Source organism: Syngnathus acus, chromosome 2, assembly GCF_901709675.1.
Source record: "Syngnathus acus chromosome 2, fSynAcu1.2, whole genome shotgun sequence".
Lineage (NCBI taxonomy): Eukaryota > Metazoa > Chordata > Actinopteri > Syngnathiformes > Syngnathidae > Syngnathus > Syngnathus acus.
The window spans coordinates 7,101,494-7,244,314 of record NC_051088.1 but is presented as its reverse complement, the minus strand read 5'-3'; the positions used below and the strand labels follow the sequence as shown (position 1 = coordinate 7,244,314).

The 142,821-nt window shown below is 41.5% G+C and overlaps 8 protein-coding genes and 2 long non-coding RNA genes across 15 annotated transcripts in view; 7 read left to right on the top strand and 3 right to left on the bottom strand.

Moving 5' to 3' along the window:
* sema3h (sema domain, immunoglobulin domain (Ig), short basic domain, secreted, (semaphorin) 3H) overlaps positions 1-17,754 on the top strand; it is a 39,375-nt gene extending 21,621 nt beyond the window's left edge. Inside the window, exons 3-18 of one of the 2 annotated variants that reach the window (XM_037277149.1) lie at positions 931-993; positions 1,417-1,536; positions 2,737-2,830; positions 2,909-3,028; positions 3,829-3,974; positions 4,502-4,616; positions 11,617-11,686; positions 13,133-13,277; positions 13,672-13,761; positions 13,897-14,026; positions 14,116-14,204; positions 14,499-14,540; positions 14,778-14,932; positions 15,562-15,623; positions 16,130-16,272; positions 16,728-17,754. In XM_037277149.1, coding sequence (XP_037133044.1) covers positions 931-993; positions 1,417-1,536; positions 2,737-2,830; positions 2,909-3,028; positions 3,829-3,974; positions 4,502-4,616; positions 11,617-11,686; positions 13,133-13,277; positions 13,672-13,761; positions 13,897-14,026; positions 14,116-14,204; positions 14,499-14,540; positions 14,778-14,932; positions 15,562-15,623; positions 16,130-16,272; positions 16,728-17,180 — 2,037 coding nt within the window. In that variant the 3' untranslated portion in view covers positions 17,181-17,754. Of the gene's footprint in view, positions 1-930; positions 994-1,416; positions 1,537-2,736; positions 2,831-2,908; positions 3,029-3,828; positions 3,975-4,501; positions 4,617-11,616; positions 11,687-13,132; positions 13,278-13,671; positions 13,762-13,896; positions 14,027-14,115; positions 14,205-14,498; positions 14,541-14,774; positions 14,933-15,561; positions 15,624-16,129; positions 16,273-16,727 lie in introns of both variants that reach the window. The other variant, XM_037277141.1, reaches the window with a different exon arrangement.
* Positions 17,755-18,586: 832 nt separating this feature from the next.
* LOC119137654 lies at positions 18,587-19,126 on the bottom strand. Its single transcript, XR_005100967.1, has 2 exons — positions 19,093-19,126; positions 18,587-18,877 (listed from the first exon to the last, which is right to left on the bottom strand). It is a non-coding gene; the product is annotated as an uncharacterized LOC119137654 (long non-coding RNA).
* A 4,446-nt stretch (positions 19,127-23,572) lies between these two features.
* borcs6 (BLOC-1 related complex subunit 6) lies at positions 23,573-27,147 on the top strand. 2 transcript variants are annotated; one of them, XM_037243423.1, is made up of 8 exons: positions 23,573-23,677; positions 24,191-24,255; positions 24,471-25,003; positions 25,104-25,284; positions 25,359-25,541; positions 26,275-26,438; positions 26,534-26,617; positions 26,712-27,147. In XM_037243423.1, the coding sequence occupies exons 3-8, from the start codon at positions 24,482-24,484 to the stop codon at positions 26,835-26,837; spliced, it is 1,260 nt and encodes a 419-aa protein (XP_037099318.1). In that variant the 5' UTR covers positions 23,573-23,677; positions 24,191-24,255; positions 24,471-24,481; the 3' UTR covers positions 26,838-27,147. The 2 variants fall into 2 exon arrangements, with proteins under 2 accessions (XP_037099318.1, XP_037099326.1); XM_037243431.1 differs by having other exon boundaries at positions 23,588-23,660; positions 24,189-24,255.
* A 2,820-nt stretch (positions 27,148-29,967) lies between these two features.
* si:dkey-72l14.3 (Glyco_hydro_56 domain-containing protein) lies at positions 29,968-42,835 on the bottom strand. The gene is made up of 7 exons (XM_037245875.1): positions 42,496-42,835; positions 36,514-37,171; positions 33,194-33,442; positions 32,510-32,656; positions 32,034-32,120; positions 31,303-31,485; positions 29,968-30,544 (listed from the first exon to the last, which is right to left on the bottom strand). The coding sequence occupies exons 2-7, from the start codon at positions 37,108-37,110 to the stop codon at positions 30,155-30,157; spliced, it is 1,653 nt and encodes a 550-aa protein (XP_037101770.1). The 5' UTR covers positions 37,111-37,171; positions 42,496-42,835; the 3' UTR covers positions 29,968-30,154.
* A 38,395-nt stretch (positions 42,836-81,230) lies between these two features.
* Positions 81,231-88,078, top strand: xpc (xeroderma pigmentosum, complementation group C). Of its 3 annotated transcripts, XM_037272239.1 has the most exons (15): positions 81,231-81,537; positions 81,845-82,111; positions 82,183-82,279; positions 82,940-83,024; positions 83,113-83,270; positions 83,709-83,829; positions 83,913-84,002; positions 84,269-84,307; positions 84,398-85,219; positions 85,301-85,461; positions 86,339-86,420; positions 86,625-86,756; positions 86,951-87,120; positions 87,197-87,290; positions 87,366-88,078. In XM_037272239.1, exons 1-15 carry the CDS (start codon positions 81,429-81,431, stop codon positions 87,693-87,695), a joined length of 2,757 nt encoding a protein of 918 aa, XP_037128134.1. In that variant the 5' UTR covers positions 81,231-81,428; the 3' UTR covers positions 87,696-88,078. The 3 variants fall into 3 exon arrangements, with proteins under 3 accessions (XP_037128134.1, XP_037128138.1, XP_037128140.1); XM_037272243.1 differs by lacking the exon at positions 84,269-84,307; XM_037272245.1 differs by lacking the exon at positions 81,231-81,537 and having other exon boundaries at positions 81,959-82,111; positions 82,188-82,279.
* A 513-nt stretch (positions 88,079-88,591) lies between these two features.
* arih2 (ariadne homolog 2 (Drosophila)) lies at positions 88,592-99,529 on the top strand. The gene is made up of 15 exons (XM_037272246.1): positions 88,592-88,706; positions 90,328-90,814; positions 92,158-92,225; positions 93,104-93,176; positions 93,555-93,696; positions 94,027-94,148; positions 94,421-94,530; positions 94,828-94,945; positions 95,028-95,078; positions 95,263-95,284; positions 95,799-95,950; positions 96,227-96,370; positions 96,758-96,823; positions 97,007-97,132; positions 97,966-99,529. Exons 2-15 carry the CDS (start codon positions 90,545-90,547, stop codon positions 98,035-98,037), a joined length of 1,536 nt encoding a protein of 511 aa, XP_037128141.1. The 5' UTR covers positions 88,592-88,706; positions 90,328-90,544; the 3' UTR covers positions 98,038-99,529.
* A 734-nt stretch (positions 99,530-100,263) lies between these two features.
* On the top strand, positions 100,264-110,095 carry impdh2 (IMP (inosine 5'-monophosphate) dehydrogenase 2). Its single transcript, XM_037277483.1, has 14 exons — positions 100,264-100,622; positions 102,204-102,252; positions 103,472-103,573; positions 103,745-103,819; positions 103,952-104,158; positions 104,432-104,513; positions 104,789-104,988; positions 106,098-106,188; positions 106,311-106,406; positions 106,872-107,015; positions 107,195-107,339; positions 108,061-108,204; positions 109,501-109,584; positions 109,771-110,095. The coding sequence occupies exons 1-14, from the start codon at positions 100,522-100,524 to the stop codon at positions 109,790-109,792; spliced, it is 1,542 nt and encodes a 513-aa protein (XP_037133378.1). The 5' UTR covers positions 100,264-100,521; the 3' UTR covers positions 109,793-110,095.
* On the bottom strand, positions 107,718-133,220 carry LOC119137891. The gene is made up of 3 exons (XR_005101008.1): positions 133,209-133,220; positions 118,849-118,856; positions 107,718-107,790 (listed from the first exon to the last, which is right to left on the bottom strand). It is a non-coding gene; the product is annotated as an uncharacterized LOC119137891 (long non-coding RNA).
* Positions 115,501-121,988, top strand: dalrd3 (DALR anticodon binding domain containing 3). Its single transcript, XM_037277470.1, has 13 exons — positions 115,501-115,948; positions 117,283-117,590; positions 117,903-118,216; positions 118,536-118,594; positions 118,697-118,798; positions 118,872-118,936; positions 119,133-119,191; positions 119,283-119,365; positions 119,731-119,857; positions 120,116-120,174; positions 120,275-120,391; positions 120,505-120,573; positions 121,060-121,988. The coding sequence occupies exons 1-13, from the start codon at positions 115,694-115,696 to the stop codon at positions 121,177-121,179; spliced, it is 1,737 nt and encodes a 578-aa protein (XP_037133365.1). The 5' UTR covers positions 115,501-115,693; the 3' UTR covers positions 121,180-121,988.
* Positions 133,221-137,235: 4,015 nt separating the features above from the next.
* Positions 137,236-142,821, top strand: part of celsr3 (cadherin, EGF LAG seven-pass G-type receptor 3) — a 54,589-nt gene continuing 49,003 nt past the window's right edge. For both annotated transcript variants that reach the window (XM_037245813.1, XM_037245811.1), the window contains exon 1: positions 137,236-142,700. In XM_037245813.1, coding sequence (XP_037101708.1) covers positions 137,609-142,700 — 5,092 coding nt within the window. In that variant the 5' untranslated portion in view covers positions 137,236-137,608. The remainder of the gene's footprint in view (positions 142,701-142,821) is intronic.

Here is a 142,821-nt window from a genome sequence, read left to right as displayed (position 1 = left end):
TTACAAATTAGACATTTAAAGTGGGAAAAACACAAAACAACAACAACAATTGTGATGATTATGAAATGCTTTAAAAGACCACTAATTATAGCTTTTTTTTTTTTTTTACCTGGATTTAAAAGCATTTGCTCTTGGGGGCTGACTTCACTTCTGTCAACATCTCATTCTGCTTGCATGCAGTGTAACAGCTAAATGCTGATTCACCATTATTGGTTTGACCTCCGGGCTCCACTAATCGACCTGAGTCTGCTGACTTCAGAAGCATTCTGAGTTTGTATTTAATTAGCATTGAAGCATGGATAAACTTCTGATCTGCTTGAAGCACGCTGGTAAGGGACTATTTTAGTGGTTGGTTTGATATGACTGCCGAAAGATGGATCTGAATCAACACAACAAGGTTTCCGATTTGGGAATGAGCAATGAGGGGAGCTGCTTTAATTGCATGCAGCAGTCACAATGGCGAATCCTAATATCCACCACGACCATATTGACAACTTCTCCAAACAGTGAGAAATATTACAAGTTACACTTTGACATGAGTACAGCTCATTTTTGAATTCAACAAGACTCATTGCTGCTCAACTTTCCTTTTGACTTGCGCTTAGTGTTTAAACAGTGCCAAGCCACATGAAGAGAATCTTGGTGTGTTGATTCACGTGATACTTGAAGTCATTGAAAACGCTAAGTGATTGTAATGGCCAAATTAGCCAGTGGAGTCAGTCAATCAGAAGATTGATTAGTAGTCAGGCTGGTTGCTGCAGTAACAGCCCTGTCTCTTCTCCTCCTGACCTCTTTTGTCTCGATTAGTGTTCCACTCATGCTGACTCTCCTCCTCATAAAGCACCTGCCACTGCCAGATCCCCGTTAAGTGAAATGTAAAGCGAGCAGTGGAAGCCGTCGTTAAATCTCACTTTCTCTCACTCTCTCCAGTTGCATTGGCCTGCCAGCCCGGATCGAGTCCAAGAATGTCTAATGGCTGGAAAGGATCCAGAGGTGAATCAGCATACCCAAACACAAATAGACTCTGCCTCAGCATATAAGTTACTGTGTGTTTGTTGTGCACACCTCTTGGCAAATATGAATCTGTGGCAGGAGTCACTTGAGATATTTTTTATTTTCTCCTCGCTGTCGGGTACATTTTTCCCCACTGTAGTAAGTAATTCAAACTGTCAAAAGTTTCATATTTGTTCAGGAATAAAAACAACTCTCAAGAACAACATTCACACAACTATAGGGAATTAAAAACAGGTGATGCTCCCACTGACTTTAAATGCCCCCTTCGTGTGAGTTGAAATATGAACTTGCATTGCTGTCAAACAGAGAAACACATGCTATTTGATGATAATAGATTATTTTTCATAACAATAGTTCAAAGAGTTTGGAAAAGATCAACATCACGTGACTTTCTCTATCCAGATGGAGTGTGCTAACTTCCTACGAGTCCTGCAGCCCTACAACAAGACTCACCTGTATGTGTGTGGCACAGGGGCCTTCAACCCAAGGTGTGCTTTTATAGCTACCAGCATCTTCCAACAGGTATGACAGCAAACCCACATTTTGTCTGGACCAGGCATAGTCACGTTTCAAATTTCCTCATTTCTGTGTTATTATTAGCAGTGGGCATTACAGACTAGCTCCTTATACAATAACACGACAATATTCGGCCCAAGATAACGCTAGCATCATGATACAAAATTGGACGATATAATCGATTTATTGCAAGAAAAGTACACCACATGTGGATATCAGCGTAACTGTAGAAAAGGTTGGCTTTGTGCAAAATAGAACCATATGCATGGAAACCACAAAAATGTTTTCTTTAAATATACACGTTACAAAATACTGTTAAAGTCATAAACTGTGCTCAAACTGGGTTGTTATATTCGCATTATCATCCGTAGTTTTGAATTCCTCTTGCCTCGACACAACGTTTTGGACAAATGTTTGTAGTATGTGTGTGTGTGTGGGGGGGGGGGGGGGGGGTAGTGTCTGTGTGTTCCAACTTCCAGTGTTGGCCCCCATGCACATCCCTATCAGGTAGTGTGGTGTCTGCCCCTATAGCCATGCAAGGACCGCTATTCCTCCAGTCTCAACTTTCTCTAAAGTAGAAATGTATGCCCTGTTTTTAAAATACGAATGTAAATATCCAGCGTGATCTCTCCAATAAAATATGTACGTATCTTGATAAATGGGGTGCAATAGTATAGTATATGTATAAGTGGAATGACCCAATTTGGTTTGATTCAGTGGTGAAAATTGACAATTATTTTGCAATATGAATAAACATGTCAGCACTGCAAATGTGACATTTCCGTCAAAGAGACTTATCAAATTCTAAACCAGTGTATTTGTCAGTTTTGTCATGTTTATCAACAGGTAAAAAGTTCTAAATTATGTGATTGGCAATTATGAATGCATAGGTTTAAGGCCGTGCCTCTTGTGTGACCGTGTGGTCAAAAAAAGCTGTGTGCTTGTGTGCATGTGTCAGGGACCAGATAATCCCATGAAAGGCCACGCAAGATCAGAGCAGGTGTTCAGACGTGGTACTTAGAGGAACTGGTGGCGCTGGCTGATTTAAGACTGGACTTAACACATTTTAAAATCCCTCCACTTAGCCTATTAACCCCAAATTGTTTTTGTGTGTGTGTGCGTAACTGATTAGCCAGTTCTCAATGAAAAAAACTCTTTCATACATTTAATGCAAAAATAATCCATGTCTCTGTTTTGGCCTCCCAGCCAGGACACCAGACCCTCTCCTACAGCCAAACCGAATGTGGGAAGGGCAAATGTCCGTACGATCCGTTTCAGAAAACAGCATCAGCAGTTGTCGGTAAGTTCGGTGAGGTTTGGAGTCGAGATTGAACATCTTGGTGGATGGAAGCTGGCACGTTTCTCCCACGTTGTGTAGATGGCGAGCTGTATGCTGGCATTACTTCAGACTTCATGAGCAGAGACTCTGCCTTCTTCCGTAGTCTTGGCAACCGGCATGTCATCCGCACCGAGCAGTACGACTCCACCTGGCTGCAGGGTAAGAACAAAAACATACTTAAAGTTGCTGTCGTATGTCTCTTGTGTATCCTGACTTCTATCCAAACACATATTTCTTTTCAGTTAGGAAATATTTTTCTTCATAGACTGACATAACACACCAAAAAGTACAAAACATTGAAGCAGACGGGCTTGAGAAAGTCTAATTATGAGTCCCAAAACAAATGTGGGGTTCAATTGGTCTCATAAAAAGTTAGCAGTGTGTTTCTGGACATGCTCCATGAATAAAAAGTGCCCCAAGACATCCTCTGATGTAATTGGGCCCATTATAAATAAAATTGAAATACTGTGATTGAATTAATTGAATCAACTGGGAGTAATCATAATGAAATCTGGAACAAATGAAATGACATTGGATGTGGCTTTGGTCAGCTCTCGTCTCAACAATAACATCGTTGCATCACTTTCAGATTTAATTGCTGCTGTGATATTGCATACGCGTATCCAAACAATTACTATATAGGAGGGCTTCATCTCCAGATGGGCCTTTGTAATATTGGTCCCACCAATGTAAAGTAAACTGTGATGAAAATAGCAAGCGTTGTACATAGCGTTGTAGATGATGGGATCGAATCTATGTTAAACCATCTGCTGAACACCAGGCATTGCTTCGCAGTTGTCTGCTGGTGATAACAGATACAGTACAAGATGATTTTTTTACTGCATATAAGATGAACCTCTATCGTTCCTACTCTCCCTCTTACATGTAAATGTGCAATCAGCAGCAGGTTGCGCAACAGATTAATGTTGTTGTTTTTGCCTCTGTCCCTCACTCACCAGATGCCCATTTTGTGCGGGTCGCGCCACTGTCTGAAACTGATAATCCAGAAGACGATAAGGTCTACGTGTTCTTCACTGAGCGCGCTCAGGAGGCCGAAGGGGCCACTGGGAAGGTGCTCCACTCCAGAGTGGCCCGGGTGTGCAAGGTAAGGATGCTGAAATGTTTGCGGCCGGTACCTGTATTTGTTTACATGCTTCTATCGGCCTCAGACTGCCTGTTTATTTTAAAGTGTTTGCCTGCACATGTTCGATACGTGCTTAGCCGTGCATGTGTCTGAGTCCATGCAGGTGTGTGGGTTTTTTTGTAGAAAGTTTTGTTTGGATGTTCCAACCACATCATGTAGATAATCGCACACAAAGGGACTGTTTATATTTGTCATCTTCTCTTGTGTCTGCTGCATCCTCTTCCTCTCGGACTATTTCATGATGATCGTTACGTGTGCATGACGATGTTTACATTTTGCGCAATGTTTGTTGCTCAACCTCCAATTTGCTTGGATTTGAATATTTAATCAGTTCCTTCTACAGTTAAATTGTCACCATCACAAACCTGTAGCTGTTTATTCAATGCTCTAAGTAACCCAAGTCCGAAAGATATATTTTTTGTATTTATTGTATTTATATTTTAGTTTATATTATTTTTAATTTAAATGCGATTTGTTTTTGTGTGCAGAATGACATTGGAGGCCAGAGGAGTTTGGTGAACAAGTGGAGCACCTTCCAAAAGGCTCGTTTGGTGTGCTCAGTCCCAGGACCAGATGGCCTGCAGACACACTTTGACCAATTGCGTGAGTACAAAGAGTGATAAAACCTCACATGTGCAGTAAAAAAGAAAATACGTCAGTCTTTCACTGTTAGACGCCGTAACGACCTGGTTGCCCTTGCTTTGTTCCTCCTTTTTGTTGTCTGTATGTTGTGTTAACGAGAGTGAGGAAAGGAAGGACGAGCAACAAGTTTTTGCTTCATAGAAATGTACGAGTGCACAAGCACCGCCTTGGCGTAAATGAATAACTCTGCTGTTTCCACGGTGATCAACAGCCGTGTCGGTCACCTTGGGTCTGTCAACGTGCCTCAGCCTTGGTAACCGTGGCAACTGGCCTCAACAGTTAGTTCCTGCCGTTTTGTTCATTATCAGAAATATCCTCTGGGGGGGGGGGGGGGGGGGGTTGTGTGTGTGGTTTGGAGCATCTATGTTGGTGTGGCTTCTCTCAGCCGAGTTCCCTTTCCATTTAGTATGATTCTTTCAGTCTGTGGTATAAGCGAATATCAAAATAGTTTTGCAGGAGTTGGCTTGCGGAACAATGAACAATGTCATGGCGTAACAAATGCAGAAGGCCGCCGGATGCGATCCGAGTGTAATGTTAAACCTTGACCTACTGCCCTCAGTGTGCTGAAAGCAATTGTCGCTGTCCCAGGCACATATTTAATTATCTGAATGTCCAAAGCTGCAACAGCATATCCCGCTTCACTGAAAGGGACTGGCTTGTCCTTACTGTAAGGGACATGTGAATAAATTTCATTAAAAAGATTCCCTCCAATGTAGAAAGGCGCATCAAGGCAGTTATGACTACAATATATTTGAGGCACTTTTATTCACACACAAATGCAGAGTGACTGAATTAAGGAAACTGGAGATATCATCATCCATAAAAAGAATTCCGTAAAGCCTTTTCACCTTTTCCAGTAACTGGTGGCTGCAAGCAATGACCTCAGTTGCAGATCAAGCTTGATTCAATTTACTAAAGAAATACTGTAAACTCTACTTTAGAGGCTAAGAACAAATTGACATCCTTCTATTTCAACATTTGACGCATTTGTCGCTTTATTCCTTCTTTCAAATAGTGCACAGTCACAACATACTGTAAATCAAAGATTCCGTGATGTTCATACCTTGTTTCTTTATCAATATTCTACCGACACTGTAGAGACATGCAGAGAGAAACCGTGGAAATTTCGAGTATGTGGAGACAGGACTGCATTCTTATCTGCTGTTTTTGTTAACGGAGGACGCGCAAAGTAAACTTCAGCGCCCCTATGTTTGTTGAAAACTAAACGTGCCCACACACACACACATACACACACACGCACACACACAGAGAGCGCAAGCTCCTACACGGGGGATTAAGCCATCAGGTTAAGAATGCTGTCAGTGCTGTGTTTACGCCACGCTTAACCACACAGAAACACTACAAATCCCAAGAAGCCCTGAGGCAACTGCGGGTCCCTCATGGAGAAACCGTGGTTAACACCTGGCTATATGTGCGATTGTGCGAGGTGGTCAGATGGCATGAAAAAAACCTTAATAAGAAGCATTCCCATAACCCTTCGCTTCAGGGGCCAAGGCCATTTCCATGTGTGTAGGCCATGGGGACGAGGCTGTGTTTTCAACCTCAAAATATGTCTAAAGCCAGTGTTTAAAAACTTTTGCAGAACTTTTGAATTGTTTATACTAGTTCAACATGTTGCTCAGGTCATCTTTGGTTATGAATGTCAACAGGCGCGTCTGGGTTTATGTGTCAAACTCATCTAATGCAGCACTGTTTACACTGTCTTCTGAATGGACGCAGAGCTGCTGCTCATAAACATTGTTGGATGAATGTTGTAAATATTGACTTGAAATAACATCTAGGTGACTGTAAAGAATTACGAACATCTCGGTGACTGTAAAGAATTATGAATGCAACGCGCTCATGCAAGAGTATCATAGTGGTGAAAACCTTTTTAATAAATAATCAATTCATATTCACAAACTACTGCCTTGATACAACCATTATTTCTGATCAGTCACTATTTAAGTGTCATTTTATGTCAGTTGAAACATGTTTAAAAATAAATGATCGATAAACAAAATTAAATATAACCATATTATGTACCTAATTATAACACAAACGAAAAAATAAATCCCGACATTTACTCAAGTCTGATGTGGTACAACATCATGCATGACAGTGTTTTGACATTAATGTGTCAAATTTAGCTTGGATAAAATAAAAATATTTTCAAATATGTATATACCGTAATTTTCGGACTATAAGTCGCACCGGAGTATAAGTCGCACCAGCCATAAAATGCCCAAAAAAGTGAAAAAAAACATATATATGTATACAAGTCGCTCCTGAGTATAAGTCGCCCCCCCACCCAAACTATGAAAAAAAACGCGACTTATAGTCCGAAAATTACGGTACAGTATTTTGGTGATGAATTCTATTAATTTCCTATGACCTGTAAGCTATAACACAACGCAATTGAGCTATTAAAAGAATAGCGCTATACTTTACAAATGACAAAAGAAAAAACGTCTGTCATCTTTTAAAATAGTTGTCAGAAACATACGTTCACAATTATCTAGTATGGTTCAGTTGTCTTTAATTTGAAGCGATCACCCCCTCACGGGACAAGATTCCGCTACGTCACTCTGCACGAACGCACTTGGTTCCACTCATGTGCTTGTGAGTGTTGATGCAACACGTGAAACTGTGAGTCAAACGTCTGCTGAACCATAAACACAGACAGTCGGCTGTGTTTACTGTTTTATGTCTTGTCGATGACATTCTCACTGCCTTTTTTGACTGAAATGCCTTCTGGTAAATGCCACCAGACATGGGAAAGCTACTCTGCTCATGTTTCGGAGAATGTCTTATTATAACAATAATGATAAAGCCATTCTTACTCATAATACATTTCTATTAGGTAATAAAAAGAAAATGTCCCTAAAAAAAATTTGCATCATCTTCTAGGAAGCCACTTGAACTTCAAATTTATAAAGATTTGAGTGTCCCCAAGGAAAGAACAGAAACATTCCTGAAGTCGTTATGTTGTTTCAAGTAACGTTAATGTTGCAATGCAAAAATAATTTATAGTGACTCCTGTCTGTTGATAATCAAATGTGCAGGTAACCTTACTTTTACATTGTTATGAGTATTTTTTCTATTTGTGTTAGTTTTACTTTAACAAAGACCATGAGTATTTTTTCTATTTGTGTTAGTTTTACTTTAACAAAGACCATTACTGTCATTTAATTTTCCATGAAACATACAAAGAAAGACAGGAGGGGTGAAATAGGAGGCCATGAGATGGATTTACATGTACCGTATGACTCATCCTACCGAACATCAACACTGTCCGATTACTCTGTCAAGTATTGTTTAATACTTTGTTACCGCACCCAGGAAACATCTTCTACAAGTATGTGAAGTGGGCATGAAAAGATGCTTTGTTATAACAAGGAAGATTGATTACGTTGGAGGCCTCCATTCAGCTTCTCCTATCCATCATAGCTTGTGTGAAGGAAGAGTTTTTGCAAAAGCAACACAAAAAGGAATTAAAATGGCTGCTTGCCAGAAGAGGAGTAGAAAAGAAGGGCTTCAAAGGAAGGCGGTGAAGAGGGAATACAATGAAGCAGAACGAGAGGGAGAGGGTGGAGGTTAAAGCGTTGGGTGTCGACCAGACCAGAGAAGGAAGGAGAGCGGGGACATGAGCTAAAGCCGAAGCTTTAGTTGGAGGTTAGGGAGGGAGGAGGAGGAAACGAAAGAGGAGAGCGAGAAGGTGAGGAGGGGACTTTAGGCTGTTATCTCCTCCACACAGTGCTGATTATGGAGCCGTTCAGGAGAGCAATCTAACAGAAGATGAGAAGGGGAGGCAAGGACGATAAAGAGGAGGGAGGAGGCAATAAATCGAGAAAAGTTTTTACATGTTCTGTCCCAAGATAGAGGTGGAGGATAAAACCTGAGGCAAGGACCGGAGATGGCGCCAACCCGGGCAGAAGACATTTTACCCTCAAACAATTCAGACATGTGAAGTGAAGCAGAAAGGCTGTGAGGGGGCGATGGGGAGGCAAGGTGGGAATAACTGGCATGGGGTGGGAACATGGAGGTGTTGGGGCGACGTGAAGTTTCAGGAGGTGATGGCTGGGACAGAAAGTACTTCATGAATCACAAAGCAAAGCTTTTTCAAACACGTCACAAAGTTGCTTTTGAACATTGTGCGCATGTCCTCATGAACTATATTGTTGTTGACACATTGTCATCTTGCCATATTACTTCTCACGTACTCAAATATTTTCAGACAGTAAAAAAAAAAAAAACTTGAATGACAATATTTAGAAGTTAGCAGTGATACTTTGAACAGTGACATCATTTGGGATTGAAAAAACATTGGAAGCCTGAAAACTTTGTGAAGTCAACTGTTTGATCTCCTACCGTATTTAGATAAGGCAATGAGGAAAACGGTAATGGTGATGGCATAAGAAAAGGAACCTTTTTTCAAGTGAAAAAAATGTGTTACGCATCTCTTTGCACTCATGTGACAATTGAATAAAATAGTACCCAAAAACCTTATCATAAGACAAAACAACAAACCAGACAGCCTCGTCTTAGCATTTGTGTCCTTGTAAAGTGGTCTGGACCTTTAGGACTGAAAGCAAGTGAAGGACATCAAGTGGAGGATGTCAGCCGTTGCCAGAGGGCACAAAAACCTGTCAGACAAAAAAGATGGAGCAATCGGAGAAATAAGGCCAATAGCCCAGAGTGCTATAAAAGCAGACGAGCTGGAAGTGAGCCTATTAGTGATACAATAAGACAATGAGGGTGAACATTAGCAGTGCGGCCACAAAGGTGACAAAGGGAAGAAGGTATGTTGGCATTCATGGTGACTGGGTGGGAGGGAGGCGGAATAGGGGTCCCTGCCTTGGGGGCTACGGCGAGACAATTAGGATGAGGAGGAGGAGGAAGAAGATTAGCTTGATACGGCAGGTCTGCAGGCTAGACAACACTATCTTCCCTGAGGGGGTAACTGGCTTTTTTGTTTAGGGAAGAAGACACAAGAACAATCCTCCAGAGAAAATAGGCCAGACAGATAGATAGACAGATGGACGGGGAAGATAGAATGACTTGGACAGCCGTGAGGAGGGAGGGAGGGTGGCATGGAGGACAAGGGCGGGATGTGGGTTTGTAGTGGAAGTGAGAAACAAAGAAAAGGGGAGCAGCACCAAAGGGGTCCTGAGAAGCCCGGGAGGATTTGAGCAAGAAAGGGATGGGAGCTGAGCACCTCGTCAGAAGCTAAAGACACAAAGAAACTCACAAGTGAGGGTGTCAGGAAACTGTTGCATATTAGCAAAAATGATCTGTCATGTATTATATTTGTTCATTTATTTATTTTTGCAGGATGTCTGTGCGTATGCTTTGCTTTCCCTCCCACGTGAAGGAGGTCATGTTACATTTGCTGAAGTTAAATAATAAATCAGGATGAGAGCTCAGGCAGAACTCAGGCAAAGCAGCACTAAATCAGACCTGATTTAAACTCGTCACACGGTGATGAAAGTAAATTTTCTCTTGGCACGCTGAACTTTAAATAAGAAAGATGTTCTCGCAGAGAGGAACAAAGACGGAATATTCAGAGATGTTTTTTATAGTATCCAAATTACACCACAGTTCTCTGAAGTGAACGTCTGTTTTTACTTATTACACTGTGGTCTCCTCACATTGTGCACAGTCCCTCAGGATTGTATTTTCTCAGCAAGCGCCACAAATACAGTGGACCCCTAGCTCGTATAATCATATATGCATTCATGATGTCACGTAAGAGCTGTTCTTTGGCAATACTTAACCCCAAAAATAAGCAACCTCAATGTGGAGACATAAAAAAGAAGAAAAGTAGTAATTAGATGTAGGCAGATTTGTATCCAGAACATTTAGACTCTTGTGTCACCACACTATACGTTAGATTGTTGAACCTTCTATCTCCATCATTAAAACTTTTGTAATCGTGAATTCAAAAACTAATTTTTAAACTTAAATAACAAGTTAAGATGTTTAAATGCTGCTTAAAACAATGCTGGTGATGGTGACTGATAGAACTGATAGAAAGAACTCAGGTGTCCAATTTTTAGAACAGGATTGTTCAGCAGAGTGCCAGGATTGCAATAATGTTATGAAAATGCATTGGGTTCGAATTGACTGGATGAATGAATGATTTTAATCTCAGAGAAATTGTGGCAGGATTTGCTGTAAAATATTCTTAAATGGCAAGTTATCTTCCATATTTGTTTTTTTCTTGTGCTTCTTTTTCTGGTTAATTGGTTCTTTAATGCTTTAATTACTTTCACTGGGGTGCTTAACTTTTCAGGTCAATTATTGCAGAACTCTTGCCTCTGATATTTTACCAGCAAATTATCCCTCCATATTTGAGCGTGTGTGTGCATGTGTTGTGAGATGAGATTAACCTTCATCCAGGGACGTGTGGGTCCATGGAGGCCACCTGAAGCACAAGGAACGTTAGGAATGTGGGAACCGCCAGACGCTTTGCTGTTTGCCATCAGAGGAGGGAAGAGAATAGGGGAGCAGAATAAAGGAGAGAGGAGAAATAACAGAATTGTTTGTAATCTAAAAGTGGTATTTTATTCCTATCCACATTCGTGTGCCTATAGACACATATACTGTGTATAATTAGCGACCTTGTTAACGTCCATAAAAATTGTAGAAGTCAAGATATAAAAGGCTACCGTAAAACTTGCATATGCAAATTGAAAGTAGAAAGTGATGTTCACGTCTTTGTGGTAGTGACTTGCTTCCTGCGTGGCCAATAAATGAGACTCCCCTCATTCCCTTGTGCACAACAGAGTGCACGTGTACTTTGTCTATGAGACTATAAAGCCCACAATGTTACATTCAGTGGACCCAAATTTTATTTTAAATTTCCAATCACGTCATTTGAAAGCATGCAATACAATTTTGTCAGTTGAGTTTAAGAATGCATCTATCCTGAGCTCGCTCTTCATCATTCTCTCAACAGAGGATGTCTTCATCCTCCATGGCAAAGACAAGAAGAACCCACTCATCTATGGCCTGTTTACCACTTCAAGGTACCACCCAACACTGTTTTGTAATCGTGTCGCTTGCCGTGCGGGAAAATGCCAGCATGATGGTGGGTGGGAGTCGGCAGGAAATCACGCTGCGAAGCGAGATCTGAGATCACACAGGGTGGAGGGAAAAAACACTGAATCATGGTTATTGATCAACTGCCGCTGTTATATTTAGCTTCAGGACTGCACAGAAGTTATGCTGAGAATATAGAGGTGACAAATATCAGATGCCTCATGAGATGTTTGCGGATTTCTACACAGAGAGCAACAAAGGCGAGCATCTGTGATCATTCCCACCACGGTCGCACTTCAGTGTGTGCGCCGTGCAGAGATAATGCAACATATTGTGGAATTCACACTGGCTGCAGGACCTTCTGCCACTGACTTCTGAATTGAACACATTCATGCTATGAAATGGCACGTCATCATTACTGATCCTGCTGCGACAGTAGCTTTTTGTTCGCTACACGGTCACATTGTGTATCTCATGATAAGGCAACTTTTCTTTTTAGTTTACTATTAAGACTAAGGTTGTTCCATTCCCCAGCACCATTCTTCATTTACTTCTTCGTACTATTCAGAGATGGTTGGACGCTAAAATTATGTGTTTAACTTGACTTGATTTATGTAGTTGCTGACCATGTCTTTGTATTTTTTGAAAACATCTACCACATTGGCTGAAAATTAAGTTACACATCACTATAATTGTAGGGAAATCTTGGATCCTTTCCCAGTTTTCTCTCACAAGTAAAAATAATCAGTAGCAGCGCAAGTGTGATGACAGGTGACACCATCGAATGGTGGTGGGAGTTGATCTGCTTCAGGCTTTTATGAAAAAGTCTGTGGAAGCTCAGCAGGAACTGACAGGAATCCAGGGAGGGGTGAAACCGCGTAGCTTAACCAAGGTCATTGCGATGAGGTCTCTAAAGCACTCATGACCACACAAGTCAAATTCATTATAGGGTGTGCACAATAACCAGCTTATTGAAAAATTTCTAAATCCTTCCCCATAAAAAAATCATTTTTCTCGGTTAAATCGTTCAGTTTGAATATTATTGGTGATTTATTTTGAAATAAATTATGTGGTTTATGTTGTAATAGGGCTGTGTTCAAAGCTGCTGCAATTTAATCACTTACATATTCTCCAAAAATAATAGCACTACAATTGTGAAGCAACAGTGGAGAACAATATGTAAAAAGGTGAACATCCATCCAAGCTGGACTTTGGAACACATTTGCGAGTCGTTGCTGAAAAAAAAAAAACATGACTCACACAGCTCCACATTTAGTGCATGCTGCGAAGACGCCCCCCCCCCCTTTTTTTTTTTTTAAACTGTCTGCTCTGCTCTAAGTGCATACCCTCTGCTTGTGTTTTCATTCATGCAAGCTGCTAAAATGTGTTCAGGTATTGCCTAATTGTTCTTTCTCTACTGCCTTTGTTATCAGCGACATCCTCAATGGCTCAGCCATATGTGTTTACCGAATGGAGGATGTGGTTCGGGCTTTTAAAGGAAACTTTCTGCACAAAGAGGGGCCGCAGTACAAGTGGGCAGAGTTTACTGGCAAGGTGCCCTACCCACGTCCCGGAACTGTGAGTTCATACTCAAACCTCATTCCTTATGTAGCTCAACCCACTTTAATCGTTTATCTAGATCGGCACCAAATTCCATCGACCCCTACACAGTACCTACTCGGCTTGACAATTCCTACTGACACTTGAATTGAAAATCACTGCTTGTGGCCCATTGGTTAAGCTGATGTGTCAAGTTCATATATTTATGGCAAAAAAAAGTGGTCACACATGTCCACAGATTATGTACATGTCACGATTAATAAAATGGTGGCGTGCGCACGGGAAAGAGATTAATTTGAATGGCCACTATACAAGTTTTTTTTTAATCCTGCCACAGATTCACCCATCCACTTTGAAACATAGTATATAAACACAATTATTACCTTTTTTTTTTTTTTCTTCTCAATCTCAGTGTCCCAGCAGCACATATGGAAGCTACAGTTCTACAAGGGAATATCCCGATGATGTCATCTTCTTCAGCAGGACTCACCCGCTGCTGGAGGTTCAACTCATGTTTTATTTTGTGACCCTAATGTTAACTCCTTGTGTTTTGGTGCAAATACCTTTGAGGGAGATGACTTTGCGCAATCATTAGATAATGTGTTGAAGTTAAATCAAAATTTCTGCACTTGTGTAGGAAAATGTGTTGCCCTTGGGAGAGCGTCCTCTCCTTGTCAGAGTTGGTGTTCACTACAAGTTTAGCAAACTGCTGGTGGACAGAGTAGAAGCCGTGGACAGCACCTACGATGTCCTCTTCATCGGCACAGGTACACTGAGCCCGGTTCTTGAAATGTATCTTTTCCTTTTCAGAACAGCTTTTTGTAATGTTTCAAACGGGATGTTTTTTTTGCTGCAGACTCTGGCCTAGTTATGAAGGCCATCCATCTGCCCAGAGAACACGGACCAAGTCAGGAGGTAACCCTGGAGGAGCTGGAGGTCTTCCAGGTAGTTTACGTCATCTCATTTCTCTTTTTTTTTTTTTTTTTTGGTCATTTGAACTGCTTGTATTTTTGTTTTTGTTGCGCTGGCCTCGACCAAGTCCTGAGCTAACTGAAAGATGCTATTTTACCAAAAATGGTTGCAAGGCCATAAAATGTTAACTTGTGCAGGCTTTTGTTCACTAGCCACTCCAAGCTATGATGATATCAATTTTAAGTTCTGAATTTTTGGTCTGTATATTAACTACCTGACAAATTAACTAAACTAAGTAATCATTATTGTTTTGTGTTATCCTCACAGTATAAGTCACCAGTGACGGTGATGACGCTCTCTAAGAAAAAGGTAATAGATGCAACAAAAACATAATTTTCTTACGCAACCAATGAGACAGGCACATTATGACACTTCATCTGCGCACCTACAAGGACAGTTGCTATGGTTACTCGACCCCAGTCACAGCAGTTGTAAAGAGATGCCGCGTGCGCTGTCACTCACACAGAAATGTACATAATTAAAGCAGCTTGCGTTTCCTGCTATCAGGCCAAACGGTGATGTTTCCTTCTTCCCTCCATCCAGCAGTGGTTGTTTGTGGGCTCCAGGGAAGGGGTCTCCCAGCTTGGCTTGTACCAGTGTGAGCTGTACGGTGAAGCCTGCGCTGAGTGTTGCCTGGCCAGAGATCCATATTGCACGTGGGATGGACATGCCTGCAGCCCCTACATGCCCACTGTGCGCAGGTATGAGGTCTATTTCCAAGTTGGAGAAGCAAAGGAGAAACACATAAGGCTTGAATTGTGTAAAACAGCCCTGCTTTTTTGAAGCCTGGTTTCGATTACAACTGGACTCAGATCTCTCTGGTGAGCATTTTCCATTGCCACAGAACCTCTCCGCAAACTCATCCCCTGTTTTAATCATCCTTGCTCTTTGCCAAGTCCCAATCTAATAATGCAAGAGGGATGTGCTGGACAAATTGAGGCTCCTTGCAAGTTTCCTTCTCGCCTCATCTAATGTGACAGTCACACAGTTTCTATGCTCCAATCAACTCAGGCCGAGAGGAGAACGTTGTAATGCTTGGAACACACCAGTTATTCCCAACTTGACAACTTTTTTTTTCTTGCACCACCAATACATGAAAGATTAAACATCCTTGAAATATTTTGGTTGCTTCTATAGGCTACCATCATCTGGATCTTCAATATTTAGAGTAGTGGGTTTTACGCAGTAGGCTATGTCTGATGTCATCATGCAATCAGTGCAGTTCTGAGTCTTATTTGAATGAAAATTGAAATGATGTGAGATATGATTCGACATTCTGTTGGAAATCAGTAGGAACCCTGGGATTTCATTGACTGTTTGTTTTCTGCAGAAGGAACGCTCGACACCTGGGCGAGGATGAAGATCCATTAACTCAATGTGTCAGACAAGGAGGTAAAGGGTCTATTTTTGCCCGTGTTTTTATATACAATGTGTCTCATAACAGCCAAAGACGGAAATGAGAGATTTGCACAAAATTGCGTGGAAGTGGCAGGCACGGAACACCTGGTGCAATCACAAAAGCTGCGCTTCCATCTGGAGTTCCTTGCGAATGCTTGACACTAGACTGTTTTTTGAAGGACCTGGGTCAGCATATGTGTCTGACCCGAGCCCACGCTTGGGCCGGCAACTTTCTGAGTAGGCACGTGCACTAGCACTGGAGAATTGACCAGAATAAAAAAGAAACTTTGAGGAAGAAGGAAAGAATCTAGCACTTTACTCCTGTTTGTTTTTGTTTTATTTTTCATATTCGTATTTGCAACTAAAATGTAATAATTCACTTGCCACTATAGTCTCAGTTGTTGTCATGGCAATAGTGACAGGTCTGTCTTATTTAGACACCAAAACAATACTAAGTGACAGCTCATCATTTTTTCCATCTTTTCCTTGGTCTCTGTTAGCCGGGCTGCAGGTGGAGGCCGAGCAGAGGTTGATGATGGTTGCCGAGGGCAACAGCACCTACTTAGAGTGTCTTCCCCGATCCAGGCACGCTGCCGTCATATGGTACAAGCAAGCCGGAGAGAACAGCCCCGAACTAAACCAGGTACACATGTTCAGTTTAACTTGGAAAAATACAGTGAAAAGCGATATCATAACACGACTGGAGTTCAACCAACATTTTTTGGAAAAAGACTTCTCGGGAGCCAAAAGTGATAACACGTGAGAAGGAAAACGTGTGACGACGACCACACAAATGGAACTTATTGAAAAATGTGAACCAGGGAGCGTTAAGAGTGATAGGAACAGATTTGGAGAAGCAAGATATTCCCCATACGTGGTGTTTAAGCCTAAAATAAAACAGGTTCTGCCACGCACAGAATTTCTCCATTGCATCTGAAAATAAAATCCACATTTCTTAATTATATGCAAGCTCTCTTTCACAACATTTGCAAAGTTTTGCTATAATAAATGTTAAGCTAGCTCTCTGTTTCCAGCTCGTTTCTGGCAAACAATTATGGCAGTCCAATGTCATGTGACTTTGGCCAATGTTCCCTGCAGGTGATGTCAGGCGAGCAGGTGGTGATAATCGAGCGAGGCGTCCTCATCCGTCGGGCCGAGCTGTCTCACAGCGGTGTCTACCATTGCCAAGTGGAAGAGCACGGCTACCACTGGACCGCCGTCACCGTCCACCTGGCGGTCTGGAGCCCCTCGGCCGAGCGACTCATGACGTCCTGGTCCGCCTCCTCGCATCAACCTTGGTACGGCGACGCCATGACGCTGGTTCACCCGAGGAACCTGGGCCAGCACTGCCGCGCTCTGGGGTACCGCCCGCCTCGCAACCGCCACCGTGACACGGTGGTGCAGGGCGCTAAGGAGAAGGCGAGGGCCGAGAGGCACAAGCACGGTGGAGGACGGGGAGGAGGAGGTGGAGGAGGAGGAGGAGGAGGAGGGAGGTCAGCGGGTAGGAAGAGCAGGAGCAAGCCACAGCAAAGAACGCCGAGGAGCGCTTGAATATGTCGCAGAGCAAACGCTACACGTGCATGTCCACACACACATCTTGTTCAGGGTGGGCCGGAATTCATGACTCTTGGGGTCTCCAACGCTACCTGTTTTGTCAAAGAACTAGTTCAAACAAAGTCTTTCTAGTGGGCTGTAAGTTATGCACATTACTCAGCATACTTCAATAAGGTCCGTTTAAGAAACCACATCACACATTTAAAACATTTGTTAAAGCTTTACCCATTCCAAATCGTATTATTTTATTTTTGTATGAAATTATTCAACATTAAATACGTTTTGGCAAACATCAGTGAAATGATAAAATAAGCAAAGGGAGAAACACATCAGTCATGAATTCTAGCCACGCTGTACGTTTAAGATATTTGCATGCACTTGCCATCTTAAAAAACAACAACTTTTTATTACACTTTAGTGACTGATGAACATTCAAAGTGACAAAATGACTGTGTTTGAACTCAAGAAGTAATCAGATGGAATACTTCACGGAATGAAGAATCAGCTGCGTATCCACGTTTCACTCTGACTGAATAGGAGTCTTGTTCATAAAGTAAATATTCCACATGTACAAAAAAAAGTTTGGGCCCCCAGGATCTGTTTTTGTGCATGTTGCCAACTACAAACACAACTTTCCACACTTGTTTATGGCAGTGACAATCATCATGGAAATCCATATTTAGCATTCTCAATCAAACTTCTCACAAAAAAAGTGAAATTTCACGATAAATCTAAAATGCGTTATAACATTCACAGGTAAACTCATTTTGACCTTACATTTTGACATCATGAGACCGAGATGACTCAAACAATTGACCAACAGTTTCTCGCTGACAATTGCAAGGCTTCAAACAGACCCTCGAGGGAAAGTAGCCGCAGAGGCAGCAGGAGACACAGAAAAGCACTGAAATGGATGGACGACGTTGAAATTGTATTGCACCATTCATGGCTCAAACACCCTTTGGGAATTCTGCCATTCGAGTTGTACAGAAAGCAATGAAACAATGAACAGTTGGACATGTGTCTTCAAAAGTTCATAGATGGTCATATTGAATTTACTCGTGAAGGTTATAGTACATTTTAGATTCACCCTGGAATTTTACCTTAAACCTGAATATCCCTAACTTTTTGGAAGTAGTGTGTTCAAACAGTCACACTGAGCAACACTGCTTCTGACAGATTTTCTTGTTCTTTTCAAATCGAACTGAACTAATGTGGATGGTTGATATTGCATCATAAATGATAGATCCAGAAGGTAAACACTGTACATTTCAAATATTTAGTTTGATTACACTCAGATTAAAGACATACCTTCACTTTAGAATGACTGCAAAGGAGCAACCATTCATCTAAGGGAGAAAACACAGGTAGAAAGGTTTGCCGTGCTGAGGGCTAAAAACACAACCTGGGTCATGTCATTTAAAATGTGCAAGTTAACAGAAAATGGCACTGAGGAGTTGAGTTGTTTGGAGAAGTTGTGACAGTATACTGGGGAGTGATTGAAGTCATAAAAAATTGAGCTCTTCCTTGCTCAAGGGCTCCCCCTACAGCTATGAAGTGTCTTTAACTTTTGGATGCCTCATTGGTGAAAACAAAAATGAAACAGACTAACATGCATTTGCTAATAGAACACGTGAGATGTCTAAGCTGGTACAAAAAGCACTGGTGGAGCTAGAGGAGGGGACATTGGGGCACTGACCCCCCCACCCCCAAAATATGATTGGACCCCTCAGGTTCCAGGCCTGACTTTTGGGTATTTTCTGATTTTTCAGAATTTTTTCCCATCATTCCACCTGTGCCCTGTAGGGAACATTTAAGGCAACTTTAGGTTTGTAAAATATATTTTGTTGTTTTTCTGTGGACCGCACAAAGGGAAAACAATCCAAGCTCCACCGGTGTCCAAAAGAACCATGTGATCCTTATAGTCGTGATATTTTGCTTAAAAATGTTATTTGAAGGAGGAAATGTCGCAGTGGAGCTTCTATAGTCAAACACAATCCGTTCTGGACGATGGGTAACTTCCAATTTGAGGACTTCTATCAAATACGTTTCCCCATTAGTAATAAGGAAGATAATCATTTCCCGGTCTATCACCATTGTAAAACGGCTACCTGTAGAATTTTTTTTTTGAACATACAGTATTAATATTCTTAAAAGTATAAAATAAGCACAGAATGTAAAAACAGTCATTTGTGTGACAAACGTGCAGAGTGAGATTTCTGCGTGTGCTTGGGAGGCGATTCGCTTCATGGAATGCAACTCACTGATGTACATTTCTTTCTTCTGTATTATCCACGTTGCTGGAGTGTACTGAACAGCCAGGTTTGTTTTTCTCACGGGTACTGTTCTGTGGTGGTCACAAAAAGACAAAGAAAAAGCAACTCAATTGTGGAGTAGTACTCAAGACCCTCAACTGAGCCTTTATTTCCTCGAAAATGTTGGTTGGAGGTTTCACAATATACAGTATCTCTAGTTTTGAGGGACTTTCCTTAAGATGCTCACACACTAATTGATGACTAATTGATTGACACAATCTGGGTGATGAATTCTTGTAGATAACCTCATCTCACAGGGATCCAAACTAGTATTTAGATCATGTATTGGTGAGTCTGTTGTCAATTTTAACATGGACAGTAAAAGAAGTTGCGTCGCAAAAAGACTTTGGGCAGGGTTCAATCCAACTTGGATGAGTGGACTTTCTGAGGACTCTGTACAGATTGTGCATGTTTTTCATTTCGTTTTGTGTCTGACACATTTTGGAGCCAGCCGGGCAGATGAGGAACAAATAGCCGGTGTTCCAATGTACATTCTGTAAAATAAAGCAAGCCTTGTGATGGAACCTCGCGGTCAAAAATGACATCACAGACTGTGGCAGTTTTCTCAATTTTAAATATTAGACCAACAAAAGTGGTTCACATGATTTTTGTCTCAGTGTATTTATTTCCCTCAAAAGTTGTGTGCTCACTTTTTTAAAAACTGCTTCCAGCCATTAATCGACTGGAAACATATTCATCACATAACTACTGTGTGTTACTGTGTAAAAGCCGAAAGACTTTTTTTTTTTTAACTTGTTGATTCTACAGGCAGATTGCAGTAATTTGACCTTTCTTCGAACATTTGGTTAGTTGATTAATAACTAGCTACATTTGAAACACCAGTTAATGTAGTTGTGCATTTGAAAGCACTAAACATGTCGTGCAAAAGTGAATAGATTCATTTTGTCTCATTTTCAAACACAGGTGATGTCTAAAGGAACCACATTTGGTTACACCACAGGCCACACTGCGAGGCAATATAACCAGCCGAGTTAGAATTAGTTTGAAATGTGAAAGAAATGTACTGCTTTTGGCTGACTATGGTGTTTCCCGTCATCCAACTTCAGCTGGCGTAGGTTCCAGCTCACCCACGACGCTAATGAGGACAAGCGGCTTTCCAAAGGGATTGATTAAGAGGGTGAACAACAAATTGCTTTTAAACTGTAAGTAAGCAGCGCAAGACTACGTTTTGCATTCTGGGGCAGGATGTTCTTGTGAATGTACTGCATGTTTGCAAAGTCATCAAATTGAACATAGAGGTAGAAAAGACCAAATAAAAATCAAATAAATTCACTGAGTCTGACCAAACAGTCCTCAGACTGTGTTTTGTTTTTTTAGCACTATTGTCACATGCAAGCACAGGGTGCCTCTACTGAAGTGAATGGATGAGAAGAGAAACATTGGCGCTGCAGCTCTTTAAAAGAGCTTTTGTGTATGATGACATGTGAATGTTGAAAGTGTCAAAAATGAGAAAGGCCATGTGAGCCATGTTGTATAAATGAGAATGTGATCAAACGCTTGCACACAGAAGACACATGTCAACCGTCTACAGCAGGGGTCAGGCAAGTATGACCCGTAGGCCACACACAGCTTTCCCAGTTCTTAATCCGTCCCACCAAGTATTTGCATTAGTCCTGTCGTATTTGTTCTTTTATTTTAATGATTTATACTCAAATATAGTTAAGTTAAATAAAACTGCAGTATTTTTTGTTTACCTATCAATGTATCTGCTAAAATATACATATATATATATCTGCTTAGTTGATTCATTGTTGTTGAATTAGTATAAATTACAAGATTATATAGAAGACTATATTTTTTGTATAAATAACAATATTTCGGAATCCTATTTTGCATATTGAAAGACACATTACGAACATCTTTGTTTTCAGGGGGGTTAGCGGCTGGAATGGATTAATGTCATTTCCATTCATTTCTATTAGGAGAGATGATTTGAGATGAGTATTGTATGACTTTAATGGCATCTCAAGCTGATCTCACTTGCAAGGCAAATGTTTCCAAGTGTTTTGAGGTATTCCCAAAAGCTGCTGGTTGATCAGATTGGCCTCTAAGCGAGTTTCCTTTTTTTTCGAGGGGCAACTGTGAAAACGATTGAGCGGACCTATTGGAGTGATGTAATTGTGTTTGGTTAATTGTCGCGGCCTTTGAGGCTTGTCACAGGACTGGAAAGGGAGCAAATGGGATCAAGTGGTCGCTCTCCCGTTGACATCGAGCCAACGACAAAGAGGGAGCAGCTGGGCTACATTACACTCCTTCTTGTTCCCCTTTCAAAAGGTGACGTCCTTCTCCTCCTCCTTTCCCTTCTCGTCTTCCCTGAGCAGCCGCAGCGGCGGTCCGTCCGTTCACGTACACCGACTTTCCACTCACTTAAATGATGTCAAGCACCATTTCATTAGAGGGCTCACAGTGCACAGGCAAGTCAGTGTGATTTATGATGTGCACACATGTAACCTATTGCAAAGAGATGATGAAAATGATGAAGGCACCACTTTTCTCGGTTGTCGCTTATTAAGTCACAAAGGGGGTTTTGTGCTTTTTATTCATGCCATTTATTTTACTGCCAGCACAAGTCTTTTCATATCTCTTATGTAATGTGATGTGTGTCTGTGTGTGCATATTTAACCCTGTTAAATGTCTAATTGACAAGTTTTAAAGGGGATAAATGATGTATAAGTGACTTTTTTATTGTGTAGCACTGTGCGTTAGTGCTGAGTATGTCTGCCTCGCAGTTGTGAGGTTGGGGGGTTTGGACCTTGGCTCATGCATCCCACCTCTTGCCTAAATTTTGCAGGGATCAGTTCCAGCTGAACTGTGGGTGGACTAGCACGATAGAATACGGATGGTTGGACATTTTAATAGCTAGTTTTTCCTGTCCATGATTTGACCAGGTAAGCTTGGTGAAGATCTGACATTTTCAAGTGAGAGAGTCCTACACAGAAGCTGTCACGTCAAAGCCGAGAGGCAAATTGAGTTGCAGCGTTAGCGTAGATTAGTATTAGCTCGCAGTATACAAGTTGTCTATGTGGGGCCAGGGAGTTTACATGCAACACATGCACAGAGCCAAACACAAAGTAAAAAGGGCAATTTGGTGGCTTGTTGTTGAAGTGGTGCATTTATTAGTGAAAACAAAATAATAGCTTTATGTTTTTTACTGTATGGAATGATGGTTATATTAATTTGCAGTCTTGACGAGAAGATGGGACCACCTCTCGGGATGGAGTATCTGATTCTCAGAAGTCTCCAGTAGCACCACAAGTTGCTGCTTCTGGTTTGATTATTGTTTTTTTGAAGCAGTCAAAATTTGCAGTAATTCGCAATGAATTTGGAAAATGTAGAAAAACATTGGCTCTGGTCGTCGTAATTAAAGGCCTTTTTTGTATTTGCAGGAGACAGAACTTCCCCCACAAAACCAAATAGTGAAAGAATGTGAAATTGTCACAAAACGTGCAATAGGCCACCTCCTGGACCCATGAGCACGTTTGCCAAAGAAATAAACCAGGAGGGTCATTAAAGGACTATAACAAAGGTATGAGGCCACCTTAGAAGACTGAATCCATTTGGTAACCTTGCAAATACTGCCACACAGTGGTCAAAGTTTATTACATGCGAAGAGCTCACCTCAATAGGTACCTTTCCATCCATCCATCCATCCATCCATCCATCCATCCATCCATCCATCCATCCATCCATCCATCCATCCATCCATCCATCCATCCATCCATCCATCCATCCATCCATTTGTTTGAATTTGGTAAAAAAGTAATACTTTTTTTATAATACAAAATTACATATATTATGTTAATTAGTTAGCATTGAATTTTGTTTTACTACTTAAAATAAATACATTAATTATTTACAAATTATTAATGAATATAATAAAATACCAAAGAAGTCATAATAAAGGGGAGAAATTAATGAATACTTGGTTTTTCCATTTATAATTCCGTTTTTTAATTTTTACTATATTCCCATAACATAAAGAAGAAAAAAGAAAAGGAAAAAATACATGCGGAACAATTTATTTTCGTTCAAGGCGGAACCCAAACCGTTGCTCTTTGCAGGGAAGGAGTTTCCGAACGGACCTTTTAGATGCTCTGTTTCATGACAGCGTAAACAACCATAGTGATCGTTTACATCATCGAATTAAGTGCCGAATTGGTATGAAAACAAATATGACTATTTGTATATAGATTCCATAGAATGCACCTTTAACGCAGCTGCATGCAATCGTCATTGTCTTTTGAGAGGCCTATAGCCGGTCGATGCTAAGATGCTAAATGTCATTAAATGAAGCAACTCTCCATGTATTTACAGACAGCTAACAGGGCGGCCAAATAGCAGCATTTTCAATATCAGCATTTCAGTTTCCCTCTTAATGCGATTTCGTTTACAGTGGTTTGTGTTTCACCATTTCCTTAAACGACGAGGCGACTTCGCCACGACATAGATTATCATATGATAAGATGTCATGTGATTTCATGCTAGTGCTAATAAAGTTGAATTTGATCTAGGCTACTACTTAGCTAAACGACAGTCATAAAGCTGGAGCCAGATGCATAGGAGGCTTTGATAAGCCCTTTAACAGACGGCGATGCGCAGTTTTGATGACTACATAGTCACATTCAGTTTTGTATACTGTCGTTGACTTGAACTATGTTACTTGTGATTTAGGCTGAAGGGGGGGTCCTGAGTTTACAACCAAGTTCCGTTCCCACAGCAGCGACGTACGGTAATTTGTAAGTACTGTACCGTAGTCCAGTGTTCCCTATGCACTTTAGGAAAAGCTCTCATCCCACAAACCAAAATTTGCATTATTGCAAAATGGGGGTCTTTTTCATTGTCACTGTTGCACCCTTAGAGAATCACTGATTTAGGAATGAAAAGATTGATTAAAAGAAGATTAGAAGTTTGATTAAAAACAAACTAATGTAACATGTTCTCTCTTCTCCAGCGGGTGGAGGGATGAGTCGCTCCCCTGTGATTGACACAGAGGTGCCAGAAATGGCAAATGGGGTAGCGACACCTCCCTCCTCGGAAAACACTCCTCGTGTCGCAGACTCGTTGAATTGTGTGCGGCGTAAGGAGAACTTTCCAGAAGAGGGGTCAGAGGATGCCTCCCACGGACACACAGAAAACCACGTGGGTGCAGAAATCGGAGTTCATGAGCGGCGTTGTTTGGACACAGAAATGGGTCATTATTCTCCACATTCATCTCATGAGATGGACCTCTCCCCCTCTGAGGACACACGCACTGCACACACCGACGACAATGTCGTCTGTCCTGCGGGCTTGGGCGCTATGTGGCCTCTGCGGCAGGACCGCTCAGGGAAAGCACTGTCCGAACATTCGTCTTGGAGAGGACATCCGATCGCCACAGACATGGACAGTGGAGAGGAGGGGAAAGAGAAACAGGATGAGGAGGAGGATGAGAAGAATGACAAGAAATGGCGCAATGAGTCCACGGGAGAGAGAAAGGAGCTCGAGGTGAGGTTTTCGGCGGCTATTTTTGTTTAAATGTGTGTAACTGACATGCTAATTAAAGTCCTCTCTGCTTCCTTGATTCCCCTCTGCACATACGTTCTAGTCGTTACGTCACTACTCTTCCTCAGCACCAGGTCCCAGCACCTCCTCCCCACCGCCACCTCCTCTTCTCCCCTCCGACGACACCCCCTGCCCCCCTCACGTCATGGCCCAGGTGTGGGTCCGCAACGTTCGAGGGATGCAGGACAGCAAGAGCCTGGATGAGATCAGCCAAGCGTGTGGAGGTACAAGCAGGATTTTTAAACATCTACTAAGGGCTTCCACTTTTAAACCTAATATGTCGGTCACTCCTCATTAGGTGGAGCAGGGGCCCGGGGGGCAGGCAGAGGCGGCCAATCCGAGGGTCGACGGGCAACCATCTCCTCAGCCCTGGAGCTGGAGGGCACAGTCAGCCATGAGGGAGACCTCACCAATTTCATTACCAAGAACCTGGAGCAGAAGATCAAGATGAGCTCAAAGCCCAGTCTGGACTGCAGTGACTGTGAGTATAAAGTGGAACAAAGACATTTGTTTCTCCGTTATGTGTTTATCTGGAAAGCCTTTGCAGCTTTGGGGGATATAAGTAGTCAAATGCCAGACTATGTGATACATATAAAATGAGAAATGATTTCCAAACTTGTCACCATTATCGTGACCTAACCTGCACAACTCTTTTTTATTTTATTTTATCTTTTACAGTGGGAAAGTAAAATAAATCAGAGAAAATGTGTTTGGCAAAGAGTGACAACACAGACATGAGAGTATTAATCGACTCGGTTGTCGTGGAATCAACAAAAACCTAACACCATATTTTAAAGTGAAACCACTGAACCGCTGATTTAAAATTTTAAAGTCGTTCCAGTGCGCAATATTACGCCCTTTATCATCTTAGGCACTCAAAATGAAATGACGGCAACAGAATTTTTTTCTACGGATAGGTTGTCACATTATGGACAGCGTGGAACTCGATTAATCAGTGTTCGCCGCTAGGTGGTGATTGGACTCTCAACTACTACGTGTCAGAATGTAAAGAGACTCCAAATGTCCTTTGGGAAAGTACAATTGTGCTAGACTACAGAAGACGATAAAAAAAAAAAAAAAAACTAAGTCAATTTAATAATTGTAAAATGTCATTTTCACTGATAGGAAAACAGATATCGTCTGTCATCTGAAATTAAAAGAAAATCTGATCTCGGTTTCTCCTTCTAATTTCTGAAATGTGAATTTCTCGGCAGCGGATTGTTCAGGTCCCATCTACCGTAGCCGAGGGTTGTCACGACGACCGGCAGATATTCCGCCCATTGATCCGAGCGTCCTTGTTGACCTGCAGAAGCACACTCAAGAAGTGGCACGGAGTGTGGAAGTGATGATGCGCAGCCTCAATGGAACCATCCAGAATGTAAGGCTTGACGACCTGTGAACATGTTGTTCATTTCCTCCGCCATGATTGGTTTTACCGAATGATGTCTTCCTTGTCCCCGCATCTCTGAGCAGATGACGGCTCTGAGCGTGGGCTACATTCAGACATACAGAGACTCAGTGGACAGCCTGGGGGAGTCTGTGGACATGAGTATTAAGGTGATCGGCCGTATTCTGACAAGACCAACATCACCGTTCCCATATGCAAAAATCTAATTGTGTTTGACAAAGTCCCGCTTCATGTTCCCCACAGGGCATGTACACACTGATGGCGCGTTGTGAGGAGTTGGACCGCTCCATGCGGCCCATCGGCATCCTGGCAGCGCAGATACGAGACATCAAGAGGACCTTGGACGCGCTGGAGGCCATCTGCAAGTAACTCCAGCCACCGTTTGTGCCCTGACACCAAGCATACCCCGGGGGTTCCACCTTCCTGCGCTCTTTACTACTGGGGTCATCTTTGCGGAGTACCAGGCATGCTGGATTATTTGGACCTTGCTCGTTATTTAACGATAATCACGTTTGTGTATCGAACCTGAGACTTTTGAAAAGGAGGAAACGTATCCGTCCAGTCAGCTTTGTTCAGGTTGCACTAACCTCTCCTTCTCACATGGAGGGGGGGTGATGTTTGTCACTTTTGCAAGGACAGTCATTTTTATTTTCTTTGGGCTGGGAAGATTCAAACAAAGTCTATTTTTAAAAAATTGCAATAAAGGCACCCGTATCCTTCACTGCAGGCCAAACGGGGGAAGGTGAGCATCACGGAAAGCTGCTTGTATTTATTTTTATTTATTTGGTTATTATGTTGCAAACTTGTGTCTTGGAGATGCCAAAGCGCCATTTAGCAGACATGGGCCATGTTTCTTGATTGCTAGTCAAAGGGTAAATGAAAGCTAGTGATTGATCAAAGTCAAAGTCTGCTTTATTGTCAATGTCTTCTTTCTTTTCTTTCTTGATGTTTCACTGCCCACGATATCACACTTTTTGTTAAACTGGTAACCTTAAGACTCGTCACAGGTGGCTGCCTGGGCAATACTTGTTTGTATTTTGTCAGCCAATGACAGACACAATTACAGCTTTGGAGTTAATGCCATTATAACTGTCCAGTACAGGCAATTCTGTGATGTTTATTTTGTTATTTTTATGACTATGATACTAAGCCACTGCAGTGTCCACCCAATAAACCACTAAAACAAATTGATTCACTTGCAGATTAATTGATAACAAAATGCGCCTTTTGGACCGTGCAAATGAAATGTTAAAAAAAAAAAAAAAAAAAAAAAGGAATCTCTGCTGCTTCCGTTTGGTTGCAAAGTCACCAGTTTCCTATCATGGAGCATCATATATTGTATATCACATTTCACTCAATAAATTCACTTTGGTTGTTGACTCACATTTGATGTGACGTTTCCATTCAGCTGATGGGGTTTCATCATTCAACACATTTTTAGAAGTGTGGAGAAGGATTTTGGACAACTGACACACACATTGGCCAGAAATTGACATTAAAAATGGCTTTGAAGAAAGGTGCATGCACAAACCATCATTTCTAGTCAGGTGGAAATCTAAAGTCAAAAGGTTCAGAGGTTGTACAAATTAGAATTTGGCCATAGTAGAGAAGATACATTTGTATGCAAAGCTGCAGGAAAAATCTTTAAAAATTTCATACAAAATGTGTGAAGAAGTTGCGAATGATGAAAAAAAAAAAATGGAAAATGGGATGTGTACATCCCATCTTTGTGATTTGTAACAAACTTAGATACTCGTCTGTTTTAAGTTTAATATTAACATAACTTATTTTTACAGTATGGAACATTACATAAAAAAACATTTTCATCAAAGCCTAATCGTGCTGGCATCAGCTGTACAATAAGCGTGGGCCACTCACCAAATTTATATTCACCCTGCCTTGTGATGACCTAGGTGATAATGTGGCGGCCGGCCGGCTTCGGCGTGTCCCAAACCTGATTGGGTGAGGTTGATGCAGAATTGACCCACTACCACTGGAGAGCGTCAACGAGCTTAGTATAGTATTGTATTCTTCAGGGCGTTGTTATTGAGCAAGATCAGAGACATTCAAAGTACATTTGACTCGAGATATGTCCCAGTTGTGCCTCAAGTGGGGTAAATTCGGGTTTCCTGGGTACCAAGTGGTTATGGGTTTCATCTGGTTTTGTTCCTGGGCACACCTGTGTTAGCCCACATTGTCTTATATATGGACTAGAAGTGGGCAAAGGTACTGGGTTCCTTATCGACCACATTTCGGATTTGTGGGCATGGGGTCGAGCTGGGTAAACGTGGTGGGTGCAATAAAGGTTGGGCCAGGTGGGCATGGGTTAGGGTTAGGGTTTGCCTGGGCGACACACCTGGCACCTAGTCCAAATCAGAAGCTATTTAAGGGCAGTTTCAGCAATGAGCTGGTGTCAAATGTTTGCATCGCTTGTTTCCATGTGCCTTGTAGTTTTTGAGCGCATGCTCTTTGTATGTTCCATGTGCTTGTGGAGTTTGTTTCTTCTTCTTGCCACCGTAAGTACATGTGACTCTTTGGAATTGTTTGTCTTGTCGTAATTCCTCAAGATATCATTTTGTCCGTCTGTCTAACCTTCTGCACATCCTCGCCATTGGTTATTTTTTGCATTTGTTTTCATGCACCCTAGTTTAATAAAAGTATTTTCCAAATTGGATCAAGTCTTCTGTCACCTGGCATTGCCGTTGTCCTCGCACGACTACATCAAAGCCACCAAAATTACTTGGAGCCCTAAATGGGCAAACACAAATGGGGCCTACATGGGTTGCATATAATTTGTCCAGCAGGAACCCACACAAGGAGCATTCAGATCCTCAGTTCAAGCCCATATAGTCAAATACACATGGGGCCTAGGTGGGACGGACATAATATTCCCCATTTGGAAACTACCTAAGACCCAGTTGGAAACCCACATAAGGTAGATACTTTTTTTGTTAAGCTATTGCATGTTCACATTTGGTAGTTTAATTCCTAATTATTCATCTCTACATTTGTTTTGTTTTTTTAAGAAAACATTTCACCATTTCGTTTTATGTACCAGTGTTTATATACTTATTTATTGTTCTAGGGTATCATAAAATACGAAAAGGAATCCAAATGTTTATTTTTGTTACTTTACCTACTTAAACGCTTAACTAATATGCAATCGTCCACTTTGTGTTTTTCATATGAATTTTCTATTTGTAGTGTACTATTTATTTCAATTGATTATATTATCCCTTGAGAGGAAGTAGCAAATAAAAAAATAATTTTCAGAAATAGAAGCCCTGATTTAAATGTTTCTTAAGGCCCAATAGGCATATGTTAGCTCTGATGATAACAGGCACCTTGCAAAATATACACCCATGTAAATTCCTATGAGATTGAATGATTCAACCTTTAATTTTAAACACTGCAGATTACATAAATTGATAACAAAGAACTTATTCAAGATTTGGTTGGTTTGGAATCAGTTTTATTGGCAGTGGTATGATGTCTTTTTTGTTAAGGTTGCTCATCAACCAGCTTTCCACCAGTACAGTACCACAACTGGAAAAAAGTGACAAGTGCTACAGTATCACTGTGCATTGGCACATCCTCAGAAAGTTTTGTACAGACTTGCATGATATGTCTGCTGTCCTGATTAAAGGCACATCTGTTTAATCCTCATAACTGAAGTTTGCTTCAGTTCACAAAAAACAAGCAGTCACCAGCAACAACAAAACATTGAAAGTGTTTGAAGCCAACGGTGCCGCAGCGCTTCCACTCGGCTCCATCGGTGCCGCAGCGCTTCCACTCGGCTCCATCGGTGCCGAAGCGCTTCCACTCGGCTCCATCGTGGAGGCACCTTTTGTTATGGAATCTGTTGTAAAGGTTGCTGCAGTCCCTCCGAGCTCTCTGGAAATTTGCTCAAGTGTCCCACTGACAGAGGCTCCATCTTTAGGGGATTGATCTGAGACGTCCCCATCTGTAGTCTTGTACCACTGACACTGGAAGTCTTTCTTCCACATCTCAGCTGGGTCCGGTTCAGCTGCCTTAAAGTCTGGATCGGGCTCGTCTGTGGCTTTGGCTGCTTCCGCCTGCCGGTAGAAAATGTTTAGTGGCGGGACTATAATTCAGTACTTGAAAATGAAAATATTTGCCATCCATCCTTTTTCTATTCTGCTTATTGTCATTAGTGTGAGCCGGAGTCGCTCTGCTCATCCACCCTGGACTGGCTGCTGGCTAATCGCAAGGGACATACAGCATAGTCCAGGACTGCGATCTGGTCCAGTCCTCGAGAGTCCTCATCCAGCCTGTTTTATATTTCCTTCCACCAACACACCTAATTGAAATGATCAGAACTATTACCAAGCTTCTGCAAAGATTTCTGGTGATCTGATCACGTGGCGTGTTGAAGTAGGAAAACATCTAAAACAGGTTGGATAGAAATCTCAAGGACCAGACTTGGGCACCCCAGGTATAGACAAATGTTCACATTCATACCTTATGTGGAGAATTTAGAAACTGAAATGAACCTAACATGCATGTTTTACGAATCTGGAAGGAGGCTGAAAGAAACTGGAGTATGCATAGAAAAACAGGAAAGAGGATGGGAATTTGGTTCCCTCGGAAAAAAATGTGAACAGGTGTGGGTGCACTACATCCACATGTCAAGCCAGCTAGCACGACTTTCATCCTAGAATTTGATTTACATTTAAAACGGGCTTGTCCGTTTTCATTAATGGCTCAATGAGGCCTCGATAAGGACATCATTATCATCATGCACCAAATGCCTTCTACAGTATGTGTAACACCTGCAACGACTGCAACAATCATCAATCACTGTTTCTGACACCTTCTCTATCACGTCAGGGGGCGGTGGAAGGTGGAGGTAGGCGGAGCTGTTTGGATTCTGACGGACGCATCTGCCTTTTCCTTCACAAAGGGAGGCTGAGCAGAGGCCGGTTGCTGTGGTTACGTTGAGAGAGTAAGGTCCCAAGAGCTTGCGGACAAACTCTGCCAGGTCTTGACATTCTCTCTGCATATAGACACACAAACACATTGAAATTGATTTGAATGAGAACCTTTTCCCCTTTTGTATTATTTCCTTGAAGAGATGTCAGTTTCAATTGAAAAATAACAAACACTACAAGATCCCTCTTGGTATTGACAATAGACAAAGAAGCTGCAGTCAACATGGATCAGTAAAGTTTTTGGGGGGTTTTTCAGTCCACCACCAGTCACTGATAATGTTTATTTGAAAATGAAGTCAAAAATCATGAAGGTGGGATATTTTATTTTTGTTTTATATTTTATTATCTTCAAAATGGCATTTTGTTTCCCAACGGGCCAATACAGGATGCATTATCAAATTATATCAGGTATAAATAAATAAATAAATAAATAAATAATGCACCCATAGACACATTTATTAATTGTCAAATACATTTTGTCGGCTATTATTTGCAACTGTACTATTTATTGATTTTTGAATGATAGTCACATTTTACTTCTGCTCTCCATTAATCCAGCTCTCTATGTTTTTCCTTTTCCATGCAATCACTACTGACTGAGACAATGTCTTACATCGGTCCTGGTCTCACTTCTCTGCCAGATGACCACCCCGGCTGTTCCCATGGCAGCGCTTTCCCCAATGCTGCTGACCAGGTCTGCCTGAAGGAGGACAAGGTGCAAAGACACTGAAAATGTTTCCCGTATTGGATTGCCAGCAACATTCTTTACACTAAGACTTTTTGTGCACTTCCTGAAATATCCTTTTGTCATGTTATAATAGTGCCTCGGTGGCATCTTGTGGTCTTTTGTCATCAAGCAACTATGCTGAAGTGAGGGGAGGAGCTTCTTTTCGACAGGCCAAAGCAGTGGCTAATAGAAAAGCTGTGCGTCGTTACCATGTTGTGGCATGTCATCGTTCTAATTTCCTTCTTATTGACCTCGTATGATGCATCCCTGCCTTAAAAACCTCTTTTCAGACCTATGAATTCGGAACATTGAAGCACTCGGCCTCTGTCATCATGTGAGTCCAAATCGCACATGTATCCCACCTGAGAAAGGAACGTGTTGGTCGAGGCGTACACACTGTTGACCAGTGGAAACACGGGAAGATCGAACGATACTCCAGCCAGAGAGGAAACTCGTAGCGCCTCCTGGATTTGACTGGTCAAATAAAGCTTCCCTCCGGATGTTCCACCCTGTACAAAAAGTGGTCAGGCTGATACATTTGTACAAAAACCAGAAGCAATACATGATCATGAATCTTGAGGATATGACCTGACATATTTGGACAAAGTTGGAATCAAAACAAAGTCCTGATGTGTTGAAAATAAGCTTGTGTAAATATGCACAGTGCAGCAAAGCTTCTGGCAAGCCAAAAATACTGGTGTCCTTCTCTTGTCTTGTTTACACTTGTTTGACACCTTCATTTCCTGTACAGAAGATGAACCATTGATGGTGCGCTTTCCTAAAAAGAAAACATTCCATCTGTTGTTGATAAAACATCAGCAATTTGTTTTACATTTGGCTCCTTTGTTGCAGCAGATGCGAACCCACCTGTGAAATGTGCATACTGAACACTGATCTATGGCTTACTCGTGCATACTTAATACTTTGCTGAACGAAGATGCGGCCCGTGATGAAAACAAGGCTGACACCGCTCACCTTTGTGGTAAATATCAACAGGAAAATCAAATCAAAACATTGAAATTTTTGAGCCCAAAGGCTTCACCCACCTGCAGCTTCTCCAGGGTGAGAAGAGGGTAAAGGGCGGAGCATCGCTTCCACAGCCAGAGAAGCTCATCATTGAGGGTCTTTTCAGCAGGGGGGCACTGGCCGCTGTAGTTGGCTAACGCGGTTTGGGCCGAATCGCCATTGTAGCAGCTCGGGTAAGGGGAGACGCCCCACAATGCTTTGGGTCGCAGCCGTCTGATTTCTCTCAGGGTTTCCATCATTACTGACTGGGCTGCTGCCTCAAAGTCCACCTGGCACAAGGGCATAGAATTACTTTAGGTCATATTTGGCCGTCCTTTTTATTTTTTTAACCAAATTTTGTATTGGCCGATCGCTGTCAAAAATGTTCTATATTGTGAGTAGGCGGCATCTTGTATTTCTGTTTTGTATTTAACAATAAAGAAAAGCCTTGACACAATTTTTAGGCAGTGGTTTTGTGAGACCCACTATGCAGTTGTGAAAAACCTCTGAGGTGAGTCGACCCATTAAAAAAAGCCCCAAGCATATAATCCATAAATGTTCATAATGTAATCCTGGTTTGTACGATTGTTGCATCATATTTTTATTAAACTTTTTTATTTAACGTGCCACTTTAGTTGAAATGTTCCCATTATGGACTTATACAACTTTCTTATATTAAAATGAATTTTTGTATTGCCTTGAGCACACTGGAACATGTTGTTCCGAAGGAGGCCATCAATAATGACTTGTCTGACAACAGTACATGTTTCTATTGTGTGATGATCCATTAGAGTTGCATCTGGACTCAGAGGGAGGTCCGCAACAATTTCTTTACTCTTTTATGTTTCAGCTGGCGAACCCTGTTCAAAAGGTTTTTGATGCATTTAGGTGTTTTAGTTTCCATCCTTGTAATACTACAGTGTCCCTAAATCTCATACATTTGTATACAAGCTAAATGTCCTCAAAAAGGACTTGCTATACATTTTCAGTATTTATATAACAATGTCCAGTTCATAATAGATTCACTCTTACAACATAGTTAGTACATGGTGAAAAAGTAACAATATCTTTTGGTCTGAACTTTTCTTGATTTCCTCTGTTCCAATGACCTCACGTTTAATTCTGCCTCACCAAGTGGAGATCATCAGATAACGGGATCAGTTTGGATTACTCTGCAAGGTGCCGGCAGCACAGAATGATAGACTTTTCTCTAAATAACCACAGTGGGTGGACTTGATATACGTACATGTAACAGTGGATATAATAATCAGTTTCAGTATGTAATAAATGACTGCTTTTCCAACATGTGAATGGTTTTGACAATATTCAACATGATCTCTGCCATACCCTCCTCAACGGGGCTCATGAAAGAAATAATATAGTAATTAGAAAATTAAACGTTGCATATTTGTCATACATTTAATTATTAAGTTGCCCCAAAATAAATAAATAAATAAATAAATAAATAAATAAATAAATAAATAAATAACCATGCAAGCACAGAATTAACAGAGCCAAGATTGAAATTCGGTAATTGTTATCAGTGCACTTGATTTAAAAAAGTAAACAGAATGGCTGATTGTCATTGTCACGTCAACTGACAGGCACCAATCATGCATTCAAGGGAGTGGCTGGTGGTGTAGGGGTACACTCGCTTGTCTTGTGTGCCGACACCGTGAGTTCGATCCCCACATATGACGGTGTGAATGTGTGTGAGTGATGATGTGAATGTGTGTGTGAGTGACCAAAAAAAAAGATCATGCATTCAAGTTATCCACTCCAAACCTGCAGGGGGCAGATAAAAAACAGCCACGCCACAATTCACCAAACTTTCTGTCAGATGCCAGGGATGGCCAAATTGCCTGCAGACCAGCATGTGAGTTGGGGGAACAAACAGTGAAAGAAAAAAAATCTTAAACAAAGAAAGCAAAGAAAAAAACCCCAAAGAGACTCCTCAGTTTCTGGTCACACACAAGTGGTAAGAAATGGACTTGAATGCTATAGTTCTAAGTTTGGTTAATGCTTAGTTTGTTTGAAATGTTTGGCTTGAACTACAAGCTGTATTTATATGTATTTATTTGTGTGTTTATCAATCAATCAAAGTATTCACAAAGGCAAAGTGGATGTTTATGTTTGGTATATACTTATGTTTAAACACTCAGTTAAGTTTTTGTACTTATGCTTCATATTTCCCTGATATATGTATGCAATTACTGAACTTAGTTAAACTTGAAATAATGCAATCTTTTCTTTGTTTAAGGTTATCAACCTAATCACCCTCTAATTAACCTTGCAATAAACTGTAAACAGAAAAAGGAAAAAGAGGAAGATCTGAGTTGTTCTTCCGTTCTAAGGACCAAGGCCCTTTTTCAAGTTGGGCAAAGAACTGGGAAAAAATCAGGGCAACTTAACAGTCATATTTAGATATCGTGTCAATGTCCCTTCAACTTAAAAAAATGAATAGTTTTAATTGAACAATGCGTGTTTAAATGAATTCTGATTCTTTCAGCTGCTTAGCTTGTATGATGGTGCTCTATTGCCACCCACAACCTTGCTTTACAAACCACTCATAGTTAATTGTGTGCTTGATGTTTGGGAGAGCAGTTGACGTTCCCAACCTGGCAACATTTGCCACAAACATTCATCAATGTGCACGCTACCATGTCAGCAAAGGAACGTTCCAGCACAAATGTAGTCTTTGTGATTACCTAAATCTCCGGATTTAGCTGCTGTCAACCATCATCGTCCACATCAATATATAATGTTCTACCAACAGCTTTGCACTATATTGATTTTATGGGGGAACGATACAGAAATCTGCAGCTTACGGTAATTGCATATTGGTTTTTACAGCTTTTTATATTGATATGGCAGTATTGACAACGTAAATATTGATGTTTATGGCCCCAGAATGCATTGCGTCTTCAAAGGCATCTAGTAGGTGTGCCTAAGAGGAAGATTCTGATGATTGAGAGCATACTCGTCCTAGATATGCGGCCATTGTAGGAACAATGTTTTGTTTCCCTCTCAAAATCAAAAACAGAGATAGAACTGAATACCTTAGGCCAGGGATGGGCAACTTAAAAGATAGCCCATACATTTTCATCAGCGCTATTGTGGGGCCTCATCAAACCACACATTTCATCGATGTGTGAGAAAATGTTTAAATATGGACAAGATTCAAACTCGCAACCTTACAACTGCAAGGCTTACTCAACTATTCACTAAATATTCGAACTATGAAATTGCAGAGGAGGCTTAATTGTATCCAATATTAGTCTCCACCACTGCAAAGTTTTTGTCGATCGCCTCTTTGTGAATGTCTGACAGCTCTCATCTGCCACACTTTCTCCCTTCTTACCCGCGACCACTTCTCCACCTCCTCCGGGGTCCAGTTAGGAAAGAAGGCTTTCAGCAAGTTCCTCGATGCTTCCTGATACACGGCCTTCTTCTCTCGATTTCTTAACCACTGCGGTAGCCACTCGGCCCAGCGTAAAACGCCCAGCCCGAGATACCTGGGCGTAGGCAAAGCTGCATCTAAATCCATCTGAGTTTTCTGAAGATGGCTGTCCAGCCGCGTGTGCTGCGGTAAACCCCCATTGACCCTCGTGTCTTTGTCGATAAAATATGGGTAGCTTCCCAGCGTGTCCTCGTAGAAGACGGCCACACGGCCCTCGCGTTCCATCCCAAAAGAAGCGGGGTCCGGCCTCATGGTGCAGGAGGAATCGGGGATGCCCCAGAAAATGATAAAAGGCTGTCCGGACAGGAGAGGCGGGCGAGCTGGCTGCGGCGGACCGGCCGCACTGAGGCCAGCGAGCAGTAAGACAAGGAGGGTCTGTGGAACTGTCGCCTGTCCTCCAAGGCCAGCTGAAGAGCAAGAGATGACTGATGGCTTAGTCCTGTGTTTAAATTGCGGCCATCTTGGCTTTAGATTGAGTGGTGGGTTGTTCCATGCCATTGGAGCTACTCACTCACAATCAGTCTCTCACTCCTTCAGACTCCAGCAGCCAACCATGATCCTGAAAAACAATCGGCAGAAAAATAAGTCAGTCATGGTCGTGATGTTGAGCATAGGTGACACCTGTGCGCTCCTCAAATTTACAGCACAAACAAACAGTTGGAAAATCATTCTACATTCATATTCTGTTTCTGTTTCTGTTTTTAGCATTGCTAATAAAAATTTCAGCGGTAATCCATTGAAGAATATTCATCAGGTCTCATTGATGTCACATGCAATCTGTGACATCGAGTGTATAAGAAGAATAAGCAGAACTTTGTTACATTTGGATGGAGTCTGATTGATTGTACGGTGTGGATTATTAGCAAATGATTTGCCTCAGTGAAATCCATTACGCTCATGACATTATCCCTTAAAATCACACCCGCAGAAATGACTTTGGACACACAACCTACTTTTTGCCAATAATGGTGTTTGCTTCTCATCCACCTCCATGATTTGGGATTTAGGCTCTGCTTTCTACTCTGGATGAATATGTAGTATTTTCATTTTGTCTGGAAAAGAACAGGCACTGAATGCATATGATTTATTGATGCCAAAGAGACTGGTTGCATTTCAGTTTTTGTTGCTATACAGTATTTATTTCCTTGTTCTTCTAGTCATTGTTACTATATTCGTATTTCATTTGCATTTTTTTCAATTTGACATGGTCATTCCATTAACGGGGAGCACCGAAATGTCATATATTTGTGTTTCTGCATTTTCTTAATCTTACTGGGAGCTAAAGAGTCATTATATTAAAAAAAAAAAAAGTGCAAAGTAAGTGCTCCAGTAGTATTATGCTGAGACTAGAAGAAGACTTTCAGTTCCGTACGGTAAATTATGCAAAAAGGTTCTATCATGTATGATGAACGTGAGCGCAGGGAAGGAAAAAAAAAAAAGACCTCTCCTCCATTATGTGGTCCAGCATTCTTACAAAATTATTCTCTGTATATTTGTGGAGAATAAACTTTTCTAAAAAGTAAAACAAATCCTGACACTATCCCATAGCATTTGTTTACACGACGACTGCTGCCTCTGCAACCCGACCCTGTCCGCCCGTCCTTCTGTCCATCCTACCTGTCTATCCATCCATCCATCCATCCATCCATCCATCCATCCATCCATCCATCCATCCATCCATCCATCCATCCATCCATCCATCCATCCATCCATCCATCCATCCATCCATCCATCCATCCATCCATCCATCCATCCATCCATCCATCCATCCATCCGTGTTCAGCTCATTCTCAATAGGTGAGCTGACTTCAGACAAAAGATCAAGTACATCCGACACTGTTCACCTGCCGATCACACACACATACAACTATTCACTCTGACTTTCACAACTACTGTTTGTTGTCTTCAATTTGCATCACATGCATGTGATTGGAATGTGGAAGGAAGCCACAGTACCCAGTGAAAACCTATGAAAGAACAGGGGAAACATACAAACTCCGCACCAGAAGACCTGAGTTGAGATTCAAACCCAGAAACTCACAACTGTGAGGCAGACGAGCTAACCACTGCCTTCAATGCGACATAAAATAACTACAGTAATTTATGTTGTGGAATACTGGATGCACAGTTTAATTTTTTTCTTTTGATTTTTTTTCCTTGGCCCTCCTAGGTCATGTTTCCCCCACACGAACGATTTGCACAAGCATTTGGTTTGTTTGTTCTCAGCCTCCTCACCACATCACCTTCCAGACTCCAGTGAGTAACGCTCTTTTGTTGTCGCCACATGGTTTATGCATCACAATTCTTGTTGTCATTTTTGTTTCTCATCTCTAATTCTTGTCAGGTCAAAGTTATTTTGTTCTGTTCAGACGGTACCTTGACACGTTGTTACAGTATTAGGAAAAAAAAAACAAGATTGAACAGATTTTTATCCTATTTACTCAGACAAGTTTTACTTGCAAATGCATACGGGGGCAACAAAACTGACTGAACACATCAGTATAAATGCATCTTTTATTCAGCCCTGAGTGGTGGAAACAAATGAGTGGGAGCAGCACAGAGCAAAGCAAGACAAGATTCAATATTTGAGCGCTATGTGAGCTTGAGGTCATCTCCTCTATGAAATCAAGCCACAGAGACACTGATATATCACACCCAATAAAGCATCCATAAGCCTCTGGTACATTTTTCTGCTGGAGGGAAAGCCTCTAAAATGTGACTTCTTCCATTTTAACTTTGTAAATTCAGGGCTCCGTCCTTTCTGTGTATTCACCCCATGCTTGTGAGGGATTTCCTTTTGGATACTCTAGTTTCAAAATCACAGTATGCGGTTATTTTTAGCTTGCTTTGTTGTTGAATAGTGGATCTTTTATACACGCATTGAGAAATGTAATTTGGAAAATGGGTTGTTTTAAGCGCACATATTTATTATTTTGATTTTGTTTCATAGATCTGATTAGTTGGTCCAGTGTGGCCCTGCAGTAGCACTCATGAAAAATAATGGCCCTGCCATCATTTAAGTTGGCCTTCCTTGCCTTAAAGTGTACTTGATTATTTTAACAGTACAACAGAACAGCTGAATAATGTCCCAGATCATATCCTTACTAATGCAAAGAGGGTTAAAAGGTCATAGAATGCATAGTATACACTAAGTAAAGGCTTTTTAATCCTTGCTCATTAGTGCCAGACAGAGGAGACCTCCAGATTGTCTTTAGTTATGAAGTTATATTTATGATAATAATTTCATACTGGGTTCACCTCCATTTTTTTTCCCCCCAATTCATTCATTACCTTTTGTACATGTCCCACACAGTGGGTAAAGTGTGAGTTAGCAGCAACACAATGTTGTACTAAGAAAATACATCTAAAGCATTACGTTAGGAATTATGAGTTCACGGCCATTCATTTTATAATGCAAAGCTTTTTCAAGTGACCTTTAACTGTCAGTTTAAGTCCCCACAAGCTGCTGTGTTGCAGAATATGCGCAGGGCTTCACGCAATGTCATAGGTAAAAGGCCAGGGTGATGGTTGCTTAATCTGTTGAGACAAAGCTGCTGGTCTGTGTTTACAAGTCAGTCTGGACTGAGGCTCATTCTGAGCCCACCTCTCCTGCTCAATTCAAATGAATACAGATACATATCTATATATTGGCAACTGCAAAACATAACGGCATCTAGATTTGGTTTTTGATAGAGACCTACAAATTACTGCTAAGAAATTTTAAAACATTTTGTGTGGTTGGTTAAAGTGTTGGTGGCACTGCCTTTATAGATACACGCAGTACAATCCAATCAGGAAGTGAGATTAGAGTAATAATCATGTCAGCCCTATCTAACTGCCTGAAAAAATACACAAGGGTGTCTGCATATTTTTATGGGCTAAACTAGATTAACAAAAGGTTGAAAAAAAAGTCTGATGTCAATCTCTTTTGCCTTACTGACTACGCTTACCTGCAGATTTTTTTTCCAATCACTGGAAATACTTGAATTTACTGTAGAATGGAAAACGTAAGGTTGAACTGAATCCATTGTGGGACGCTCGGACGACTATTCAGAATTGTGAACAGTTTTTGCTCCAATGGAAATAATGGAAGTGAATTATCTGGAATGTGTACCTGGGTTGCTTGCCATTGTAAACATTTACCAAGCAGGCAGGCAATTTTGTACAGCCATTCATGTGTAAAAATACCTCATCCACAGTTAATATCCATCCATTTTAATCCCACTCATTGTGTTGTGGGTTGCTGAAAACTGCAGTCTATCCCAGCTGACTTTGGGCAAAAGGCAGACTATACCGTAAATTGAGCATCCGTCAGTGACATGCAGTACAGAGACAGGTAACCTTTCACACCCACATTCACACCACCACTCAGTGCAAATTGAATACACAGGCAAAGGAAGTTACGCCATCGGTGACTCATTGTTGTGTGGGCACGTAACAATGACACACTTGTTAAGGCAATGGTTCTTAAACTGGGTTGTGGAGAACGCCGGCGTCCTGAGAGTCCCAATTTCGGGGTCCACAAGGTAATTTGCAATAAATGATCTTGCATCATGCACAGTCACACCGTAAACTGTAAACACAAATATACTCAAGCAATGACTGCTCCCTACCTTAGATTTGGTCACTTAAAAGCTGTGATATGATTGTGATAAATCTCACATTCTACTAGTACATATTCTATTCTATATGTTTTATTAATATCATATCGATGTTAACTCAGTCGATAGACTTTTTACAACATTTGATATTTCAATATTGTTTACTTCACACAGGAACATATTGAGAGGATTATTCCCTATAAAGTTGTTTGTTTTATATTTATTTGTTGGCTCAATCCTGCAAATGCATAGCAATTATAGCTTTCCCCATCCCCTTTTGTGGAGAGTTGTAGCATAATCTTTAGCGGAAACACTCACTGTATGTCAGTAATGTTAGCTAAATATTAATTCAATTAATTAAATAATTAAATTAATTCAATCCATTAATTTCATTCAATTGAATTTGGGGAAATTCTTTTCAAGCACATCACTGGAGTGTTTAATTTGAAACGTTCACAATAACCATTCTCATCAAAAATCGCAAGTAGACTGTCTACGAGTATCAATAAATATGAGTTTAGAATTGCCAAATACATGATGCGGAATGTACTTAGGACATAGTGATTATAAGAGGATCGCCCTATCAATGTTATTATGAGGCAACGATACACTGAATTAACCAATGACATCATCTGCACGACCCGAAGCCTCGTTTGTCACCGAAATGACACACGCTCTGAATTTGGTCTTCATTAGGCATGCCCACTCTTGCTCGAGACAAGCTCCGAAGCATCTGTACATTTCATAACATCACTACGAGGCCCCTGACGTAAGCATTCATCTCGAACGCCAGGACTTTACAGGCCCTTTAGCCTCGACATGTTCATCGTGTTAATTCATCCCCATGGCTAGCAATGATGAAATGCTAGCGAAATGTCACATGACCTTTAACAGTGTAGAGTATATTATTCTTCCGCTTATAACTGGCCTTGTTGTGGGTGGAGTTAATCCTTGCAAGATGAATTGGGGCTTCAAGAGGTACGCTGAGGTCCCGTATGTTTTGATGACCTCTTGGGTGGTGTTACCCATAACTGCTGGCCATCTTTTTGCAGTTTTTATCAAGAAACACACATCTGTAATTAATCCTTGGTGCTTACTATTTTGCGTGACATTATGGTGTTAATTGTAATGAAAGGAATTGTACAGTCTTGGGTCTTATAAATTGTTTTATGGCCAGAATAACATTTTGTACCTAATCAACTACATTTTCTTGCAGAGTTGTAACCGTAAAAGTAGTCCACAAAAATCTTTTTGGTCAATGCCAAGAGGTTGCAAAACTTACCAAAGCCAAGGTTGGGTTCTCCTCACAGTCTGGACATTGTTTCAGAGTGTCTTCACCTGAACTGCAAATGCTTTCCTCTTTAGAAAACTCCACGTCGTCTCCTGGATTAGCGGAGACATGGAAAAAGACACGCAAAAGCAGCCTAACACCCGGAAGAGAGAGTGGCAGAAAAGCAGGGGGATGAAGTGTCAGGAATAGCCAAGTGAGATGAAGATTGAAAAGAAAAAGAAAAACGAAGGGATGACATTAGAGAAATTCACCGAAGGAGTGATAAAGTAGTACATGGAAAGATGTGTGGGTTGGAATGCAGGGGTGTATGTGCCGAGCTCGGCTTCCTTCCCGCGAGATGCTAAACGAGTTCAGCAATGACCAAAGCGTTTCACATGACCATCGACACCGGCCGTAATCCCATAATCCTCCCCTACACTGCTGCTACCCTTGTCCAAACAAACACTTGACGTGTTGGATTATCTCACCTGGCTTCCTCTCTGCCTGCATATACTTTCTCTCTGACTTCCGCTCTTGTTGGTCTATTTCTCCCTCTCCATCGTCTTATTTTTCACTGCCCTCTGTGTAGGATACTTTGAACTACCCAACGATGTTGGAACAGTTTGCAGAAAGACCTCATTAGCACTTCCCACCATTGGTTCATATAGTCATCTTGAATTGGAGTTTCCAAAATCAAACGTTCTTGTAGTTGTACAATTGAATGTTTTTTGTTAATATTGTGCCATATACACAACAGTTCTCTACAGCTCTCAGTAAAACAATTCAGTCCTCATCAGTTGCTACATCCTTATTTTGTCCATCTGCTGCGTTCATTCCCTTTCTGTTCTGTGCAAAAATCACCATCTCTTTCAATGTTTGTCTCATTTCATAATTCCGGTTCCATCACCTTCATGCCTTTCACTTGCATTGCTTGTCTGATTAGCATCACACTTGCCATCAGTCTTTCCTATATTGTATGTTCACACTGCACCTCCTTTAAATCTTCAATCGAAATGCTGGATGAATACAACATCTACATATTCCTTGTGCATATTGACTGCTGATGTGTCATATCAGTCTGATCAACTTTGAGATGAGCATTGAGTGTCATAGTTCAGCCTCTTAGTTTATTCCCTCATGCGCCAAAGTGCATCACAGCACCACAGGAAGTTCAAGATAAAAGCAAGTGCAGCATGCTAATTATAGTCTTTACATTTGAATCATAAATTTGCCTGGGCTTATGCGTCCTCCCAGCCTGCTAAAATGTTCTTTTATAGAACGAGGATTGTGTTTTCAGGGTGACTTTGACTCCACTGCGTTGGTTTGTTTGCTTTTTGTTTGTAGCTTCATGGTTTACATTTTAACCCTCAGGCGGGCTTGTACTGTATGTAAATGGGTTTATATGAGCATTGCACCAAGGTCCAGTTTGTCGTATTGTTTTAGAGTAGTGCAGTGAGAGCACGTAAGGGTACAGAAGTATGTATACAGTGCAAAAAACACATAGGTACCTGTGGATACTATTCGGCTGCAGTCTTGTCGACATATGTACAGTCTATATAACGTGTGCACCAATGATTTCATCTGTGATCTGACTGCATGAGAGCGCTCTCTAACGGCAGAAGGGGACATTTTGGGACACAGCCTCGAGTGAGCAGTTTTACAGTTCGGCTGATGCTGCGGCTCTGAGCTAAAGGATTTGCTGTGTGAAAGCACCTCTTTTGTGCTCCGCTAGTGTGACATTAACCAACTGGAATGTGCCGCTCGCCAAGGCAGCCCATGGTTGCTTGTCTTGCTGTCTATGTGGCGTTATTGCAGAGCGATAAGGACCAAAAGGGCATTCACAATTTGGAAGGAGAAACAAATAATTTAGCATCGCTTAGCTGGAAAGATAATGTTCAAATCAAGTGTTAAAGAATACATTAAAATCCCTGGTGCGTTTGATTATCTGTTTCTTCATAGCCAAGCAAAGGAGCAAAAGCTCTGAACAGGATTTGAGCTGGTCCGATAATCCGCAGGGCTCTTCAGGTGGCTTCTCCCCATGGAAGCTGTGTGTGTGCGTGTGTGTGTGCGCGTGTGCGTGTAAAATTTGGGGCTCACTGGATTTCAATAGAAAGGGATTTAGTGGACACAACCGGAAGGCAAATCCTCAGACGCAAGAAAAGGCAGACAACAGTAAAGGTCTGTTTGCGTGAGCAACTTTTAATAATGATCCTCTAGCTGAGTGACGGTATCTATAAATGGATTTCCGTTAAGACAGAACACAGTGGTGGCAAGAGATAAATACCTCGACATAAGTTTTAAATTACATTAGATTTAAATAGCGCTATTCATTCAAAGATGCTTTAAATTCAACAAAGTTCACAACGACTGATTGTAACGAACCTTAGCCCAGCAGCATCCACCGAGTGAGGAAGGACGAAACCATCAATTTGGATACAAATCTGTATAAAGGACTTGTAGTTTGGTTTGAATGAAGGGTCAGAGGTTTAGGGGCGCTGAGCTCCCCCCCAGGCATGATCAATTCAACAGAGTACATTTTAATGTAATTTCATTACCACATTTATGAAAGACAAGCATAATGTTTTTTGGTCACGAGTCTTCGATTAGCTTGTTAGTAGCACCTTGGCTTTAATATTAACACATGCACAAGAGATAACTATCTTAATTCTCCCATTCCAAGACAAACGGCGTCGTGCTGCTAAAATGTTTCCTTGCTAGATTTAATAAGTCAAGCAATTGGTGGGATTGGGCGGAACAAACCATTTTTGATGCACCCAGGAAAGTTGGGTTGTTGTAATTCTTTTGTATGAATATTACATTCTAACAAACTATACTGTAAGAACTGTACAAATTTAAAAAGGACATGTGTCATGGTTTGCTCACAGGTGGTGAAGTGGTTCACATGTCTGACTGCTTTAAGGTGCTTGCATTTGCGTTTATGCTTTCCGTGGTTGCTTTAATGACTTTAATCTGAGCGTGCATAAGTGTATATATGGCCTTTGTCTGAAGTTGGCTGTGACTCTCCATCATGACTCACCAGGATGTGAGGTGTCTATACATCATCCTCCCTGAACTAGGAACTCGGTTCCTAAGTCACAAAGAGGCAGGAACACAATGTTTTTTCTGGCAGGTAGCTGGCGCTGTGCTATTAGAGTTAGTTAAAGCACATATATATATATATAAATTCAAAGATATGTAGGAGCGTGTGCCTGCATGTGTGTGCATTGAGTAAAGTCTTGGTGGATGTTCCTTGAGCCCAGCCGCTGTGTCGGTTTACGGACACAGAACTGTAGGTGGAAAGGTGCTTTAAAAAAAGAGAGGCTCAAAGGGGGAAAAAAGTGTGCCCCAGGAATTTACAAATGAAAAGAGAATGTTATTCTCTTAATGCGATTAAATTATTCCATTTCACTGCTTCCGCAGCCGCAAGTTTGAGCTCCTTCAGAGCACACAGTGGTAACACAACTTTTTTCAAGACAGGGTGGGGGGGGCAAGAGTATTGTAAGTGGGTGGATGTAATGGCAAGAGAGAGAAAGAGTGCACAGAATACAATTAGAATAAATGTATGCTTAATAATAAACTGCCACCTTTTCATCAGATAAGTGCCTCAGATAGCATACAATTCATGCTCAAATTACAGTGCCTTTTCTTTAGTTTCAATGCTCACAGTTGGATGTAACTGTTTAGAGGGTCCATCACTTTAAATCAACCTTTTGAGCTTTTAGTCATGTTAAAATGCTAATTGCGCACCTAAAATGGTGTTTTCCTCAATCCCAACCATCTCTGAGCATTTCTGCTCATTCCTATTCTCTGAGGACCAGTCGAGATAAGGACGAGGTCTTCACTTTGACATCACATAGAATAATCATTCAGATCAGCATATTCTCAGCTATGCAAAATTGTCATTACTTTTCAGTCTTTCTGAAAAAGAAAAACTTCCTGTGATCGGTAAAAGTCATTTGAAACTGAAAATAATAACAAATGAAAACTGAAAATTAACTTTTTCTTGAAATGGAAGGCTACTATAATCTTGTGTGAAAAATGCACACCTTTAGATGTACTTCAATCTTTCATATGCTTGAGTAACTGAACATTTCTGCTCATTTTGTGTCTGGTGCGTTAACAAAATTGGGTTTGTAGATCCGCAAATCTTTCCGGAACAGTTCTTCCATGGCCCATGCCATGGAGAAAGCAACTAAAAGGAGCGAGGCATGAATAACTCACTGAGGAACAAAATCACCCAGTCATCCCTTAATCCATCTTTAATGATTGCCGAGCACGTTTTTGCTTGTAAGAAATGAATCTGCCACAGGTTTTTAGCATCGGTGCCATCTTTCTTTATTAAATGAACCATTTCACCCTCCCTGCATGAATGCCTCTTGCAGTGCGTTTCCAGCGGTGTAGACGCAGGAGTTCCAGCTCAATGTGTTGCTGAACAGAACATGGGTCTCCAGTCCCAACCTTATTAAAATCCACTTTTGGTGGTCAGCAGAAAAATTTAAGCATTACTCTGCTTGTAAAAGCGACCGAAACTGTCCACCTTCGCTTTTGTGCCCTTTGCAGTTTTGGCCCATGAGCCCATGTCTACTTGTAGATCAAAGCCATTTATCTGTCCATTATTTTTGCTGTGTTTTATAGACAAAAGGGGTTCTGAGAAATATCACAAATCTTTAAGTGACAAGTGACCATTTCTTTGTGTAGATGTATATACAAAATAACTTATTTATCTCAAAGCCATTGTTTAAATTAAGTAGTTCATATTAAAAGTAGTCTTAGCTTTAGCTGAAAATATTTTTTGTAAAAAAAAAAAGATAATAAATAAATAAAAAGCACACCTATCTAATTATTGATAGGCCAATTGCTTTGTGTGTCCTTACAACATTAACATCAACATTGCATCTTATTAGATTGGTGGGAAAAAACGGATCAACGCCATTGGACCCTTTTCTTTATCTGTGAGGAGCAGTTTCTGGGACTTGGAATAAGATGTGCTTGTCTTGAGCAGTTTTCATCATGCGTTTCTTAAATTTCGAGGATGGCAGTCATTCCTATATTGTGAAGTTTTCCGTAAGCCATCTAAATTCATTTAGAAAATATGTCACACTTAAGATGTGAAATTAACTTGGTAGCAGAAAAAAATCGTTTATTGGAGCTTGTCTTTCAGCATTGAATGCATAATTTCAAAACCTGGCAAAATTGTGAGCCGGAGGGAGAGCCACCTTCTTCCTTTGTCGCATTGCCTTCTCATGTCATTCCTCCCTTATTGGTCAGTGTTTTTGTTTTCTTTGTGTTAATTTGATTCTTTAAATTCTGATTTGTTTGACTTGTTTAATTTTGTCTTTTCATTCATTGCTGTTGCCTTGTTGTTTTGGAAAATAAATTCATTTTGAGATTATTCCTGCTCCTTGGGCCTGTCTCCCTGTTCCCCAGCACTTAATTGGGTAGTCCACAGTATACCAAGCTATCTGCAAATAATCATGGGCAAGCAAAAATCATGTTACTTACAGTAATACTTTGTTTCTATACTCATTAGTAATGCGGATCCTATGACAGTTGACTTTTTTAAGAAGTTCAACCTGAGTGTGATGCAGATCCACACACACACCAAGGGAGCGATTTTACAGTCGTAAACGTCTCGAGTGTGTGATTGTCGAAAATTCCCTTGTTGGCAGGGAAGCTACTGTGAGTAACTTCCATCTTGTAGGAGAAGCAGCAAATGTTCGCGACTTTGGCAGCTTTCTAAAGATTTGATGCTCTTTACAGCTCGGCACAGAGTGCCCAGTCCTCACTCTGAGTCGCAATCCTCTAATTACAAACAGTCTAGTTTGGAGCCAGCATGCTCTGGCACTCTTCATGCTAATCAGTGTAAGCGCCCACACTTTGGCCTTTGTAGCATCACACAGCTGCTACTAAGTATTAGCTACAAAGTCCTGCTCTTTGGATGTTGTTCAAAAACTTGAGTCTCTGTGAGGAGAAAAACCCATCTTTGCTGCCAGCCATATATGAATGCTGTTGCGAAGTTAGTGCGTCTGCTCCTTCGTGCTCGCATCTCTGCAACAGTTAAAACAACTGCACACAAAGCACAGATTCACCTCTCGAAGCCGCGAGAAGGGAGAGAAATAAAATTAGCAATCATCATTTTTAAACATCAATAGGCCACTGAACCTTAGTTAGTGGCTATATGAAATACAAACATATTGACGGTTCTACAGTTTTTCACATTCAACAATATAGGCAACATATCAACACTATATACTTATTTACAAGTCGTTCCAAATATGTGTAGTGCACGCGCGGAAATGTGAATTCACTTGAATTTAATCCCACTAGACACAAAGCATGAAGTGGATGTTTGTGGTGATAGTAATAACTGTGCTTTGCAGTTGAGACATGCGTCATTGACATGTTGTCAAATGATGACACTGAGGAGCAATCATCTCATTCGCCAAAACATTTCTACCTCCTTCTGACTAGCTCCCCTGTCAATCTCCTTGCTCTTCAATAGAACTTCTGGTGAGAGGCGCTAGCATGTAAACAGAGGAGCCTGAATCCTGTAAATTACCATTCATGAGATGAGCCCTTCGAGTCTTCAATGAACCCAAAATGCAGGTGTTTGGAATCATGATGAAGCAGGACAACCCAGAGAAAACCACCAACACAAGCACAGTGAGAACATACAAACTCCACACAGAAAGCCTGGAATTAAAGCCCAAATCTCAGAACTCTGAGGCAGATGTAACCACTCGATCGTTGCATCACCCGTGATGATGCACGCTCTTTATAATCTTACTTTGTCAACCAACAATAGCCTTCATGTACTTCTGGCCAAATTGGTACCCTTGAAAAATAAAAATACTGTAAAAATTCACATCCAAAGCAAACACTTCTTCAAACCATTGTGACATTTCTTTTCTGAATGGGAAAATCAAAAGTTCAAAAAGAAACAAATTGTCCTCGCTGCATAATGCATTCTCGCAGTCAAGGATGCACATATTTTTACACTGCACTTGCATCTTTGAGTGATTAATGGCACTCAGATGCATAACACACGTCTCATTACCTCGTGAAGATCAACCTCAGTCGGCTTTTACTGTCAGCCGAACGTTTTAGACAGCACAAAATCAAATGTCGAACAGTTCAAATTCAAACAGTCCCACGGTGCCAATATCTCGTTTCTTTTTGTGTGGCCCACTAAGGAAGGTTTTTCCTTGCATGCTGTTTTGCATGCATTAGAGTGTTGCAAGCAACCACTGAGCCAATAAGCCAGCAAGCCAGCGACTTTTGCTCGCCTTCTCTTTTCTCTCCAACCGACAGACAGTGGAAGAGTTCACTGGCTTCCGCAGTTTTATGGTTTATGCTTTGCTCTCCAAGGCTGAAATGAACAGGAATGTTGTTTACCTCCAGCACAGCGGGCCATCGCAGAGAGTAACAGATAAAAAAAGACACAATCTTCACTATGGGATTCAGGTAATTTTCTTCAAGGGTTAGATGCGGTGAAATAAAATCTCATTGCACATTTGGATGAAAATTCCTTTATTTCACACAGACAAAATAAAACCTGACCAAGTGTGACAGCAACAAAATAGATTCCGATATAATTCAGGGCACGCTGTGTAGGTGTAGGTCTTGCAGCAAATATGAGGTTTAAATAAAGTGCAGCCGGTTAATAAATCAACACTGCCTTGCGAAATTAGCCAACACGTCATTGGGTTATTAAATTTGTTTTATGGAATGCCTTGTAATCTTCGTTTTGCTGTAAATATGGCACAATAACTGGAAAGTGAACATTAAGACAGTACAATGACGTTTATGATCACCCAACTGTGACAGTGATAGATCTTTGGGTTACTGTTCAGCCAGGGGAGGTGGGGAGTGTGACATTTTGACTCAAGTTTATTTCTCTTATAGTTCACAGAATGGTAGCATCCATACCATAGATGTCAAACTCAAGGCCCGGGGGCCCAGATACAGCCCGCCACATCCTTTTATGTGGCCTGCGAAGACAAATTTTGGATCAATTTCATGTATCAATACTAAAATTACAAATTGCACTTTATAAAATAGAGATAATTCCAGCATTCTTTTATTCCCATTCATCTTTTTAAAATTAAACAGTTTTACTGGTCACTGATTTCAAAACTAGTTTGTGTAGCCTATAATGTATGTATATAATATAAGGCGTTGACAGTTATCAGGCCCCCCGAAAGAAACTGTGACTACGATGCGGCCCGCAACTAAAACGAGTTTGATGCCCCTGATCTATACAGAATGTCACCATCTGAACCACTTGTCATCATGAGGGTCACGGCCTGGGTATGCTGAAGCCTATCCCAGCTGACTTTGGGCGGTTGTTGGAGAGATTTACACTTATACACTTACACATAAACGCATGTCCTAAAAACATGAAAAAAATATGACCAGAAAACATCTGAAATGTATTATGTGATGTTAGCAAAAGGCACTTTAAATGGTATCAGTTGTGGGCTGGTTCCTATTTAACATGAGTTTCATTGTGTGAGGTTAATTCTGAACAAAGCCACATCCCATCCCAGATATTTAGAAGAGGGTGTGTACAGTTGTGCAACCACATTACTTATTTGTGTTTCACCTCCCAAAAACATTTGCCTTTTTAGTTGCTTTGCACATGAACGAAACAGCTATGAAATGATTCACCTTTGTGTCATTATTTTTATACCCCGAAAACATTTTGTTGAAAGGGAGTTTTTAGATTTTTTATATCCGCTGTGAAGTACATATTGTGCCAGTCAGGTGGACTCCACTCACAAAAAAACTCTGTTGGATAAAGAATTTGAGGTAGTTAATTGGAGGAGTCTCAAGTGATTTTATACACCAAGTGGGGCATTTTCAGAAAAACCGTTGATGTCTGTGTCGATGTATTTAATGCTTTTCACTGTCAGTTAGGCAGTGTGGTTAAGTGTATTCACAGAAGGGCCCCAACATACCTCTGAGAGTCCACTAAGTCTGAATAGTGACAAAGTTGAAGTGGGAGGTCTATTCACAATAGCATTCTCCTCTATTCATTCATAACATGCTTCAAGACTGAATGACATTGCCAAGGTCGAAGGTCATCTCTTGGACCGCAGAGTCAGTTGTTAAAAAACTGCTGAAAAATACTTGACTCAATACTTGACAACTACTAATATAATGAGGAAAGTTAAAATACAGTAGCGTAGTAGACCCAAGGGTTAATAAAAACCTACTTCACAGAGATTTTAATCTTAAAAATTATAATTAATATGATTGTGAGCAACTAAAACTGTGCTTGAATTTAGGAACATATAAAGCTTTACTTAAACAATAATTTCATTAATATTGAATGAATTGAATTGAATGCACAGTTTAACATTAAATATCTTAAATTAATGACATCACTATGGGAACCACTGTGGCACATTGTTTGTTTTTGACCATCCATGTAAGATGTAAAAGTGGGGGTGGGAGAACTATACAGTGGTACATGTCATAAAGTAGGATCTATCTGTTATGTGAGAGAAATTTTGAGAACCAATCTCACAGTGTGACCTTAGTAAAATTAAGCAGGATTGCATCCTAGTGGTTGAGAGGACGCACAAAGGCCAGAGCGAAAGGTAGACCTTTGGCTGTCTTATCCTGGCAGGTTATAGTTGTCAGTGACCTTTGTGAGCCCATCCAGCGCTTGGCTAAACTGACTCCCCCCATGCCAGATGATGTTTGTGAATTTATGACCTTACATAAAACATTTTCAATATCTGCTTTTGCCCCAAGACCACGATGTGAGTTTCGATGAGCTGATTTTTCAGGTTGCAAAAAGAGTACAGGGAGAACATTTCTTCAAAAGAAATTTGCTTCTCTCCACTTGTCGGCTGACAGGTCATCATCAGGGTTATCAAGGACTCTTCAGATAGGACGTGATCTCTTCAACTGCGTCATCCCGACCCTTCAATAATCAGTCACCACCTCTCCATAATTCGTCAAGATATTACTGTTTGTGGCACTCTGGACTACAAAATCTGATTTTTGCCTGTGGGCGATGCGTTTGTATGCACACATCATCATGACTTTGACAAATCCAGTAGAAAACTAACCATGTGAAGTTTGGACAGATGGCCTGACAAACCCAAAATAGTAACGTGCAGGAATGTCAGGGCGCAGAGGTGGTGCTATGGGGTGGCCATCTAGGGCAAGATACCTGTACTTGTGACTTGGATTGCTTGGATCCCTTGATACTTTTATACATTTATGATCCGAATCCAAAGGATAAAGGAATCTGCCTTCAGTAAAGAACATTTGCTGTATTTTTATTTGCTGTATAAAGAAGATGAGATGAGCTTTATGAGTCCCACAAGAGAGAAATTGGAAAAAATGTAAGCAAAATGTCAGAAATATCCCAGGATCCATGACTTGGGTTTGTGATTTGTGCCTAAATAACTGAAAACAGACAGTAGGTCACGGAAATAACTTTGAAGTGACAAGACTGACATTTTTTTCGCAATTTGCACCAACAAGCTCCAAACCTTTTGAGAGCATGTGCTTTTATGACTCAAGCTTTTTTAGCGCATCACATCAGCACTGTTTGCACACACAAAATCAAAGCATAGAAAGAAAACCCACCTCATAATCATAGTCCTAATCAATTCCAGTAAATCCAGTATATCTGATTCAAGTTTTTGATACCTTTTAGATCCACATTCAGAACAGTTGGAAAATTGCCTGAGAGGAAACCCCCAGATCCACCTTCAACATTCATTAAATCATCAAGTTAACCTTTTAAATACATGCTGTGTTGTGGCCCTTGCTGGGCAACGAAAAGGACTGTGTTGCACTGCATATGGCATGGTCAGTTCAGGGTTAACACTAGCAAATTTGGCTGTGTGAAACCTATTATAACACCAAAATGCAAATGTGATCATATTGGTGAGGTCCCAAGGTAACTCTGACATTAGCAAATCTGTGTGAATACTATATAATTAGCATATCGTCTTTTGGCCGCTTTGCTGAATTGGCTGCAGATTGGTGAGTGGGATAAGAGCACATTTATCATGCTGATTATTACTGCTGGGTGAATAATACAAATTGGGTTTTTTTTTGTGGGGGGGACGAAATGACTAAATGTCTATGTATTTGAGAGTTCAGTCGGATTCAGAATCCAAGGACTTTATGTCAGATTGGGTCAACGAGAGTAGAACCAGTGGCAGACCCCCGTCCCCAAGCCTCAGATTTAAGGGAGCACATAAAATGCACAGGGTGGGGCAGGGAGGCAATTATTATGAACTCATACATTGTCATTGATGAGAATAGATGCCAAACATCACTTATTACTGGAATGGTAATGAATGAGTTAATACGCTACTGCAGGGGTCTTCAAGACTAGTCATTGAGAGCTGTTTTGTTTTTTGTTTCTCTCACACACAGTGATCAGCTCATTAGCATGCTTCGCACAAACAAGCATGACAACGATCCTTACATAATATCACTGAATTTGAAATATGAAATACTTCTTAATGGATATGTGTTGTCTGTAAATTTCATAGTGTTGAATGAATCTAGATGTCATCGTTGTTGTGTCAGTTTTCTCTGAGTTAAATGTTGTGCCTGTCTACTTTATCAAAACATACTGGGAATCATTTTAGGATGTAACTCCATGAAGCAGCCACTGCACTGTGCATCGTAACATAGCAATAGTTTGCCAGAACTGGAGCGTGCATGAATGATAATAATAATAATATTAATAATGATCATGATGATAATAACTGTAAAAATGAAAGGCATACTCTTCAAATGCAAGCACGTTGACTCGGCAGAGAAGTCTCATGAATTCCAAGTCAAAGTCAAGTGTCGAGACACTCCAGTTGTCTAATAAGAGGTGCAGGTTGGTTCAGGTTCTTCATATCCATGTAAATGGCAGTTGAAATCTAAACGTAGTGGATTGATGTTGGGGGAGATGATGTGTGAATTTTTTGCTTCAAAGAGTGATTTTGTGCTCAGGTGAGCTTGTGCAGATACGCAGACCTGCCTGAATTTGTTCAACCGCAACATGTAAGAAAATGTGGATGATTTTCTGTAAAGAGTTGGCAGCACTGCAGTGCTTGTTAGTTACTTAACTTACAGTCCATGCTGTGCTAAACACACACATACGCACGCACAAGCACACAACTGCTGCTTCAGTTGCGTTACGCTTGGCTTCGTGACTTTTCTTCGCTTTACTGCATGAAATTATTTGGCTCAACAACACACACCAACACAAACAAAACAGCACACTCTCACAGACACCACATGATAACATATTATATTATATAATATTTCTAGCCCTTGTAGGGTATAAAGACCGGTCAAGAGCCTACACACAAAACACGCATGCACGCACACACGCACACACACACTTCTTACCTCCTGAAGAGCAGATACTCAAGCTCCTCTGTGTCTCCCGCAACAGGACTCATCTGTCACAACACACACACATACAACATGGGGATGGAAAATAATGATCAAGACGTGTGTGTGCGTGTGCATGTGCGTTTGTGTGTGTTTGTGTGTGTTTGTGTGTGCGTGTGTGTGTGTGTGTGTGTGTGTGTGTGTGTGTGTGTGTGTGTGTGTGTGTGTGTGTGTGTGTGGTGTGTGTGTGTGTGTGTGTGTGTGTGTGTGTGTGTGTGTGTGTGTGTGTGTGTGTGTGTGTGTGTGTGTGTGTGTGTGTGTGTGTGTGTGTGTGTGTGTGTGTGTGTGTGTGTGCGCGCATACACATGCAAACGACATGCACATTCCTTGAGCCGCTGACCCGGGCTCTGTGAGTTACTATGACAACCATTTCCTCACCATGGTTACAAGAGCCCCACTCCTACTTCTTGATCGTTTAACACAATCCCCCCCACACACTTTTTTTCCCTCGTCTATTTCCCCTCTGCCCACTTTAACTCAATTTACACAACTGAGACAAATGCACTGACGACATGTAATTGTGTTCCATGGGCAAAACTGAAAGTTTGTTGTAATTTCTTTACATGTAGACATCATCTTGATGTATTAGCAAATACCAAAGCCAGCAAGCTTTCAAAACACAAAACAATTAAAAGGTAAAGCAGGAGTTTGTAGTTTTCAAGGCTACATTCAAATCTTAATGGCAGTATGAAAACTAACCTAACCCTAAACCTTTACGCACATACATTTTTTATTGCTCAACTTTAATTAAACTTACACAATGTCTGATCGTACCTGGAAGTTCTAACAAATCATTAAAGTATGCTGGTCAACCCTAGATGTGTTTGGATTTTGGATCAAATGTTCCTTTTGGTAATAATTAAAATAGTAACCTGTTAAAACTTAAAGCGTAAGCATGTCTTAATTTTGGTCTTTTGTCGACTTTAGTTGATGTTTGTATTGGTAACGTCAAATATATGATCATATACTTTACCTTTGGCACAATGGCAACCTACTTTCCAATTTTTTGGCTACTTTTCTGAGCCAAAAGTAAGACATCTTGTTTACTAGAACCCCCGCCTCCGCTGTACTCATTCATCGGTAGACTCGAGGTGCCCGCTCACAAATGAGGACAAAATACACTTTAAAAAAAGGCTCATTTGATGTGCCAAACAGTAATGACTTGTACTTGGGCACATTGCAGGGGGTACGTGGAAACATTTTATCACTTATTTGATGCAACAAAATCAGAACAGCCGCATGTGAACTCAAATAGAATGACAGCCGCTCTGAGAAACTCAGCGGGTGTTTCGTCTGCAGGGGCAGCTCTTAACTTAAAGTGAAGACACTGTCCTGCATGATATGGCTCCTTTCAATAGAACACATTCCCACTATTTCAGTCAATGTGAATGTGGAAGGTTGTCAGTCTCTGTTTGCACTCTGTGATTGACTGGCAACTAATCCGAATTCATAACGAACAAATCTACCCTTCATCCAAACTCAGCTTGGATGGGCTCCAGCACCATCAAACTGTGCAGGATAGCTGGTTTGGCTTAAGAGGGGCAACTTGTATGATAACCAACAGATGCTGATATATTGACGTTATTGCTCTGATGAACTCACACCACTCTTAGAGTCTCAGAGTCATTACTGTGCAATAACATCCTGCTCTCCACACCTTTTTTGAATTTGTCTACACTGTTTGTACTATGTGTCCTCTCTGCATCCATTGCAGCCTGGTCATCCTGGAAGAGGGACCTTCCCATCTGTGGTCTCTTCTCAAGGTTTCTCATTTCCCCTAGCTGGAGTTTTGAGTTTTTCCTTGCCCTTTTGGGAGTTTAAGATCAGGGGATGGTTGAGAATATTTGCCATTTTTCACATGTCCTGAGTGTTGTTAGTCACCTAAATGTTGAACAGAGGGTGTGATTTACCGAAGTCAAATTCCTTGTTTGGCACGCTCAAACATGGCGAATAAAAACTCTTGAATCTTGAATCTTGAATTAACAGTAAAACAGCAAGGAGCCTGAGTTTTGTCTGACTTTCTTCCGCAACTTTGTTGAGTCCACACGTGACCCTGCTAGTTCCCCGAATGCAGGTGACTGCAAAGTGTTTTAATCAGCGGGAGGACGTTGCTACTCTCAATTTACCTAGCTGATGAAATTTGCCTTTGGGAAAATGGATTCAAAGGTTTATTTTTCCTGACAGGCAATCAGTAACATTAATTTAGGTCGTTTTTGGGGAGCAGGCACATGCTAGAGTATTATTCCAAGTTCTGCACCTATGTTCAGTTGCAGCAAAATCTTCAACAGCAATGATAATGATAATAATGATGATGATGATAATAATACTAATAATAATCAAGACCCTTCTTCCCTAATTGGTCAGATTCCTGCTGGTTTTGAACTTTCGTTTACGGATAATGGATGCCTCTGTGCTCATTGGAACAAAGCAATATAATATATCTTCAAAGCAACACATTTTTTTCTCCCTCTACCCTTGCCCAGGTTTGTGCCTTAAGACAATCCTGTCTTGGAGGACCACAGACAACTTTGACACACTCACCTGTGTGACGCGATATAGAACGGTGTATGCCCTTTCAACTGAATTGACCACAGAAGGACTTTAATTAAGTTGTACAAACCTCTCGAGGATGATCAGTGGAAATATGATGCGGCTGGGCTCAATTGTGAGCTTGGTTGCAAAAATGACTATGAATACTTAGTATGTTCTTGTGATTTCTTGGTTTTCTAAAAACGTCAAATACATTTTTGACATTGTTGTTATAGATGAGGGTTCTGTGATTGTGAGTGAAAATGAAATTATTCCATTTTGCGAGGACGCTGTAACATGACAGAATGGGGATTTTGCACTTTAGCACTTGCCTGGTTTTTGTCCGAGTACACCAGTTTTCTGACGCATTCCAAATGCATGCATGCATGGCAGTGCAATTTCAGACTCTAAACTAGCAGAAAGAGTGAGTGCTAATGTTCTTTTTGTATTCTTCAATTAGTTAGAGACCACTTCAGGGTGGATCCCAGCTCTTGGCCCAAGTTAGCTGTAGCGACTGTAGTCACTGTAGTGAGGAAAAGCAGTACAGCGAACGGATGGACGGAAATACTGCACATGCATTAAGGACATGTTAAGCATTCCACCTTTTGCCCAGAGTCACTTGGGTTAGGCTCCAGCTAACCAACTTTGTCTCTGCCTTGAGGTGCGATTTTATCTCGGTGTGACTGGACGGGATCATCCGAGAGGTGGATTACAGACAGCAAGTCGACAATCATGTGATCAAGCATGTGATCATACAGCTCACAACAGGCTTCTCAAACATAAAATGAATGGCGACTAAGAGATGTCTTTCATCAGCTGTCCTCTAAATTGAATTGTTGAGAAGAGTGATGAGCTATTCCTGTGTGTGTATGTGTGTGTGTGTGTGTGTGTGTGTGTGTGTGTGTGTGTGTGTGTGTGTGTGTGTGTGTGTGTGTGTGTGTGTGTGTGTGTTTGTGTGTGTGTGCAGAGGAGGAGGACACCTTCTCTCCTCACCCGCTGTTCGCTGTGTTTTCAAAAAGTCAATTTTTCTGAAATGGAGAAAGGCAGGCTCATTTTAAGATTGATGGCCATGGATCTTTGAAATCTCATTAAAGATAGCGAATCTATTCTGGGGCCCCCAGGGGCACAAAAAATTGCTGTAGCTATAAAATAGTCCCCCCCCCCCCCACACACACACACACAAAATATCCAAGTTAGAAAAAAGAACATCGGAATTGAGAAGTTTGTTTCTCAGAGAAGCTCAGTGAAGAAGGCAACCCAAACTCATACATGTTTATTGTTATTTTGAAAAATGAATGTTGCTGCCTTTTAGTCCTCAAATTTGTCATATTAAAATCACACATCTAAATCTTGTGAATACTATGATTTATGGTTGATATTTGACATGTCCCTATTACATATGTTCTGCAAATGGGCAATGTGTTGAAGTCCTTGATGTAGACGAGTGCCATGAACTCACTGTGCTCATGACTCCACAAATCACCATGTATGTTTTTTGACGCTATTTTTGTGGCTATAATGTTGCCATGATGATGATGTGTGTATCCTTCAAGAAATAATTTTAATGGAAAAAATAAAATTTCGTTTTCCAGAGACTTGACTAAGTCTTTGGAGCAATTAAAAAGTCACAATTCTATAACATGTCCCCTTTAGCGTTTTGCAATTGTTTTAAAGCTGACATGCATTGAAAAGTTTAAAACCTGTTCCACACCATGATAATAGTCGTGTCTTCTCATTGTCATATGCAAAGTCATATAAAATTCTCGAAAGGTTAGTCTCTCCCTGCAGTAACCTCCGGCTGACTCTGGCGTCTAGCTGAGATTTAATTGCAATGAGCAGATCAAGTGAGGAAATAATAATGAGATCATCAGGCTTTCAACAAAAGATGCTTTGCCACATTGGCTCAAGAAATGACTTTGAACAAAGCTTGTTGTCTGAATGGATGTGAAATTAGATCTGTTTCAGCCCTATTGGACTTGATAGTAGAAGATGTCATGTTCTTGAGCTTTTGCGCCACTTAGATTGTCTCCTTGGATGTTTGTCCTTGAGAGTTAATGAGGAAACGCATGACATATACATGACAAATTTGTTTTGCCCTCTCTGCCTCGGTCGGTCCTTGCTTCTACTTCTTTCTTTGCATTTACCAAAACAATCATTTTTGTTTTGTTTGAAATCATTCATCAGGTGCATTTCTAGACCCCTTGGGGGCTCAAGGCAAGAGAGAACATGAAAGCCCGCCCTCCAAAGATTTAATATCATAGACAGACAATAGAGTGCATGTACAAGTCATTTTGTCACATTATTTTTATTTTAGGTATATACACTGATTCTAAAACGATGGTACGCTGGCTCCTTCTGGTGGTAAGCAAATTAATCAGTGCCTTTGCCTTTCGGTTGTATTTAACTTTTCACATTTACATTTCATTTTCATGAGCAGTTTGTTTTGGAACATAGATTTAGATTTTTAGCCTGACATATATGTGCAATAGAGGTTGCATTTGAAATGAATCATTGTTAAAAAAAACATTTTATTTAAATGCGACAATTATTTTACAAGTGTGCATTTTGTGACTTATATAGAAAATATGATTTTTAAAACTTAAAACGTCTTGTTTTTGATGCAGGCATACCTACTATGCTACTATATTTTATTGACGGTCAATTTGATGGCACTTTGGAGAGCAAAGTTTTTTTTAGATGCCATTTGGTGTAAACATTTTAAGAAACACTCCTGTATTAGAGTGAGTCCCACCCCCCCTTATAACAGGACATTTTTAATTTAGATAAAATCTGAGGTTTGGAAATCGCCTACGCTGTCTTAGAGAATTAGTACACCACACTGCAAGCGCCTTAATCTTCCACTGCTGTTGTTGATGATGCCTGCGACCGTTTTTCCTTTCATGACATTCACTCCTTGTCTACCTTTGCCGTCCTCTGTGTTCATCTGTGCCATTTCGCTCCTCATCACCTCCTTTCTTCTCCTCCTGTCAGATGATCTCCAGGACCTGTTTGATCCCCAGACCCACTTCCCATTCGCACACTCATGTGGCAGCCCTTTTTTTTGGTCCTTTTCTTCTATCATCACCTTTCATGTCTTCCTCTTCCTCAGATTTTTCCCAGGATCTTTTCTTTCATTTCATTTTTTCCCTGACACATTTTGTCAACCTATTCAACTAACGTTTGAGTTACAATGATCTTCTCCCTGTCAACACAAATAAGCCCTGAGCAATTGAGAGTCAGGTTTTCATCATCATCATCACCACATCTTTATCATCATAAAAATACGTAATATAGTAACAATCAAATATGTATGAATTAAGGGTCATGTCCAGCAACAGTTGAAATCATTTTCTGAGATGTCATATAGATTACAATGCAGGTTGCACAAGCATTTATAGTGCAAACTTAAAAAGCAAAACACAAAGTATCTCCAACACCTGATGTGCTAGAAAAAAAGTAAAGACATTTTTTAATCAGCGTCAAATTATAATTAGCCATCTCTGATGAAAATTTGTTGTTGACCCATGTAATTCAAGTGGAAAGGTGTTTATACCTTGCATCTTCTGAAGAATCACGTCATGATTTTTTTTTTTGAAAGGCTCTTTTGTCTTCTTGCGTCTCTCTACGATGAGAACACATACGCTTTATTTCCCCGTCTTGTTGAGTGTACTAATCTGTCACGTCACACCTATCGGTTTGCTTTCATTCTTTTTGGTCCTCTTCATTGTGTACATGTATCCACTTTAGTCCGAGACTCTCTCTGTCTCTCTCTGTCTCTCTGTCTCTCTCTGTCTCTCTCGCTCTCTCTCGCTCTCTCCCTCTCTCTCTCACACCTCTATCTGTCTTTATCTCTATTTCTCTCACGTCACTCATTCACTCACTTACTCACACATATGCACGCACACAGACACATACATGCACACACACAGCCACAGACACACACGCACAACTCCCCTCCTCATTCATATTCCACCTGTGTCAGTCTCCTTGGGGTAGTCAGAATGAATCAAATCCACCTTCAAATTAATCTTTTATTGGTCTTTTTACACAACTACTCCAGGTTATCTTTTCTTCCCTGACTTTATGCATCAATGAGATGTTCTTTTTGTTTACGCAGCCATACTTATTTTGACGAACACCGGCAAAATAGTGTGCACAAACACAATCACTGGACAGGGGATGGCATTTCTACATGACATCAAATTGTATTAGGTGTCTGACGGCATTTCCCAAAGGCGTCTCTTTATAAGAAGATGCCACAGCAGACGAGGCCAAGGTGACATGTGAGAGATAGAGAACAAACAGAAAGAAATGTCGATCTATTTTGCGCAGAAGACAGTCAAGGATACTTGCAGTTTTAAAAGTAGCTGCTGTTTCATGATTTTCTTTTGCCATTAATACGTACTATTGAGCACTAAAGGATTACAAATTGAAGTTTTTTTTAAAATTTGTGTTCATTACAGCCCATAATCTACAAAAGGTATCGCTACCTTTAGGTTGCCCTTGGCTTTATTTTTAGCATTAATTATTTATTCGGTTTGTTCACATCATAGTTGTGGTTGTGCTCGAAAATCATATACAATATACTACGTGCATATACGTGCCTCAAAATATGAGTGACCCAACCTTCGAAAGAGATTGAGAGCGAGTGCAAATTTGAGATAAACGTTGGATGATGGCAGTGTCAGGTATAATTAGTAAATAGTCTTGTAAGACAGAGGCTTCACGCTTATTTCACGTTTACTTCAAGTTTATTGTCAATACTGACTGGGAGATACTTTTTAAACATACAACAGACCAATACATCTATTCGTCAGAACTTGAGCTGCACTGTGCTTGTTTACCGACTAGGCGTGGGGCTACAGCAGTTACATGTTTAAGTGTTTTGTGGAAACCCTTATAATCACACCAATACATTCCCCTTTCATTTTATTAGTAGCTTTTTATTGTTAGTTTTGAGTCAAGTAAAAATTGTGGTGAGCTTTTGCAGGCAACATTAAAGTATTCTTGAAAGTCTTCTTGCGCAATTAATACAATATGAGTCAGTCATCTGCATCATGTGAAGTGATGACAAAATTCAAAAATATGAAGACCATTTTAAGTTTGGTTCACTGGCTGTGATTCCAAGAAGGGTGACCACCGTTTCATACATCAGTCCATTTGTGGGTCTTGGTGGGGAATGAACACCAAAGGGGGGTCTTGCAAAGGGCGCTCTTCAAACAAGCATCACTACTTTCATCACAAGGAAAAGTATTATGCAATCTCGGGATTCTGGTGTGAAGTTTACAACCTGACACCTCTCCTGCCTTGCTGTGTTGAAAGCTATTATCATAGAAAAACTATTTTATATATCTCAACTGACACTTACATTGTCACACATTTAATTATCAAATTGTGAGACGATGTGTTAATGCACAATGTCTGTGTTAATGCACAGTGTATGTATCCTACTTATTAAATGGCATATTTACGATGTCAACAAAAGAAGATGCAAATTTTGTACTCTTTGTCTGGAAATATATACCTTTGTGGTGAGGCTCAAGGTCAGGTCAGGGATAGGCAACATACCTAAAACATCTGCTCAGGTTTGTTTTGTTGCAATAACACTTTTCACCACTAAATGGTAGACATCCTTTAGAAGCACTTTCACCAGTTCATTCTCAACAGACGAGAACAACAGAGATGCTGTTAGTCATGATTGGTTTTGTGGCATGTTAGCATCATTAAAGGTAATGTAGAATCTTTCATCACAAACATGGAACAAACTGTGATTTTACTGTTTTGCATTTGTGACGGTCATTGTTTCATGTTAACGACAAGCAAACAAATTGAATGTGACAGTTAATTAAGACATATTTAATGAACTGCCGCTAACGTTAACACACCCATAGGTAACGATTAACAACCTAAAGACGGAAAGGTTTCAGCACTGCATGCCGCATTGCTCCTTGTGAACGGAAGACCTTCCAAAAACAAGAAAAGTACATGTGCCACAGCTTGCATTCACATCGGCCTAGCACTTGTTTATATTCATCCAGCCATCCATCCTCTATCCCGCTTGTCCCCACGGGGGTCGCGGGCGTGCTGGAGCCTATCCCAGCAGTCATCGGGCAGTAGGCGGGGGACACCCTGAACCGGTTGCCAGCCAATCGCAGGGCACACAGAGACAAACAACCATTCGCACTCGCACTCACACCTAGGGACAATTTGGAGTCTTCAATCGGCCTACCAAGCATGTTTTTGGGATGTGGGAGGAAACCGGAGTGCCCGGAGAAAACCCACACAGGCCCGGGGAGAACATGCAAACTCCACACAGGGAGGGCCGGAGGTGTTGTTTATACCCATACATTGTAAATAAAAAGAGATCCCCATGCCAGTTTGGACCATTTATGTCATTTTCTAGACTAGAAAAGTACTTTGTTGTTGTTCATTTGTGAACAAAAATTTCCTCGTATTAATTTTTCAACAGTGTACCATGTACCGTTCGAAAGAATTTTTCATTTGAATGGTAAAAGTGCACTCGATAGTTCACGTTACAGCTGTTGTACAATTTTTAAATTTGGAGGGTTAGAAGTGTGTATGATCTAGTTCAAGTGAAAGAAGTTTTAAAATGAGTAAATGCAAGTAGACTTGGCTACGACCACCGCCCATTCTGTCTCTAACAGGCCGGTTTGTTTCCCGGTGAGAGCTGACCTTTCTCCTGAAGGAGAGCGGGAGACGGCCAGCAAACCAAGCGAGGGAACAATGTGTGGAAATGGGTCAATGACAACTTACTGGAACAGAAAGATGAGTCTGGAGGTGCATGTGAAGATCTGTCGTGTTTGCGGCAGGTGGGTCACTTGGAGCATGAGCGTGTCTATTGATTGCCTGATATTGGGGTCACTGATGATTGCAAGTGAGAAAAAAAGAGTGTGTGTCCGTATGTGTGTGTGTGTTTGTGTGTGTGTGTGTGTGTGTGTGTGTGCGTGCGTGTGTCTAAAACTGATGTTTATATCGATTTTTTTGCACCCCCCTGTCTTCTTGTGGTAACCATGACAATATCACTCCATGGGAGAGGCTGTACACTATGACATCAATGTTGCACACGCACACAATCACACACTCACAAACACACACACATACACACATGCTGCATTCAGCCAACACACTCATACTCTTAGTGAATGCGGCTGGTAAACACACAAACACACAGTTGCTCCTGGTTACACAAACCCGTGCATTTACATGGAAATACTGACACAATGCCGAACAGCAGGTGTGTGGTCCTCCAAGTCTCAAGAGGACAAACATGACCAGCTCTTAGCCACACGCACACACAAGTGAATTGGGTAAAAAGCAGTGTCTGCGAAGATGATGCCAATTGCAGAGCAGAAAATCTATCATCTAATTATCAACATTTGTTTGCGCATTTATAAGATTGACAAAACATTGCCTGCACAGCCAGGTTTTATGATGGCAACAGTGTAACACAGTAACTGTTTATTTATATTCCCAAGGGGAAAATCTAGTTCACCTAAGGTTTAGGAAAGCATCGCACTTTGGTGTTAGCGACAGATGGTCACATGCAGTTAATTGAAATGCTCGTATTTATAAACGGTGTTAAATGGCTGGAAGATTGCAAAATCCATCAAGACACAGTGACACCTAGACAAAAAGTTAATTACGAACTGTAGAATCGGTTGTGGCTGATGTGGAAAAGCCAATGAAAGGAAAACAAAGCATGAACATCTCAGATTGATGATATCGAACAGAGGAGGAAAACTGCAAAGATTTTTTTCCCCCCCTCTTGTAACGACATTGAGTTAGTCGTGTTTCCAAATACGATCCATCACCACAATTTAGTGTGTGTGCGACTGTGCGTGTAATACAATGAGAGCGTCCACGAGAACGTGAATAAGGCAAAGCAAGAGTGAATCATTCCCCGAACAGACCACCTTGGCAGCGTGATATCAGATGCATTATTTGATGATTGGATCACTTGCTACAAAAGCTGATAGATCGCTGCCTGAAATTGATTTCTGTCTGGATGTGGCACACATATACACACACACAGAGACTGTGAGACAGACAGCCGTGAGAAACTAATTACTAGTTCACAGGCTGTCTGAAAAGCGAACCACAATGAAAACACCTGAAGGACTGTCAGGCTGGAAAGCAGAGACAAAATAAATTGGGAAATTAATGTTCCATTATTGGGCCCAGAGTGTGTGCGTGCTGAAATTTTCAGAGCTGGATGATTTGATTGCCAGTGGGGGTCACGGGTCTGTCATTTCCAGGGGCAGTGAATATCGAGCAGTGTCAGAGGTTAACATCTGTGTGATAAAATACCAAATTATAACCCGCAACAAGCTCATTTAGGCTTTGCTCTTGTGTAGACTGTAATTTTGGCTCTCTAATTTGGAATGTGGAGGCTAAGAATTTATTCATTAGATGTAAATTGTGTGTAATGTATTAGAATCCCTGTGTATGGCTTCATTTAGATTCTAACCACTTGATAACCCTCAACCTGTTGTATGACAATAAAAAGGTTGAACTATTTGCAAGGAGCTTATAGCCCAATGATTCCCAACCAAGGAGCCGTGTGAGACGGGTGTGTCATGAGACAGCATCAAGCGTGCCTTGGGAAATGATCCAATTTCACTATCATTGTCTGGAAATGATGCAATTATGACAAATTATTTTTCTCCAAGTCATTGTTCATCTCCTATCCGTGCCAGCAATAGTGAACAATTAAATGCTCTTCCTCAGGATGCCTAATGCTGCATTGAACCTGTCGTCATTTATACAACAGCATAAGTCGTAGCTTTCTATATCGCTCGCAGCTTTATTTTCATTTGAACAGGCTCAGATCTCAAGAGTGTTTGTGAGTAAATTGAGTTGAGAGCATCATTACTTATATTTATACTACCCAGATGTCTGACGGGACTATTGAACCTCCTTGCCCCAGAGGAGCGCCGTGCCTATTTTTCAAGCAAATATTTACTGTAATTATAACTTAAATACTGTGTTGGTGTAGGTTACTAATAGACTTTGGTGCGTTGAGTTATATCGTCACCAAAGGAGCATTCATGTGCATGATCAGTGCCAAGATAGTATTTATTTGCAGTTGTTATTGTGTTCATCCTTAATAAGGTTCTCATTTTGAAATGTGATATGCAGTTATTTACACATGTTTTTAAATGCTACTTTTTATTACTGTTATTCACATTTATAACAGTGAGTCACGAATCGGTCATAAAATGCGGCTCCCAAGGTGACAACAGTGCCCTCATTCAGATTTGAGTAAAAGGCTTGAACTGAATTAAATTACACTTTGGGGGAAGCAAGTATTTTCCGTTGCAGTCTATTTGCATCGGTGGCAAATAGGGCAGACCATCTGCATAGTGTGAAGTTGATACTTGAGCAGTTTCTGCCCAGGCTCACACCAAACTGCAGCAGGGATAGTCTCCACCCTCAAACAACCTTTCACAGGATCCACAGCTGGTCATATTTTTGGTCAGTGCATTCCAGAAAAGATTCCTTCTTCATTCTAAGCGATTGTATTTTTCCCTGTGTGAGGATCTTTTTCTCAGTTATTTAGTTTGGAAGTACCAGAAGAAAAACATTTTTACTTTTGTTGTAGCCAATGGGAACATTGTTTAGTTCCACCCTCCAGGTAAAAAAAGAAAAAAAAAATTGGATGAACCCTCTGCCATATTTCTGCATCTGCCGTGTAAAGCAGTGACACAAGCGGTCATGGCAATGTTGTATCTGATGCATGTGTGTGTGCGTGTTTCAGGTTAGGTTAGGGCGGGGTGGTGGGTGTTACCTCTCTGTCAGAACTCCTCTGTCACACTCGGTAATGATCAAAGCTCTCACGGGGACCCCCTACCGTACACACTTACACAAGCAGCCAACCGGACAAGAATTGCTCAGCCATGCTTCCCTCGCTCCACTCGGCTCATGGGGATCTCTCTCGTTCACTCTCACACATTACACGGTGCACATTACCCACCATTTATTTATCCCCATCCTTTTATATACTCCAAGCCAGGGGTGTCCAACTAAATCCAGTACATCAGAGTTGTAAACACTGTAGTATTCTGCTCTTGCTATTTATTTCAAAAAATGTGTTTGCTCACGCAAGTATTTGCACATGCACGTCTAGAGAATGACATGAATTACAACACTGTGTATAGCAAATAAAATATTAAAGAAATACTAAAATACTTTTCTGGGAATGCAATCTTTCTGACTCTTAATTCTTTGGCCTTCTGTTTTTATTGGTGGCAAAGCTAGCAAACTGCTCCATGTGAGGTGTTGACTCAAATCAAATTTATTTCGCACCAGTTCTGTTCCATAGCTGAGGAGACACAGTAGTTTGTCTTCTTGAAGCAACACTTTAGTGTTTCCATCAATTGTTTTAAAAAAGCCTTTCCTATCACATCAACTCCTCGTGCGTGCGTGCGTGCGTGCGTGCGTGCAAGCAATATCCGACGAAAATGTCCCACGAAGCATGTATCATGAGCGCAAAAAGTCTGTTCTTCTCAAGGGGATTTCCTAAAGTTTTTTTTTTTTTTTTTTTTTTTTGTGTCAGTCATGCAGCAGCAACAGGATGTAATATTTTTGGTCGCATTTATGGAAGACATTTATGGACGCCAGGAGTCCCCAAAATTTTTTTTTAATTATGATGCAATCTGTACTGGTTGGCAACAAATAGTAAGGTTAGAACCAATACAGATTGCACCAGTGTGCCCCCCCAGTTCAGTTTCACCCAAAGTATGAATAAGTTTAGGAACTTTTGTTCATTGATCTTGTTCTGGTATAACGTTGACGGTATGCGTGACACTTGATTTGTCTTTGTACAAGATTTGGCTTCAAGTCAGGTTTTGCTTGTTAGACTGATTGAAAATGAGGAGTTGATTGAATGTGGGGCAAAACAATTATCATGATATTATCACATTGGTATTGCTTGTGCTATTGCATTCATCTTGTCTTCTATTTAAAAGTCATTTTTAAGTTTCTTTTCCTTTTTTTCAGACATTTTCTCCAGTAAAGAGAGAATTCTCTTACCTTGCTGACAGCTTCGACTGTCACTCCAGTCTTTGTTAGACCTGTCACCACTTCCTTGTGTGAGTGCCTAAAAACAGCTGATCGGGTGGAGAAGCCTTCAAAATGAAGCTCCCACTCTTTAGAACTCATTTGTTTCCGATGTGATTACTTTTGCAGTTTCCCAGTTTCTGCAGATCTCTTCATGTCTATGTGAAAGCTGTTGTGACAGTCATGTTCCAAAAAAGACACCAAATGCTGAGCTGAACACAGGACAAAATATTGCCCCAATCAATTCATACCTGCCCTTTTAGTGAGGATGTTGTGCTTTGGATGACTTCCATATAGTGGAAAAAGTTGAAAAAGCTCTATGCTGACAATGCTGTCCTGGTCAATCAGCAGCAAGTGACTGTCTTCAGATGGGAGGCATAACAAACAAGAGCTAAAATACACAGATAGGCGATAGTTGGCAGAGGATGATGTGAGGAGGCTCCATTTAATCATGTGCATACCAATTACATCAAACCCTGCTTCTGGATGCCTTCCCTCACAATGTTTATATTTTCCCTATAGCTTCAACTGACATAATTGTAATCACACTTACTTTTGATTCTACACGACCGATGCTGAGCTACTAAAGGTGCTCTATGTTTGTACCTCTTCATACTAATCTGTCAGTTTCTTCACATTATCATCGTCACATTGTCATCTTGTGCTTATAGCAATTCAGACACATGTTGAGGACACCAGCTTTTGGCTTTATGGTTGTCATCATGGTTTTCCTCGTATCCATATCTTCTATTATGGTATCACAAAAAAAGTCGGATCAAAACACACATTTTGAGTTGATCCTTCGGATGCTCACTGAACTGAAATCCCAAAATGATAAACATCTCACGGAAACTCAAAGCTGTGTGACTTAAAAAGGATTTGACTTTGGACGGGTGCGCTTTCTGTGCTATTTCTCTGTCTTCTTCCCACTCCCCCCCCCCCAACATCTGTCCTCGCCTCCTCTGTGCTTCAACTCCCGCGTTTGGTTTGATTAATTTTTCACAGTTCTTGAATATTTTGCATCTCAGCATGAAACTAAGCCTTGAAACTGTCTTCAGAGGCAGATGCTTAATCATCGTTTTTCCAGAGGCATTAAAAGATTCATCATGTACCACAAAGTCTTTTCAGGTTTTCGTGAAGTCGTGATATCCATGTATGAGCCAATGGCATTTCAATTGTTTTCATTACGGATCATTTGAGTCATTTATCCCTACGCTGTGTATGTGATTTGCCACTGATTCATGATACGCGTCTCTGTAAAGGAGAGCATGCCTCGCCGCTCATCTCTTCTCCAACCCCCTCCAAGATACAGTCCAGGGCACAAAGAGACAGAAAATGGAGCACAGAGACGGCACGGCCCAGTGTGAGACAGGAAACAAATGGTGCTTCCTAGCACTTTAATGTGTCAGTGTGTGTGTTCATGGTTCCCAACTATGGTTGTTGACCCAGAAATGTTTTTCTACTTTACGAACAAATTTGTCCTGCTATTACTTTATATTCAGTCTTCCGGTAGATTCAGAGCCTTGCCTTCAACGTTTAGTTATGGTTGCAGTACAATTGAACCCAATTGTTGCATTAGCTTAATGCGTATTATTCGGTATGTGAAGTTGCATACATGGGTGCACGGTGTATTTTTTTAATTTTAGTGCGCTTGCTTGATTTCTGTGTGACATCAAGGAGGAGGTGGGGGTGGAAGGGGTGATCACTTGTGTTTGGTGACATTTTCATGCTCCTCATCCACACAAATTAAAATTTGTTATTCCACACTGTAGGCAATGATCAGTGAACATTCTCTAGGAAGAGGAGACGGCCAAACAACAGCAGGAATGCACAAGCAGAACGAGGGGTGGTTAGGGGGCTGACATGGAGATGGCTCTACCCGCAAAAATTTTACAATGGCAAGAAAGCTGTTGCAAAATGTCTAGAATTCTTTATTCCTGGGGCATTTTGATAAGAGCATACCACAGACATGTCAGTAAGACACCTAGGAAGTGTTTCAGATAAAAAATGAATCTATAATAAAGTAAAAAGATTTCATGCAAAAGTAAATGCTTATTATGTTAAAATGTTTAGGCTGACTCCGAATGTCTGTGTTGAGAGAACATGTTTCGTTTCTTGTTAGAAGTCTTTAATAAATGTCAATCAATAATTGGTTCCACATTATTCAGGGTCATAAAACATTACATTTAAATATACGTACGTATTTTTTTTACATTGAAATCATTTAATGATTTGATTTTGCTATCCAGTTTTGATTTGGTTCTATGAAAATACACGTTCATGTTTTTTATCCGCTCAAATCATTACATTCATATTCCCTAACGGTATATGGCTTTGTTTGTTTCTATGACAATAGAGACTGCAAAGATTTTCATTGCAAATAATGTGGGCTATAAATGGTCCCTTGCACACTGAGCAATTTTCTCCAGGATGAAAGTGTGACTTCTAAAATTGTTTTAGTTCTATGTTCCGCAATGTTGCCACATAAAAATAATACCCCTATATTATGTGGAGCTGTCATCTCCTTGAACTTGTAGAGGGAGACAATTTAAAGCTCATTGTGAGCTAAATCTATTTTTGGAGCACTTTTCCAGACACCGGAAATAAGTGCATCCCTCTGCCCCGAGGCACTGCCAACCCACCTGAAGGAATCTCATTAGAGGTGGTTTCAGCTGAACTTGACTAATGTCTGACAGTCGACACGCTGTTTCAGGGGCTTCTCCACGCTGTTGATTTGAAGGGAGCTGCTGTGTGGCTAAAACGAGGATAAGTATGGATTTTAGACTCAACAAAAATAGCATTGTCTCCAAAAAGCCAAGCTTTTTACGCCCATTAACCGAGACAAAAGGTGAAAATGTAAAGTGCTCACATCAGCTATAATGAGCTGCGACACATACTCCACAGCAGGCACAAGCCCCTGCACTGCTTTAACTTGGTTACTGCACTATGGGGCTGACAAAGCATATAGAGACAGACAGCATAGACACATGGGATAAAGTGAGAGAACAATTAAAAAAAAAAAAAAATAGTAGTCATCGGCTCTGTGGAGCTGAAATCCCCTCTCTCAGCTTTCTGGCTAGAAACAAGCTGGGGGCCACAATGGCCAGCGGATTCCCCCTGGATTTGGAACACAAAGAGTGGGCATCAGTCCACCCAATAACCCTGAAAATGCCATCCCTGCCTAGCCACATGCGCTCCATCCACACGGGCTATCGTGCACTAAGCTTGCTCTCACAACAGGATTGAGTAGAAATCTAAGATTTTCACATGGAAAAGCTTCACTTTTACCTCTACCAAGGATTTTCTCTGCTGTTTTTCCTGTGCATGTTGCTTCCAGTCCTAACTGATGCAGTTTCATTTCTACGTTTACACTGTGGGATGAGCATAACACCTTTGTGTTCTTATAAGCCTTAAAGTCAACAGATTCTGGGTTTGAATCTCGGCTCTTGCTGTCTTGTATAGAATTTGCATGTTCTCACTGTGCTTGTGTGGGTTTTCACCAGATACTCCAGCTTCCTCCAACGTGCAAAAAAACCCAAAAAAACACACACAAATGGAACCATGCATTTGCTGGCAGTTGATAGTGTGGCAAATGTAGCATTCTGATTGTCCACTCTGACCACTCGTGTCTACTTCATTCGTGTGTGTATGTTATATTTAACTCTGAACGTGCGTCGATAATTCATTGCGTGAAAATTCAGGTCAGGCTTGTCCTCGGTGCATTAAAAGTAACCCGTGGGGGCGATGTGGTCTCAGCAAGAGAGGACTACAGCCCTGACCTATTTCACGTCCACTTAAGGAAGTCTTTAAGTTTGTCACAACCAGGTGTTGATCGCACTTCAGTATGATAAGATCATTAGGGTGCTCACAGACAATTAAACAATGAGATAATTAAGCAGAATGAATGTCTAGTGTCCCAGGTACGGCTATGCCAGTGCCAGAAGCAAAGCTATGAAGATGGCAGCAGGTGGCCGAGTGGTGCTGCTGAGCCAAGTTTTAACGATTACCTCTAGTCTCTCTAAGTGTGTGTGGGTGTGTGTGCGTGTGTGTGTGTGTGGGTGTGCGTGTGGGTATGCGCGTGCGTGTCAAGGAGTTGCAGACTGATTCTCATCACTCTGATTGTTCCACTTGCGTTTGCCGTGACTGATAGTAATTGCAACAGCATTTGGCTCCAGTGCAAATGGAAGTGTGATGAGCCTTCAGCGGTCACTAAGGACGTTTGGCCATCGAAAGATCTTTATGCAGCGTGATGCACATCTGAGAAGTACTGAATGTTTTTAATCTATTTCATGACTCACCTGCAAAGGGTCTGTGAAAGCTTCCGCAAAAAAAAAATATTAATGATTAAATGTTGCAAAATGTGGAATTACAGCTTCCTGTTTTATCACTGACCTACCCAGCTTGAGCTCCCCTCTTTGCAACTTTTTCTATCTTCACTTCCATGCACTCTCTCGTTCGACTTGGGCGTCACACAGCTTCGCAAAACACGGAAACACAAGCAGTTTTGCCAAAATGTAACTTGTCTTAAACCAAAGTTGTGTTCACAAGCGGCAGCGTTGGCAGTTATAATCACCGCTTTGAATTAGCCACAATTGCGTAAAATTAAAATACAGAGAGGCTATGAATTTCTCATTCATCAGAGTTGAGCTAAGAAGGATCAAGAGGCTCAGCAGAGCCACAAATCTAAAAATCTGATTTTCTGCTCTGGTGTAAACCAACTCAGTAACTCACAACCTATGAGCTCGAGAGCTAGATCCCCTTTCTAAACAGTTTCTGGGCAGCTGACCAATGCTATCAAAGAAAAAAAAGGCATTTTAATTCCCTTGGCATGTTTATTGATCATAACACTGCCTTTTGATATGTGCTGCTAGAAGGAGCGCTCTGCCTGAATATCAATGAAGTCCCACTGACAGGCAGATAGAGTGGGAATATTGCCAAGGCCTTGTTTGTATTGCACATTTTTTATTACAGCCTTTTCGCTTGTGTTCTGTTGTGTCTCGCACCATTCATTACATGCTGTTTTATTTTTCCTTGCCAATTTGTCACAACCTACTCTCTCTGTCCCGTAATATTTTGTGTGTATAATCACATCACAATCAGCCAGAGATGCCAACCCTTTTTGTCCTTGTGCTATTTCAAAATGTTCCAATGCTGACAGCACTGGGGCCTGTTGTTAAACACATAATGGAACACAGGCATGTAAATGTATTAGTTTGGGACTTGCTTACATCATAATTTTATGTTATACAATTTGCAGAAACGGAGAAATTAAAACATTAGTCTTTTCCAAATTATGTTTCAATTGAGATAATACTCTCAAGACAAACCAGCCCTCTAATGGTATGCTTTTTTTTTCTCTCTGCTGAAAAATATAGCTCCACAATCATACATATTCTTATATGATATCCAAAAACAAAATAGAGTGATGGAGTGTGTATTTTATTTCTGGCTGATGTATGGCTGGCAGTGTGGCAAATGGTGGCTAGTCAAGGTTTCCCAGGAGATGAATTATAAATTATAGTGTTTTGAGTGACAAATGTTGTGCATATATTTGGTGTGTATTATTGATGCTGTCACTTTCCTGAGGAATATAAAAAGTGAACATTATACAGAAAACTACTAAGATGAGCAAAGATTTCTGCCAGGGAACAAAGATATTGTGAGCAAGGGAGTCTTTGTAGTTATTCACTATGCCGCCCCCAGCCCCCCCATTGCTGTGTCACAGCCAAAGGGGTAATTTAAAAAAAAAAAAAGTAAAACATATGATAATAATGCATTCAATGATTTGAATCCACATTTTACTCTTGTCCGCAGTGCTGAGAATCTGTCTGCACCGCAATCAAATTCATCAAATTCATCAAATTTGCATAAGAGTCTTAACGTCAATAGTGACTTTCTACAGGTCTAATGTTCAGACAACTTTGTTCGCTTTACATTTTCATTTCTTGCTTCTGTGGATTTCCTCCAACATGTTAAGTTCAAATTTCGAAATTTGAATCTAAGTGTTAATGGTTGTATATTTTCCCTGCCTTTGGCCAAGACTTGCTCATTCACCTCGCTCTAGCTCACCTGTGACCCCAATGAGGTGCGACGCAAAAGGTTGCTGAATGCTTTGAAAACCTTAACTGCACAAAATAAACCACAAATGCGCTCATTCCACAAACAGCATGAAAATGCAAGACACCGAATCCCCAGTTGCTCCTGATGGTATATCATCAGTCGGTGAATGAGGAAGCAGAGTGTCGTGCTTTGAATGCCAAAGGTAAAAAAGTTCTGTACAAGTACAACCTGTTTATCAAACGGCTAAACACGCATTATTAATTTCAAGTTGTATAAGAGACACGTTATTCTTTTTTTTTTTTTTTTTTTTAATGAGCCATTTTCTGCTTATGTTAGTGCAAAATTATGCAAAATCGCTTATGGATGGATGAGGAACCCAAAAGAGTGCTGGATCAATTGGAACGTTTTCAATTTTGCTAGTGGGGTCGTAAAACAGTAGCTGAAATACCAACACAATGTAAGTGTTTGACATTAAAAATAAGTCTTACTGGGGGAAATGAAATTGTCTTATTTTCCCTGCTCTTTGCTTAATGACGTATTGAAAGAGTCCAGGTTGTCATTGTAACAAAAGGCACGCTAAAGGAATGGTGTGCACTCAACAGCATGTTTCACCTCCTCACTATTCATTCCCCACGACAGTTAATGCAGTGTCCCTTAGAGCACACTGGGTCTTCAATTGAATATCTGCCAGCCACTGTGGCTCTCAGAGTTTGAACTGTGTTTGAGGCTCAGACTGATTGACAGTCAGCGGTCTTTTTCACATCTCATACAGACTGATTGACATACTTGTCAATGAAAAGGATGTGAAAGGAGAAATACTAAACTGACTTTTAGTCATATCCTTTCTCCAAATCGATTGCCATACATGTGATTGCTGAACAACCACTGAGACAGCTCCAACTGGACATTTTGAACATCTACCGTGTGAGCATTTAAACGTACAGTCATAGTTCAACGCATAAGTAAATACCCAAGAATTCGGACTTTTTGATCAGTATCACCACCACACCACTTTGTTGGACCATCATGTGTGCCGTGGGAAATTGTCAGATTTCTCTCTGTTGATCTGAAAATCATTATTTACTACAAATCATGGATCCTTGTTCCTCTATGTATACCAACGGCATTTAGCGAAGGGTAGAACAAATGAATGTGCTTTGACTTGTTGGCAGAAGGTATAATTAATCTGTGTTAACTGTATAGTTCATCCTTTGTTTGCAGTAGTAGGCCATGTCGCTACTGGCCAAGCTGAAAAAAAGCCGAAGGTAACAGTTTTAATGAGCAAAAAGACAACCAATGTGGCTCGTGATTTAAATATATTTCAAGTTAAACTGTCCCAATGTTAAATGCGCCCGACCTCCTGCTCCTTTTCCCAACTGGCTTCTCCATGGTTATCAACCTGCCTGCGTGAGAACGGCGCCAGAGAAGACGAAGACATGCTGGGCTGCCGACTGAGAGCACAAAACGTGTGTATGCGTTCGTGTGTGAATGTGGGGGCGTGTGCGTGTTTCACACTTGCTTCAAAAGGCTCAAATGTGATGCGAGCTGAAAAATAATATTCATATTTTGGGAACAAAGTGATTCATATTTTTACTTTTTCCTCACTTGTGGTGTCTGAGTTCAGGGATTTTCTTTATTTTCCCTGATACAAAACATGGAATAAAAAAAGTGTAGTATTTTTTTCTAGCGAGGGGCAAATATTGATTCTTAACAGAAAATGAGAAAAATTCTCATGGGGGAGGTCCCTTATGCCAAAACATGTACGTAACCACAATCTTGCGCTAATTAACTTGTTCAACATTCATTTAACATCATAAAATTGCATGGTTAGGCTGGTGCATGTTTTTTGTCAGAGTAACACAGTGGGGATACCCCCCCCCCCCCTATTTTTCTTAAGGTCATTTCTCAAGTAGAGTTACAGGTGTACTTTGAAGCACATGGCTCGGGGTCAAAAGTTTCCAGCAATCATTTATTTTGCAGAGTATATGGACATGATGTCTTTGGCAACATTCCATTCATTTTCCATACTTCTTACATTGTTGACTTGCTGTCATGGGGAGCTGGGGCCCATCTCAGCTGATTTCGGAAAATAGGGGGACGGCATCCTGGACTGGTCGCCAGTCAATCACAGGACACATAAAGACATGACAGCCATTCACAATGGGAACTGAACCCACGCTGCCTGCACCAAAGTCAATCAAATCGGTGACTCGTGTTGAATCTTTCAACTTTATTCAAGCATGCTGACTAGAATAAATCAGCAGATTCCAGAGGAAAAATAATCCTCAATGAGTTCCTTTAATATTTAGAAAAAAGGCTAGGAGGAGTTCGGGTGACTGGCAAGAGGGGGTCATTCATTTTCATCCCTCCCTTGCCTCTCCTCTTCCATTGTCCCTTTTTGCTCCCCTTCCTTCTCTGCATCCACCTTTACCTTTGTCTTGTCTATCTTTCCATTTCCGTCTCCCTCTGCCCCTCTCTCATCCCCAGCCACCCCGCCTTCTCCTGCCCGGCATGACGTGGGATCACATCAAGGAACTGTTGCTGGGAGTTACGGGGATTGAGAGCGACGCGTTGGAATGCAACTCCAGCGGAGCCCCTGAGAGCAATAGGAGGAGGGAGAGGAGGAGGTTGTAGACTATTTCCACTTCATGCCTCTTAAGTCGTTCACCTCAATACTCTGACCACTCTCTCTCTCTCGCTTTCTCTCTGTCTTTAACCTCTTTTTATCTTTCCCATCATACCTCCATCCTCTCTGGGCATCCACACTCTGCCGTTCGGTTCTTCTTTGCCCTTTCGCTTGACTTTTGTGCTGTTTATTGGCCCTCTGTCAGGCTGTCCAACCAGGTTGCCTGTTTGTCTGTAAGCAGTGTAAATGCCAGCTAAACAGACAGTGGCAGAGGCAAGGGAGGGCAAACACATGGAGATGCAAATGCACACACCATGGCCAAATGGCCAAACACACATTCTCTCTCATCAGCAGAATGAAAGTGCTTTCTAGTGTTATTTGAATGAGACAGAAAAGATCCCTATTCAACCCCTCTAGCCAGCTTTTATTAACACGGTGAGGCGACATGAGCGCCCTCTCCTCGCTATCCCCTCCCCCACTTTGCATCCCTTGTCTGACATACACACACACGCACACATGCGCACACACACACGCACACACACACACACACATGGTGAGGTAGATTTCCTGCACAGGTATGATCTACTCTCTCCTTTAGTTGGCCCCCTCCTCATTCTTTTGTAACCCCATTCCCCCCTTTCTTTCTCTCTCACACCCCCCTCTCTCTCTCACTCTCGCTCTCTCTCTGGCTCTCTCTCACCCTCTCTCTTTTTCTCTCTATCTGCGTAAAGGGGCAGTCAAAGGCACACATCCACCGGTGGCTGAAGCAGCAGCAGCAACAGCGGCAGCAGCAACAGCATCTCTTTGGAGCAGACCAGAGGACAGGGCAAGTGTTCTCTCACTGCAGCAGCATGGAGTGACGTGGACTCACGGGGACTTGTCAGAACCAAACCGGAGGATGGACCACCTGGCTTCCCGTGCATGGATGCTCGTCTTCGTTTTCCATTATGGTGCCACATGCATCACTCAGAAGCTCCTGCTGAAGTGGTAGTTTTATATTGTATTTGTTGGTATTTTTGTTCACACATTTTTATAGAGATTTTAAATATGTTTTATAATATCCTGTATCTCTTTTGAGTTTGGTTTGAAGCTTTGATAGTCTGTCAGAAGTTTATTAATGAGGCGTTTGAATGACAGCTCAATATTGGATTCCTTTTATATCTACTTGACACTGAAGGTGACATAATTTTAATTAATGTAAATACAAAATCACAATAGCCTGACTTAATGCATAGCCAATGAGTTCATTTGCTTGAATGCAAATGAGTGCATTCAACAATTGAGAAAGGTTTTTATCTCATACAGAACATCGCAAATCTGTCTCAGTTTTCTTCCAGTTTACCTCCCACTCTGCTAAGAATGTTGTCACAAGTGGCAGAGTGGAGACAAATCCTTGTTAAAGCAACTTTTTGTTGAATTACTTTAAATGGGTCCGTTTGTTGGTTCGTTTGCAACGTGCTCGAGTGGAACCCACTCGTCAAGTACTGCTCACTTTGGTCAAATATGAGACAATTTTGTTTAGATTGATTCTGATTTGCCCATTATGACATAATGTTTTATTTTACGCTTGAGAGAAAGCTATTTTATTATCAAAATAATAATAATAATAATAATAATACCAGTACTTTGTAAATCAAAATCCTAGTAATTGTCATTGTTCTCTTACCTTTTTTCCATTCATAGTAATATTTTGTTCCTAACTCTACCTACGCATTTGGGCTGTAAAAAACTAAAATAATCGACCAACACAGCAGTTTGATTGAGATATACTATAGATACACAAATGTATAATTTTCAACACCTCAAGGAAATAAAAACTACAATGCTAAGTAAATCCAATGTACAAAGTGGGTGTCACGCTTTAAACAACATCTCATATTTATTCATAGTCCGTTTCTACGTGTGCATGTGTCTGCTTTCCCATACAACCCAGTCTCCCCAATGCCCAGTTCGCTTTATGGCTTTTTATTCCTATCTGACTCTACTGATGGTTCATATAGGGATGGAAGCCATGCACCGCGCTGGAAGCACACACAACACACTGGAACGTACATAAATACATATATATTGTGTAGTTTATATATCTGAATACGGATTCATGCGTTCAGGAGAAGAGCTGTCACACAGGGAGCCATGGGCACACGATCATATTTATAAGGAATTTGTGAACATTCCTCAACACACACATCTGCCACTGAGCCTCAAACAAAATTGATATTGATCTCAACACAGAGGACAAGTGGATTTTGATGTATCAGATCAATTTGAAGCTAAGAAGCAGAACACTTTCTCAGGGACCTGTCATCAAAATAACACAATGAAGAACCATTTAGGGGCTATTTTTGGTCCTTGTAGTGTGAAGAGACTTTGCGGCAAGTAATTGCGACGACAACAGTATATTGTCAAATAGTGGCCTAGACCATTTATTTCCTGAACTGCAGACTGGATCAGAACTGTACTGTATGTTACAATTCATGTAAACTGAAACTGGATTTTAAAACTGTGGCTTTAAAAAAATGGAGGGACTGTTATGAGTAGTGAACTGGACGAGGTGGAACAAAAGTCTCGTAGCTACCTCATCATAAACATGGACGGACACAATGTCCGAGTCCTCTGGAATGCATGAAGATCTTTACACAGCGATGTCATTGACGTGATAAGACTCCACACTAATTCATACAAGGAACTGTTTACACGTCTTGCAAGGTGCTGCTGTTTCGGTTTGCAACAGAGTCAAATTGGCTAAAGCCCCTGATTGATACTGTCTGGGAACTGAAGTTATTACAGTTACAACCTTTTTTTCTTTTTCTTAATAGGAGAAGTGAGTGATTTATTCATGTTGATTGGATCTAACCAGTGAATTGTTAGGAGGAAATAAGGTGTTCGAGATTGGAAAGTAATGATACAATATTTATGGGTGGCTTGTATCAACTCTATCATGTTTATGAAAAGGCAATAACTGCAAAAAAAATCATTGTAACAAGCAGTGAACAACACTGTTGACACATAAAAAACTATTAAATTGTACTTCATAAAGACAAAAAAAAACAAAAAAAGCAAAAAAGGATGGTATTCATAAAATTCACCTGTCGTGTTTTAGCCATGTAGCCTATTTTCCTCGTAGTGTCCTTGTGTGGATCACACTGATGGAAATTTACAATGTAATCGTGAAAAAGGTGCAAATGAAGTGTTTGCATTTGACTGAAACGAACTGTACAATAAACTTTTGCCACTAAACGTTGTCAAAGTTGTCTTTAATTCTTGTCGTAGCCGGGGCGTGACACCAATCTACACATAAGAATTTTTTGCACAAGACAAAACTGTGTGTGTGTGTGTGTGTGTGTGTGTGTGTGTGTGTGTGTGTGTGTGTGTGTGTGTGTGTGTGTGTGTGTGTGTGTGTGTGTGTGTGTGTGTGTGTGTGTGTGTGTGTGTGTGTGTGTGTGTGTGTGTGTGTATAAGAAAAGTTGCCACTACAACCAACAGTACTGAAATATTAGAAATATATAAATAATTAAATAATTTTGTTTTTAAATTAATATATAATATTTAATAATAATAAAAATAATATTTAAATATTTAAATAATTAAATAATTAAAATATAATTATTCATATATTTCTAATATTTCAGTACTGTTGGTTGTAATGGCAACTTTTCTTATCCTCTGGCGCTACCCTCAGGACAAAGTCCGCATTTTCATTCTGTACTACCAATACAGTAATTCAGCTAATCCTCGTTAGTATCTCCTCCGCCTGACGAATGAATTAATAAGTAAATAATTTCCCCCCCTAACAGAGTAGTGACTTTTAAAGTATTTTGATGTTTAAAAATCTTTCCTAATCGTGTACTTGAACAGCACCAGCAAACCGTACGACTGGGTTCGCGGTCACTTCCTATCAACAGGGTAGTAGTGGGTAGTTTTTGCCGTAGCCTGCAATTTACTTGTGTTTCCACGTGGTGGCAGTACACTCTCAAAAGTGGTTGCGAGTCCGCAGAATGCCAAAAGAAAAAGAAGGTAACCGGAAGTGACACCCTTAGCCCGCCTCCTTCACGAATTGTCTAACAACTGTTATCAGAGGCGTTGACATGATACATAACTTCTTTTATCATGTTATCCCTCAGCGCATGATTACACGCAAGGGATTTTGAGACTTACCGTTTACATTTTAACTTGATTTAAAAATAAATAAAAAGGAAATACGTATTCTAGCGAAGAAAACACCATGGCAAAGCGGAGTGGCTGTAAGAAGGCAGATGTCGATACGAAGCTGAAACAAGTGCCGAAGGCAAAGGGTGGAGGAACTAAAGTGCGGGCGAAGAGAAAAGATGCAGGTAATATTTAACAAAACACACCGTGCTGTATTAGAACTCGGAACTTCAATTTGCGGAACACGTATTTCATTACGTGTAACCTATTGACACAATCAATGTTCATAGAAAGTAGACCATTCGACTAATTGTTCAACATTGCAAATGCCTTTATTACTGCATAGCCCTTATGATTACTGTGCTGACCTCTTGGTAACTCAAATTGTTAAAGGTTTTGGCAACCAAGCATGCAAAACAGAAAAGCTTTACTAAGTAAATGTCCGACCATTACAATCCTAAATGGTGTCAATGGTTTCCTGTTTTCTCCAAGGTGATGATGAGGACAATGCAAAAGAGGAAGAGATGCTCAAGAAGAGGGAAAATCCAAAGCCACGTTCCTCTTCAGGCCACAGAGTTGGGAATACTGTTGGCATCAGCACCAGCAAACACGTCCGGGCACCGGTGAAGAGGGAGGAGACGCACAGCACTAATGATTGTGATGAAAAGATGAGCTCAGCAGCCCTGGTGACACACAGTGGAAAGGAAGAAGAGGAGGAGGAGAGTGAGGAAGAGGAGGATGACTGGGAGGAGGTGGAAGGTGAATAGAAAAGAATAACAACACAGTACCTGTATTTGCTTTTCAATTGACTTGTGTTTGTGTTTTGTGAGAACTGGCTGAGCCTCTGAGTCCTGCAGAATCCTCAGAACCAGCCCTGCCCTCTCAGCCTGTAGAGATAGAAATTGAGACCCCTGAAGTCAGAAAAAAGTAAGTGAACATCAATAAGCATTTTATTAGCCTTCTTGTGCAGCAAATACCTATCAAACTGTACTAGGTGGCTTCTGACTTGTGTTTCCAAAAAGGGAGTAGTTACACTTTTCTATTACTAGTTGTATTTAGTTTTGTAATACCATGACAGTATATGACAGTAAACTCAGACACAATCAGTAAATTAACTAATCAATTATTATAGGTACCCTAAGTGAAGAACTGGATAAAAGCCTAATTACAATAGCATTGGGAAATGGTCTACCTTCTGGAATGTTTGTACAAGAAGTATTTGCGTCAGAAGACTTTTGTCAATACAAAAAAAGAAAGCTATTTAATTTCGGTTGCTCCTTACATGTTGCTAAGATACTGTGTTCGTATTTCAAATGTTTGAAACAACCTGTGTTAATAACACCACATATTAATATATTTACTAATTTCACAGATTTCCACTTACATATTAATTGAGTTGTAATCAATCATTATTCTCTGGGAAATTGAGGAACATTTTCTGAAAAATGATTCTGCTTTGACTCAAGATGAGCAAATTTCATGGCAAATATTGAAGTTATTTTTGCCTTTGAGCCATTTGACTGACAAATTGTGCTTTTAATGATGCTCAAATATTGTTGTGAGTAATCATCATTTGTGATTGTCCAGACAGAAGAAAAAGGCAGAGTTTGAAATGTACCTGAGACGGATGATGAACCGTTACAAGAAGGACCTGCTGGTCGACACACATAAGGTGAACACACTTATGTACACTTTTATTGTGAGAATCTTTCCACCCTGCCTTTGGAAGTTATTGCAAGATTCTTCTCATACTCTGTCAGGTGCACCTCATGTGTCTTTTGGCCAGCGGGATGTTCCGCAACCGCCTGTGCAGTGAACCCGATCTGCTTGCCATCACTCTGTCGATGCTGCCCGCCCACTTTAGTGCGGTCGCCAAGGAACGTAAAGATCAGAACTACCTCTCTGGGTTGCTAAAATGGTGTGTACACATTATCAATAGTACATGTATGTTCACTCATCCTTCAAATCAGTGATTCTCTACTAGGCAGCTTTGGCTCATAAGGTTGAAAAACACTGCTTAAAGGGAAAGCCAACTCAAAAATGTATTCATAAAAATATGTACTATACTCCCCTACTTGCCTAAACAAATCATTCAAATTAACCTGCTTTAATTCATATGCAACCAACCGCTTATCTCCGGTGGGCATAAACAAAATTTAAGTATTTATCGTGAATTTGAATGTATTAATTTATGTCTAAGAACGAGCTTTTTGGGGGTGCTTTGTTGGCAACAGCAACAACAAACAAGTCAAACTAATTACAATGACCTTAAATGTGTATGAAACCAAAATATGCACAGACTTTGAACTCTTTACCTTGTCAAGTAAAGGGTCAATAATCTCATTGCATCGCCCAGGTTTCAAGCAACTTTCACCCTCAACCCCAGTCTTCCCTACGAAGAGCGTCCCGACCCTCGCGCTCTGCTGGAGAAACGTCTAGCGAGCCTGTCGGGAAAGAACCACCAGGAGATGACTCATGTCAGTAGTTTGACCCATCCAAGGGAATGGAATGATTCAAATAAATGCTGTTGACATGGTTGTATTGTTTTGGTTTCCCGTAGCTTTTCTTGCTGGTCTTGAGGTCTCTTCAGCTCTTTTGTCGGTTGGTTCTTTCTCTGCAGCCTCTTCCTCTTAAACCTCCACCAGCCAAGGTAACATCACCATTTTAGAATATCTAAGCCATCCATCTATTTTCAGCGCAGCTTATTCTCATTTGCGTGAAATACTATTATCACAATATTATCAAATGTATTAGCACAAATAAAGGCTTATGCTTTTGTTAACGCATTTCTTTTTATAAATACATATTAATAGAGTAGCTGCAGTTCAGTTAATAAATAACTGGCCCCAGTATACATAGAAAATGGATGAATCTCTATGCATGGTCAGATCACTTCCCCTTTTCGGCCTGATTCAGATTTCAAGTCATGGAAAATGCATGCTTATATCACATCAGGTAGGATCCAGTAGACATTCTGTTTCTTTGCCTGTTATTGTGTTCCTGTCAGATAAATACTTTTAATATAAATCTGTGTCTTGTCAACAGGGCAAAGGCGCCACAACCTCCTCTAACGCACCAGCAAAAACAAACCAAAACCAGGTAACTAAGATCAGCTCACTTGAACAGAAAGTCTCTCTAGGCTCTAAGAGGCCAGCTGAAGCAAAAAGTGCTGGAGACAGGGGAGGCAAACGAGCAAAGAGAAAACTGTTAAAGGGAGAGGAAGAAGAGGAAGCTGAGAAGATTTTGTCGCCAGGTGGCCCAAGACCAAAGAACTCCAAACGGCGTAGCGTTGCCTCAAAGGTCACCTACAAGGAAGAAAGCGAGGGTGAGGAGGAAGTTAGTGATGAAGACTTTCAACAGTCCGGTGAGGAGGACAGCGAAGATTCAGAGATTGGGAGCAAAACTGCCAAGGTAGAAAAAGGTAAAGAAAGAGGCAAAAGTAAAAATGACAGGAACAATACAGCCCAGAAGAAAACGAGCGGTTTAGGAAAAGATGAGGAGAATCACGAGGATGGAGAAAAAGGACAGGCTGGCAGCAAAGCAAAGAGACAGAGCACGAAAAAGAAAAATGGTGTCGGAGCTGACCAGTGGGTGGAGGTGTTTGTAGACAAAACCTCCTCCTGGGTGTGTGTGGATGTGGAGCACGGAGTGGGCGCACCTCAGCTCTGCTCCCAGAATGCCACGCGGCCAATCACGTACGTGGTGGGCGTGGACGGAGACGGCTTTGTGAAGGACCTGGGCCGCAAGTACGACCCCACCTGGATGACGTCAAGCAGGAAGAGGCGAGTGGAGGAGGAGTGGTGGGAAGAGACGCTGCAGCCCTTCCTGGGACCAGAAGATGAACAGGACATAAAAGAGGAGAAGGAGGTGACCCATTGTCAAGTTTGAAAAAAAGTCTCACTTCACTGGATTAGTGTATGATCAAGCTTTGTTTTATTGCCCAATCAGATGCAGAAGAAGCTGCTGAACAAGCCCTTGCCTGTCTCCATCGCAGAGTACAAGGACCACCCGCTGTATGCGTTAAAGAGACACCTGCTCAAGTATGAAGCCATCTATCCCGACACAGCCGCCATACTCGGATACTGCCGAGGAGAGCCGGTGTACTCCAGGTCAGTCAAACACTCAGGGCACTTTAGTGTGAGGGACCATCACGGACATAATTTAGGATTACCTCTCACACCTGCTTTTGCACACCGCCCTTCTGTGTGGAGTTTGCATGTTCTCCCCATGCTTGCGTGGGTTTCCCCTGGGTAGTCTGGTTTCCTCCCACATCCTGAAAACATGCATAGCAGGCTGATTGAGCACTCCAAATTACCCGTAGGTGTGAGTGAGTGCGAATGGTTGGTTGTTTCTGTGTGCCCCGCGATTGGCTGGCAACCAGTTCTGCCCGAAGTCAGCCGGGATAGGCTCCAGTGCACCCGCGACCCAGGTGAGGAGAAGCGCTTCAGAAAATGGATGGACTGAAGTATAAAATTGTGTGAATGAGAGTGTTTTGATAAGTGTGAGAGGTAAGCCTGCATCTTATCACCAACGGCCTCTCATAATCTTGTCCCATTCTTCATCGATAATCAGCGGGTAGTCTGTCCAGTTCACAGGCTCTCTGACTAAGTGTGAGTTCAGACACTTTTCAGAATCAGAATCGGCTTTATTGGCCAAGTTTGTGCATGCCAAACAAGGAGAATTTGACTCCGGTTGATCTCAGCCTCTGTACAACATTTAAATGACTCATTATTTTATGGTAATAATGTGAACATTTTGACTGGTTTAAGAAGGTCTTGATACTTGCTGCTCTCTGAAGACTATATCGATGTTATACGATAATATTAATATGTTTTAATGATTTGCTCGAATGCAGCAATATCGAGCTCTTGTTTGTAATGTTGATATTTATTATACAGTATTGTAGTTGTTATTTCAATTAAGCAACGACAGTGATCTACTCTAGACCCAAACGAAATTAAATGTGATCTTGTTCCTTTCTGCTAGAGATTGTGTGCATACTCTACACTCCAAAGACACGTGGCTGAAAGAAGCACGGACTGTCAGAATAGGAGAAGTACCATACAAGGTAAGAGTTTTGATATTGAATTTTAATTGTCAAATCGTTGCTATTATGTGTTTTATTTATATATTATATAAGCCCCTTCTATAGTGATAAAAACAGGAACACCAGATATTGACCAAACTCTCCAATGTTGTTCCCTTTCCTCATCAAGACCTTAAAGTGGGATCTCCGGGGTTTCACTTTAATGTTCTTTTGTGTCCACGTCAGATGGTGAAGGGCTTCTCTAATCGTTCGCGTAAGGCTCGGATGATGACCGAGCAGAAGGATGACAATGACCTTGCTCTGTTTGGAGAATGGCAGACGGAGGTGTATCAACCTCCCATAGCTGTGAATGGAAAGGTATTCAATGCTAGTGAATTGCTAACTTTGTCATTTCAATACAAAGGAAAATTTAGGAGTTATCTATTGGGTTTAAAATTTTTGAAAAACCAAAATCTTGAAAATATCTCTCAAAAGATGCATGTAAATGAAGAAATGACCTCAGATTGATCCTCTCACTGCTGTATTATTTTCGACTCATTTGTTGCCCTCAGGTTCCCCGCAACGACTATGGCAACGTCTACTTGTTCAAGGCTTCTATGCTGCCGGTGGGCTGCGTCCACCTCAGGCTGTCCAACCTTCACCGTGTGGCCAAAAAGTTGGACATGGATGCTGCTCCCGCCGTTACTGGCTTCGACTTTCATGGGGGATATTCGCATGCGGTGTAAGACGGTTAATATAATCAATAGTACAAGAAATTGTTTGTTTATATATTAACTTTGTTCCAACGTGTGCTCCAGCACTGATGGCTACATTGTGTGTGAGGAGAATGAGGAGATCCTCAGAGCTGCCTGGCTGGAAGAACAAGAGCTTCAAAAGCAGAGGGAGAAAGAGGTGCGTGGGTGTCCACTTGTGGGAGTGTCTTGTTCATTGTTTGGGTAAATGGCCATTTTATCTCTCATTTTTCAGAAAAGAGAAAAGAGGGTGATCTCCAATTGGACTTTGCTTGTGAAGGGCCTTCAGATCAGAGAACGTCTAAAGCGGCGTTATGGCAAAAAGGGCCAGGCCGCTGACGAAGACAAATGTGATGGACTGTCTTCAGATGAAGGGGGTGTCGAGGAGGAGGAAAATTCCAGAGCTAAAACTGCCACGGAGACACTGGCTATGTCTTGGCCACAAAACAGGCAAGCAAAGGAAGAGAAAGCAAAGGAAGAGAAAGCAGGGAGTTTCAGCGGACAGAAGACAAAGCGGGAGAGGAGAGGCAAAGAGAAACATTTGTTCCCCTTTGAGAAAGCGTGATTCATGCATGTAATTTTGTACTTTCACTCTGCCGTTGTGCACACATGCGTAGTGCGTATGCATACAGAATCATCGGTGGTTTTACAGACGGCGAAATAAAATCAAACATTATGACAATAACCACATCTGACATGGACAGTTTTGACCGGATAGAAGCTGAAATGTGTTATTGTTGTTCGACATAACTACACAACTTCCATTTTGTCCATATCTAAAGGAGACACACTTAGACTCTTGTCTTTTTCTCACTGCTGTGCTGTGTTACAGTGCATGTTTGTTTCTGGATGATGATGACACTTGTATTTCCATTCTTTGATGGAAATTATTTTTTGTAAATGAACATTAAAGTACGATTAAAATAATGTGGAATGCTTCAATTGAAAGTATCTATGGCCATGTTCTCCGGGCTTATTTTATTTATGTTTTCCCACAGTGCTCATTCAAGTTGCAATTTTCAGCCAATTTTCCTCACCAGTCACTGCAAATCAATGTTTGGGGAATTACACAACAATATTTTCTGGGTATTAAAGCACAAGAAAGCTTGAGGCGGTCATTACTATTTCATGGGAGGCACACTGTAGGTTCCAGTGATAACAAACCTATCTTATGACATATGTATTTACCTAACTTAAAAATTTAATTATCCAGTCCATTGCAGAATCTATAGAACTTGAATAGCAAAAATGATGTGATCATGGAAGTAGAATAATAGAAATCCAGTTTCAATGAAAAAGATAGTTTTACACAGCACTCTTATTTTACAATTTCGAACTTATCAAAACACAAGTGCAGGTTGAATATGTATAAATATATATTTTTGACTATTTGTGTCGTAGAATGTGTCAGGTCCCCTTTTCCTTTTACCTTGACTGGGAACTTGGAAATTCCGAGTCAGTTTCTGTTCAAGAACGCACCACATCGTCCGCCTACCAGCGAACGCACGGAGCGGCTTTGTAGTCTAAAACACACTTTTATATGTCACAGTGGACGGCACCGGCGTCGCCCTGAAAGGTAAAAATGTCTTGAGTTATGTAGAATTATTTGATACATCTGTGGTTAATTGTGTTTCGAGTCTCTCGAGTTGCTGACGGCCTTGTTTACATCCCAATCCACGGGTTTGGTGTGGGCAAGAGGCGTTTCACAACCATCAAATGCTAACGGGGAGCTAGCAGTTGCATTCATATCTTAACTCATGTGGTAAACTCGTATAAAATGAACTTGTTTAACTTTTGATCGTTTCTTTTCAATGAATCCTTTAAACCTCGTCAACCCAATGATGTTAGCTTTGTGTCGTTTTATGACTCAATCTAAATGTTTCAAGGCTAATCTGGCTAACTCAAATTGGCTAGTCGATAGCCGGACAGCACCTTTGTGGCTCTAACGCACACGATTCGCCAAACAAAGGAGGTAAATGTCGATGTTATGTGAATTCAAAGTATGGCATACTTGTTTTATCTCGTCTAGTGCATTACAAAACACCACCACCACCACGTATTATGAAACCGTGCTGACTCGATGTGATACATTAGCTTAGCAAGATGTGTGTCACCCAGTTTAAAGAGACTATTTTTAGCCTGGACCAGGAGCGTTTAGCTGTTGCCTGGCTGACACCAGGAACGCCTGGCAGGTTCGTTTTGGCTCCTGTCGACACGTTCCGGGTAGGTTTTTGATACTGATCCTTTGTCTAAAAAGTATTTTAAAAAAATTAAATTCACTATTGCACTTTTGAACTTCAGATTCAGTAAAGTGGCCATTCTCCTGTGTCACTGGGCTACACTTTTTAATATTAACTTTCACAAACTGCAAAAAAGCTCACCTCTAATGTAAAACATCAGGTACACAGGTAAAAGAATACACATGCACAGTTAAACCCTTTATAGTGGCTGAACTGAGTAAGATCATCTCACGAGAAGTCTTGTGCAATCTCAAACCTCAAAACATCTTCCGTTTTATAGGTGCCTTTGTATTTTGTTGAAAATGACCTTTGCGTGTTACACCACTGCAAACTATGTTGGGTTGCAGTTTGTTGAAGCCTATAGCTGAATGATGAAAGGCAGGTCTACACACTGCATTAGTCGTGAAGTATTACACATGTGCAGCATTTGTGACAGATCTCATGCAGCCATAAATCTAACCCTGTACCGAATGTGGGCTCACCGATAAGTGTATAATGCGTTATGATAGTCCAGCTACACTGTTTGTCTCGTGCTTTTTTTCCCCTGCTGAGGGAGTCCACAGGTGTGTCTTCCTTATATCCCCTTAAAAGCTAAAGCATCTTTCAACTAATCCTCTAAAGCTCAACCACGAAGGCTCAACACGTCATCCTTTATCCTGCATCCTGGTTAACATGACACAACTTCAAAATAGTACATCACCAACATAACAACTCGATGATAGTTGGAACATTCATTGAAGATTCAATGTTTCTTGTCAACACCAGCCAGTACTTTCCTGTTAGTTTGGCAATTGTTACCATATAGTGGGCATCGACGTACCCCTGAATGAACGCAAACGTGTAAATTTGTGAAAAGGCGGGGAGGTTGACCGTACTGTATTGTATTTTCCATTTCACAGTACTCTCATTGATTTCCCATTTGACTCACTCTCTGCCCACTCTGTTTTCTTGGATCAGCCTTCCAAATGAGTGACGGCGAGTGTGACTTCTTCTGTTTCTTCCGCTGCTGCTGAGCGCGCAATCCTCGCGGCTCAGACATTCCGGACGTCAGGTTGTCTCTGGACAGTGACGGAGAGGTGGAGCTTATACAAGCCATTCTAGCTAATCAGAGCCACAGAGATCCGACAGGTAGGCGTACAGTCTACCTGTCTGGGTGGTTGATTCTGTCGACTGGATGTCTGTGGACATGAACAGCCAGGCGTCTGACAGCAATGAGGAAGACTTTGGGGTGAACTCTGAAGAAGAAGAGGAGGATGAGGAGGACGGAGGGGAAGAGGAGGATCAAGGGGATATCGAAACCTACTACGACGGCGTGGCCGGCGATGTGGAGCAACAGGGAGCTGACTCTTTTGATCCTGAGGAGTATCAGTTCACTTGTCTCACATACAAGGAGAGTCAACGGGTTTTGAGTGAGGAGGTCAACATTGTTGCTGCTGCGCTGAAGGTGGGCCAGTTCTGCTTTGCATCCTTGTAACGCCTACTTTTTTTTTATACCACAAAAACTCAGTAGAGTTGTGAATCAAGTCGTTGCTACAATGCCACACATTTTCCAATGGGCAGTGATCCCTAACTTTTGTGCATCACAAACCAGTTTTGATAGGTACATGCTTTTTGTTCATTGTTAAAGTCACTACATTGCTTTTAAATGGCCTGTTTTAAAGCATTGCTATGGAAAACAAAATAACTGCAGAATAGTTCATTTTTATTAACATAAGCACAATATGAACAAAACAATGTGAAAAATATTTTTTTCAATCATTTGAAGCATTTTTATTTAACAGTAGGAACAAATATAGAACAATGTAAAATAACACAGTATGTATGAACTACTAAAAATGGACCCCTCAGGAATAATGAAAATTCCTTAAAATTAGGGATGGGTGAGTAACGTTATCGGTATCTGTGCCAATACCAGCCTTATTTCAAGGTATCGGTACTCATGAAAATAAGAATAGTTACTAATAATTACATGCAATTTTAAGGAAGAATGCTGTGTTGGGACATATAGGTCTTTGTTTATCATGATCAGTCATCGTTTTTTGAGGGGAATATTTGTGTATCAAAATTATTATTAGTATCAGGTCTTGTTATAAGTATCAATGGTTACTAAAGAGTTGAGTACTTGTACTGGTACCGGTCTGAAAAACATTGGTATCGAACATTCCCGCAAAATGTCAAAAGAAAACTTATGATTCTACGTAAGAAATTAACATAATTTCCACTTGTATGTGCATGACGAAAAGATGACACTTGCTGCTTTGCTCTGATGGCTGACTGGCAACTTGGTAGAGGTTAAACGCTGGGCAGGCTGTGCAAACACCACATCTATTTTCATGCATCCACTTCATCACTTATTCAAATGATTCAACAGGTTTGTTGCGCTGTCTTGTTTTTGACAACATCCTGTACCTTACACAATGGCTTTATTTACGCCTTATCTCGTTTGGAGTGCACACAGTAAGTTGCCAAACAAGTAAGAGTTGTGTGGGTTGTTGTTTGTTTAGTACAGATGCGCCCTAGTAAATAAGAAGGGTAGATTTAGGATCAGATCTAAATTGTTTTGACCTACACTCTGCTTCTGGTTTATTAGAAAACAAATCAACTGTCAATGCGTACCAGAGAAAAATGTCAACAGTGTATTATCATCGGGGGTCTGTTACTAGTTTGGCTTGTAATACAGGTCGTCATGTTGTGTTCCTGCCTCATCTCATGTTCAGGAAAATAAAACTAGTCTTCTCTCTCTCTCTCTCGCTCTCTCTCTCTCTTGATTTCGCCTCCTCTTTTCAGGTTTTACCGGCTGTTGCAAAGCTGATCCTCGTGCATTTTCACTGGCAGGTCTCACAAATACTGGACAGGTATTTTCCCCCCTTTTTGTTATCTTGCAGAGTTATTCCAGTCTGTTTTTTTGTTTTCCCAACATTGGAAACCATGATGACTTCTGCTGTATAAAAGGCAACAAACGCTGCCTTTTGCCATCCAAGTAAAGACAAGTTGTTATGCCTGCCGCGTGACATGCCACTGGAATAGACAGAAAAACAATCATTTAAATAATAATAGTAATACAGTGCAATAATAAAATAGAGCTTTGTTTCTGTAGCGCTTTCACAACTGCTTTCGCCGTAACAAAGCGCTTTACAAAAAATCCAAAATAACACTCAATATACACTTTTAACTACAAGACATAATTGATTTTTCAAAGAGTCTACTTTGGGTTTTGTGAACTGTTCCAACTCAAATTTTCCGTTTACAAGGGCAGCACATACCAAATATTTATAATGTCTCCCTCACAGTGAAGATGTTGGGAGCATCTTCTGTGGTTATTCATCAGGTACTCAGGCTTCACTCAGATTCATTGAAGACGGAATTATCCTTTAGATGTGAGTGTGTATCATCAAGTCTAGGGTGTATGCTTCTTTCCCAAGACATCTGAGATGGGTTCCAGCTCATCCGTGACCTTATTGAAAAGCGCTATATAAAATGGATTGGTGGTTTTCAGAAATTTAGTATTATCATCCAAGAAATTTATAAAGACTGAAATCGCAACTCATGGGGAAAAAGTTTTCATACGATAAAAACTGACCTTGGAACCACAGCTATTAAGTGCTGCAACACTTTGAAAATGCTTAAATCAGACTTTGGAAAGGTGTTGCAAGAATACTGTTATTGGTTTGTCCTCCACAATTTTAACCTTTTCCATTCTCATTTGAGTTTGTGTTTTTCCACTTGTACGCAGGAATAAGTCCAGTTTGTCCCTGGTGTTGTCAGATGCTCTGGTTCAGCCTAGCAGTACTTCCAGAGCGGTCATTGTGAGTAACAAACAAAATAGGCAATCACTTTAGTATTACACAACAACCGTCAAGTTTTTGTCTCAACGAGTACGTCTAATGAAAGTTCCAGTAATGCTCGTATGAGACTTTTGTTCACTTTTAGGCCAGATGTCACAAGCTGTTTTCATGTCCTCCTGTCATATCTTTAGCCTGTTCATATTTGGTTAGTTGTATTCATGTAAAATGTATGCAAGGCCATCTACATCCGTTTTGTGTTGCTCCTTTACATGAAACAAACACATTGCAAGCAGACCAGTGCAATGTGCGTTTGTGTAGTTCATGATTTAGACTGTATTTGTAAATGTATTCACATTGGGGCAATTTTATTTGAACTGGAATTGAATTTGTGTGTTTCAGGCCCCTCAGTCCCTGCAGTGTGGCGTGTGTCTCCAGCTTGTACGGAGAGACTCCCTGCTGGCGCTGCCCTGCCAGCACTCCTTCTGCAAAGCTTGTTGGGAGCAGCACTGCACTGTACTGGTCAAAGATGGTATAGGAGTGGGTAAGTCAAAATTCTGTGCATGTGTGTACTTATCGTTACAGTTGTGGTCATTTGATACAACGATGACCCTTTTGACCATGTCTATGTGTCCTCGAGCAAGATACCAAACGCTAATGTGCTCCAAGTTATTGAGTAAAAAAATGTATATAGTACAACATATTGTACGTGAAGCCTCAATGCGATACAGTAGGTGAACGGCCAACTGTCAGTACACAATGTGTAGCGACCTCGTGGAATCTTTCTGTGGTTAAGTGCAATTGGTAGCACACACTAAGGCCGATATGGGAAATCAGCTCCTATGTGTGCGGGGTCGCGCTTGTGTCTTTCCAGGCGTCTCGTGCATGGCTCAGGATTGCTCCCTGCAAATGCCAGAAGATTTTGTCCTGCCTCTACTGCCAGGAGAGGAGCTGAAGGATAAGTATAGACGCTACCTCTTCAGAGACTACGTAGAGGTGAGGGTTTGCTTCTTCTTCCTTAATCTACAGTCAGATCCCTAAATATTGGGACAGCGACACAATTCTCTGCTTTTTTGGCTTTAAACACCAATTGATTTGAAATGAAATAAACAAGATTTGCTTTAACTTGAAACTGAAAGCATTAAATCAGGCAACTGGAATTCTAATAGTTTAGGTACCTTCCAGTTCCAATCTGGTCCATGTTCAAGTGTATGTCATTCCCTTGTTAACATTCTGCTCAGCTTTACCTGACATCTCTCTGACTGCAGAGTCACTTCCAATTGCAACTGTGTCCGGGTGCAGACTGCCCCATCGTCATTAAGGTGCAGGAGCCACGTGCGCGCAGGGTGCAGTGTAGTCGATGCAGTGAGGTCTTCTGGTAGGTCCACAACACACACATGCGTACACAAACATACAGAACAAATAAATACAAATTTAAATTCCTAATTGTAAAGTTCTATATGTCAAATTAACCGCATTGGTTTATGCAGTTTTGCACGCATTAATGGTTCTGTAATGGTCTGCATTGAAGCACTTCATGATTGTGCGTGGTCCGTGTACTTCTTTAATGACAGGTAGTTTAGCCAAAGAGGTTCAATAATAACATTCAAATGCCAATTGTATGCAATTGAAGTTTCATGTTGAAATTCTCTCTTTTATCATTTCTCATTGTTAGTTTTAAATGCCGTCAGATGTACCACGCACCCACCGACTGCGCAACCATCAGGAAATGGCTCACAAAATGTGCAGACGACTCAGAGACGGCCAACTATATCAGTGCACACACTAAAGATGTATGCGCCGCCTCATGGTTTCTGTCTTAACTTTGAACTTTCGAAAAAGATTGAAATATGAAACAACTCTGTCATGTTTCAGTGTCCAAAGTGCAATATATGCATTGAGAAGAATGGAGGGTGCAATCACATGGTAAGTAACAGCAGAAAAGTCAATGCAGTTACAGTATATCGTTTGTAGTCTCTTCTATTTGAGTCTGCAACACTTAATTTTTGCACAGAATCTTTAATATTTGTACAATGTAGTCTTTATAGGCTTAGTTACAATTGTTATTGTTTGCTTGCTTTGACAAAAATATCTTGTTTGTTTATTCCAGCAATGCTCCAAGTGCAAGCATGGTAAGTTCGAGATTCAATCAATACATGGAATGTCCTGTCCAGACAAAATTTTAAACAAGTCTAAAGTATTTCTGCAGGACTTTGAACTGCGCATAAAATAAGAGTCAGTCTAATTGCCCTGATTGCATATGAACAGTGATTTATACAATGAAGCATGCATGTAATTGGTCAAAAAAATGTTTGAACTGTTTTTTGAAAACGATACTATTGTAGATATCTTTAATAAAGTCCCACCTTTAATGGTTTTGAACTTTTTAGCATGTCTTGACGTTAAAAAAACGTATTTAGTCTATTTATATTTTTGGTGGTTGGTCTAAACGTCATTTGATTGGTTTTCTTTTTCTGTCTGTATTGGCCATGATACAGCCATAGCTGCTGACCTAGCAAAAACGAAATGAACTGTGTCTGCCCAAATAATAAGTAGTAGCAATAATTAGTAATCTAACCATTTAGGTGTTCGCTCAAAACAAGGCTGAAAACTGTTGAATGAATGATTTTAACTTTTTATTTTCAGACTTCTGCTGGATGTGTCTGGGTGACTGGAAGACACATGGCAGTGAATACTACGAGTGCAGTCGCTACAAAGAAAACCCCGATATAGTCAACCAGAGCCAGCAGGCTCAAGCCAGAGAGGCTCTCAAGAAATATCTCTTCTACTTTGAGAGGGTGAGTAAGCAACATGACGGTGAGCGAGCGTATTTTGGTCTTTGAATAATTACTAATACAGGGGGTCCTCGGTTTACGATGTCGTTCCGTTCCTGTGCGGCGATGTTAACCGAATTTTGTCGTATTTCGGAACAGTAATAGAATGAAACAGTACAGGAATAAAAAAAGAGAAAACAATTCCTTGCCTTTGATGATGATGATGATGATGAAGATTTTCCGTTGCATATGTTGGGGTCTGCATACATGTATATATTTTCTGTGTGTTTCCTGCACCAGTGGGAGAACCATAACAAGTCTCTACAGCTGGAGGCTCAGACGTATCAAAGGATCCAGGAGAAGATCCAGGAGAGAGTGATGAACAACCTTGGAACCTGGATTGACTGGCAGTACCTTCATAATGCTGCAAAGCTTCTAGCGAAGGTAGTTTTTCCTTCCTTGGGATTTAGGTGTTTTGGTTGCTTGGTTTGTTTTTCGATTTTTGTGCCAGATGTACAAATTGGTATGTTCCATGACGTATTGAGCAAATTTGATTTAAAAATAAATCGGAAGTGCAGTAAGCGAGACTCCTAAGATGGTAATAAAATAAGTGATACTTTGTCATAAGAATGAAACAGTCAGAACAGAACACTTCTCATGTTGTGTTAGTTCTTGCGTCTGTGCGAACATTACTGTTCAAAATTGTGCCCTGTGCTTGCAGAAACAAGTCAGGCATGAGTCTGTTTGCAACAGTAGGGTGCAGAGAATCTTTTTAATTGACAATTTCTGTGTTTCACTGATGCCTCTTCTGTGTTGTTTCTTTGCTTCCAGTGTCGCTACACACTGCAGTATACGTATCCTTATGCCTATTACATGTCTGGCCCACGCAAAAAACTGGTGAGAAACTGTCTTATTGCCTGATTGATTCATCAACTTCACTCTCTTTTGTTTGGAAAAAAAAAATGAGATGACAAGACAACAATAATATGCGCCTACTCAGATGTGTTTTGAGAGGGGGCAAATGGAGAGAAGAGAGATAAAAGCTTGAGTGCGTGTTGATGTTGGTTTTCTTTGCTGCAGTTTGAGTACCAGCAGGCCCAGCTGGAGGCGGAGATTGAGAACTTGTCGTGGAAAGTGGAGCGGGTGGACAGCTACGAGAGGGCAGTGGTGGGAGGCGAGGTCGATCTCAGTGCCAGCGACAGAGGGGTAAGACTCCCTCTCAAAACTATTGCGAGTCACGAATGAAATGTGGCATTCTGGTGTTAATGAAAGCGCCTAGATAAAAATATATAAAGATAGTGTACTGCATGCAGTGAAACACTGGGATGCATGTTTGGTGATGTCATATTCTTAAAAAGAAAAACACATATAGAGTTGATTACTTATTTAGTATTTATTTCAGTACAGTGCTGTATTTAGTCAGAATTACTGTAGTACACAGTGGTACCTTGACATACGAGTGCCCCGGCTTGTTTTTTTTCCTCCAAGACAAAATTTGAGTTACGGCAACCTTTTGATCGGTAGCTGCTCAATAGAAGTGAGAAAAACAAGGAGAATCTTAGTCACGCTCAGTTACACACACACACAAAATGAGAAGTTGGCAAAGCGCTACATTCAGCCAAAAATCACTCCCAGACACAGGCAGCCAAGGCAAGTTCCCAACTTCACTCACTAGGCCCTGCCCCTTAAAGGCACAAATCAACTACATTTTGTTTTTGTGACTTTTTTTTTTTTTCCCCCAGTGTGTAGTAATTACACTATATTTATTTTTATTTTCTTTATATTTTAATGCAAGACAGTGGTATTTGTCAAAAACATGAAACAACAAAGGTGATAGTTTTTTTGGGGTGGGGAGCAAAATGAATTAGTTGCGTTTCTTTTGATTTTCATTGGCAAAATTGAAAATGAGGAAGAAATCTATACAAGCTTTGGAGTGGAACAAACTCAACTTGTAAGTCAAAGTACCACTGCAACTTGAGGCGTGTTGTGTAAATGCAACTTAGGGAAAGTTTCAAGCTTCCTTTTCTCCGTGTAAACAGGAGCTGGAGAATCAGATGCACATTGCTGAGCAAAGGCGACGCACGCTGCTGAAGGATTTCCACGACACCTGAAGCGCCATTGAGACTGCGGAGCACCAGCATCTCTTTTGTCCGTCCTTTCTTCTTTCCTACCTTCCCGCTGTTACTTGCCCCACTTAACGTTTGCTTCCTTCAGTGACCACACCCGGGCTGAAGTCCAGTGTCCTTTTTCCTTATCAACAACGCTCATTTGCTTTGTCACATTCTGTCTTTCTCTCTTCCTTATCTCACTCCTAAAATGCTGCAAAGTCATGAAATGGCACGATTGTATCTCTTGCCCCACCCTCCTCTCATGGTCTATCACCATGTTTCGGCTTTAACACCATCACCCAAGTTAAACATCTTGATCAGAGCACACCGTTAGATTCAGATGTGTGTCTCAAATACCGTTAATGTCTAGCATCATACTGGTCCCAGACACACAAAAAGATAGAATAATTTAAAAAAAAAAAATAGAAAGGTCAAATCAGTTTGTAATTTTTGTCAACAAAGGTGTTACTACTAGTGCTGAGACCATAAAGCCTAGTCGACACTTTGTGGCAGTTGTATCGCACACATTTACATATGACATGTATTTGTGTTTTCATTTAGTTGGCTAATTTAATTTACAAGTAATCCAAACCATCTGTATCCTTCTTACATAACTTGGGCAAAATGTAGCATTTTAATTTGCATGGTACATTGTTCACATACAGAACATAATGCAGATGAATGTGTGTTGTTTTGTTTTGGGGAATTTCTGGGCCACAATCAACACACTTTACATGTGATTTTTGTCATTGCCAAACATAAAATACTTTGACCACAAATGCCAGAAAAAAAGTTGCTGGTTGTTATGATCTTGGAAAAATAAATTGATCCTTAGATGCTCTCTGCTAATATTACTTGAAACAGGGTGGGCAACCTACAAAGAATGTGCCCCTTGATCCGGCCTGCCACGAAAGTTTGAAAACAAAATAATATCTCACATACCGTGTTATAAAAAGCACCAGAATATAAATGCTCACAAGAAAAGAGTTCTTTTTAATCCATTATGATTGCCTGACTTGCAAATATACAATCTTTAACTTTATCCTGTGGAATCGATTCAGCACATCTGCTTCACCGTTCTCAGGTGGATAAAATCCTTAATTGACTCTGTGAACAAGTTCAAAGATAACACGGCATAGAGTCTGCACGCCGTTAACTGCTCATGGCAGATCATAGGTGTAGTAGTTTTCATTTCACTTAGTACAACAACACACATGAGGCATTCAGTCTGCCAAACATTTATTGTACTCCTTTCCCCTCATTTGGATGCTCTCCTCTCTTGTGTTGATCACCACCATTTCATCATTTTGGGGCTTTGGTTTTCCTCCTCTCTTCCTTGCTCACATTGTTCACATTTCTTCTGGATAAAAATGGCTGTTGATAGATGGTTAAAAAAAAAAGAATAAAGAAAAAGCTTCCAAAAAGTGCTGTAATTTTCAACAGTTGTACATTAATACAGAAAATAGAATTACTGAGAGAGTTTTTAAAACTGAAACCTTGTCTTGTGTATTAATTGCAATGCTTACATGTCATGCACAGTTCAAACAAAGTCTCTGAAGCCCGTATCACCTTTCACATTTTTTTCTGTATTAATTTAGGACCTGCGCCATTCTTTGATCCAGTACACTGAACATTTTATCAAGTGTCCTGTAATGTTTTTTGCACTTTTTCCGTGAAAATCTTTCTTCAGCAATTGTTTCATCGTAAATGATCAAAATATTTGTAAAATAAGCTATGGGTGTTCAAATCAGGTTTCGCCGATACCAACCATCTATGAGGAACATCTGCAGATTCTGATACTAATCCCGATTAGTTGCGCATTTTTCAATTTTTTTTCAACTAATATGATTTTATAAAAAATATCCCTTTATAATATAAGAACGAGACATTATTTGAAATGACAGTGCAGAAAATGAACTTGCACATATGATTCAGTTGCTGGTTTCAATGTAATGTCCAGTGTAAAAGAAAGATTGGTCTCTCGTTAGCTGCAGGCAAAGTATGACCTGTGGGGTGTTGGGTTTTTGTGATCATTAAAAGACATTACTACATACTTTTTCACAGAAACTAATCACGAGTGACCATTTGGAGTACCACGAATATTGTATTTTTTTTGTTTGTTTTCTTTGCATAATTCTAAATATGTACAAGCTGAAAATTGTGAACCACCCGGATCTCTTCATGATCTCCCGCGAATGGTCCTGTCTATAGAAATGTCTTCCGTTCAGTGTGGGGTGCGAGCGGACGTGACGTCATTACATGCGGTCGCAGGGAGCACATGGTGACTCGCGATGTTCGAGTGGGCTTGGACAGCTAGTTTGACGTCCATTCGAAGCTGCTTTGACACTTGGACCGCGCTCACTGAAAAGGGAGGTCAAGAATAAAGTTCTTGGTCTTTACCCACGCGGTCTCTGTGTACATAGCGTCGCTATTTTTTTATTTCGCAATTCACAAGTGCATAGAGCCGTGAAGGTGTCATTGGATGTCATGGCAGAATACCTTGTTGGCGGACAAACCGGCGATAATGTCCCAGAGGACGGACTGACCGGCCAGCAGTTGGTAAACAAAGGTGAAGGACTCACATACAAGTAAGTTCGCCTTGTCACGCTCATGTTAGATAGACCCCGGTGGGTGGTAGACCCCTGACCTGCCTCCAATAGTTCATTTTCATTTGACTGTCAGAAGATCGTAGCAGCACTCATTGGGCATTAATCAGAATATTTGATGTTGTATCTCCTATATACATTACCCCTGTTATTTGGGGATCACAATGCAATAAATGCAACTCGTTGTCGGGCATTTGAGGTCATGCGTCTCATGTTTCGTTGCGGTTCATCCTAAATGTGTTTCGATGTTGTTTAGGCCAGGGCTCGAGCATGGAGTGTTCTTCGAAGTCGCCAACCTCATCCCATTCTGTGTCATATCCAAATTCCCCTTATCAGGAACTAATCTGCAATTTTTTCTTGTTTGCTTTTTCGCAACCTGTAATTTGAATGCTGTCAGAGCTCCAGCTTTCACTCACTCAAAGAAACACAGATACTGCAGTTGATTTCTTTGCATTTTCCTTCATTATGATTCATTATTATTTTTATATTTTACAATAAAGTGCTATTGATCTTCACTAGAAATTCACAAACGTAGGTGGTCAGATTATCATTTCATTTAAATAAGGAATATTGATTTGATACTAATAATCGTACTGTAACACTTGGATGACAGTTAAGTGAACTGCTGGTTTTATGATCATCGTCAGGGTTTTTTTCTCTTTGCAATTATGGGTACTCTTGTGGTGGCATACCAAAAAAAAGACATAAAGGAGGGCATCTGTTGGCGATTTGCTGAATTCTCAGGTGATGTCATGCAGCAGGCTTTATTTTCCCATCAAACTCTCAATTGTACAACCGATGAGTTCAAATTCTTTCCGCTCGTGAGAATTACTCTCTCGTCAGGACGAATTTGAACTGGTAGTCAAGAGGGTTTATCGGACCAGAGGCTGGTTATATTTAGTCTCCGGCCATTTTAGCACCGCGGGTAAAATAGAAGTGGTGCATGCTGACGAGATGTTCACATTTATATCTTTGACCTCTTAAAGTTGACGAGTATGGCACAATTGCATTGATTTGAATGGTAAACAACTGTTCACTTGTCAAGGCACAATTGATGGATTTCAGTATGTCAACCAATTGCACTCTACTGTTTGTTTTCCGCCTATGTCGATCAGTATGAATGAAAATACGTATAAAACACAGTCACAAGCTTCAACATGCTGTCTTGGGCACCATTTCTGTTTTTAGTCTTGCTGTCATCAGCCATCATTGCTATTGCACGTGGGCCCACATGCTTTAAAAGAAGACACATTGGCTGTGGATGTTTCCTTCCATCCAAGCCGGAAAGGGTTTAGAATAAATTAGTTCCACGCTCCAGCTGTCATAGGTTATTTGAATTTCTTAATGCTGCACTCAATGTTTTGACTGAGTTACAATTTAATATTCCTAACTGTTAGGTAAGTTAACTACGGCATAATATGACTAAATGAAACTAGTGAGTATGAGCTGTGCAGCAAATGGATGGATACAGCGATTACCTGGTGACCAGTAATTGGTTAATGTTGTCTGTCAAAAGATAAAGCAAAGCAAGCAATTTAAAATTCCTTGTTTTCTCATTTTCAGCGACTTCCTCATTCTGCCGGGCTACATTGACTTCACGGCAGATCAAGTGGTGAGTCGGGATGGATGGTCATCACATGTTTACCAACACGGCAAATCAGATTAATGCAAATGTGGTGATATTAAACTGCAGTGAGCGGAGTATGAGATGATGTTTGGAGAGGGAGTGCAGGATTACCAATATTCCCTCACTGAGACTTCTCACGAATGATTCATTCCAAACTGGAGCTAAACTGTGTATGGTCCCGCGCAGTTCATTTTATTTAGCAGGCTTGTGACAGTATGCAATGTGATCGTCTTCCAATACACCAATTGTATTTTACATGAAATACTTCTCTTTGTACAGAAAGTCCGCAATGTACTGAAACTGCGATAAATTAATCGCGATGTAGCAAAGGATTACTGTAAATGGTTGAGAGGTGCACTGACCATGTTTGCAGATGTCTTATTTGGGATAAACACAAATGTAATCACTCTGCTTGTATGGATTTTCCTTTGCTGTTGTGAGACTAATTCTGGGGATTTAGACAATTAAAATTAAACAATGTCTCTAAACAATTAATTGATAAGCACAATTTTTATCGTTACTCGAGCAATTGGTTGTTGATTAATCGCTATAGCTATTAGCCAGTGTTTTCAGTTTCTATTGGTTTGTTTGATTGTTTGTCCTGTTCAATCATCTGAAAGTGCATCACAAGGCTCGCCACATAAAGCACAATACAAACTAAAACTGACCAAGCTACAGCTCCTAACTTGTAAATTGGGGCACTCGTACAGTTATCAATAATTTATCTTGGATTTAAGTGACGGCCGGACATTCAAACAGTCCATCCATTTTCTATTTTGCTCTTTTAAATGGTTTACGGGAGAACTGGAGCCTGTCCCAAGTGGCTTTGGGCAAGAGGTGGATGTCAAAATTAATTGGCAAGTCAATTATTATTACTATAAATTTTCATATTACTAGTTATTTGTATTAAATCTGTATGACTATTTGGGGAATCTCAGCTACATTTGACATCATTTGGATGGGTAAATGATTCACAAAATTAGCTGGAAAATAAATCAAGTTTAAATAAGAAATCAATTCTTTATTTGTTATTTTCCATTTCCAATTTTGCGGAACACTTGCAATACCGCCATAGACCGCTAAAGGTCCGCCGACCACTGATTGACAATCCCTGGTCGAAAGCCATTGTTTAACTTAAAATTGTCCAAATCCTGTGATTGCCTGTTTTGATGATTGCTATTGTCAATTCTCCTTCTGTCACCAGGACCTGACCTCATCGCTTACCAAACAAATCACAATGAAAACTCCCTTTGTGTCGACCCCCATGGACACAGTCACTGAGGCCAGCATGGCCATCGCTATGGCAGTAAGCCAAACACCCTCACACTCGTACAAGTACTTACAGTGCAGTGCACTGACCTACACCATCACAGCTTTTGTGTTGCATCGCCTGTAAATATACCAAATTTGGGAGGTGACATATGTATGAGCCATCAAATTTGTATCATCTCCATGAAGTTGTATGCTCTTATCCAAGCTAACAGGTGGCATCGGCTTCATCCACCACAACTGTACACCAGAATTCCAGGCCAATGAAGTCCGGAAAGTCAAGGTATGGAATGCTGGCTGATTTCTACCTTGGTACCTTGAAATTCTTCTCTCAAAGTCTGCTCACCTCACTGTAGAATTTTATCAATTCCACTGTTGATTATTTATCCATACATGTTTTTTCTCCTTCCCGCAGAGGTACGAGCAAGGCTTCATCACAGACCCGGTGGTGATGAGCCCTCAGCACTTGGTGTGCGATGTCTTCCAGGCCAAGGCCCGCCACGGCTTCTGCGGTATTCCCATCACTGATGACGGCAAAATGGGGAGCAAACTGGTTGGCATCATCTCTTCGAGGGACATCGATTTTCTCAAGGCGGAGGAACACAACCTGCCTCTCAGTAAGGTGCCTGATATTTAACTAATACAGAAGATGGGATAAGCTGATTGCGTTTGGGTAAAGTTTACACATGGACAAATTGTTGGTATCATTCCATTAAAGGGAGAAAAACAACAAAAGACAGACTGGAATTTGACAAAAATGCAAATTGACAAGTCGCACAGCTTCTAAGACAATATTCTTAAAGGCTGAGACAAAATTGTAGCTTTTTGGCAAGTCAAATGAATTGTAGCTTTTTGGCAATGTGCGTAGTTGATTGTGTGTGTGTGTCCTTGACAGGTTATGACAAAGGATCTCGTTATTGCTCTTGCTGGCGTGACACTGAAAGAAGCCAATGAAATCCTGCAACGGAGTAAGAAAGGTAAAGACAAGACTTTTGGTGGTGTTTATTCACCTTACATTTTACATACAGATAGAAGTCTTGTCCTCAAATACCCCTGTGACAAGTCCACTTTGCAAGACCAATAATGGACACATGAGCCGCGTAGTTAACATAAACTTTGCCAGAGAAGCGTTATAAGCACAAAACAGTTCAGTGGTCGGCCATGGTTGTCTTGACTGAACCAATGAAAACTTTGCCACCCTTTTGTTTTCAATTAGAAAGTACAAGCAACTAATCCCGAGTTTCTTTTCCAGGCAAACTTCCCATCGTTAATGAAGACGGCTGCCTGGTGTCCATCATTGCCCGAACTGACCTTAAGAAAAACAGAGACTTCCCTCTGGCCTCCAAAGACTCTAGAAAACAGCTGCTATGTGGTGCAGCCATCGGCACACATAATGATGACAAATACCGCCTTGATCTGTTGGTGCAGAGCGGCGTGGACGTGATTGTACTGGTAAGGATGAAGACGCTTAAAGCACGCGTGGCACGGTCCCACTTGCTCTGAATGCATTTTTTGTAGCAAAAACCGCTCCGATTTCAGGTCCTTTTTCAGCTTTGGTTCCAACTATGCAGAGGACTGGCTAGTACATCAAGTTTCTGTCATGTTCTGGGCTGCAGACTAACTAGGAGCACAATGGCGTCCTAACCTGAAATTTTAGGGGGAACCGATGTGCAAAGTCAATATTCTCATTTCCACTCATTCTCACTTAAATGTACTGATGTGTTGTGGAGCAGATGTTTATTAGCAGCAACAAAATTCAAGAATTGACAAAACAAACACAGTCAATTTAGATTGAGTAGCTACTTGAAAAATTGACTTGCACTGTCTCAAATTTTAGGGCCACCATTTAGGGCACAGGTGTCAAACTCAAGGCCCGGGGGCCAGATACGGCCCGCCACATCATTTTATGTGGCCCGCGAAGATAAATTGTGCATCAAATTCGTGTCATTACTAGAATTGCAAATTGTCTTCACTTTTAATATATATATTTTTTAAATATTTGACCAGTTTTTGCTCGTCTGATTTGAAAACAAGTTATTTGTTAGTTTGTTTTGTAGATTTTACTGTATATAATATGAGGTGCTCATACATTTATTTGGGTTGACAGTCATAATGGCCCTCCGAAAGAAGCTATGACTACAATGCGGCCCGCGAAAAAAATGAGTTTGACACCCCTGATTTAGGGGCACTCTGGTTCTCTGATGTATTATTTCCTTTGTTCAATATTTTGCAGAACAGGGAAACCTGTCATTGCACTTAGTCATCTCTATTATTGACGGATGCAGCCCTAGTATTATTTTTACTTTAGTGTCTCCAAATTTTAGCAGTTGTATATTTTCTTGCTACCCTTAACGTCCTCATTGATAAATTGGGTCCCTATTCCTTGCCCAGCCCTGCTTTGATAAGTGCAGTAAATATAGGAGACCCTCGTTCTATGTTGTTGATGTTTGTTGCTGTGTGTGATAATAATGTGATGAACGTGGTTAGATTTTTTGCAGTGTTTTCCCAAAATAATTTTTTGGGGGTAAATAATGAATGATGAATGAATCTTCCACTTACAGGATTCTTCTCAGGGTAACTCAATATTCCAAATCAACATGATCAAATATATCAAAGAGAAGTACCCTGTCCTGCAAGTCATTGGTGGCAATGGTAAGTATACACATTTTCAGGATTTTGTGAATGTACAAAGTGGGATATTTTTGTTTGGGCTAAATAGCGTTTTGTTTGAGTACAGTATGTTCCAACATGTTTTGTTTGGTCTTGTCGTTCAGTGGTGACCACTGCTCAAGCTAAAAACTTGATTGACGCAGGAGTGGATGGACTGAGAGTCGGGATGGGCAGCGGCTCCATTTGCATCACACAGGAAGGTGAGTGACTGGACTGCAAAGTCAACAAATCACCATCCGCACACCTCCCACAAAGTTGTCCACAAGGACCGCAGACATGAGAAATTGAGTGTGATTTGGAATTTGAACTTTACAACCATTATATTGTCTGTCAGTAGATTTCGAGTTTGTGTCTGCTAAAAAAAAAATGCATCATTCTCATTTCCAGAGAGGCAACTTCTCCTGTCCGTTCATTCACAGAATGCAACTCTTTAAGTTCATGTATACATTTTTGTTTATAAATACATAATCCATTTTATTACCAGTTACCAGCATTTCATATCGATTTAAAGCTTCATTGAAGTTTATGCAGATGTCGAATGAAAACCAAAAGTTTATGGCACAAATTGTTTAGCATCTCAAAGTCTGTAAATACAGTCATTGTGTGACCAAACTTTGTTTACATCACTGCGGCTTAATGCTGTTACTCTCTTCTCTTCCTAACAGTACTGGCCTGCGGCAGACCTCAAGCCACAGCGGTCTATAAGGTGTCCGAGTACGCCAGACACTTTGGTGTGCCCGTCATCGCCGATGGTGGCATTCAGACTGTGGGACACATCGCCAAAGCCCTGGCATTTGGCGCATCCACAGGTACAAGTCTGATAGACCTTTAGTTTGCTTGGTTTTAACTGTTTCTCCCCATATGAACTATTAGAAATGTCACACATCTGGGTGGCACTGCATGGTTATTTTTTGTGGTTAGCACATCCGCCCAGTGTGGAATTTGAATCTGGGCTAACAATTTAGCCCAATTTCCTTTCTTTATGCAGTGATGATGGGCTCTCTGCTGGCTGCCACCAACGAAGCTCCTGGTGAATATTTCTTCTCAGATGGCATCAGGCTAAAAAAATACCGTGGCATGGGCTCTCTGGATGCCATGGACAAAAACCTGGGGTCCCAGACGAGATACTTCAGGTGTGAAAACTTGCTCATCAACGCCGCAGTCTTTATGCAGTACAAAGTGTACATCAAGTTAATTCACTCATCCCAGGCCGTAATGAAAGACAGGCCCGCATCACCCGCTCAGTTACACAGGACCTCATCCGAACCCCAGCATACCAAAACAATTTTGGTCTGTACTCATTTATCCGCACATCTATTTTGATCTGGAATAGGATACCCCTTCAAATCAGATCAGCCACCTCTATTATGCAATTTAAACGGCTATACACATATTTTTTTAATAACAAACCAAACTTGCACCCATTAACAATAATATATATATACGTATATATATATTGTATATATTGTATTGAAATGTATGTAATGTTATAGGAACCTGCTGTAAAACAGTTCTTGAACTCAGTCAGGCCAGTCCATGAAACTTTGATGTTACATGTCGACCTTTCCTTTAAATAAACTGAAACTAAGGTTCACCACTAGGTGGCAGTAATTTGCAACTCATGAGTTCAATCAGAAATATTGAGGCGTCATACCATAAGCTCAAAATAATATTTCAACACATTAACAATTGAATGATGTGGGAAAAGACTATTTTCAATTGGTAAACAAATTTGTGCCGGCCCAGCAGTGATGATATTAAAATGTAAAAAAAAGTAAAATAATGCCAGACAATTGGTTGAATGTTCAGACAGACAACTGACTGTTTTGTATGTGTGTTTGTTTGTTTCTACAGTGAAAGTGACAAGATCAAAGTTGCTCAGGGTGTTTCGGGAGCTGTGCAGGACAAAGGTTCCATCCACAAGTTTGTGCCCTACCTGTTGGCTGGCATTCAACACTCCTGTCAGGATATCGGCACCAAGAGTCTCACTCAGCTCCGGTACATACAAATGACACGTGGCATGAGCTGTGACATCATCATGCACGTCATAAGATAATTCATAATGAAGATAATTGTCACAGCTTTTTTGTGGTATTGGGAATATCACTCCTTTCTGCACTTCGTTCTTCCTTGTACAGAAGCTTAGCGCATTTTCCAACTAATGATGTTTCAAGTTCACAAGTACCGTATTTTCCGCCCTAAAAGGCGCACCGGATTATAAGGCGCACCTTCAATGAACGGCCCATTTTAAAACTTTGTCCATATATAAGGCGCACCGGATTATAAGGCGCATAAAATAGAAGCTATACTGCAACAAACTGAGGTTGACTAGGGTTGCGGTATGCATCCACTAGCCAATAACCAACAAACAATCGCGTTTCTCAAACGATCTCCTATAAAATGATCGGAACTGACTAAAGTTCGATCTAACGCATTGGTACTACTTACCTATGTTTCCCTTCCATATCGATCCGTAGATTTACTCGAAACATTAACAGAGCAGCCTATTTTGACATGAAATAGCCTGGTACGTATAGCAGCTATCGTTATAGCATTAGCCATCCGCAAAGTCCCACGAGCCTCAGCTCGCAATCTCCCATGAGCCTCAGCAAAGTGTAAACAATCGCGTTTCTCAAACGATCTCCTATAAAATGATCGGAACTGACTAAAGTTCGATCTAACACATTGGTACTGCTTACCTATGTTTCCCTTCCATTTCAATCCGTAAATTTACTCGAAACATTAACGGAGCAGCCTATTTTGAAATGAAATAGCCTCGCGGGTACAACAGCTATTCGGTGACGCCCCCTGACTACAGTTACCGTAATGTTCGGAAGCGATGCGACCTTGTAATTTACTAGTCGTACTAAAACGTACTGAAACATTTTGGCAGAGCACTGTGTACAACCAGTATGGATCAACAAATTCATCAATTGATCCATATAGGCGCACTGGACTATAAGGCGCACTGTCGGCTTTTGAGAAAATTTTAGGTTTTTAGGTGCGCCTTTTAGGGCGGAAAATACGGTAGTATGAATGCGCAATAAGGAGACAGTGTTACTGACTGCTTTCACTCCAGTTCGGATATCTTTGCGATTGTTAAATTTCTGTCAAAGGTAATTTTAAAAAATGCAGTTCAGTGTGTAAAGCACTGAATGGGTGAGGGTCCAAAAACATTTCTGGTCTGCCGCTCCCATACAAAGCATACAAACCTCCCTGGTTATCTGCGGCAGTTCTGTCAGCCTATAAATGCACTTCCGAATCAACTGACAAATTGTCTTCTTGTCTTGTCAGAGACATGATGTACAGCGGAAGCCTGCGATTTGAAAAGAGGACAGCATCGGCTCAAATGGAGGGTGGCGTCCACAGTCTACACAGGTACGCACTTGCATGGGACCACACCTCAAGCGATTTCGCAAGAGGTCCCTGCCATTTGGGCACAGTACAGGTTCTTCATTTCAACGGTTGCTCGGGCTTCCTCTTTAAATAAACACCAGAGCCATCTTTCTTGACAGGAAATGCCGTCGTCAGTCCTGTGATTTTTATCTTTTCTTTTCGTGACAGTTATGAGAAGCGTCTGTTTTGAAGAACCTTCAGCTGGAGACAGTCCTTCCTACGTTATGATGGCAAAACTCTCCAGGTTTTTTTGTCATATTCTTTTCATATTGTCACACTCTCACTCGTGCACATATGCATGACCTCAAAGCATTTCTATTCATCAAGTCTTCCAGTTAATTAATGTCTTCTATGCATCCTGGAATAATGTGTCAAGGACAACTAAGCCTTATGAGTCGGTGATCTCTAATGCCTTCCATGTTGTTACAGAAAGTGTTCACTATATGGATGTGTTAATTTTCAAAGAATAAAAGTTACACTATTTTTCACAAAAGATTCTCATTTAATCTCATTCATTTGCAAAATGTTAACTAAATTAAAGTAAGATAAAACTGCAATTGGCACAGTGAAACACAAGTCAGTACGTCCGCCTCACAGTTCAAAGGGTGCGGGTTCGATTCCACCTCCGGCCCTCCCTGTGTCGAGTTTACATATTCTCCCCGTTCCTGCATGGGTTTCCCTCGGGAACTCCGGTTTCCTCCCACATCCCAAGAACATGCTTGGTAAGCCGATTGAACACCCTAAATTGATAGTAGGGGTGAGTGGGGATGGTTGTTCGTCTCTGAGTGCCCTGCAATTGTCTGGCAACCGGTTCAGGGTGTCCCCCGCTGACGGCTGGAATAGGCTCCGGCACACCAGCGATCCCCGTGGGGACAAGTGGTACAGATAATGGATGGATGGATTTCCCCCCAATTATTGTTTTATTAACCAATTAGTTTTGTTTATTTGGTATTATTTCATAATTAAAAAAAAAAAAAAAACTGATCAACATCACACAAAATGGATTGATAGTCATTGTTTTCCAAAGCAGATGTTTGCAAATATCTTATTTTGATCAAACCGGAAAGATAAATCAGTCTGCTTGCATGAAAAGTTAAAGAAATCAGAATGATTACTTCTGAGAGCCTGAAATCAGAAGATTTGGACAATCTTTCATGAAACAATTGCACTAAATGACTTTTCGATTGTTTACGATACTAGGGGATGAATGTGATAATTGATTTGTTGTCAATTAATTGGTTAATTTTGACACCACAGCTCTACACAACACGAGGGCGACGAAATGCTTAATTGGCTAACCTTAACCAGAAATGTTACATCATAGCGAAAGGTACAATCCTAGTGAGTTAATGTCCCTTTTGGTGCTGTTGATCCTTGTTTTGGAACTCAAAAGATATTTGCCATGACAACCGTTCTTCATCTTAGAAGACGCAGAAGAGTTTTTACTCGTACTTGGCCGTGCCAAGCCCGCTCACCTGCACCTCGTCTCCAGGGAGGATCAGGTAACGCAGACAAATCCACCGGACTTTCCGGGCCTGATATTCAACAGTCGTGTGGGAATTGTAGTGGTCACACTCTGTTGGTCTCACCTGCCTTGCGTCCTCATCTGTTATGTTCACTCATCATTGACACATTCACAATTAAATGGCATGAGTGCTAGTATCTATAAATTTTGTCTAGCTTGGAATTTTAACATCTAGTTCATATTCTACGACCCAACTGCACACAGACTGTGAAACTAATGTTATGTTTTGAATGTTACGTTGTGATTTGTACAGCAGATCAATTTCACCATATTTGATGAGTGCCAAACATTTGATTTTCTTTTTCCCCTCAGTAAAGGTCTTCACTGATGAAATGTGATTGGTTTTTAGCAGGAAAGGAAATTCTCACAACATACCTGCAATGTGTGTTACTGCAAATAGGTTTTGGCCTTGGCTGCTGCTTTACCAAAGTAACTTATTAGTAAATAATTTGTGAAATTACCAATCATAACCAATCATTAATTGTCTTTTTAAAGGCAATTACAGCTCTTGTTGGAGCGCATTAGATTTTGCTAATGTGTCCAAAGTTGTGGGCAATGATTACAACAATCTCTGAATGCAACATAAAATGAGCAATCGTAGTTAGTGTATTTCATTATTAAACAGCAGCATTACTTTCATAAATTAAAAAAAGAAAAGATAATCCGTACTGATTCCTTTTTAAGGGAAAAAATAATGGGTGAACAAAAGTAATTTAAGTAACAAATTTCATCAAAAATACATCAGTAAAATCGAAAGAGTCGGTACAAATATTTGCATTTTATTACCTTAAAAGGGGTGTATAACATTTTAGAAACTTTGTAAAATAAAATAAAAGCTTCACATTTATAGATCATTGAAGTTGGGAAAACAGTCCTGGATATGTATTAAAAAAAAATCTTAAAGCAGTTTTTGTTTGTCATAATGTATGTATTAATATTGTATTTTTAAATATGAAAGCATTGGAATAATGAACCCAAAAAAGTACTTTAACAGTAGGTCCTGTGTGTGTATTCAAAATGCTGTCTGCTTCAAATGTGTAAAAACAAGACTAAAAGACAGAGTGATTTCCCTCTCCAGCTAGGAGATGAATCAGGAAGGAGGAGTTATGTCTTGCGGTTAGAAATGAAAGTGAAATGAATGTGAAGTGCTTATAAAGAGGAAGTTGTTTGACAAGACGCCACTGCTCGACGAGGAAGAGAAGAGGGACACTGCAGCCCTGGTGAGATACACAACAAACCTGCATACTTTTACACAATCTCATCACCGTGTGTGTGGGTGTCATTTACTTCTTTGTGTGTGACTCGTATGAGCCTTTAACTTCAAGCTGACTATCGTTATTTGCTCCTCATTAGTCTGAGTAAAAAAAAAAAAAAAAGTGTTTCAATCCATGTGTTCAGGACTTCCTGCTCCTAGCTTCTAGTCAGCAGAACCTCCTGTCAGAGTTTGTCTCCATTCTAGTCAGGCACATCCAGCCGACCTCGTGTGACACGATGAGTTTTACTTTCCCTTCAGAGTCAACTGGTTTTTCAAGACAAGGCAGCTCCTATTATGTCCACAAAAGAAACAGCAGGTGAGTGGGCAGCATTGTCTTCAGGCACATCAATCTTGGGTGTGTGGATGTGTGTGGATGGGTGGGTAATGTGTGCTGGGGTGAATTGAGCGGGTGAATTTAGGGCGGTTGTACAGAGAAAGGCAGCCACATATAACATAACATTGAGGTGATTAAGCAAAAAGTCAAAGATTTCTCCGGATTTTGGGGTGGCCAAGGCCCCGCATCCCACCAGAATAGGTGTGCCCCTGCAATGAGCAACACCTTGTGTCACATCCCTGTATTGGGAACCAAAACAAGAGCAATCTATTCTCGCTGACCTTGACACACAGCTGAAAGAGGAACAAACAATTATAATTCGCTATTTATTTTCTCCTGTCACCGAAATGTGTTTACTCATCACGGTGTTGTATGAGCTGTGTTACCATTTTAGTTGTACACCACTTCTTTGCGTTTTTGCTAATCTAGCACAGTTCTACAAACTCAATAGCATTTACTATTACATAATGTTCTTGAAGTAATTGAGAGTGTAGTTGTTAACTCCACCATCTGTGTTCAATTCCCAGTCAGTGACGTTGTCAACATTTGAGGAATTTTGGTGCCTCCTTTCCTATTGGGTAAAATTTAACAATCAGGTAAATCTTTTGTGAGTTGCCTATTTCTGAACATGCATTTGTGAACAAGAATTTCTCAAGTGTTCCTTTGCCCATTAATCATGACTTGAAGCTCAGCTGGTTGAAGATTAACTCAATCACTATCATGTCAATGCTAAAAGCAAAGCAGCGCTACAGTATCGGCACAGATTAATTTTAGCTGATCGTATTTGCACTGGCAAATTAAGGGTAATTTGTTCACATGGGGCAAATGAGGGCTATTGAGTTTTGGTGTTGTTTCCAGACAGTGATTGACTGAGTGTAATCTAGTGGCATGAAGATGAAGTGCTGCCTCCTTTAATGAAAATGTCTTTCGTTAAAGCGATTGACTGTCTACGCACTCTAGACTGTTTGAGTACAAGAAACTGTTTACCTGGTCACACCAGAGCGCCGTTCCAGTCATTGTCATGGTAACAAAATCCCATCGGGCCTATAAAAAAAATGTGTCTGTTGTGTATACACTACAATTACGAAAATAGTGTATGGATTGTGTGTTTTATATGTAAAATATGTAATTCTCTTCTCCTTTTCAGGAGTGTTGTCAGGACGAGATGCCCACCTTTTATTTTGGCGGGTGGGATTGTAACGGAACCCATAATGCAGCTGTGATTCGGACCTCCAGCTGGTTAGGGGCTCCGTTTCCATCCCACCACGCATAAGACATCTCAACACCTGAGCTGCCCACATCCCATAGTTTGTGATTCCTAATTGAATTTGATGGTTTATAGTAGTACAAACACCAACTGATGGGGTTTTTTTTGGGTTCAGGATTGTTGTACCGAAAACATGTTTGGAAGACTCGTTGGTGATTTTCCTCAATGACACGTTTTCTCCCGGCTTGCTTAGCCAACAGAACGCAACCGGGAATCCCGTGTCAGTAAAGAATGACACCAAATATAAATCTTCATCAGTAGCCTATGTGGAATTTTAATGCAACCATACTATCTCTCAGATTACATTTACCACATTATATTTCTTTCAGATGTTTATAAGACTGTCTACAAGAAATGATCACAAATAAATACTACATTATTATCTCCATGATACGTTTCTATATTATTATTACTATTATTATTCATATTATTATTGCTGTTGGCAGCACAATGGAACACTGGTTAGCACCTCCGCCTCACAGTTCAAAGGTGTGGGGTTTGATTCCAGCTCTGGTCTTCTCGTGTGGAGTTTGCATGTTCTTCCATGCCTGCATGGGTACTCTCGGGTACTCCGTTCTCCTGCCAGACTCCAACAACAGGCATGGTAGGCCAATTGAGCACCCGAATTTGAGAGTAGGTGTGATTGTGAGTGTGAATGGTTGTTCATCTATGTGTGGCCTGCATTGGCTGGTGACCAGTTCAGGGTGTATCCCGCCTACTGCCCGAAGTCAACTGGGATAGGCTTTATAAGATAACACTATATTGGTGTAAATAGCATGAATGCTTGTTTGCCCATCTATCACACAGGTGGCCTGGGGGGCTGATACAGCCCGCCACATCATTTTATGTGGCCCGCGAAGACAAATTGTGCATCAAATCCGTGTGTTATCACTAGAATTGCAAATTGTCTTCACTTTTAATATCTTTTTTTTTTTTAATATTTGACCAGTTTTTACTCGTCTGATTTGAAAACGAGTTATTTGTCAGTTTATTTTTTAGCTTTTACTGTATAAAATATGGGGTGCTCATACATTTATTTGGGTTGACAGTCATAATGGCCCTCCGAAAGAAGCTATGACTACAATGTGGCCCGCAAAAAAAACGAGTTTGACACCCCTGATCTATCATCACAGTTGAGCACACTTGTCCAAATTTGGTCAATTTCAAATTTGACCCAGTTTGAAACCCAACGACCAAACCCGAACCCTAGTTTCAACCCCTAATTTTAAACACTTCCCGTAGTTGGAAACCCTAACTATACTTGGGGAGGTACCGGTTCGATCCTTGCACAGGGTATGTTTCCACTCCAGCTTCTATTCAAATACTATTCATTCAAATTTAGTAAATTATGTACAGTATTAGTTTATTTTTAAATTCTCACACATTTGCGTCCACATTAACGCATTTTAGCATTCACACGTAATTCCAACCGAAATTGCACACTTTCTCGTTATTATGCTTTGCCACGGTCGGTCCAACGCGGAAACACGCCCGATGGGGAAGACGAGTTGGAGCTTTAGGTTCCGGTTGGGAAGAGGGGGCAATGCGCCCTACCACTTTAGCCAATATCTGACATCGACGAGTACTCGATAGTTCCCGGGTTATGTCGGCCGCCTCCACGCTTGAATGAATCCTGATTTCCATTCACCACGACCGCGTCTGTTTTAGCATGTCGCGGATGTGCTTTTAGCTGCACCCGTTTGTGTTGTTATGATAGCAGCGATGGAGAACATCGAGGAGTCGTCTTCGCCCCTCCGTATCGCTCCCACGGTCCGAGCGCTGAGCTCCGCACTGCGGGCCAAGCTTGTCAATACCCACGACTCTGGTCGAAGGGACAGCGAGAGGATGTTACCGGACCCGGAGAAGGAGAAGCTGTGGTTTAAGGAGAGCAACGCCAGGAACCTCCGAACTCGAGACTTTTTGTCGCCGAGTACCATGCTCAACACGCTCTATGCGGACGGACAGGTTGGCTACTGGCTCAATACACGGACCTTCCCGTCCCGTTTAGCACTATTACCTAACCGCGTCCACATTTTTAACAAATGGACTGAATGAATGAAACGGATGAGAATTCATCCAAACACATCATATTCGTATAGACTGTAGAGCGGTGGTTCTTAATCTTGTTGGAGGTACCGAACCCCACCAATTTCATATGCGCATTCACCAAAACCCCTCTTTAGTAATTTTTTATTTTTTCATATTCAAGACAGATGTGTTTTTTTTTTTTTTTTTTTACTGGTGCACAAAATGAGCCGTGCATGAACATTACCTTGTTCTAAGAACAAAACCAACACAATGCATGAACTCACAACAAATTACATACCAGGAAATCAGTGTGACTTCTGCGTCATCACAAATTTACACGACATACAAGTGTGTTCGGACCTCCGCAGTGGAGGCTCTGATGAACCCCTGAGACCGACCCACCGAATCCCTAGGGTTCGATCGAACCCAGGTTAAGAACCACTGCTGTAGAGCATAATCTTGTTCATTCAATATTGTTCGTATTAATATGTTTTCCGATTTCTATGAATATTTTGTGAGTAAAATACCCTCGCCCCCGAGAGTCATATACCAAATACATTTTGAAGTCACATATTTACAACATACGTACATAAGACACGGTAGTTAGGTTTCCAAAAATAGAACAGAGGCCCCGGCATCCTCATTATTCTGTCAACATGAACGAGACTTGGAGTTTCAGTACGTTTCCAATTAGAACAATAAAGCATATATTTATAAAGGCACAAACACAAAGTCGTATTTTAGGGAAGGGCCTTCAAGCTTGACCAGACATTGTGCTCGAGGCAGTGATCATGAACCATGAGCTGCAGATCACAATGTGGGTCAGACAGTCGCACAACTGCAACTGTGTGTACATGTATGTGTGTGTGCGTTTGTGCAAAAATCAAACTATCCATCAATTTTTTTGTATAGAGTCATGTAGAGGCAGGATATCTGGAATCTGGTCACGGCCTCACTTGCAAGGGACATACAGAGTAGAGTCGACCATTCATTCACCCATTATCCAATGTGATTCTCAAACGTTTTACACCAGTACCACCTCCAAAAATATAAAGTTAGCATTAAATACAGTGCACGTAGTCTGCAAAGGTGTTCTTGAAAAACATCGTAGATGTTTTATCTCTAAAAAGCTTTATTGTGAGACACTGAAACATTGATGTAATTTGAACACTGAACAAGAGGTCAACAACTCACACAAACCAATTTTGGAAACATTAATGGTTGTTTTACATGAACTACCATACAAGAGTTGAATTTTTTTTCCCACTTAGGTTCCTCCGGCAGTGATGTCCAGGATCTTGTCTGTCCAAGGCCATGGCGTTCTGCCTATGGCGGGCGGGGAGGTGATGGATGAAGGTCTGCGGGTGAGAGTGGACCGAGCCGCCGCCTTCAGAGCTGTCCTAGATGGCGGGGCTACTGAGTACCTGACGCCCTCTGCTCAGAGGCAGGGCTGCGTGGTGCTCAACTGTCCGGCCCTGCATCCAAAACCCGAACCCCCGACTCCTGATAGCCTCACTCTGGGACACCTCAGGACGATTCTGTTGGCTGACCATATGGGGGCCCTGTTGAAAGGGCAAGGGTGAGTTGCTTTGTACAATTTGTCACATCAGCCCCTTTTGATTGAATCATATATTTCACTTTTTGTTGAGGTTTTTTGTTGTTGTTGTGGACAGCTTTTCTACGAAGAATATTGTCCACTGGAATTTTTTTTTCTTTCAGTCCTAAATGTGATTTAACACAATAATAAACTTGATCATAAAATAAATAATGCTATAGCTAAACAAAGTGACATTGACTATGTGGCGCTAACCTGACATTGTAGTAATGACTGTTACTATAGATATGGTATCTATGACATTTTACACAAGCTGACAATTGCCGCCTGCCTCAGATTTACAGTGTCTCTGTGCCCCCTGCTGCCCGAAGACAGCAGCATCGTCAAATTCCTCCGCACTCTGGGCATTGACTGGCCAACATTCCCAGCCTACTGGACAAATGAGGAGCGGGAGGCGAAGATCCAGGAAGCGCTGGAAAACTCGACGTACAGAGAGAGGGAGATTGAGAGAGACAGGAGGATGAGCGGAGGGCCAGGCAGGAAGAAGGCGGACAAGAGTGAGAATGAAGGAGCAGTTAGGATCAACTTAAAACGAGTGTTCCAGGAAGAGGGGCTGCAAGGGTATGATCCCAGCCTGGGAACCTGCACAGGTAAGTTAAACAAGTAACCACCCACTGAGGCATTGTAAATGTGTGATTCGTTTTTATATACCATTCACCCCCCCAAAACAAACCCAAACAAACATGTTTTTGGAATGTTGGAATAAACTGGAGGACCCAGAGAAAACTCATGTAAGGAAAGGAAGAACATGCAATGGAAGTGTACAATAGTCCCAAATCCCACTGAGGTGCTGATTCAGATGGAACAAAAGGGTCTCACTGTCCCAACCTCAGACTGATGAGTTAATGAAGCAATGTGTCCTTTTGTCCGTATTTGCTGCTAACAGATTATTGGTCCATGTGTGTTCAGTCCACAGAGAGAGCGTTTCCCATCTGGCACAACTGGACCTCGCCACAGCTGACTGCACCGTAAGACACCGCACACGTGATCGCAGCGATGCACCACTTATTAAATGGAATGGCCCACAACAGAGCAATGAATGGGAGATTTAAGAATGTAACGTTTCACAGGTTGCCATGGCAACAGCCTTGCATGTGACTTCCTGCCAAGATGAGTTCCGCCAGCAGCAGATAGCGATGCTGTGGAGAGCCAGTGGGGCCACACACAGACAGGTAACTACACGCACGCACACATGCGCACTGGCTTGTGTTACTATTTTTACCTGGTCTTCTTGGGCGTTTGCAGAGACATCTGGTGTGTGGGCCTGTCAAGACTCCTTCTTCTCAGCTCTCTTCTGCACAGTACCTGCAGTAAGATACAGTGTCATCTTCAAACAGTGTTTCTCCTCCTCTTCCTCCTTCTCATCACACATTCTGTCCTTATTTTTTTTAACTTTCTGCAGTAACATGCACATGCTGTTAAATTTCTTCTGCAGGTTACTTGCTCATCATTCAACTACTTTTCGACATTGAGGTTTGTATTTTGTTTCTTTTGTTCTTTCAACAGGCTTAGAAGAGGTCAAATGAAGGAGGCCTCAGAGATGAAATATGGAGATCAAGTAGAAGGTGTGTGTGCGTATGCCTGTATATGACACTAATTTTCATCATTATCATTACTTGGAGTAAATTAAATTTATTTTTCTTTCATCACGTGTAGGTCAGACATGGGATGACATCATCAGGGTCATGAGCTCTGCTACAATCAGATTTGAGCTTCTCTCGACAGTCCACACCAGTCCGGTAAGTCTACTGTAAAACACGACATGCAGCTCCTGATAGTTATTTTAATTTGTAATCATTTTAATTGGTATTCAGAAAAACAAAATCTGAGTTTTTTTTTCCCCATGCTCCCCACAATCAAACATCAAATGAATATAATCTTGGCTCACCAAGTAGCATCAACTGTAATTAGGTGGTGATTATTTGGCATACTGGCGTATTATCGCTACACCCCCAATAAAATAACGTATTTGCCTGTTATCATTACTTGAGTAGTTAAGTGCAATATCATGGCTCCACTGCGTTATAGTGAGGCGTATGGTGTACATAGTGACTCAAGTTTACAAATTTGCTTCAAAAATCACAGTACAGGCCTGTCTGTTCAGGTCACTTTGGATGTCCAGAGAGAAGGCGGCGTGTCCACCAAAGGCCCGAGAGGCGGCGTGTTTGTGATGTACAACTGCGCCAGACTGCACACGCTGTTCGACAGCTATGACCGAGGGGTGGAAAAAGGTCAGAGTCCAGACTTTGAATCAACTTAACAATTCACAAACGTCAGAGAGAGTATGTAACATTACGTCAAGTGACAGGAGAATCCAAATTAACACTTTAAAGCTGAACAGTATACTTTAAATGCACTGCATGTCTCATTAGAAAACACCAGCAAAATATAATACCATAATACTATTTTTCCCATTTGTTAAACTCTTATGAAAGCACAACAAAATACTTGCTCTTCTAAATGTATTTGATGTTCTTTCCTATTCTCAGGTTTGTACCCAGAAATCCCAGACGTCTCGGAACTGGACTTCTCTGCCCTCAAAGAAGAGGTACGGCTTCATCAAAATTTACTGAAGTTTAATGCCCTCACTACTCTTCCTTTCACCCTATGAAAAGACTGCTGCACTGCATCTGTGTTTGGATTTGCAGGGTGAGTGGCTGCTCCTCTTCAATTACCTCATTCCCTTCTCCGAGCTGCTGGACCAATCAGGACAAGTGTTGGACTGCGAAAGGGGAGGGGCCAGAGTCAATCTCAAAACCGAGCAGGTCAGTGGATACGCCATGTGTGACGTCATACATCATGTGTGACTTCATTTTGCATCGAATGTTGGGTCATATACTTAACTGCTCTATTAATACCTAACCCCCCCAACACACAGATTTGCAGGTTTCTGGTGTCTCTCAGTAAAGACTTCAGCTCATACTACAACAGAGTCCACGTCCTGGGGGTGAGGCCGTGTTTGTAGTTCTTTAAGGGAAATGAGTTCAGCGAATAATAACTTGTACAGTGAAACCTTTGCGGTTGAAAACACATCACTCCTTCTTTGTTCATATTTACGGTCCCATTTCCCCCATCAGAAATATTGGCAATAGAAAGAATCCATTAGTGTGTCAAACTGCATCATAAAACACTTTTTAACTATACTTGCATTTTCTTTTAACATTTAGAACAAGCACCCAAGTTTAAAAATGTGTGAACCACTATAAAATTATATTGAGGGATTAAAAACAACACAACTTTTCTTCTCTCCGCATCATCTTGAAGAGTTTAGCAGCCTGCTTTCTTTGCACGTTTCTCAGCTAGCTTAATTGATGTTGCACAGAAAGACGTGTGAATCGTACAACCTTTGTCGTTGTAGGTTTCACTGGACCGTATGTGCAATCTGTATTTCTCTAACGTAATGTTTGACTCCCTTTGATGTCTTTCCTCCCAGGAGCCGTTGCCTCATCTCTTCAACCAGATGTTCTGCCGTCTGCATCTTTTGAGAGCCTTGCGGGAGCTCTACCACAGCGCTCTGGAAACTCTCAACCTTCCCCCTATTCGGCAACTATAGCCTCCATGTCTTGCACATCACTCCGCTACTCCTGTCTGTTACTCACCTGTAGCCTCGTATTCCACCAAGAGACAATATTGCAACCCTGCCCATTTCAATGATCAAATGAAAGTTAGTTTAGACTGACTCCTGAAATCTGATGCCACTTAGTTGTGTGTCTCAACACGGCTTATCTTTATAATATGATGCTAATTTTCTGTCCTTTCTCCTTGTGCCAAGTACATATATTATAGAACATTGCCACGACAAAATCTGCTTTTAATGAGCCGTATTCCCAAATTCATGTGATCTATCTATCCTGTATTTATGAATGGCATATAAATATAATTTATTACAACTATTAAAAAAAGGCGTGTACAGAATAGCTATAGTATGATCCTTAAAAGCTGTCTTATAATTTCTATTGCTCCTGTCAGGCCGTTAAGATAATGCACGAAATAGCATGAACAAATTGTATATGAAGATTTTTCTTTTTCAAAATGATTATTTATAAATGTTGGGAGGGGACTGTCATGATTTATTATTGTTCTGTCAGTTTATCAAGTGATTGTGTTGCCATTTTACCTTGGGTCAAATGTGCCATCGCTTGTTTTCAAAACTACACTACAACCAAATGTCACTTCACTGCATGAAACTAAATGTTGATTGTTGTTGCTTGTTCAGTCCATTTTTTTTAAATGACCTTTTCATGTTTACGTGACAGTAGGGGGTGGAGGAAGGGAGGGAAATGACCAAAATATGCTGATTCATTCACTGTAACTTGTTTGCCTCCATGGCTATGGTCATATTATTAAAACAGGAGTGACAACTACGTTTCAAAACAAATTTCTTCTCATAGATTAATGCCACGGTTTTTTTTTTTACAGGTGAGAGAATTGCTGTCTTGCCTGATGGTTTAACTGGGGGTTGAGGTAATTCAGCAATGTACCAGGTTCACCACTAGAGGGCGACATGTTTTCAAGGGATGGCACAAAAACTCACTGGCAGAGTGGTGCTGGTAGTCAGTCTGTCGCTACATATGACCGTAATGAACTCGCGAGTGGTAACCGGTCCTGTTTTTTTTTTCATCCCAAGTGTGATGGGTTCCAGCACTTTGAGTCTGTCTGAGCAGGATCAATGAAATAGAAAATGGATGGATGTCCAATATCGATTTAAAGTAGTGTTTCCCAACCCTTTTTCGTTCACGGCACACCTTTTCATTGGAAAAAATCTCGAGGCACACCACTAACAAAAATCTGTTAAGTGTTACACCAGCTTCTATATTAAAATCAGTTATATTACAACAGAAGACGTAAAGTTATATTCCTATATATGTATGGAGAGTCGAATAATTGAATAAAAATAAATACTAAATATTCTTTAAATTGTATTTCTTTTGTAATTGAAAGTGACAGTTTTTGAAAAAAGGTTTTAGACAGACCTGTGGTTTGGCGATCCTGTTTACAATGCGCTCGGTATTTAATGTTGGACAATTTCCCACGGCACAGCTGAACGTCTCTCACGGCACCTCTGGTTGGGACACACTGATTTAAAGTAGTGCTCCCTTTGAGCCAACACTTTTCATACTTTAAGAAAAGTAATTAATGCCATGTCATATTTCATGAAATATAATGTAAAACTCAGAATACTTTGTTGCCCTCCTGGCAGCCTTCAAATTTCACAAATCTGAATTTCTTTGTTTTAGTGTTTCCACAATTTACATTCTTGGTGCTTCGACTTTTAATGTATTGCATGATGCTTCAAAGTGTTTAAAACAATATTAAAACACCAGAAATGCTATCAAGTAAAAGGAGGTGGGGAAAAAAACTTAAAAGCCATTCCATTTTGGGAAAGACCTGAAGGTAGCATGGTGCAAAGTCGCAGGTTGAAGTAAGGGAGTGTCTGCCATTAACTTTAAAAGAATCTACAGAAAATAGAGAATTCCAATAAAAATATATGCTATGTGCTGCTCATATGACAGCACCCTGGATAACTGCTGTTTGAACCATAGTGGGGAGAACTCATTTTGGACCAGTTGGCGGTGGTTGTTGCCTGCATGGTGGAAAAAAGCTGCAAAAGAAGCTAAGTACAAATACTCCCTACTCAAAAACCTCGACAGGTGTTTCATTCAAAGGAGCTGTATTGTATCACGCTATTCAACGTAAAAACGCATGCATATGATTCTATATTACCTTTTGCACAGTGGCGATCTGTTGTTTTAATGAAATATGAGTTATTTGGGTGGCTGTTTTCTAAGACGCCTGGCGGTTGACAAAAACCCCGACTCCGCTGTATTCAATCAAGTTCGTCGGTAGACTCGAGGTGCGTTCAATTACCCATCACGAAGTAGGACAAAAGAAAACTATTGACTGAATGCACCAAACAACAATGACTAGTACTTGAGCAATTTGGGTACATGGAAACATTGTATAGTTTATTTGATGGCACCAAAATCAAAACAACCACAACTGCTCTGAGAAATTAGGCGTATTTGTTTGCGGAGCAGTGGTGGTAGGTGGGGGTTCTTTCTCACTTTGTGACGTCATAAATGAGGACCCAGTCGTTTTCTTGCATTCGGCTGGTGCTTAAAGAGGAGGAAGGAATAAAAATACACCAAGATGGGTTATTGGAGAAAATTAAGTATTTGGGGCAGTTGTTTTTGTGAGAAATTAGCACTTTAACACGCTAAAAGCTTGTGGAAATTGATTTAGAAGATTTTTCAAAAGGTTCACATATCAATAGGGACTCCAGATAAGCCCCACATTTGATTGAAACTTCACGCGAGTTTATTTACACAGATTGCAATTTTCTGTGTTTGTTGTAAGTAGGATTGGGCACTCTAGCTAAATTTCAGTCGGAAATCGTAATTATGGGCTCATTGGAAAGATTGGAAGTTATGAATAATGAATAAGTGTCATTTGAATTATGAAAAGGGTTTTTATTTTTTCCCGTCAAAGTTCAACGGCTACAAGTGGAAGATTACGCTGCTCAACTACTTGATGTCAGCTCAGGTAAAGCGTCACTCTCTGAAGTAGCCATTTAATCAAGCTATTTTTTATGCAGAGTTCCAGTGCAGCCTCATGCATTTCCCTTGCTTTGCTCACTGCTTGAGCCACCAATCAAAAATCCCCCCCCCCTCTTTTTTTAATTTTTTTTATACAAGTGCCCCTTTTGCTTGTCAATCACTCCCCTCAGGCAATAGGTTGGAGCAAGACAAAGGGGGAGGGGAGCGAGTGAAAGGGAGTACAAAACGAGCAGGAGGAAGGGATGTGGTGGTCGTGGGGGGCGTGAAAGTGGTATGAATGGGAGGGGGGAACAGACATGAGAGAGAGAGGAGCATGTGGAGTAATAGGCGATCTAGTGTCATGAGGAGAGATGAATGAATGAGGTCAGGGATGCCCCTGAGAATAGAAGCAACGTGGGGTGGAGAGATGGGTGGGTGTAGTTTTGTTGGAGAAAAAGAGAGAAAAAGATGAGAAAGTATGTCAAGATGGGTTGAAGGAGAAAGGAGAAGGTAAAAGTGCAAAGAGAATCAACAATGTTGAGTTTGGAAATATTGATGTACAACTGTCACGTTGACAGCAAACGTCTCTCGATGTTTCGGCCCTCTAATGTTTAGAATCTAACTGGACAAAAAATGAAATAATAAAATGAATGAAATACATAAAATAAACACACACTGCAAGCAAGCAGTGTTGCCAGGAAAATGGGATGAAATGAAGAGAACAGGCTATTGGGAATAAATGAGTACCATTTCTGGGACAAATATTCAAATTCAGGTTGTAAATGATGATCAGTGCTTGTGATAATGATCAGGACAGCAGCAAACGCCAAGCTAATGCCGATGATTCATCACGGATGTGATTCAGTTAATTTCAGTGCAAGAGCCAGCTGTAATTAACAGGATGTAAGGGGCAAGGACAAAACAAAAAGTGAGGGCGAGGGGCCGAGGATCACGTGAAGTGGGGGAGTTTGGGCAGCTGAAGCAAAGCCTGCGTTCTCCATTAATGGAATAAATTGAGAATTGAATTAACTTAAATCATTTCGATTAATAGTCTGTGTAGTCTTAATTGCTATTGGCTGCTGTGATGTGTTCAAGGCCAGAAAGCTTTTTTCAGACCGAGATACTATTCTCTTCTGTCCTTGGGAGGATAGCCAGCATTTTTTTTTTTTTTTTTAAGGACATGAGGACAATAAAACCCAGTCATGTGTATTTCACTTTTTTTAAACATGAAATTTGACCTGTCGAATTGAAAAATGTCTTGTATGTTTTGTTTTTATATAGAAAATCAATTATTTGTGCCTAATATTTGACTGGAGAAAAGCTTGCAGGAAGAAGTCTGGCAGTCTGTTTGGGTTTTGTAACTACCCTAACCCTCCCTGGCCTAATCTTCAGCAGATGTTCCACTGTACACACATTCGCTTCATCAGCCAAATGTAACAGACCACTCATGACTGTATTAGTGCTGCGAGATCGCAAATACGAAATTGGGCACACGTCCTGGGTCCGTCCACAAGTCCGTTTTTGACCCATAACGTCTTAGACTGTATTTGCATGAGTGTGACTATTTGTAAAAAAAAATAAACAAATTAAAAAAAATTTGTAGTTGAAGTCAGCGTGTAGCAACTTTATTCAGATTGTTTTTAAATAACCACTGCTTTACTACCACTCTAGATTGTGTCCTCTTTTTGAAATTACGTAAACTGTAAATTCTACCGTACTTTGTCTCGATCACCATTTGTTTCCCCCTGTGTCTCTCTACCACACCATTTCTTCTCGGCAGACCTTTGTGCACTGTCGCATGTCTTTCCTACAAAATGACATTTCTTTTGTTTTGCTTGGGGAGTAAGCAAGTAAATTGTGTTCAACCTTGTCAAATCCGCACTTATCGACTGTAAGTGACCCGACCCTCCGTTTAAAGGGTTAAACTCCCCTTCGACCCCGCTGCTGTAACGCAGCCCTCATAGGGAGACGAGAGTTTCCAGGTCGGGGCGGGGAAAGATCCGTCCGAGTCTAACCGCCTTTAAGATATCAATTCGGACAGAATTAATTTATTCTTTTATGACGCCAATCCCTTTAAAGTCACTCTGAAACCGGTGCAGAGTAACCACTTGAGGCCCGGAATCAAGATGACCGCGCCCTTTTTACCAGCGGCTCCTTCCCCATTTTTGATTTGAAGCATTTGTTATCGCTCGGATAAATTTATCTGTAAAACCGAAGGGATTCGTTGATTTATTAGAGCGCACTCGCCCTAGCTGAGCTCAAGATAACTACTTCGAACCAGATCTGGCAATTCCTGATGTTAAGGATTAAAGCAGTCTTCACTCTAAAAAGAATTGAACGGATTTAAAGAATGACTATGATAGGGAAATAAAGAAATTTTAAAGTTCTAATTACTGCATATAAAACCATGCTCAACATAGTTAATACGAAATAATCGATAACCGAATTAAGGATTAAGAAGAAATTTAATGAATAAGCAAGAAAAAGAATTACAAGTCGAAAAAAACAACACTCACCCGTCTCAGAACAAAAGAGGAGACAAAAGGTCTAAAATCCTATTTGGTTGAACAAGTCGAGTGATCGGCTCTCCTTTGTTCCAAAATCCGAATTCTGTTTAAAAAAGAGGAAAGGTCTGGCCATGACGAGCTTAACCAACGCCGTAACATTGGCGTCTTCCCCTTTCTGCCCGAAGCAGCTGTTTCCTCTGCCTTCCTCGAAACTTAAAATTTGACAAAGTCCAATTTGAAGCTTAAAATTGACAAAGTCCAATTCGAAGACTCTGGAAATTCATCTTAGTAGATTTTGGTTCAATCTCAAAAAGAATGAAAAATCCATCTTCGTCTAAACGGCGTTCTTTACTCCGGGTAGCGTCACGGCCATCGCCCTGACTAGGCAGAACCGCCTCGCTCTGTGTCAGGACAACATATTTATGGGCTTCTGGCATTACCTCATCGGAATATGTAGGTGAAAGGTCAGAATCCCTGCACCAGGTCATAAGAATATCTAGGTGAAAGGTCAGAATCCCAGCACCAGGTCATAGGAATATCTAGGTGAAAGGTGAGAATCCCTGCACCAGGTCATAAAAATATCTGGTCGTTTCCAATAGTGTAACAAACAACCTCTTTTGTCTCCCCACAACTTAATACATTCATGTATCGATGGAACAACAATGTTAAATACAGGTTGGATACAACATTGCAACATTAAAATCATATATCTTGTCTAGTAAAGATCAATCTTCACACAATCATACTTAGCCATAATAATGGGTTCTTCTAACTTTAACATTTATATTGATATTGCTTACATCTTAAAATTATGGCATAGCAAACTCATATTTCAAAATTGTGCGTTGCTACGTGTTTGAACAGGTCGTGTCCTCTCAATTGCTAACAATTTAATTTATTAGATTTGTTATTTTCCATAAGGTCACCCCTATGTCAAGCTTTAACACCATTTCCTGGTGAAATTTTGGAACTACTACATGTTTTGGGATAGCCAATGTGCCTGGGCCTAATTCGATACCCAATTTTACACCATCTTGTACCACCATGCCACTTGACAACCTGCTTAGCTTACTGTGCTTGTGAGGAAGGTCTGTTGGGTTTGTGGAGTTTGGTGAAGTCGCCATGGCTGTCATGACCGTTATTTAAAGATGTAATATAGGAGATATTTCAGCAATGGGGCTAAATACACAGTATGGACTTTTGGAGATGTTTTTGAAAGCTGGACAGCCACATCTTGCTTACTTGAGTTTTGATACTCTGGCTTCCTTATACATCTAAAAAACATGCTCTTGGTTCATTAAAAACTCTAAATTGTGTGTGTGAATTGGGGCTATAATGAAACACTAAACACGTCTAGACTAGGTCTCACCTCTTGTGTGCACTTAAATTAATTTCAGGATGGTGACTTTGAAGGCGCATTAACATGTTGGATGTGACTCGGGGAAGTCTTTTGAGGCACTCGTGACAAATTTTATTAGCAACACAATTCCCATCTGTGTTCTCAACCGGGTAGGGGGATGTTCTTATACTGTTGGCGGAATTGAGATTGGAGTGGCCACAATTTCAGGGTTCTTAGACATAGTTTCCTGGTCTTCTCGCATTGTTGAATTACCATGAGCTTTAGCGTTTTCAAAGGCAACAGGCAACTCTATATCCATAGAGTGCAGCAAGAAGTGCAAACTTTGCCATAGCACTTGTGCGTGTCTTCTTCCACCTCCACTATACACCGGCTTCAAGTATAAAATTATTCGACCAATTTCCTGAATACATTGTGGAACTCGTGCCTTTACAGAAACTGATTCACTGACGATGATGGACGTTACTGCCACATACAGCTCAGAACACAATTCTGAATCTCTAGTGGCGACGATGCTGGACACTAAATAACACTGGTGTACGTTTAAAGTGGTCGACCAATTTACCTGACATATATAAATGGTTGCGGTAAATAGCACAGCTTTAGTTGTTGAAAGGTGGTGGTATGGTTATAATTGAGGCTTCCTCTTCTCACTGTATTTGAGCTTTATAATCACGTCCTTGAAAGGCTTTTTACAATAACATGAATCTATTTTTTGGACGCTCACCAATTCCGCCAACTGCACTTATGATAAGTGGCGTCGGGCTGGATTGTAAATGCAGAAATGTAAATGCTCCATAAGGAATGAAAGATGGCAGCGTTCCTAATGTTGAGCGCTTAAAGCACGTCTCAAGGCCGTGTTCACTATTTTAGCGATTACATTCAGATTTCTCGTACGCTGCAGAGCGACCGCGGGGATTAACTCCAATTACACTGTCAAACCAGTGCTCGCCTTGAACTGTACGGTACTTTAAACGAGTGCCTCAAAAGCTTTAATAGGCTGAAGTTTGCATTAATCATGTGCTGCGTTCCCAAGAAAAAAGATGAAGGCCTTACTGTGACGATGTTAGAATCAAACACGGCAGTACCGTAAAAAGTCACATTGATACTTCTGTTCTGTCCTCGCACACGATGATTGAGATGTCTGTCTGGTGGTCTGTCTATACTGTGTATATGCACAGTACTATAAAGTTAAATGAAATATTGAACTGTAGTAATGAGACCATTTCCCTCCTGCTGGCCTCACTATTGATCCAGCGAGTGTATGAATTCAGACTTGCGCGGTGCCAACCAGACAGACTGTGTGACAGCCGAGGCTCCCTTCAAATAAAGATGTTCTTTTTGAACATGAATGCAGTTTGACTCGGGTCCAAATCAAGGGAGACATCTCGACTGGCTCCCGTTATGAATGTCATTACTGCGGTTTTAGCTTGAACGTTTTTTTTAAATCCACTAAAATCATTTAGGGCAGTACTTGGCTGCAAGCAGCAGAGGTGCTGTTGAATCACTCTTGGCTATATTGAAAAAAGCACATCATTTTGCTGCATTGAGTCTGATTGACACAGCTCAAAATTCTATTCTGGAAATTTTAAGGCAATATACAGTATATTGTGAGTAGTTTGGCTTTCAATAACTTCACTTGGATAATTAACATAATGTGAAATAATCTGTAATCCAATAATGCAAGAATACCATGATTTGACTATAGCTACTGTGAAATTCCCACACAAACTTTGAAATAGGACATGTATGTGTATGTATGTGTGGTTGAAGTTTCAGTGAAAATGTAAAAGAGGCTAACAAGCTCAGATATTTATATCTTGATAGCTGCATAATTTCTGATGCACTAATATCCAGCCCTTGTAGCCCGAAGCCAGCCAACATTTGTTGTGCTTCTTTCAGACTCGTTTCTAACTTGCCCCCACCCTCCCTACCTTCCGTGTTGCTCTTATTCTTACCCCAGAGTTGATCTGTTCACCCCATCATCCCCCTTTCACACTCAGGCTTTTTCAACCTCTCACTGTTTTTATTCTGCGATTTAGGTCAGCGGCTGAGTAAAAGACGACACACATCTGGCCTATAAAGCGCTCTGTCCTCTTCCCCTCCCTTCCTCTCATTTAAACAAGTCAATTCTGGGTGGGTTGTCTGCCGGCGCTGCCATGTTTACTCTACTACTTCTGCGTAGTATATGACAGAAAGCTGTATTAGCCAATTTCTTTGTGGAGTTGCACCAGTGGAGCGTAGAAAATCCTACCTAAATTTGTTCCAGGATGCTGGTGGACTTTTGAAACAAGCGGATGTGTAAATTTGATTAAGTCAGGACGGGTGTGGGTGGCCTGGTGGGGCATGTGGTTAGTAAAAATGTTAAAAAAAAAAAAAAAAAAAAGAAATCTGTTTTGAATCTCTCTCTGCTGGGGCTTTTCTGAGTGGAAATGTTGCACAACTTTAAAAAAAAAAAAAAAATAAAAAATTGCCCCTGCATCGAGGTGTGTCTTACACATATTTTCACAAATTTAATTGGAAGTCATCAGTCAGAGAAATGTATTTATATCTGACTCAATAAGTACACCCAAAAGTGTTTTTTGTAATTGCAATCTCTCCATTTAATATTCATGCCTTTTTAGTGAAACGTTAAGGAAGATATTAAAGTACCTAGAAAAGATGACCACCTAACCGGGGTGTTAACTAACAAAGAAACAAAGCAAACTGCTTTCCCTTTTGCATCAGGAAGAATATTAGTAAAACATCATCCCATTTAATTCTGTTTGCAGGCATGCTCTCCAATCTAAATCTAATCAAGTGGCCACAAGGAAGAGCACGGAACTACACAGTGACATGTTCTACAGGGCAAGTTTAATCACATAATCTCAAATCTCCCAAATAATTAATGACATCATTTCGGGTGAAGCTGTTACAATATGAGCCAATTGGGCGCCAGTAATAATGAGCGAGACGGAGGGAGAGGGCGGGCAGGAGGGAGAGAGATTGCGAACAAAGAGAGTAGACTGTTAAAATAAAGCGCAGATGATGAAGACACAATTTACAGGCATGAAAAAACAGTTTAGGCGCAATGCTCCCTTGACATTGATTTTTAGAAGGTTTTCCTGAAAAAGATCAGCAGACAAAAAATGAGCAGAAAGCAAAAGAAAGCAAATATTGCTCATGAGAGCTCAATTTCTGTGTGTGTGTGTGTGTGTGTGTGTGTGTGTGTGTGTGTGTGTGTGTGTGTGTGTGTGTGTGTGTGTGTGTGTGTGTGTGTGTGTGTGTGTGTGTGTGTGTGTGTGTGTGTGTGTGTGTGTGTGTGTGCGCGCGCATGTGCGCGTGCGTGTTTTGCAATACAACATTGGAACAGATTAATTCTATTCCCTATCTGAAATGGAATTAAACTGTTTGGAAATTTTCGAAATACAAGCAAGGGTGGAGTCCTTCCTGGGAATAATTGTGTTCCAGTTTAGAAAGTCCACAGTGACAACATTAAAAAAAATAAAGTACTTGATTCTATCACATTAATGCAAATGGCAATAACCTAAAAGGAACTAATCTAAATGGATTATTGTAAGGAGAGAAGATCCAGACAGAGGGACATACGGACTGAAACGAATCTGTCGGTCAAATGTGCTGGGTTATACAGGGTCATAGGTTATACAGTCATCTAGACTTTGACTTCACTTCTTTCCTCTCCGTCATTCTTTCGAGGTCAATCAAAGGCTTTTTATTCATGTGCTTCCAATTTTGAACATCAAGGCACGCGCCGTCCTGCTGCTGACGCCATATGTCGCCCTCACACTGAGTGGCTGCATGGAGAGTGGGGTCGACGTTGGGAGGGGTGCTTGCAAGGGGCTTTTCCGAGCAAGTGCTTCTTCTGTCTTTGACTGCTCCTGCGAATGGAAAGGGAGGGGTGTCTGATGCGCGCGCACACACACACACACACACACACACACACACACACACACACACGCACACGCACACGCACACGCACACGCACACACACACACGCACACACACACGCACTGTGTTTGAATATGCATCACTTAGAAAGCGGACAGATGAGCAGCAAGCCAGTGACCACCTGCTGGCCTGCCGCTCAGCATCTCCCCAGGCTTTTCAGGGTGGGTGTCAGGAGGGGGTATCAGGGTTACAGACAGCCTGTGGCAGCATGTCCCTTCGCCCCCCCCCCAATCACTCAGGCCCTCCCCCAAAACCCCACCCACCACCCTGTGGGATGGAGCAACAGAGGGGCAATTAGAGGGGGCTACTATATGCATGCACAGGGGCACGCTATGAAGATTGGAAACATTATAGAGAGTGTGTGCGTGTGCATGCGTGCATGCGTATGTTGCGCTATCAGCTTCCTCACCACCTTTGTACTTTAATACACGTTCTCGCATGCATGCATGCATACACACACACACACACACACACGCACACACACACATACACAAAGGTGGCCATAATCTGCCAGTCTCTGTGCACCTCTACACACACGCACACACATGCACACACACGCACACACGATTGCTCTGTTACCATAGAAACCAACACCGACAGAACGCACAGAGGCCCATGCCTACAAGGCTCAAGACAACAAGGAGACTTCCTTTATAAGCAGTCAGCCAGTTATTGATCTTGGTGTACAAGTCCAGATGAGTAGATGGACACACACACACACACACACACACACACACACACACACACACACACACACACACACACACACACACACACACACACACACTCACACACAAACACACACGTGCATATCTGTCTAAAAAAAGCATCCACTGCTGTCCTTTATTCTCTTCTCTTTTCTTGAATCAATCAGCATCCCCTTTAGCCACAGTGACTGAGAATGAAGTTGGCCTGTGATTGGAGGCCCTTGGGTTCGATTCCCTCAACTGTTGAGGTGCAACTGCTTTTGAATGGGGATATCTAATTACGCCCAAAGCACCACAAGTTTTGGGACATTGTCGATCCGTCCTCCCCTCACACATACATCTTGAAATGAACTCCTCCATGTGAGGCAGAACTACCCTTTACAAATTCATCCTTTTGCCACTGAACATTTGGATTAGTCTCTCTAAATCAGGTTGAGACACCTTTCCTTTAATCCTCAACCGCACTTTAAGAAACACTGATGGCTGCAGCTCAGAGAAGCCATCAGGATTGCATCTGAATTGAACACTCTCTTAAATATTAGGCCCAGTAAATTAATGAATAGACCGAATGACTGAGTGCAGGCGTAGCAGAGTCCACTTCCACTGAGAGCAAATTCTTTTGTAGCTCTAGCATGTTCCCTTTCCACTATGCTACTTGACAGATGATCAGTCATTAAAAGATGAAAACTTTCCTGCTTAGTAATCTCTCCTTTTCAAAAGCGCACTGATAAATGGATTGCAGACTGCAGCTGAGCGGATCAGCAACAGACGGGATCCCGGCGCACCGCAACTTCGATTAGACCCACTCAAGTCTGATTATGACCTCCATGTTCAATTAAAAAAAATAATTGCAGTCCATAATTCAGATTTTATGAAAAACTTTTAGAATGAGATTGCTCAAAAAGTAGAATTAGAAAACATCACAGGAAAAAATATGACAAAAGTCTTTACAAACAGCCCTACGTGAACGCTTAGCATGCATTTTTAAGTATATTTTTGTCTGATTTTCTGTCTTTTTTCTCCGCCTCCTTCTCCTCTCTCCTACAATTGTGGAGTCCCTGTCTGATGTCAAAGCCCCACTGGGTCTTCTCATGACTGTCAGTCAGTCACTTTTGCTTAGTGTTTGTAGTCCGGGGAGTGTCTCTGATCCATTATAAATAGCGCTAAGTGGCACGACATAGTCTCAGTGCTGTCACTCAGCACCTCCTATTAGAGTCTCCCACTTGTTAACCTGATCAGGTTCTCATAGCAGAAATGAAGGCAGACATGAAACATTTACTATATGTCATAAATACTTTTGTGTTTGTGTTACGGAATTAAAATGAGCCTGTTTTCTCCTGAAATATTTTGGATGACTTCACTGTCCAATGGGGAAAAAGAAGGTCCAAAATCCGTATTTTTAGGGCCTAACGGACTGCAAGCTTTCTCAAAGTTGCTTCACTTCTTCATATTATTAGGACAAACTTTCTCATGTTTCAAAAACTTAATGAGTTTTATTCCTGCTAGTTAAAACTTACATTTTTGAAGGAAACACCTGTGGGACAACTCAAATTAGTTTTTTGAAAAGCAAAGCAAAATCCTTAGTTCAAATTTCACTTACTTACAGTTGGTTATCCAAAATAAATTAATGATATTAGAATTTTTATACACACACAAACACATGTATGTGTGTGTATAGTAGCTGCAGTGCACAATTGTGCATGTGCAAGTACACTCTGTGGCATTATGGGAGGAAACTGAAAATCTTTTAGCTATTAACCTACGTTTCACCAATATATGCGAGCCACTTTATCAATAGGTTAGAACAACATTGCCGCTTCGTTCAATTGACTATCAATATAACGACTATCAAAACGTTACAACAGTTTGACCAAATTGTTTTAACAATTACACTCGAGCGACAGTCCAGTCAAAACTGTTCTCAACATTGGCAGTTCAACCCTTCCTTAATGAATCGATTCGTTTCCATTTCGATGGAAATTCATTTTGAAATTAGAACGTCACAGTGCATACAGATTGTATTCCTCTATGAAGCAAGTCTTTTCATTGTTCTTTTTTTAATTTTCAAATGAGTTCTGTTGACACAGAAATTATACTGAACTCTTTTGCATAAGTCTCACTGAGCTTGTCTGACAGTTAATGAGGACACCAATAAAGGGGAACTTTAATGACTAATTTATTGCATTAACTAAAACCGAGTGCGTACGCCTGTTTTTTTTTTTTACTTCGTGTAAATTTCAGGGATTTAGTGGTTAGCACGTCTGCACTACACTTCGGAGGTTTGGCCTTTCGCTCTTGGCTCTGTCTTCTCTGTGGAGTTTGCTTGTTCTGCCCGCGCTTGCATGGGTAGGGATGGTTGTTGTCCACATTTTGCCCTGTGGTGACCAGTCCATCACCCAAAGTCAGCCGACATTGATTCCAGATCCCGCTGCTGTAATATGTGTGTGTGTGTGTCTGTAAAGAGAACAACACTGTCACACTGCGTTTTAAAGTACACGCTGCCTCGTCACACAACTTGACTAGACATCCTCCGACGTGCTCCCCTGACACGCGCCCCTTCCAAATCCTATTAAGGGCACCAGCCAGTGCCAAGTAACCTACATTCTGCTGTAATCACACTGTGTGACCAAAGCGTGCGATGGGCTTGCATCCACATTGGGAAAAAAATAACAAATCCTGTTGGCAAAGCAAAAGGCTGCGGGACAGACTGCAGGCATTCCTGAGGCCGATAGAGGAGAACATTATCTTTTGTGCATTTAAATCGTCTTGAGAAATGGAATGTGTGCTTTTGGGAATACCGTGTAATTGTGGTTATGCTCCAAGTTTCTATTAGCGCTGGTAGAGAGAGGACAAATATGGCAGTGGTCCAAATGGATGCAACGTGTCCTTAGTGTTTAGTTTTATCTTGTGCCTCAATATATTGCAGATGATATTGCTCACTTTTGTTTGACAGGGTCATAGTTCAGCATTAATTCTTTTTCCACACAATGTCGGTGTTATCAGACTGTGATTGACTGTGGACCAGACCAGTCTTTAGTCTTCTTTTTGCCTTTCAACCCTGGACAGGATAAGTGGTATAGAAAATAAAAAGATATGGGTTTTATTTACTTTTTTTTAATTCATTTTTGTCGATCAATATCATATTGTTTCTTAAGATATGTTCCCCTCAGGTAGCTGCTTATATTTGCTGGAAAGTTGGACTTTCTTTTTTTGAAAATGTCATGAGATTGCGTGGTGCCACGTGACGCTCTTCATCCTAGGTGACCACACGCGCGCAAACACTCAGGCACATACACACGCATGCATGCATGCACGCGCGCACAGACACGATTTCATGCTCGCCCATGTTTCACTGCTGTTCAGCTTCCGAGCGGGTGGGCCGCCTTGTGTTTTCATCTTCCATCTTGCACGCAATGCGAGACATGCAGCCCCACCAATATCCCATTAGGAAAAAAAAAAAAAAAAAAAAAAAAAAAGAAAGAGAAAGAACCTTCCCACACAACCGGAAGGATCAACATAAACTGATAATGAATGTGGGTGGGATGGTAAACGATTTCCTGTAGAAAATAGGCAGTCTGGGTAATTTCCATGATGTGATTTCATTCTATTTTCCAACACAGTCAAGATCTGTTAGCCATGCGCAAATTGGTGTTAAATTGATATGTTGTGCGCAAGCGCTATCTTTACAACCGTGATAAATGATATGCATCAGTTTCGTCAGACCAATTATACTTAATCTATCACTATTATTTGTTTGTAAACTAATTTGAATATGTTGACAATTGCCTGCGACCCTCGCCAGAATAAGCGGTTCAGATATTGGATGGATGCATGTTGACATTTTTATTTATGGTTGACAGTCTTAAAATATTTACTGAAGCAAATCTTACTCATCACGGCAATACAGACAATGACGTCACTTGTGAGCTGCCTGGCAGGGTTACGTCACCCTACTGGAATTTACTGTGGATTTCCTTTTATAATAACCGTGGACAAGCATATGGACATTCATATTTAATAAATGCACGAACACGCACACACACTTGCGTGCACACACGCGTGCGCAAACACAATCCCGCTAACACACACAAGGACACGTCACAAAAGCGAGTGTGTTTCTTAGCTTTGATGGTAATTTAAATTCTAAATATCTTATAGGCAGCAGAACAACGCAACGCGAAATGGACTTTTTAAATTTAGTGATTATCAAGCTCGATAATAGCTACGTTACAAAAGTGAAGGAATCCTGCAAAATACTCAAATAAAAACATGAAATAGTAGTAATAATAATAATAACGTTTCAATTAATCAAATCACAGTTTACAAACTTTCCGAGCATCTAAATGTCCATCTATTTTTTTTACATTGAAATTTTAGATTTCTCAAGAAACGTGCAGGTTTTGCAACGAGTTCAAGTGGTGATAACTCCACGTCCCCTCGGTTTTGGTGGGCTATATCTGTACCACTTCAAGGTAAAGACGCTGGCCGTAAAGGGGAGGGGAGATAGGGGAAGGAGGAGAAGAGTGTGATTGTGTGCGTGCAGATGCTGGAGGCTTGTGCCGGCGCCAGGGGTGCGTGTGCGTGAACGCGCGTGTATGTGTATGCGAGTGAGAGAGGCAACCAGTGATCGTGTGAGCCATGTTGGATGTGAGTGAAGGTGCGGAGAGATGATGCTGCTGCTGCTGCCGCCGCCGCGCAGCTCCTGACGCACGCAGCCCCAGCATCACGCATCACAGCGTTTAGATGCCAACTCTCCAGGCTGACGAAGAGACGGGGGAGCCTGGGGAAAGGGTTCGGGCGGTGCCGGCGCTCCTGGAAGTGGAGTGGAGGGGAGAAAAGTGATCGGGCAAGAAGGAAAGACGGTCTCTTTGGGGAGATTGGTGGAGGAGGATATAGGAGGGGAGAGACCGAGAAAGGAAGAGACTAAATGGCTACACGGCTACCGGGCTTCACCCCGCTCTCGCCTCTGGGTCTTCACCTGCTTCTCCTCTTCCTCGGCTCTTTGTTCGCCATCACCCCGCGGACGGGGAATGCTGCGGGGTCTTCCGACCTGGGCACCCCGGGCCCCCGCCATCGGGATGCCGGTAAAGCGAGCGAGCGGTATGAGCGAGAATGGGAGGCGCCGGGAGCCAGCCGGACAGAGCCGGAGGGAGGAGAACGACCAGCAGCGGGAGGGATGCCGGGACCACGAAAGGAGGCACGGGAAGGAGTCGGGACCTTTTGGAGGTGCGGAGACGAGCCACCGATACTACCTCCTCCTCATCTCCTCCCCGGTGTGACACACAGGAGACGCTCTGGGGGGTGGGAGAAGGGCGTTGTTCCGCCATCCACCTCGGCCGCTTTCAGCTTTTCGCCGGTTCAGAGTGGTAAAAAACGGACGGTGCAAAGGACTACCGGAACGTGCGCGCTTCCACGGCCACACCTAACAGAACGTGGCGCAGCCTTTGTGCGAGCATTTGGCCTGCGCGACGCACCCGGAAGTGGAGGAAGGAGTGGCGGAGAGGTGCGCGAGAGGGCTCGTGAGGTGAGGAGACTCGGAGCCCCCGCCACGTTTCACAAACCATCACCCGACCCTGTGCCTTGTCGCATCCTTTCTCTTTATGGATACAATTCAACGTGGACAGAGGCTTCTAAGTCCACATTTCAATCACACTCTTGTTTAAGCAGAAATTCACTTTGGAGCCAAGCAACAAAATTGGATGACATTCTAAACGCCCCTGCATTCAATGTTTTCCAGAATTCAAGTTATCTGTACCAAAAGGCGTATAATGATGAGGATGATGGTGGTGGTGGCATGGTTAGGAGGCCAGCTGGTAATTGTTCTCATTTGGGCAGGCACAGTGTTATCGACCCAAGCAGCATCCGTGTGGGGGCTGAGGGAGCCTGCTGCACGGAGCGCATTAGGGGGGAGAGGAAAGACCGGTTGGAGGGGGAGCAAGAGGACAGATGTAGTGCACCAACAATGTTTAGGTGCAAAGAAAAGGGTGAAAGGAGGGGTAGAAGAGGAGGAGGGGTGAGCCAAGGCAACAAATGCATTAACTTATCTAATTATGCGCTTAATGATTTGGCTTTTGCGACTCTGACTCGACAATGTAGGGCTGATAATGAGAGGAAAGCTGCGGCTACTACCGGGAGATGGAGCTATGAAGGCTGGGTAGAGAGGAGGGAGGTCACCAACGGTTGCATTTGCTATTTGAAGAGACTAGGGACGTGTTGTGGATTGTTTGCTGAATTGATGGGTCTCGGGGGAGGGAGAACACAGAAAAATCCAGTCATCCAATTTAGACTAGGCAGCATCAAAGAAATGCAAGGTCAGTGGTTTATATGTACCAAAATGCATAAAAGCTTACACACACCTCGTGATGCAGAGATTGAACCCGCTGAACTTCTCCGTAAATCTCATGAGAAAGTTAAAGTAACTTCAGAGGTAGCTGAGTCAGCATTTTCTATGCAAGAGAATTTTCCTGTTCATTCAACCAAGCTAAGTCCTTTTTTGCAACATGATTTCATCTCAGCAAAACATCCCCTTTTGGCTTCACAAAGCAACCTAACCACTTGGTCTAGTGAATTTCCCTTTTTGCCTCTCTCTGCGAGGGACAAGTGGGATTCAGCACTATGGACAGCTCCCCTGAATGTTGGAATGTTTATGTGGCGGGGATTCAACATGAACAGTAATAACAACAACGAAGAAGAGGAGGGGGGGAAGGCAATACACGGTTTTGGTGAATCAGAAATAATTATGTCCAGTGAGCAAAGGCTGTTAGATGACGTCAGACCATTAGAAAGGCGGCAGATGGGGGTTGAGGGAGGAGCGAGGAGGGAGGGCGAGGCTGAGAGGGACGGGCTGGAGGGCCCTGCTAGGGGAAGAAAATTACAGGTGGGGGAGGGCGAGTTAATGGGAGGGAAAGGACCATGGGGAGAGAGGCAGAGCGAAAAGGGGACAACAAAGCCAGGCCAAACTGAGGAGAGAGAGGTAGAGGGAGGGAAGGGTCAGGATAGGTTCAGCAGCACCGCCACCATCACGCAGTCAAATATGGAAAGATGCGAGAAAGAGAGCATGGTTGATGAAAGCCACAAGGTTGAGAGGGAGCCAGAGGGAGAATCTGAAGAGTGGCACAGTTCAAGGGGAGAGAGAAGCCTGGAAAGGCTGATAATAGAGAGAGATGATAAAACCTCACGGGAAGAAAGGACGGACAAGGTTTTGATGCCGTGGTCTCGCTCTCGACGGGCAGCTAACAGACATCCTCATTTCTCCCTGTATAACTACCAAGTAGAAATAGCTGAAAACCAGCCCCCTGGGACCTCTGTTATTGTCATTATTGCCACAGATCCCGATGCGGGGGATCCCGGCAGGGTGAGCTACAGCATGGCACCGCTGATGAACAGCCGGTCGTCTGACTATTTCCACATCCACCCTGATACTGGCCTGATCACCTCCACGCAGATTTTAGATCGAGAACACATGGATCAACATTATTTCCGAATCACTGGAACCGATCATGGCTCCCCTCGTCTCTCTGCCACCACAATGGTAGCTATTAAAGTTGCAGATCGCAATGATCACGCTCCTATTTTTGAGCAGACAGAGTACCGGGAGACCATCAGGGAGAATGTCGAGGAAGGGTACCCCATCCTTCAGTTAAGAGCAACAGATTTAGACTCCCAGGCCAATGCCGATATTCGTTACCGCTTTGTCGGCGACTCCGCCACAATTGGGAAAGCTGCTTTTGAGATAGCCCCACGATCGGGGCTCATCATGACCCGTGGAGTTGTTGACCGGGAAACAAACGAGCACTACACGCTCCAGGTGGAGGCGAGCGACCAGGGCAAGGAACCGGCTGCGCGCTCAACAACAGTTAAAGTTTTCATCACCGTGTTGGACGAAAATGACAATGTGCCACAATTTAGCGAGAAGCGTTATGTTGTGGCGGTCAAGGAGGACGTGAGACCTCACTCGGAAATCCTCCGTGTGAGTGCCACAGACCGGGATAAAGACAGTAACGCTGCGGTTCACTATAACATCATCAGCGGGAACAGCCGTGGGCAGTTTTCCATTGACAGTGTCACAGGGGAAATCCAGGTGGTGGCGCCCCTGGATTACGAGGCCGAGCGGGAGTACACGCTCCGTGTCCGTGCGCAAGACAATGGCCGACCGCCACTTTCCAACAACACCGGCATCGTAAGTGTGCAGGTAACCGACGTCAATGACAATCCGCCCATCTTTGTCTCCACACCGTTTCAAGCATCCGTGCTGGAAAGTTCACCAGTGGGAAGTTCTATCCTCCACATCCAAGCCATCGATACCGATGCTGGTGACAATGCCCGTCTGGAATACAGATTGACCGGCACCGGTTCCGACACACCGTTTGTCATCAATTCTGCGACGGGCTGGGTCACCGTCAAATCCATTCTTGACAGGGAATCTGTTGAGCACTATTTCTTTGGTGTGGAGGCCAGGGACTACGGAATGCCACCTCTTTCTGCCACGGCAAGTGTTACAATAACAGTTATGGATGTTAATGATAACCATCCCGAGTTTTTGCAAAAAGAATATTACGCCCGCCTGAATGAGGACGCCGTGGTAGGAACGAGTGTGGTAACAGTCACGGCTATGGATCGGGACGTCAACAGTGCGGTGACTTATCAGATCACAGGCGGGAACACTAGGAACCGCTTTGCTATCAGCACCGCGGGGGGTGCCGGGCTGCTCTCCTTGGCCCTCCCACTGGACTACAAACAAGAGCGGCGCTACGTTTTAACTGTCACTGCCTCAGACCGCACGCTCCACGACACCTGTCAGGTGCACATCAACATCACTGACGCCAACACACACCGACCTGTATTCCAGAGCGCGCATTACTCTGTGAGCGTGAACGAGGACCGGCCGGCTGGGAGCACCGTGGTTGTCATCAGTGCAACAGATGACGATGTCGGTGAAAATGCCCGCATCACATACTTCCTGGAGGACAATATCCCTCAGTTTCGCATTGATCCCTCATCAGGGGCTATCACGTTGCAGACGGAGCTTGATTATGAGGACCAGATGACCTACACTTTGGCCATAACTGCCAAAGACAACGGCATACCGCAGAAATCCGATACCACGTACGTGGAGGTGAATGTCAATGATGTGAATGACAATGCACCTCAGTTCCTCAGCCCCAGATACCAGGGAACTGTCAGCGAAGACGCACCTTCTTTCACCAGTGTCCTCCAAATCTCAGCCACCGATCGAGATGCACACGCCAACGGCCGCGTGCAGTACACTTTCCAAAATGGCGAGGATGGCGATGGAGACTTTACCATTGAACCGACATCCGGCATTGTGCGAACCATTCGCCGGTTGGACCGTGAGAGTGTGCCATTTTATGAGCTCACAGCATATGCTGTCGACCGAGGCGTACCTCCTCAGCGAACACCTGTCCACATCCAAGTGACGGTTCTTGATGTCAACGACAATGCTCCGGTCTTCCCTGCTGATGACTTTGAAGTTCTGGTGAGGGAAAACAGTGCCGTGGGCTCTGTGGTGGCACAGATCACCGCCACGGACCCGGACGAGGGCGCCAATGCCCAAATTATGTACCAAATCGTGGAGGGCAACATTCCAGAGATATTCCAGATGGACATCTTCTCAGGGGAGCTGACATCACTTATTGATCTTGACTATGAGGCTCGCAACGAGTACGTCATCGTAGTGCAGGCCACCTCAGCACCTCTAGTGAGCCGGGCTACCGTACGGATCAAATTGGTGGACCAGAATGACAACAAACCCAGTCTGCAGGACTTCCAAATTATTTTCAACAACTTTGTGTCAAACCGTTCAAACAGTTTCCCCAACGGGATAATTGGGAGAGTCCCCGCCAACGATCCTGACGTGTCGGACCGGCTGTACTACACGATTGACAGGGGGAACGAGCTTCACCTGCTGCTGCTCAATCACACCAGCGGGGAGATCCGACTGAGCCGTAAACTGGATAATAACAGGCCTCTGGTGGCTCCCATGCTGATCACTGTCACAGGTAAGAGAGCTTGACACGGGAGGGAAGTGTGTGTAGCAGTCCACTGTGACAAATACCATGAAGATAACCGAAAAGCCCAAAAAGAAGTAATTTTTTGAACGATGGAATGGTGTGTGAAATG

Bases quoted from the DNA above. Each gene is read 5' to 3' on its own strand.
- arih2 (XM_037272246.1), top strand. From the start codon at position 90,545: ATGTCTGTGGACATGAACAGCCAGGCGTCTGACAGCAATGAGGAAGAC. The intron at 93,697-94,026 runs GTAAGTCAAAAT...GTGTCTTTCCAG, and splicing joins CAAAGATGGTATAGGAGTGG to GCGTCTCGTGCATGGCTCAG. The intron at 94,946-95,027 runs GTATGCGCCGCC...GTCATGTTTCAG, and splicing joins TCAGTGCACACACTAAAGAT to TGTCCAAAGTGCAATATATG.
- si:dkey-72l14.3 (XM_037245875.1), bottom strand. From the start codon at position 37,110: ATGGCATGGAACAACCCACCACTCAATCTAAAGCCAAGATGGCCGCAA. The intron at 32,657-33,193 runs GTGGGTGAAGCC...CTTTTTGTACAG, and splicing joins TCACCCTGGAGAAGCTGCAG to GGTGGAACATCCGGAGGGAA. The intron at 31,486-32,033 runs GTAAGACATTGT...GTCTATATGCAG, and splicing joins GAAGTGAGACCAGGACCGAT to AGAGAATGTCAAGACCTGGC.
- xpc (XM_037272239.1), top strand. From the start codon at position 81,429: ATGGCAAAGCGGAGTGGCTGTAAGAAGGCAGATGTCGATACGAAGCTG. The intron at 84,003-84,268 runs GTAACATCACCA...GGCCTGATTCAG, and splicing joins TTAAACCTCCACCAGCCAAG to ATTTCAAGTCATGGAAAATG. The intron at 84,308-84,397 runs GTAGGATCCAGT...TCTTGTCAACAG, and splicing joins GCATGCTTATATCACATCAG to GGCAAAGGCGCCACAACCTC.
- dalrd3 (XM_037277470.1), top strand. From the start codon at position 115,694: ATGATAGCAGCGATGGAGAACATCGAGGAGTCGTCTTCGCCCCTCCGT. The intron at 119,366-119,730 runs GTAAGTCTACTG...CTGTCTGTTCAG, and splicing joins CGACAGTCCACACCAGTCCG to GTCACTTTGGATGTCCAGAG. The intron at 120,392-120,504 runs GTCAGTGGATAC...CCCAACACACAG, and splicing joins TCAATCTCAAAACCGAGCAG to ATTTGCAGGTTTCTGGTGTC.
- borcs6 (XM_037243423.1), top strand. From the start codon at position 24,482: ATGAGTCGCTCCCCTGTGATTGACACAGAGGTGCCAGAAATGGCAAAT. The intron at 25,004-25,103 runs GTGAGGTTTTCG...CATACGTTCTAG, and splicing joins GAGAGAGAAAGGAGCTCGAG to TCGTTACGTCACTACTCTTC. The intron at 26,439-26,533 runs GTAAGGCTTGAC...ATCTCTGAGCAG, and splicing joins TCAATGGAACCATCCAGAAT to ATGACGGCTCTGAGCGTGGG.
- impdh2 (XM_037277483.1), top strand. From the start codon at position 100,522: ATGGCAGAATACCTTGTTGGCGGACAAACCGGCGATAATGTCCCAGAG. The intron at 102,253-103,471 runs GTGAGTCGGGAT...TTCTGTCACCAG, and splicing joins ACTTCACGGCAGATCAAGTG to GACCTGACCTCATCGCTTAC. The intron at 104,989-106,097 runs GTAAGGATGAAG...TTCCACTTACAG, and splicing joins GCGTGGACGTGATTGTACTG to GATTCTTCTCAGGGTAACTC.